General features: G+C 39.2%; 4 protein-coding genes and 1 non-coding gene across 8 annotated transcripts; 1 reads left to right on the forward strand and 4 right to left on the reverse strand.

The window, feature by feature from the left end:
* Positions 1 to 358: 358 nt before the first annotated feature.
* Positions 359 to 10,995, reverse strand: LOC131223631 (BAG family molecular chaperone regulator 4-like). Of its 2 annotated transcripts, none has more exons than XM_058219082.1 (4): positions 10,708 to 10,995; positions 6,983 to 7,131; positions 6,358 to 6,504; positions 359 to 720 (listed from the first exon to the last, which is right to left on the reverse strand). In XM_058219082.1, exons 1-4 carry the CDS (start codon positions 10,913 to 10,915, stop codon positions 541 to 543), a joined length of 684 nt encoding a protein of 227 aa, XP_058075065.1. In that variant the 5' UTR covers positions 10,916 to 10,995; the 3' UTR covers positions 359 to 540. The 2 variants fall into 2 exon arrangements, with proteins under 2 accessions (XP_058075065.1, XP_058075064.1); XM_058219081.1 differs by having other exon boundaries at positions 6,983 to 7,239.
* A 31,380-nt stretch (positions 10,996 to 42,375) lies between these two features.
* Positions 42,376 to 58,450, reverse strand: LOC131223632 (transcription factor bHLH140). Of its 3 annotated transcripts, none has more exons than XM_058219084.1 (6): positions 58,225 to 58,435; positions 57,886 to 57,998; positions 52,154 to 53,109; positions 46,202 to 46,931; positions 43,768 to 43,938; positions 42,376 to 42,912 (listed from the first exon to the last, which is right to left on the reverse strand). In XM_058219084.1, exons 1-6 carry the CDS (start codon positions 58,253 to 58,255, stop codon positions 42,577 to 42,579), a joined length of 2,337 nt encoding a protein of 778 aa, XP_058075067.1. In that variant the 5' UTR covers positions 58,256 to 58,435; the 3' UTR covers positions 42,376 to 42,576. The 3 variants fall into 3 exon arrangements, with proteins under 3 accessions (XP_058075067.1, XP_058075066.1, XP_058075068.1); XM_058219083.1 differs by having other exon boundaries at positions 57,886 to 58,001; XM_058219085.1 differs by having other exon boundaries at positions 42,553 to 42,782; positions 57,886 to 58,001; positions 58,225 to 58,450.
* Positions 58,451 to 63,878: 5,428 nt separating this feature from the next.
* Positions 63,879 to 64,003, forward strand: LOC131224579 (small nucleolar RNA Z247). The gene has a single exon (XR_009161052.1). It is a non-coding gene; the product is annotated as a small nucleolar RNA Z247 (small nucleolar RNA).
* A 4,106-nt stretch (positions 64,004 to 68,109) lies between these two features.
* On the reverse strand, positions 68,110 to 104,952 carry LOC131223633 (endoplasmic reticulum oxidoreductin-1-like). Its single transcript, XM_058219086.1, has 9 exons — positions 104,683 to 104,952; positions 94,939 to 95,070; positions 77,691 to 77,943; positions 77,432 to 77,542; positions 74,118 to 74,236; positions 73,887 to 73,991; positions 70,843 to 71,045; positions 70,622 to 70,745; positions 68,110 to 68,698 (listed from the first exon to the last, which is right to left on the reverse strand). The coding sequence occupies exons 1-9, from the start codon at positions 104,860 to 104,862 to the stop codon at positions 68,543 to 68,545; spliced, it is 1,383 nt and encodes a 460-aa protein (XP_058075069.1). The 5' UTR covers positions 104,863 to 104,952; the 3' UTR covers positions 68,110 to 68,542.
* A 25,315-nt stretch (positions 104,953 to 130,267) lies between these two features.
* On the reverse strand, positions 130,268 to 131,803 carry LOC131223635 (uncharacterized). The gene has a single exon (XM_058219087.1). The coding sequence runs from the start codon at positions 131,637 to 131,639 to the stop codon at positions 130,446 to 130,448; it is 1,194 nt and encodes a 397-aa protein (XP_058075070.1). The 5' UTR covers positions 131,640 to 131,803; the 3' UTR covers positions 130,268 to 130,445.
* Between the last annotated feature and the right edge of the window lie 6,465 nt (positions 131,804 to 138,268).

Genomic DNA, 138,268 nt, shown 5'->3' on the forward strand with positions numbered 1-138,268 from the left:
CCGCCCAAAACAAACAGGCCCAAGCCTGGTCTTGCCGCCCTGTTTTGTACAAGATCTAGATTTTTCGTTTGGTGTGCCCAATCTTGAAAGGTAAAAAAAAAAAAAACCCAGTGAAATCTTAAACAAGCTGGGCCAGGCTAACAGGCTCTCAAATGCAGCACAAGTGCACAACACAGCCCAATTAATAAACAGGCTTAAATTTTAGGCCAAGCTATGTATGGCTCTTGGGCCAAGTATTTCAGCTCAAAGCAAGAAAGCCCAAATAATACTCAGGTAATGAAATTTTGGTAATTTCCTCTCAGTAAATGAGTTACTATAATCCAATGTACTTGGATGAGGAAGCTGTTTGAGACAAGAATTTCTAAAGAATGTGCTTTGATTGCTCATAGTTTCATAGAATTCTTCTCTATCAACATGGAAGCCTTAGTTAAAGCAGAAATCTGAGCTATCAAGAAAATAACAGCATTATCTATTATATGTTCATATGCTATATGTATTTTCCTGGCATGAGTACAAACCCGAGTGGCGGAGAGAATTGGGCTAGTCAAACTGTTCCCAGTCATGGGTTATTTTGCAAGAAGATGACAATGTTGGAAGAGCATTTGGGCTTCCCACTCCAGAATCAAATGTTGCCCATTCGGTCGTCGTACCGATAAATGGATTGGAGTTTCTCGCCTTTAGCTTGTCAAGGGCCCCCACACAGTTCTGCACACGAAGAACCTGTGCAGGGAATTTAAAACAGGTTACAAAGAAAGACATGCGGAATGCAGGCACCTACAAGCGGGTACACATGCCAGCCTGGAATATGCGTAGACATCTGATGGTGGAATCAGGTAGACACCACCATGTAGATGACCCGGTCCAAAAATCAGTCTGGTCCACTCACCATGATCACATGCGTACATAAATTGTGGAAAATCAGACACTTTTTAAACCATTTGCCTCCATAAACTCTTCCAACCTGATGAAGAGATTAGACTGATTTTTTGGTCAGCAAATCTGCATGATGGGGTCCACCCGATGACCACCTTGGATGTCACACACACATGCCAGTCGCCGTGTATAGAAGTTCTTGTGGGTTTAGAAAAACTCTAGATAAATATACTTTTTTTTTTAACAGTTGTTTGTCACACCGCCGATTTTCAGTTAGAGCAGGTGAGATCATTCAATTTTGAGATGTCACCCTTGCCATTCCAAAGTTCTCTTACATGGAAAATGCCATTTTATTACATGAAAATATCACTGAGGTAGCAAAAACTGAAGCAGAAAACCAGTGTGACAAATATCGCTGAAATTTTGAATATATTGCAAAAAATAGGCTAAACAATAATATCAAGAGATTATCACAACATTTTCAAAATATTGGCAGATTTTAAATATCATGCTTTTATGCTATACTAACTTGAAAATTTAAGGAATTTGTTACACAAAAAATATAAATTTATTTATTAATTTACAATGAATTTTTTTAAGATTTTATTTTCCGTGAGATCTTCCCAATAAATATCACAAGAACCACCTCAAATTTTGAAAATCACTCAAGAAATTTCCGGGCCAAGATATTGGTGAGAACGAGATTTTTCACTATGCAGGGAAACGAATCAATAACACATCCAAACATCCAACATAGCATGCATGGCTTCCAAGGTAACAAGTATTTTCTTAATATTTTCCATGCACTGTCACACAATAATAAGCAATGCAACTAACTCAAAAAATTTATGCTATATTATACAACCCAATCATAAACTCTCAAATGCACGACCATTTTATTTAAATCTCATAGAAAACTGATTCTACTTCTCTATTGTTACCCACAAAAAAGTTGAAAAACTGTGCTTCCAAGTGCATGTACCCATCTCCTTGGCAAAAGTAAAAACCAGTTTAACAACATTTAATTGGATAGTACAAAAAAGAAAAGCAACATCAAGAACTAAAACATACTTATTAGAAAATTTCTTAATTTTAAATATTTTAGTAATTATAAATTTATAATTAGATCACAGTACTTCAATTTTGAGGGAATAGATACGGACCTAACTTTGGAGGAAAAATGAACTGATTTACTGATCCAGTATGGGTTCATGTAGGAAACAAATAATACAAGGAATGCTCAAACTGCCTCCGTAGAAACAATACTGCTACATCTTTGTGTGACAACGCCTCAATATTCACTTTGTATAGCTCTCCCTCAAGCTGGAATGTATGTCGATCTATGATATCCAGAACCTTTCAAATACCTCTGGATATTATTTATCTATTTATTTATTTTGATGAATAAAATCCCTCAGGATTCCCATCTCAATATGACATGACAGTGGTGTGATTAAGATATCCATGTTGGATGTGATTCCATCATACTTGAATATTTTATTAAGAAATAACTAAAAATACCATAAAAGTAATTTAGCCTTTTTATGTTCTGAGTTATTTCTTAGCATAAATATTCAAGTACTATAGAGACATTAAAAATAAGTAATTCAGAGATAAAAATGTGTGAAACATTTTAATATTGAAAACTACTAAAATATTAGATATCTATTTGTGGGCCCATAGCATAAGGTTTGGAAGTCGAGTGAGTATAAGAGCTAGATCCGCAGATAAGTAACACAGACATCAACCATTTCTAGCTCGCTTACCTGTAACCAAAACTGCGCTTCTTCGATTCTAACAAAAGGAGTATTTGAAAAGCCTATGTGACATCATCTGGAGAAAATTAGCATGCAACCTATATAATTTATGCCCTCGTGGAAACATTATTGGAGGTGGTGTAGCTATCGATTTGATTCTCCTAGGTAAAAAATAGGTTCTCCGGCCTAATTAAAATTTTCTTCAATCAGTTAGCTAAGATTATCGTGCTTGCAGCATAGGCCATTGTCTTCACTTATGCTTCAATGATTTAAAATGCAATAGTGTTATGGAACTTTCTCAATATTCATTAGAGAGCTTTGCCAAGCCCTCACATGTGTACAAGTCAGCTATGCACACGCCACCACATATGCCAGTGTTGCGGATAGGTACAATATCCAAGCCATCCATCAGGTGGACCTCACCATGCAGATTTTACTGCCCAAAGATTGCTCATTCAGTAGGCGTGCCACGATATTAGAAATAAGTTGCCAGGGAAAACTCCACCTGATGTTTTCACGACCATACATTTGTTTAGTCAATTGTGGCCCACCAGACTAGTGGACTGACCTGATTCATTGGACAGCAAATCTAGATAGTGGTACCCTTCTGATGGATGGCTTGGATATTGCACTTGTCGGCCACGCTGGCATATGTGGTGGCGGGCACATTAATGGCTTGGACACACGTTTGGGCTAAGCAAAGCTCTTCATTAGATATTAGATAACTATATAGATTTATGAGCACTACGACACCTTAATCAGCATTTCCTTGGATTAAAATAGCATTACTATAATCTGAGGACATGAGTGTTCCCTTGGAGTTCCTTTGACATATCCTAGGATAAAGTAAGCAGACCAAATATGAATTTTCAAGGAGGGTGCATTGAGTTGCTACCAACAAAAAAACAGCCATCATGTGATAGTGAGATTATGAAGACATCTTGATGCTGAAGAGATTTTCGGATTCCAAGCATTCTTTGAGTTGCATCTATTTTTCTTGACTCCATATTGTGGTGTTAATTCGAGAAGCCATATATGTATGTACCCTTGATACAATTAAGTAAAAGATAAAAGAATAGGAATAGCTGGAAATACAAACGATGAGATCTAACACTATCTCACATTAGCTTCTTCAAACTGCACCACATTTCTAACCACTTGTTCAATCTCCTAGACTAATGCATCAATCAACCACCTGGGCCACCCAAAAACTGAGTTTAGAAATCTCCACTCACAGCCTTCACCTTTGTTTCTTAGAACATCACAAGATCAACTTATGTCATAGAGCACTGCTACGCAGTGATGCGAGTGCAATAAAGCTCATGTACACGCCGCACATGTTCCAGCATGGCACAATAGGTCCAAGATCCAATCCATCCATCAGAAAGGAACTGCTCTTTTGATGCCCTAGACCAAGAATCAGGCTGATCCACTCATCAGGTGGGCCACTCTTTGCAAAACAAATGTATGGATCTGAAAAACTTGGCTGGAGTTTTCTAACCCATCCACATTTTCCTGTACTAAGACCCACATGCGGGGTGGACCAAACTTATTGTTTGGAAAATATGTAGAAGGTTGGACCAACCTAACGGATGGATTGGATCTTGCACCTGTGCGCCATGCTGGCACATGTGTGACATGTACATCAGCTGTATTCCACATGTGTGCAAGCTTAGTAAAGCTTTATATCACATTTAGAACTTTTGTTCTTTTGAGAGATAACAAAAGAATATGCTAAAATGAAATCATAGCCAAAAAGAATTCCCAATACATTAAGCCTCACAACTGATACCATCTTCCAAATTCCCAAACAAATACGGTCTTTCATTCTATCCTATAAAGGAGCAAAGTTTGGTGGTTTGTGCTAACTTCTCTCTATGCCCTTATTTAGAAACAACCTTTAGACACTGCATCATCCCTTCTTTCCAACTTCATAAACAGTTATTTAAACTTGCCTAGGCAAACACCAAACAAGAACCCAAAAACCTTTCCTTCCATTTCATAATCCAACCGTCCCGCAAAACACACTGGTTCATTTTCACCAAGTCTTCCAGGATGACAGAAACTTTACTAACCATACTACTTAGTACTATCCTTCAAGACATGCACATGGAACACCACCCGCAAATGGAAGAGCTTTGATTCGACATCACCATCACCTTGGCCAGTTGAAGCACGAGAAGAGCCCCTTCTATGCAAAGAAACTTTTCCAAATTGAACTTCCGAATGCTTTTGAAAAGTCATTCCTTGGCCTTGATTCCTACAAGTGGAGCCTACAGTTCAGAGATCAACAAGATTGATCTGATGGTCCCGCAATGGACAATGACCTAAACATCCAATCTTTGGGGGCATTTCCTCCATTGAATGTGGACGACCACAGTATGCTGACCATTTCTCAGAATCCATGGCACAGATATGGGTACAGGTATCTATATCTATTACAACACGTTATGCATACTCAATTTATGTTCTTTACTAAAACATTTGACCCATTCCATTATCTTTAGTTTTAGAAATTAGGTAATGCTTTTTAGTCTTTCTAGCATGCTACATTCAAAGAAATTATTAATGTTTACAAGTTGCTGCAGTAATACTTTTTACAACATTACATACCTGATAAGGATGCAACTTGGGTGAGTTGAGTCGGGTTGAGGATCAACCCGAGCCCGACCCAACCACAAACAGGACCCCAACACACAACCTGAATTCCAACCCGAGGTGCCCAACCCAAACACGTGATTATTCCCAATCTGACCGGAATTTGCTGAACCTGAACCCAACCAGAATTTAAATCGGGTTGGAGTTTTCCAACCATAACCCAACCCAACCCGAACCATACTCATGGTGCGTCGTAACGGCCATTATGTAATGGTAATGGTGGAGACCATTAAACACTATGAAGTTGTAACGGCTGTAATGGCTGTTACAGAGAGAGAGAGAGAGAGAGAGAGAGAGAGAGAGAGAAGAAAAAGAAAAGAAGACCTGTAACAGCTCCCATAACAAGGTCGATATTGGTTTTCTTCCAAAAAAAAAAAAAAAAAAAACAGAGAGAGAGGCCGTAATGGCCCTATCATAATGGTAACATTGCTGGCCATTATGGCCATCGTGCTCGGGTTGGGTCAATCAGGTTCAAGTTGACCAGAACCCTAGCCGCAGCCCTAAGAGAAGGATCAAGATTTCAAAAAATAATCAACCAACTAAACAGGATTCAATTAAAGCTCCGCTACAAGTATCTAATAAGAACCCAACAACAGCACTGTGTACCCTGATCATATACAACTATCAGGTATCTTAGCCTTTGATCCTTTCTTGTCCCTTGCTTGTATCTTTGCAAGATACCGATCAAAGGATTAGGATTTTCAAATGATGAAAACTTTTGGAGCATGTTCCACCTATGGTGTAGCACTCACACCACTGATCTGGATGTGTGTGTGTACACACATACATATTTGGTTGAGGAGCAGATAATTCCTCTAGACTCCAATTCACATGAAAGAAGTATCTGCATTATATTCAACCAAAGCAATTCAAGTATAAGCATAGATCAAAACCTTTAAACCGATTAGGGAATGATAAGCCCCTTGCTGAGCTCTGATTGAATACCTATATCAGTAGATGCAAAGTCACAAAGCTCTATAACCCATTGATGACAGCTAGACGCTTGAAAAGGTACACGATATGCAAGAAAGGGAAAGAAGGCAACCACAACTTGAAGAAAATTAACTACCTCACTCCGTCTCTGTACTTTTGCTTCTCCTTCAGCGTCAATGCTATCCAAATTCAACAACTGCACCATGAATAATTCAGTCAACACCGCAAACTCCTTTTCAGCAACCTTGGTCCCACCATGCATGATTGCCTCCAAAGAAGATGCCTGCAAAATCTAAGCCACATCATTTCCAAAAAAAGGAAAAGCACATGAATCTCAACCATAGTTCTCAAACTTGCTGACTCGACTCGAAAAAACTCAGCAAGATTTTGAGCCTAGTCAGTGGTAAACTCCAATCTTAGAGTGACTTGACCCTGACTCGGGGAGACTCCGTCAACTCAACGTGATTGCTATGACTCAGGCCTTTTTAATAAAAAGTAGAATAACATAGGTGTAGGCGTGCAGCACACTCAACCAGTGAGCTATGTGATCTTTAGTGGCTTGGTTTCTCATTTTATAAGACTAATAACAAAGATAACTAATTTAAATGTTCCTTCCTATTCCTATTATTTTTAATTTATTGTTACTAGCCACCAAGTCAAGTCAGGTAGAGTCTTTGAGTCGAGTTGAGTTTTCGGGTTTTTAAACTATGATCTCAACTACAATGCAGTTGACATGTTGTTGGTAGAATTTTAGAAGTCACCTTTTGTGAGAGCTTATCAACCTCTGCTCTGACTAGGGCAACTGAATTAAGAGCTCCAGAGATCACTTGATCTCTCTTCATCTCCTCAAGCTTCCTCTCCTTGCTGGCTGCATCCTCCATGAGGACCACCTTTGACATGTCCTTCACACCTACCATGTGCAAAAACTCATCATCATCTTTCTCTTTGCCCCTGAACAAAAGCTTTTGTTCCTTTGGCTCCAAACCAGTCTCTCGAGCAAGAACCCCTTTCAGATTCCCTTTATTAAAATATAAAAATTCATGATTAACCAAATTCACCAAAAGAAACTTTAGCAGGCACTGTTTCTAGTTAATGACTTGTAGAAAGAACGACCCAGAAAACTCAAATGCACAAAGATAAAAACAAAATAATATAATATAAGAAATGCAAAAGTACATGGTAAAATCACCAAAATATGCCAAACAAAAAATAGAAAACCTAAAAAAGAAGAGAACTCACCCTCTAATCAAGAAAAGAAACACTCACAAACAACATTTCAATGCTAGGTATTGCTTGCCAACTCAGCCACGACCAATCTTTTTGAGTGCTTATTGGAGAAAATTCTTTAAAAAAAAAAATTAAAATTTTTTTTTTAAAAAAAAATGGAAAATAGGAAAATAGGAAAAGGGGAGAACTATTATCCAGATATTCATTATTAATCAAATAAATTTTCAAGTTGTTATTATATTGCACTATTATGTAACAGTCATGTTGCATGTGTGACTCAATGTTTCAATATTCACATTGGATATGAATATGGGTCAAACTGTCCTCAAACCAGCTGATATGAATACTATGCTCATCATCATCTTGGGAAAAAAGTAGTCAAAGTTTGACATCAGTTGCCAACCTGAAGCAACCCGCCTCCTTTGTTTGGGCTTGGGACCGGCAATAAGAGCGCAAAACTCCAGCAGGCAGAGTTATGAACACGACTCAGTCACTCAACAGATACAAATAAATATCCACTAAGTCAGGTCAAGTCAAAGCATCTTTAAACCATGTTCACATAGATGAGAAAATCCAAAGGCCCAAAGATGAACAAAACAGAAAGTTGCACATACAAGAAGTGGGAACTGCTTATTAAGTTACCAAAGGAAAGTTAAACACAACTACAAAGAGAAGACAACAAAAGGAAACACACACAAAATCTAATAAATACAGTTATACACAACTAGAATTAATCAAACCAAAAATCATTTAAATGAAAGGAAGCTTGAGCATAGACTCTTCTTTTTTTTTTTGTGGCTGAGGAATCAGATCTTAACCATTGATAACTTGTGCAAAAGGTCCTTCATCATGCCTAACAGGTGCCCTTTGTGCTTGAGTGCCGAGGAATCAGTGGATCATTTGTTTATCCACTGTTCCTTCTACCGTATCGTTTGGTCAGGAATCATAATATCAGCCAATGTTTGTTGGGTGATGCCAAGCTCAGTTGCTGATCTGCTTCAGGTGTGGCATGGTGGAGAGGGAGGTTCGTTTGAAAGAAATATATTGAGGATAGCGATGATGGCCGCCTTCAGGGCTATCTGGTTGGAGAGAAACAACCAATGTTTTTGTAATTTAAAGGGTTCAAATATCGGGGGGTTTCTAATAGGGTGGCTTTGTGTATCAGGGAGTGAGCTCCTTGAGGGTGTTTTTCTTGTAGTTTGTTTCTTTTGTTTTCTCCTGTTGTTGTTTGTGTCTGTTTTTCTATTTTGTTTCTTGGCCATTGGCCTTACTGAGATCATCTTTTTTTAAAATGATAAAAAAGAAAGACAAACTTTGATACTTTGGCAGAGTGTAATGGATGATACACAGGCACTTTGAAATTACTTAGAAATTGCACATGTAGCATACAAGTAATCAAATTAAACTGCCCAAATTCAATTATCTGACTATTGGATTGGTCGACATTTACTGGATGGCTAAAAGTAAAAATATCCAAGAGTCCTATGTCCACGAAATCGTGTACACAAATCAGAGGTTGGGATTGTTCAGCCAATCTGATCTTGAGATTGTGACTTGGCGATAGTGGGCCGCACAATGTAGTCAGTTTCATTTCAGTTAATATATGCCATGAGTACAATTTCTGAGTGCCTGTGTATCAAGCATCATACCCAGCTTTATTATCATATAACTCCTCTAAACGAAAACCGGATGCATTTTCATTGAAGGAATGGATAAGTATCACGCACTTACAGAGATTGCCTTGAGCATGGCTCGTATTCATACAAATCAACAACAAAAAACACATAGACAGGCCCCCAAACCACTTAAAAATAAAATGTACCTTCGGAACTGACAGTCACCATCTCAGACATCATAGAATAGCACAAAAAGATTTAAAATAAAATTAAATTAATTTTAAAAAAAAACAATAAAAAATGTACGAAATTGAGGCTAATCATCTCATGTGAGAGTTAGTTAAGAAGGGATCAAATAGAAAAACTCCCACCTTTCTTGTTTCGATAGACAGCACCCGACCCCAATCTTCTATAAAATAGAGGTCATCATTGTTTTGTAAATAGGACTTACTGATCACCAACAGGTTCCTGCATCATAACTTGTCATGCCATCCCATCTGTCCTGCCAACATGCCACTTGTCTAGGACTTTCATACCCATAAACAACATGACCCATCTTGAAAAATCAAGCTGATCCAGACATTAGGTGGACCACACTGTCCATTTGATTTCAAAGCTACGGCCCACCTGATGAGCAGATCAGCCGACTTTTGTGCCAGGCAATCTTCATGCTGAGGCCTGATGTCTGCATTGAAAAGATGTCCTACACAACTGGCATGTTGACAGAAAAGAAGGGGCGACATGAAAATTTACCAAGCAGGCAGCTATAGGAGATGGTCTTATAGGACTTTAGATGGAGCAAGTATGAAAATCACAGTGGTAGGAGGCAACCCATCCACTCTTTTTTGTTTTAATAAATTTATTATTGCCAAAAAATAAAAAAATAAAAATGGCAACCATCCATTACACACACCATACATGTACATAAGTTCTCACCATCCAAATCATCGTCCCACAACAATCGACGGGCGATAGTGAAAAGGCCACACTAATGGGGCAATCTTAACCATCTAATTTCACCCCTTGAGTTTACCATTGACCACTGCAGCATTAACCATCAAATGAATGGCTAGTAATGTCTGACCATTGTAGTTTTCATGCTATGCGCCATTGGCAAATGACTTGGACAGTGCATGCACATCTGCGTATATGGTCACAGTATTACTGGGTGCATCTACCATGGATTGCCGACTAGTCCTAGTCGACTCGACTCGGTCGGGACAGGTGAGTTGAATTGCCCCCCAATTCCCCAAGACCCAGGTGAATTGGGTCAGTTTACCCTCAAGTTGGGCGAGTCACAACTCAGTCAGGACCAGTCTCCGGTGAGCCAGACCAATTTACCGCAGACTAGGGTGAGTCTCGACTCGACTCGAACTAGCTCGCAGACTCAATAAAAATTAAATTAAATTAAAATGGTTTCTATCCTTCCAGTACAGTGGATGGTTCCAACCTCCAACCATTTGATTTAATCGACCCCAGACAAGCAATCACCAAAGCGAAATTACATAAATCAAGAATCCCAAAAGCAAAATGAACATGGCCATTCACCGAATATCAATCAAACGTAGCAAAAGCGCATAAAGATTGACAAAAATACAAATTAGGCCATGAAAGTAAATGGAAAGGAAGGATTGAAGTATAACCAAAAGTAGAATGAGCAGGAAGAGTTATCTGGTGCTGTTTAGTGCTATGAGAGACGTTGATTTTAATCATGGGTCCTGAAGCCCCGACCCCATCATCACCGTTGGTGTTGCCGTCCGTCTTCTGGGAAAGCATCTCAATAGGTCTCACCTCCGAATCTATCTCCTCAATCCCATTCTCTGAAACTCCTCTGTTGGGTGGTTCTTCCATTCTCACCAACCTACCAGCGGAAAACGGATTTCAGGGACGGAAGATAATGGATTTCTGGAGGGAGAGGGATTTATACTTATACTGCCTCAAGCTTATTGGGCCACACCACAGGAAATAATGGGATAGAAGCAGATTGGCCCACACACCACCGACCTGGATGGTGTGTTAACGTCACCAAGTTCTGTGGGTCCCATCATGAGGTATGTGTTATATCCAAACCGTCCGTCCATTTTTCGAGCTCGTCTTAAGGCCTGATTAGAAAAATAAGACAGATCCAAAGATCAAATGGACCACACTGCAAAAGGAAGTGGGGGATTGAGTGTCTACCATTGAAACCCTTTTGGCAGTCACAGAAGTTTTGGATCAATATGATATTTGTTTTTCCTCTTAATCCAGGTCTGTGTGGCCTTATGAACAGATTAGATGGAAAATAAACGTTATGGTGGGCCCTACTAATATTTTAACGGTGAGAATTATTGTCCCTCTTCTATTTGTGGTGTGGTCCACTTGAGATTTTTATATAAATCATTTTAGGGATAATGCTGTAAAATGAACTCACCAAATGAATAAACGGTGTGGATATGATAGATACATCGTTATGGAGCCCATGTAACCTTGATCTCCTTTGAACCGTTCGTACAACTCTGAGCTCGAGGAGCCTCAGCGCTCGTCTTCGCACGACACGTACCCAGACAGATCGGTGGTGTGTGGTACGCCAGCCAATCCGGTTCCAATGGGGATGGGATGCCAACCACAGGTTTGTTTGTGGGACTACCATGGTGTTTTCCTTTCATCAAACCCGTTAATCAGGTATGATTCACGAGGATGAACGGTAAAAATACAAAAATAAGCGTTATCCAATATCAGATGGGCCACACCTGTGAACTTAGATGTTTTGCGAGCAGTTTTACATTGTTCACATTTTTGTTTCCTATCATATTTTTTTAATCTGGATTAAATTTTTTTGTACGGTTAAAATAATATTTCTCACCTAATGGACGGAATGGATTTTATGTAAAACATTGTGAGCCCCACACAGAATGGGTGTTTTACGCAGCTGTGGAGATGTGGTGGACTGTTTCGGTCCTGTGGTTGTGTGGGTTGACGACAAGCTGTTTTTCTAAGCAATTCCGATTGCGAAAATGATCGCAAACAGCCCAACCGGAATCCTCCACCACACCTGTTGTACACAGGAGTGTACAAAACCTGAACTGCCGCATGGACCCATCTTCTTTCATCTGTGAAATCTAAACCGTTCATCAGGTGCATCCATCTCTGTTAGGAATTCGGATCAAATATCGGCCTGATTCAAAACTCAAGTGGACCACACCGTAGTAAAAATGAAACGGGACATACGCGATAGTCTGTGTGTGGGGCTCACCATGGTGTTTATATCCCATCCAAACCGTTCATCAGGTGACCCTCACCAGGATGAACATACGATTACAAAATTATATTTGCACAATGTGTGATTTTCGGTGTGATTTTACAATGCAGGCGTACCTGAATCATGAAATGTTTACGCTACCAACTTTCTTCCACCTAACTGAATCATCGGGGATATCTCCAGGTGGCATGCAGACGCTTCAGAATCCCGCCAAGGCAAAAGAGTTTTAGCTTTCGGTTCTCTAATTGCAAATTTAAAACTCATCATCCTATGTCCTTAGAAATAGTTCTGGGTGGACCACCCACACAAGCAAAACTAAAATTTTCAATTAAAATGACTGACTAATTCAAATTATAAGCCCGAGCTTAGTCTATTGCTACTCCCATTGGAAACCTAAGCGTGGATTCGGAATCCCGAGGATTTGCAATCCTCATAGTGCGTTTGACACCTTGGAGTGTAAATCAACTTTAATCCAAAAGTAATTATCCGTGGTATATTTACAGCGGTTTGAATTTAATTACAAAATCAACTTTTGATATCTCTAATTAGTGAGATATGTAATTTTTGACACAATGGTTTTGATAAGCCCGCTGAAATATATGCTTTGCCCACAAATGATGAATTTCCAAGTCTCGGATGGGCCACAAGCACAAGATCATGTCTGAGTGACTAACCAATGATTTTTAATCGTTGATTTACATGGACAATGTTTGGACAGTGCTGATCATCATTAGTGGGCCATGTGCCCAATAGAATGATAGTGTATAATGACACACATGTTACACCTGCAACTATTGAAATGATTTTACGTGTAATTCAAGCTCTCACTGCGAACCCCTATTACTGCCAAACAACTAGCGGATTTGAAACCCCCTCCAATCCCCTCCCATCCACGGTGCCAAACGATCCCTAAGTAATTGAGTGGTCATAATTACACTGTGTTGAATGATATTTTATAGGCATTTTGTCTTCTTGAGTTTTTTTTTTTAGGTTTGTTCGATTTTTTTTATATAAATGAAATGTAAGGTAAATGAGTCATCACTATTATTTGCAGGTGTTTTTTTTTTAAGAAGTTTTTTTACTTAAAGAAATTTAGGTTTTCGTAATAGCGTCAAAATATCATCACTTTCGAAATAATTATCTTTCTACACGTTTGTGTGTTAATGTATTTTTTTTGTTGGACCAAAAATGTCCTAAATATCTTTTTAATTTTTGTATGCACTTATACTAGAGGTGGGCATCGAGTTGAGTCGGACCGAGTTAGGTCCAACTCAACTCGATTCGGTATTGTCAAAACTCTGATCCAAACTCGATCTGACTCAGGATCGAGTCCAGTGGGCCTGACTCGATATGAACTGTATCTTGGCTGGACTGACCCAAACAGAGTCCAACTCGGTTAGAGATACATAGCCGGATCAAGTTGGCCTTTATTTGGATAGGGTTAAACGAGTGTCACATTTCACCAAGTTCTGATACGTGTTGTGCAAAGACAATGTCGACGCTCCGAGTTGTACAAACAGTTCAAACGAGATCAAAGTTACATGGCCCCATAGTGATGTATTTATTATATCCACATCGTTCATCCATTTTTCGAGATCATTTTAGAGCATTAGGGAAAAAATGAATCATATCCAAAGCTCAAATGGACCACACCAAAAATAGCAGCAAGGATAATGATTTTCATCGTTAAAAAATTCGTAGGGCCCACCATAACATTTATTTTCCATCCAATCTGTTAATAAGGTCACAACTACATGGATGAAGAGGAAAAACAAATTTCATATTGATCTAAAACTTCTGTAACCCCTAAAAGAGTTTTAATGGAGACGTTCAACCCCCCACTGCTTTTTGCAGTGTGGTCCACTTAATCTTTAGATCTGTCTTATTTATATCCCATAATTTAAAGGGAACCCATAAAATTCAAGGTGTTGATGTTCGGCACGCATCACGATGGGCCCCACATAGCTCGACCTTATGGGAAGTTCCCATGCGCTCCACCGCATAGAACCATTTCTCGTTAGAGCTCGGTGCTCGATGCTCAAGGCTCGGTGCTCGAGGCACCTTGAGCCATGCGCTGAGAGTAGACGGATTGGCTACTCCCCCTTCCACTAGCCAATGGCTGGTGGTTGGTGTTCTGTGGACCACACTATGCTGTATTTATTTCATCCATGCTGTCCATCTATTTTTGTAGATCATTTTATGGTATTAAACCAAAAATTAGATATATCCCAATCTCATGTGGACAACATTACAGGAAACAATGTTGAATGAACGTCGACCAATAAAAACTTTTTGGGGGCCATAAAAGTTTTAGATCATAATGATTTTTCTTTTTTTCCCTTCATTTGGGTTTGTATGACTTAATCAACAGATTGAATGTCAAATAAACAGTACAGTGGGCCTTAGGAGCAGTAGTAAAAGTAAAAAAGAAGTAAAAATACTCATTACAGTACCCTACCGAATAGAATCGGTTCGGATTGGCTACTGACCTGAACTCGACTCGTTGCGCAGTTGGATCTGAGTGGGCCTACTTGATCATAATCTTCGGTTCGGGTCGGATCGAATTGAATCCGACCGGTTCGATCCGGTCGGATCCGTTGGTTCGGGTTGGATCCTGCCAAGCTCTAACTTATACATTCTCTTATCATCACTTTATAGTAAACTCTTTTACGAATGTATCTTTTTTAACTTTCTATGCACTTGTTTTTCAATTTTTTTTTATGAATCTTTAAAAGCGGTTTCTTTTTCTGTATTTAATTTTTTTTAACGGGTCTTTTGCTAATAAACAAATATAAGGAAAGAAAAAATATATCAACAGCTTAATTTTTAAAAGATGAGTTCTTCTTCTTTCTATACCGATGTTGCTCGAATGGTTATTCTTATAAAGAAACTAATATAACAATAAAAGAGATTAAAAAAAAAAAAATTTACTTTTAGAAGATATGTTCTTCTTTTCTTTTTTTTTTTTTTCAAAAGATTAAGCCTATATTAATCTTACCAAGAGCTAGACTTCAGGAATATTTTTGAAAAGTCAAACAGTATCTAAATGTGATGACTTCAAAGTCATTTGAAAGTTTGTCAAATTATATTTTCAACAAGTCCAAGATCAAACCCAATCAGACTTGTAATGAAGGAGTTATAATCATTTTCATATGGCCCACAATGTTGGAAATGAGAGCAAACATGAGTTTGACTTTATATCCACTTTTGAAATGTCAAACGGTTTTCAAATGAGATAATTCCAAAGTCATCTAAAACTTCATCAAATTATCTTTCCAAAGAGTATATGATCGTATGATGAATAACAAGGGAGTTATAACTATTTTGGTGGGATTGCTTTAAGTTATAAATAAGAGTGAACATGACCTAACGTATCATGGACTTTGGACCCATTTTGGAATGATCAAATGATGTCCAAATAAGATTATTCCAAAGTTATTTCAAATTTTATCGAATTATCTTTCCAACAAGCATAAGATCAGCCTGATTCAACCTGTAATGAGGGAGTTATAACCATTTTCATGAGATTGCGCAATACTAAAAACAAGAGCGAACATGACTTAATGCATCATGGACTTTAGGCCACATTTGTATGAATAAATGGTCTCCAAATGAGATGATTCTAAAGTCATTTGAAAGTTTATCGAATTATTTTCTAACAAATAAAAGATCACATCGATCAGACCTGTAACAAGGGAGTTATGATATTTTTGGTTAGATCACATGTATCTAGAAACGATATTAAACGTGATATCACACACTATGGATTTTGGGCCCACTTTTAGATGGTCAAATAGTATTCAAACGAGTCATCCTAAAATCATTTGATTGAATTATCTTTCCAACAAGCACAAGATCACCCTCAATTAGACCTATAATGAAGTTATGACTATTTTACTTGGATCGTGCATCGCTAAAAATGAGCGAACACGACCTCACACCAAACAAACCTATAACAAGGGAGTTACGACCGTTTTACTGGGTTCATGCGATGTTGGAAATGAAAGTAGACGTGACCTCACACTTCATAAACTTTAGACTCACTTTTAGATGGTCAAACAGTATCCAAATAAGTTGATTCTAAAGCTATTTGAAAGTTTATCGAATTATTTTTTCAATAAGTACAAGATCACCCCGATTAGACCTATAATGAGAGAATTATTATAATTTTTATATAATTGTATGTAACAAAAAATGAATGTAACAAAAAATGAAACTGAAAGATATTTTTCTTTTCGAAAAGTGAAAGCAATGTAGTTTTCACTTTTTCGAAAAGTGAAACCTACATGACTTTTGCTCTCATTTCCAGCTATACACAATCTCACAAAAACAATCATAACTCCCTCATTACGGGTTCGATTGGGGTGATCGTATATTTGTTAGACAGAGTCCATAATGTATGAGGTTATATTCGCTTTTATTTCCAATATCATGTGATCCTACTAAAATGTTCATAACTCCCTCATTATTAGTCCGATTAGGGTGATCGTATACTTGTTAGAATGATAATTTGATCAACTTTTAAATGATTTTAGAATCATCTTATTTAGATATCATTTGAGTATTTAAAAGTAGGCCTAAAATCTATGATGGCATCAGGTCGCGTTCGCTATTGTTTATAACATCACATATTCCCATAAAAACGATCATACTCCTTAGTTATAAGTTAGATCAAAACTCTGATGAGTACAAGATCACTCTGATTGAACCTGTAACAAATGAGTTATAATCATTTTTGTAGGATCGCACGTAACTAGAAATGAGAGTAAATATTATATAGCTTTAGCTCTCATTTTCAACTTTATGCAATCCTACGAAAATGGTCATATTTCCCTCGTTACATGTCTGATCGATATGATCTTTTACTCGTTAGAAAGATAAATCGATGAACTTTTAAATGAATTTGGAATTATCTCATTTTGACACCTTTTGATCATAAAAATTGGGCCCAAATTCATAATGTGTGAGGTTGCATTCTCTCTCATTTATAGCATTGTGTGGTCCCACTAAGAAGGTCATAATTCTTATGTTACAAATCTGATTAGGGTGATCTTATACTCGTTGAAAGGATAATTTGATGAACTTTTAAAGGGATTTAGAATTCTCTCATTTGAATACCATTTGGTCATTTAAAAGTGGTTATAAAGTCTATGATGACGTTAGTTTATATTTGCTCTCGTTTTCAATATCGCATGAGCCCACAAAAATAGCCATAACTTTCTCAATACAGGTCGGATGGGGATGATCTTGTATTCATTGGAAAGATAATTTGATGAAATTTTAACAAATTTAAAATTATCTCATTTAGACACCATTTTACTGTCCAAAAGTGTGCCTAAACTCTAAAATGGTATTAGGCTGCGTTTACTCTCACTTTTTTGCATCACGTGATCTCATAAAAATGATCATAAATCACTCATTATAGGTCGGATCAAGAAGATCTTATTTTCATTGAAAAGATAATTTAATAAAAGTTTAGATGATTTTGGATTCGTCTCATTTGGACACATTTGGTTGCCCAAAAGTGAGCCCAAATTCCATGGTGTGTGAGATCGCATTCGCTCTTATATCCAACATTGCATGGTCAAACTAAAACAGTATAATTCTTTTGTTACACGTCTGATCGGGGTGATCTTGTACTTGTTGAAAAATATTTCAATAAACTTTCAAATACGTTGGAATTATCTCATTTGGACACCATTTGACCATCTAAAAGTGGGATTAAAGTACATGATGACATCGTTTGCTATCCTTTTTAACATCACGCGATCCCATAAAAATGATCATAACTCCCTCCTTACAAGTCAGTTTGGGGTAATCTTATGGTCTTTGGAAAGATAATTCGATAAACTTTTAAATGACTTTGGAATCATCTCATTTTGACACCATTTGATCATTCAAAAATAAGCACAAATTTATTATGTTAGGTCATATTTTCTCTTATTTTTCAAAATCATGTGATCCTACTAAAATGGTCATAACTCCCTTGTTCAGGTCCGATCAAGGTGATCTTGTACTTTTGGAAAGATAATTTAATAGAATTTCAAATGGATTTAGAATCATCTCATTTGGTCACGATTTAACCATTCAAAGGTGAGCCCAAATTTATGATCCGTCAAGTCATGTTCACTCTCATTGGCAACATCGCATGATCCCAAATGAATGGTTATAACTCTCTGATTACAGGTTTGATTAGGTTATTTGGAAATATAATTCAATAAATTTTCAAATGCCTTTGGAATCATCTCATTTGGATATTATTCGACCTTTCAAAAGTAAGCTAAAATCTAACTCTTGGCAAAAGATTAATATATGCCTAATTTTTGTGAACCCCACCATGATGTATTTATTTCATCCATGCCGTCCATCTATTTTTCTAGATCATTTTATGGTATTAAACCAAAAGTGAGGTATATCCCAATCTCAAGTGGACAACATTACAGGAAACAATGTTGAATGAATGTCGACCATTAAAAACTTTTTAGGGGCCATAAAAGTTTTGGATCATGCTGATCTTTCCTTTTTCCCTTCATCTGGGTTTATATGACTTAATCAACAGATTGGATGTCAAATAAACAGTACAGTGGGCCTTAGGAGGGGTAGTAAATTTTTTTTTTTTTTTAAGAGAGTAAAAATACTCTTTATAGTACCCGACCTAATCAAATCCCTGATCGGATTGGTTCGGATTGGCTACTGACCCGAACTCGACTTATTGTGCAATAGAATCTGAGTGGGCCTACTTGATCTGACCTAATCCTGGCCTTCGGTTCGGGTCGGATCGGATCTGACCGGTTCGATCAGGTCAGATCCGTCAGTTCGGGTCGGATCCTGCCTAGCTCTAACTTATACATTCTCTTATCATCACTTTATAGTAAACTCTTTTACGAATGTATCTTTTTTAACTTTCTATGCACTTGTTTTTCAATTTTTTTTTATGAATCTTTAAAAGCGGTTTCTTTTTCTGTATTTAATTTTTTTTAACGGGTCTTTTGCTAATAAACAAATATAAGGAAAGAAAAAATATATCAACAGCTTAATTTTTAAAAGATGAGTTCTTCTTCTTTCTATACCGATGTTGCTCGAATGGTTATTCTTATAAAGAAACTAATATAACAATAAAAGAGATTAAAAAAAAAAAAATTTACTTTTAGAAGATATGTTCTTCTTTTCTTTTTTTTTTTTTTCAAAAGATTAAGCCTATATTAATCTTACCAAGAGCTAGACTTCAGGAATATTTTTGAAAAGTCAAACAGTATCTAAATGTGATGACTTCAAAGTCATTTGAAAGTTTGTCAAATTATATTTTCAACAAGTCCAAGATCAAACCCAATCAGACTTGTAATGAAGGAGTTATAATCATTTTCATATGGCCCACAATGTTGGAAATGAGAGCAAACATGAGTTTGACTTTATATCCACTTTTGAAATGTCAAACGGTTTTCAAATGAGATAATTCCAAAGTCATCTAAAACTTCATCAAATTATCTTTCCAAAGAGTATATGATCGTATGATGAATAACAAGGGAGTTATAACTATTTTGGTGGGATTGCTTTAAGTTATAAATAAGAGTGAACATGACCTAACGTATCATGGACTTTGGACCCATTTTGGAATGATCAAATGATGTCCAAATAAGATTATTCCAAAGTTATTTCAAATTTTATCGAATTATCTTTCCAACAAGCATAAGATCAGCCTGATTCAACCTGTAATGAGGGAGTTATAACCATTTTCATGAGATTGCGCAATACTAAAAACAAGAGCGAACATGACTTAATGCATCATGGACTTTAGGCCACATTTGTATGAATAAATGGTCTCCAAATGAGATGATTCTAAAGTCATTTGAAAGTTTATCGAATTATTTTCTAACAAATAAAAGATCACATCGATCAGACCTGTAACAAGGGAGTTATGATATTTTTGGTTGGATCACATGTATCTAGAAACGATATTAAACGTGATATCACACACTATGGATTTTGGGCCCACTTTTAGATGGTCAAATAGTATTCAAACGAGTCATCCTAAAATCATTTGATTGAATTATCTTTCCAACAAGCACAAGATCACCCTCAATTAGACCTATAATGAAGTTATGACTATTTTACTTGGATCGTGCATCGCTAAAAATGAGCGAACACGACCTCACACCAAACAAACCTATAACAAGGGAGTTACGACCGTTTTACTGGGTTCATGCGATGTTGGAAATGAAAGTAGACGTGACCTCACACTTCATAAACTTTAGACTCACTTTTAGATGGTCAAACAGTATCCAAATAAGTTGATTCTAAAGCTATTTGAAAGTTTATCGAATTATTTTTTCAATAAGTACAAGATCACCCCGATTAGACCTATAATGAGAGAATTATTATAATTTTTATATAATTGTATGTAACAAAAAATGAATGTAACAAAAAATGAAACTGAAAGATATTTTTCTTTTCAAAAAGTGAAAGCAATGTAGTTTTCACTTTTTCGAAAAGTGAAACCTACATGACTTTTGCTCTCATTTCCAGCTATACACAATCTCACAAAAACAATCATAACTCCCTCATTACGGGTTCGATTGGGGTGATCGTATATTTGTTAGACAGAGTCCATAATGTATGAGGTTATATTCGCTTTTATTTCCAATATCATGTGATCCTACTAAAATGTTCATATAATTTAATAGAATTTCAAATGGATTTAGAATCATCTCATTTGGTCACGATTTAACCATTCAAAGGTGAGCCCAAATTTATGATCCGTCAAGTCATGTTCACTCTCATTGGCAACATCGCATGATCCCAAATGAATGGTTATAACTCTCTGATTACAGGTTTGATTAGGTTATTTGGAAATATAATTCAATAAATTTTCAAATGCCTTTGGAATCATCTCATTTGGATATTATTCGACCTTTCAAAAGTAAGCTAAAATCTAACTCTTGGCAAAAGATTAATATATGCCTAATTTTTTGAAGAAAAAATAAGAACCCATCTTCTAAAAGTAGAGTTTTTAATATCTCTCATCTCCTTATATCAGCTTTTTCCCAAGTAGATACATATGAGCATAATCATTGCAGAAAAAAGAAAATTTTTGTTTTCACTCTTAATCTAAAACACATGCCTAAATGGGAACCTATGTCTTATATTAACAATAATGATAAATTTTGATTTTCACCCTTATAGAAACTTGAGATGGGAAAAGAGGTTTTCTGTGTATGTGAAGGGACCAAGACTCTATTTATAAGAACGACGGTTAGAGTAGTTCAACCTATCACACTATTCCTACGAGAGTCTTACATAGTAAGAGTCAATGTCTCTTTAATCACTTATATAAAGCCAATTAGTATGCTCAATTCAAACAATCCAACGATCAAATCTAAACCATTAATCATATGGGGCCCACCTAACAAAAGCCTTACATCAACTTGCACTTGAAATAGAGGACTGGTGTCTGGGGCCCAATCTAATGATCAATGATCGTCGCCATCAAATCATCAAGTAAGACACTATTATACAAAAAGAGTGAAATGTTTAAAACACTTATGAAGGTTTTTAATTCATATACATATATATATATATATTAGATCCATGTTGATATTTTAATAATTAAAACCATTTATATGACAGGACACATTAGGACAAAGCCATTTATAGTCATTCATTTCTCAAGCCGTTGATGGGATGGTTATGATTGTCTACAAATGTGATTCTTAAGAATCATAAGTAATCAACAATGGTCTCTCCTTAACAAGCATATCGATACAAATTCCTACTTATAATTTTATATAAATGAGCGAGCCATAAGAAAGGAAACAAGTTGGTAATGAACTCCTACCCTTGAATTTCACAAGGGTACACCTAAGTCATAAAACAAACTAAGTTCTATCCTAAGCCTTCATCTGGCCAAGATAAAGGGTTTGAAAGGCCTAAATTTTATATAGGACATTTTACCTGAGTACACTTGAGGTTTTGTGGGAGAGGCAAAATAACATCAATTTTCAAATCATTATTTTTCTACACCCTAAGTCACTGTTTGCCTTTTTCTCTTATGAAAATGTCTCTAAACACATTTTTTGAAATTATATGTACTTGTACCTTCTTTTATCATTACTATCTAATATTGAAGAGGAGAGTCATCAGTTGCACGGGATTGCAAACGAGTGGAGGGGATGGAAGCAAATTCCACCAAAGCCTCGAATTTCCTGCACCAACCCTGCCATCGCCGTCTTCTCAGATCACCTGCTGAGATGTCCTTCTCTAGTGCCCAACGTGATTCCTGCCTGGAAACGCTTATAGGGGGTAACAGCTATAGTGGCTAGGGGATTCGAGGACCATAAAAATGGAAGTGGGGGGAAGAGGGACTTCCGCTCACATCTTTTTCTCTCTCAGGTATCCCTTTTCCTTCTTCTCTCTGTTTTTTATTTTCATTATCATTTTCCGTCTGTTGACCCTCTTCTTCAAACCCATACTACTAATAGGTAGGAAGTTGACGATCGGTATTTGTGGTGTGGCCAGCTACCTGAATTGAATCAAGGGAATCCTCAAAACTCGGTATGTTGCATGTATATGATCTTGCGTTTTGAAAATGGCTGTGAAAGAGAGGGAAAATGCTGATTTAATTGGAATTTTTTGTTCTTAAAATGGTTGTCTGTTGGCATAAATGCTGATTTCATTGGAATCATTTAAAATTCTGTTTGCGATATACACTGGCATTTTATATAGGGATATGTAATATACATAAGAGCATATTTGATACAGTGATTCTCACATCCATACATCCCAAAAACAGATACTCCTACCATCCCTCAAGGAGAAGCCAACCCCTAACTTAGAATCATTTACAAACTGTAATTAGATGCACTTAGATGTACTTCGTTATCTAAGCATGTTTCAGTTGGATGAAATTGGACGCTTTCACAAAACGTATTTAGACGCACTTAGATGCTGTATTTAGACACATTTGCATGTACTTTTATCCATTAAGCTCAACTTGTAAAGCTTTGTATTGCATCCAACCTCATCTAGATAATGTTGGGATGATCAGAACAGTTGATCTGGTGAGCAACTTTATCATGGGTTGTTGCCTAAAAATCATAAATAATTAAGATCCAATATTAACCATCATTTTGTGGCATGCAATCACCCATCACAACATTTTATTTTATGTACTCTTTTTTTTTGCTGAAAATTCATGAGAACTTGAATTGAAAGGGGGAAAAGTGCCATGGTTGTGCTAAATACAAATGAATAAACAAAGCAAAAAAAAATAAAAATAGGTACATCGATTTATACTCAATCTAAGACAAGTGACTAATGGTCATTAGAGATTTTGATCTCTTAAATGATTTAATTTCATTATACTCAACAATAATTACGTATTAGAGATCTTGATCTCTTAAAGACAAGGAGCTCATATTAACAGAGAATATGTAAATTTTTGTTAACTAAAATTTAATCAACTCATTTTTATGTGTGAGACGGGACTTTATAGTTTCCTAATTATTTATGTCCCCATCCCATCACTATTCGCCTGCCATAATATCATATCATTTATCAAGTATTATATATTTTCTTTAAGATTTAAACAATCTTTATGTTTGTATCTATGATAAAATAATATGATAAGCCATAATTCTTTAAATTATATCAAAATAATTCCTTTGTTTTCATTTTTTTTTTTCCCGGAAAGCATTAGATTCATTTTTCATATTTTATTTTCTTAGTTAATTTTAAATTCATATACAAGTAAGCTGGGTCCACTGGTCGACGTTCCTAATTTTGACTAAGGGGGTCAATTGAGTCAAGTTCAAATTCTTGCTTTTCGAACAATGGCATGATAAATTTCTTTAGTTTCATTATATTCCATCCTTTAAATCTATCCAAACACAAGCATACAAAAGAAGAATTTAATTATTAAAAGATAAACAACAATCAATTACTCACTAATGGAACTATCCTGACCATTTTGTGTCTGGACCACTTTCCATTTTTATTTTTATCATCAAAATTGGTAGCCACTACTGGATGAATGGTATGTATCATTATTTATGCTTAAACGCACAACTGTGATTTTCTATATAATGGGTTGACTATTTTTATCTGGACCTAACCCTGATCCAACCTAAATTTGAATTTTAATGGTTTGATCTTCACAAATAGAGGAAAGTAATTATAGGGAAATGTACTTTTCAAAGTGGGCATCCACACTTGTCTGCCTTTTCACACGTGCATAAGTCTTGCCCAAAAAGTTAGATTGGATAATCATTGTCGTTCAATCTTTTACCTATATCTCACATAATAAGCATATGTCTCATATAATAAGCATATATATCTTAGATGATCGCATACAATTATGGCTTGCTTAGCTTAACATGATCTTTGTAATTCCTATGTAGGACATTCTGGCTATTAAAAAGGTGGGCCCCCGCCACAAAGATCATCTTTATCGTCATTATCTTAAAAAAAGGCAAGAATATGTTTTGATGGACGGTTAAAACTCTTCCACCCAAACATCCGATGGGATGGGAGTTGTAGAAAACCTTCCATTCAAACATCCTACGGGATGGGAGTTATAAAAACCCTTCCATACAAACATCATGTGGAATGGGAGTTCCTTAAACCCTTCAATCCCATGCCATCCAAACATTATGACAAGGGATCCGATGGAATTACAAAGGCAAAATAACATCAATTTTCAAATCATTATTTTTCTACACCCTAAGTCACTGTTTGCCTTTTTCTCTTATGAAAATGTCTCTAAACACATTTTTTGAAATTATATGTACTTGTACCTTCTTTTATCATTACTATCTAATACACTCTTCTTTTACTTTTAAAAGATAAGAGAAAATCAGATGAAAAAAATATTACAAATATTATATTTTTAAAAAATGTGTTTTTTCTTTCTTCAAAAAATTCTATTCAGATAGATCTTTTACTAAGAATTAGATAATAATAATAAAAAAAAGATATAGTACAAACTCCATTTTTAAAATATTGGTTCTTTTTCTTTTTGTAAAGATTATACTCAGATGAGTCTATTTGAGAATAAACCGATATAAGGAGAGGAGAGATATAAAATTTAAAAAAAAAAAAAAAAAAAAATCTCACTATAAAAGGAAAATGAGTTATTCCCTCTTTCTTCAAAAGATTACGCATAGATTAGTCTTTTACAAAGAACTAGACTTAGAGTAAATTTTTGAAAAGTCAAATAGTGTCTAAATAAGATAATTCCAAAGTCATTTGGAAGCTTATTGAATTAGCTTTCCAACGGTCCAAGATTGCACCAATCCAACCTATAACGAGAGAGTTATGACTGTTTTTCTAGAATCGTGCGATGCTAGAAATGAGAATGAATGCGAATTAGATTATGGGTCCACTTTTGAAAGGTCAAACGATCTCTAAATGAGATGATTCTAAAGTCATCTAAAAATACGCCGAATTATTGTTCCAACGAGCATAAGATTGTCATGAGCCAACCTATAGTGAGGGAGTTATGACCATTTTTGTTAGACTCTGCAATGCATTATCCAAATCGCTATTTGGCCATTGTTTAAACCACAATTGCAATTTTGAGCCCACTTTTGAAAGATCAAATGGTCTCCAAATGAGATGATTTTAAATTTATTTGAAAGATCATCGAATTATTTTTCCAACGAGCATAAGATCACCCTAACCCAACCTATAACAAAAGGATTATAACTATTTATATAAGACCGCGCAATGAATAGTCCAAACTGCAATCTGGACATTATCTAAATCATGATATAGACTTTGGACACATTTTTTAAAGATCGAACAGTCTTGAAATGAGATGATTCTAAAGTCATCAGAAATTTTATCGAATTGTTTTTTCAATAAGTATAAGATCGCCCTGATCTAACCTATAATGAGAGAGTTATGACCATTTTAGATGGATTGCGCGATGCATTGTCTAAACCACAATTTGGGAATTGTCCACACTGCGATTATTGTTTTGGGCTTACTTTTGAAAGGTCAAATAGTCTCTAAATGAAATAATTTCGAAGCCAATTGAAAGTTCATCGAATTATCTTTCCAATGAGTAACCACGATCCAACTTATAACGAGGGAGTTATGACCATTTTTGTGGGATCACGCGATGTATTGTCTTAATTACGATATGGGTTTTGTCTAAATTATGATATGAACTTTGGGACTATTTTTGAAAGGTTAAATACTCTCTAAATAATATGATTACAAAGTTATTTGAAAGTTTCTTGAATTATCTTTCCAATGAGCACAACATTACCCCGATCCGACCTATAACGAAGGAGTAATGAACATTTTCGTGGGACTGCACGATGTTGGATAGATTGCTATCGGTGTTTTGCCCACCATGATGTTATTTTGTCCAATTACTATCGCTATTTTGGCCAAACCATGATCATTGCATTGCCGAAACCCCTATCACTGTTTTGCTTAGGCTTTGGAAAAACATCTATAACGGTTTGGACAATGCATCATGTAGTCCTATGAAATTGGTCATAACTCCCTCGTTATATATCGGATCAGGATGATTTTATGCTCATTTAAAAGATAATTCGATGAACTTTTAAATGGAATTAGAATCATCTCATTTGAAGACCGTATAACATTTCAAAAGTAAGGCAAAGTTCAAATTGTTGTTGGAATAATGCATCATGCGATACCACGAAAATAGTCATAACTCACTTGTTACAAGTTGGATCGAGACGATCTTATGCTCTTAAAAGTGACCTAAATTTCATATCACAATTTGGGTTAAAATAATATACCGTGCAGTCCCATGAAGATGGTCATAACTCCCTCGTTATAGGTCGGATCGAGGTATTCTTATATTCTTTGGAAAGATAATTTGACAAACTTATAAATGTATTTAAAATCATATTATTCAAATACCATTTGACCTTTCAAAAGTGGGCCCAAAATCAAAATCATGATTTTGGCAAAACCTAGATCGTAGTTAGGATAATGCATCGCACGGTCCCATAAAAATGTCATAATTCCCTCGTTACAGGTCGGATCAGGATATTCTTATGCTCTTTGGAAAGATAATTCGATGAACTTTCAAATGTCTTTAAAATCATCTCATTTAGAGACTTTTAATCTTTTAAAAGTGTGCCCAAATCTTAAATCACAATTTAGATAAAACCTATATCACGATTGGCACAATACATCATGTGGTCCCACGAAAATGGTCATAACTCCCTTATTACAGGTTAGATTGAGGGTGATCTTATACTTGTTGAAAAGATAATTTGAAAAAAGTTTCAAATGGCTTTAAAATCATCTTATCAGGAGACCGTTTGACCTTTGGAAAGTAGGCCCAAAGTCTAAATCATGTATTGGGCAAAACTTATATTGCAGTTGGGAGAATGCATCACATGGTTCAACGAAAATGGTCATAACTCCCTTGTTACAAGTTGGATTAGGGTATCTTGTGCTTGTTGGAAAAATAATTCGATAGGCTTTCAAATGGTTTTGGAATCATCTCATTTGGAGACCATTTGACCTTTCGAAAGTGGGAGTAAAGTTTAGATTATGATTTGGATAAAACTTAGATCGTGGTCAAGACAATGCATTGCATAATCCTACAAAAATTGTCATAACTCCATTGTTACACATCGGCCCAAGGCGAGCTTGTATTCATTGAAAAGATAATTTGATGAACTTTTAAATGCCTTTAGAATCAATTCATTTGAAAAAAATTTGACCTTTCAAAAGTGAACCTAAAATAACGATCGCAATTTGGAAAATATATCACACGGTCCAAATAAAACAATTATAACTTTTTCATTACGGGTCGGATTGGGGCGATCATACACTCATTGGAAAGATAATTTAACGAACTTTCAGATGGCTAAAGAATTATTTCATTTAGATACTGTTTTGACCTTTGAAAAGTTGACCCAAAATTTAGCTCATATTCAAATTCATTTCCAGCATCGTGTGATCTTAGGAAAATGGTTCTAACTCTCTTGTTACAGGTCTGATCTGGGTGATCTTGAGCTTATTGTAAAGATAATTTAACAAAATTTCAAATGGCTTTAGAATAATTTTGTTTGGATACCGTTCAACCTTTCAAAAGTGGGCCCAAAGTCTAACTCTTAACAAAAAAGCAATATAAGCCTAATCTTTTAAAGAAAGAAGAAGAAGAATCCATCTTCTAAAGTAGAGTTTTTAATATCTCTTCTCTACTTATATCAGTTTCTTCCCAAGTAGACCAATCTAAGAATAATCTTTACATAAAAAAATTCAATATTCTAAAAGTTGAATGTTTGTTCACTTTTCTTACTTTTTTATCTATTTCTTGACAAAAGGTCCATTTAAGCATTTTTTTTTTTTTTTTGAAGAAAAAAGAAAAACTCACCTTTTAAAAGTAAAATATTTGTAATATTTTTTCATCTAATTTCCTCACATTTTCTTCTCAAACTAACTAGTTTAACAGAATAAGTAAAAAAGAAGAAGAATTAGTTTTTCAAGATGCATAAAAAAATTAAAAATGATGCATAGATAAAAGAAGAGTTTCTCATAGAGTAATGATAAAAGAAGGTATAAGTACATAGAAATTTGAAAAAGGTGTTTAAAGTATTTTCGTTAGAGAAAAAAACAAACAGTCCCTTGAAGTGTAGACTCAGGTGAGCCACAAAAGGTACAATTAGAGGGGTATACCCACCTTTATTATCATTAGGGCCCACCCAAGTTTCAAAATGGGCTGATTTTTTAGGTGTGCATCATATGGGGCAAATGTTTCATATCAATGGATTGGATGGCATATACACCACATGTTGGTCTTCTTGAGAATCAAGGGTAGTTGGTAGTGTGGCCTAAGTCATAGATTTATTTAATTTTTAGATACTTGGCCAAATCAGAGTGGATTTCATAACCCCGTGACAATAGGATCTACATCAAATGTTTGCACTATATGAAAACACTTGCACCGGATAATTTTCACAACTACATGTGCACATATACACACAAACATATATGTGTGTGTAGAGGAATGCTAACCTACGCACCTTCACACGTGAGCACCAGTGTGCACCTTTGCACACATGTCATGAGGATTGTCTTATGCAAAATTAGCCACATCCAAGCATTCGGTGGAGCACACTTGTATCCCACTATTCATCAATGGCTAAATATTCTTATCTGTGATGTGGCCCACTTGATGAGTAGATGGAGCTAATATTTTTCATTGGGTGATCCTCATACTGGGATTAACATATTGGAAAGGTTGGATTTTGCATTCACTTAATGGGTTATAAGTTATCAACTGGATGGACTATGAATTGTGGTCCAATCAGTTGGAATTTAGATTTAGTACAAAATGTTTTCACCGTAATTACACTGCAAACTAGGAGTGTGGGTTCTACCATGATGTGTTCATGACATCCACTCTAACCATCATGCAAAGACCAATCAGACCAATCCATGAGTTAGTGGGCCACACTAGCATGAACAATTGAGAACGGGAAGGCGAGCCCACTCAAGTGTTCACTATGGTGTGGCCACTTAAAGAGTGGATGGAGCTGATTTTTGCACAAGGCAATCCTCATGGTTGGAAGGGCTGAATGTGACATGAATGTCGTATGTTAGAAAGTTATTTTCTATGTGGACCGCAAACTATGGTCAAAGGACTTGAAACCTTCTCATATGTGTGTGGTGTATATTAAAATAAAATATGTACTGATTTTTTAAAATGATGGACCGAATATTTCAAACTAAAAAATTTAGTCTTAGAAGGAAAAAAAATGAATATTTTGTATTGTGTTTTTTTAAAGAGAGAGTAAGTGAGTAGTTGGAAGAGAACAAATCTCTCAATTTTGCCTAGGTTTGAGTCTCTGGAGAGAGCTACTCTCCTCCAACTAACCATATCTATCCTTTTTCTTTTTATTTTTTAAAGGTAATCTTTTTTAGATTTAAGTGTGGTTTGGTAAATTGGAAAATAAAGTCTGAAAAATAATATAAGTGTTGAAAACATGAAGTGCTGAATTTTAGTACTTATAAATATTGAAAATTTTGTTTAATAATTTTTCTGAAAAAAATTATAATATCTGAAAATAAGCATTTTTTTTTTCACAAAAACTTGTTTAGATAGAGTATGAGACAAAACATGTTAGTTCATTTTTGAAAAACTATTAAACATTTATTAGGAATTTAGTGTAAACTATCTATGTTTGACGTCCATACGCACGTATTAATAGCTTATATGCCATGGATAGAGGCTCTAATTATTCAAAAAGAGACCGAGGCAGCCCTAGTTTCTAAAATGTCATTTGTTTCTACCATTAGTGTTCCAGCCACCTCTTTGGAACATGGGATTAAGTGGTATGGAATTGCGTTTGATCCAATATAAATTCTGTCTTGCGTTTGAAATTCTGTCTTGCGTTTGAAATTTCAATGGTAGAATCATTAAATGTGGGCCTCACGTTAATGCATCTGTTTTATCAACTTTGTCCATCCATACGCGCCCTTTACACGTGACACTCAAGTTGCATATATATATAGATAATTGGCATCAATTGTGAAATATAGTCCATTGATTACAATTTCATGGTCCAACAAAAACTGGTTTCACTTAAAACAATGTTGTTTCCAAAGGAAGAATTTGATCCCAAATGTGGGAATGGACCATCAAAATTTCATGGTATTTCCAAACATATAATCATTGTGTAATAATGATGTTAATTCCATTTAATGCAATTCAATAATACCTAATCCCTCTAGAGCTTAAGAGAAGCCATGAGATATCTTCTGGATGGGCCCATCATACTTCTTGCTAAACTTGCCATCCATCTTTATGTGACCCATGGGTCCTTACTCTTGCTCCGGTCAAGGGTTCAAGTACCCATAGGTGGTGAAATTCCACTAAGGCGTGTGTGTGTGTTAAAAAAAAAAAAAAAAACAAAAAAAAAAAACACAAAAAAAAAAAAGAAAGAAAGAAATGTTGCATGAGAGAATCATCAAACCCATAACTTAAAAGTCCGAAGAAACTCGACTTGACTCTCCTAAGTTGACCAGATTTCACCAAGACTTGAGAAAAACTCAAATCTAGTAATGACTAGATGAAAACCTGAGAAAACCTTGACTCGAGAAGCTCGTCCGGGTATTTTAGTCTATTCAACTCAACTAGGATTTGAGTCGAGCCGAGATTTCATGACCCATGTTCCTTGGGCAACCACCAATACTCAATTGAGTCAGCGGCTTGACCTGACTCTGTCTGAGTCCAAGTTGACTCAAATGAGTCACATCAGACAGTGTTAAAACCATGATTGGGTGATGGATGAAACGAGTCACATCAGACAGTCTTACTATACCAAGCACACCACTAGTACAAACTAAAAATTGGAGCATACCCTCATATATACCTTTGATTTCTTTAACCTCTGTCGGTTCAGCCTATAGAAAAAGCACTGAACGTTTAGATGTGGGCCTTGGAACTACACTGGCAATGGGACCTACTGGTCCATCAGGTTTCTTAATTGGTTAACTTGACCCAGACCTGGCCCTAATTGTTAGATTTGAATCAGACCTGACCTTGAATTTTGAGCCCACTGAAGATGTAAGGCCTGTATCCTAACCCGTATTATTCCGTTGGCTTTTGCGGTCCTCCCGGTCGAATTTCAGCAACTCACGATCTGTAATCGGTAGTTGCGTGCGACCCTAAGTCGTATCCCATTTTCCAGAGTCGGCTCGACCCGACACCTATACCCTTGCAACCACGCCGTCGCCGCGGTTCCGACCCCGCGTCTCGCTCGCCGAGGTGATACCCGTGCCAGGATATGTGGGCCCGCGTTCAGTTCGAGAAAAATGCCGCGCGTTTCAATCCCAAGAATCCATCATATCAATCCCATCAATCCCATCAATCAAAGTACATATCACACTCCATCACTCACCCATCCTCAAGTACAACCACCCCTCCCCTAAAGTCAACTCTCTCTTACACAAGTACACATCACACCCATCACACCCATCTCTCTCTCTTACACCTCTCTCTCTCATCTCTCTCACTCTCCAAGCAAGCATCCCACGTCCAAGCAAGCTTTCATGGGAGAGCTTGTGTGGCCCACCTTCCTATCACCCAATCTAACCCTTAGATCATCATCTCAACCGTCGAAATTATCCCCTTGGATCTCTAGATTGCATAGGCAGAAGAAGGAGTTGATCTATAGGTGGGTGCTTCTCTCTCTCCTTTTCATTTTTATGTGATGTGTGGCCCACTTGGATGGACCCCACCTTGATGTATGTCTTATCCAAACCATCCAAGCCATGTGGACCCTACCTTATGGATGATGAGAAAACACTATCAGACCCATTAGGTGGGTCATGTTTGTGTGAGACCCACCTTGATAAAGCATGGGCCACATACATGTGGGACCCACCATGATACTGTGTTTATCCATGCCGTCCAGTATCCCTGGACGCTGGACGTGAAGCTGGCTAACATGGAGTGCGTGTACTGACATAGGTGTGTACTAAAAAGCTAACCAAATACACACACACACACACACACACACACAACGTCAGTGGGATTTTAGACTTTTGGGTGGGTCATTCATACAGGCCCCACCTTGATGCATTAATTTAATCCAAGCTGTCCATTCCATTCCCCAGATTATTTTAGGCGTTGAACCGAAAAATGAAGTGAATCTGATTTTCTATCGGGCCATACCATAGAAAATAGTATTTGCTACCGTTGAAATCCACACTAATGTTTCTGTACACTCAAAATACCCCAAATATTGGACTCGTTCGGACTGTCTCGAGCCATGGAATGTAATGGATGGAGCGGATTCACTTGATGCGGGCCCCACATATGAAAATCTCCAAAATACATGATTTTTCAAAAAAAAAAATTTAATAACAGCAGACACCGTTGCTGCTGCTGACAGAGGACGCAGGCAGTGCCCTGCGACTGCGTGGGCGGAAGAGGCTGGGACCATGGGCCCCACCGTGATGTGGATCCACATCAACACCATGCTTTTGATGGCCCGTCAGGGCAGTGGCCCCACCCCAAAAATCAGCCCTATCCGAAGCTCAAGTGGCCCACATCATAGGAAACAACGGGATTGAACGTCAGCCATTGAGACCCTTTTCTGGGTAACAGAAGTTTTGGAACATTATGAAATTTGTTTTTCCTATTCATCTGGGTCCACGTGACCTTATCAACTGATTGGATGGCATATAAACATTATGGTGGGCCCTACGTGGAACCCACAGTGATGTATGTGTTCTATTCACACCGTCCACTGCTGTGGACGGTGGAACCCACCTAGATGTATGTGTTTTATCAATGCCGTCTAGAGCTACTGGACGGCTAGTGGACCCCACCAAAATGTATGTGTTTTATATATGTCATCCAGCCATTGAAGCTGGCTGCTGGACGGCAGGGGGATCCCATCATGTGGTATATGTTTCATCCATGCCGTCCATCTATATGGGACCCACCCCACGTGTGGGCTGCACCTGTGATATATATATTATATATATCATTTATATATTATATATATAATGTATACATGATGGTGGGCCTTTATGGCACCCACCATGATGCATGTGTTTCATCCAATCTGTCCAACCATTTTGAAAGCTTATTTTAGGCTTGAGATAAAAAAAAAAAAAAAAAAAGACAGATCTAGGATTAGGTGGACCACACTATAGAAATCGGTGGGTTTGACCGTCCACCATTAAAATCCCTTTCAGGTCATTGTGACCTTATGATCAGATTGGATGGGAAATAAATGTTATCGTGGGCCTTAAAAATTTTAATGGTGGAAATCATTGTCACCACTTATAATTTGGGTGTGGCCGATTTGATATACCTGGGGCCCATTTGTGTGGCGGTTTGTTGAGGCCCACCTTGATATTTATAAGGCCCATTTGAGGAGGCCCACCTTGATGTATTTGTGGCCCGTTGTTGAGGCCCACTTTGATATTTCTAGGGGCTCATTTGATGAGACCGATTTGAAATATTTGGGGTCCACTTGATAAGGCCCGATATGATGTATTTTGAGCCCACGTGATGTATATATTTTAGATCTCCACTACATTTTCATGTATTATATACTCCTTGCGTTATTATTATTATTATAATAGCATTAGTGCTACTTTAAGGCCCATTTTGGAGGCCCACCTTGATGTATTTGTTTCCAACCATTCAGCAGTGGGTCCCACTGCATGACGTTAGTATTTGGACGGTGCCATATACAGCCCACCTTGATGTATGTTTCGTATCCACACCGTATATAGTGTTTGATCCGGTGCTAGCGCAATGTCCTGGATAATGTGTATAATTCAATATGGGCATATTATATTATGGACAATTATTGATTACCATTAGTGAGCCATGTACCCCATATAGTACATTGTGTACGTTGTGGACCCACGTTGGGACACAACGGTTGAAATGTATTTAGATGTCATCCTAGCTCTCATCGTGATCTACAAACCCTCCACCTTCTTGGGAGACCCATATCATAGTGGCGGGTCAGCCCCACCGTGATGTATGTTTCGTATATTCACACCGTCCAAAGTGTTTAGATGGTGACCCCCAGTAATGTCCGGTAATTGTTAAGGCCCGATGGGCGAAATTTGGCCCAATGTTGATTACCATATAGTGAGCGCATGTTCGAGGCCCATATAGTGATTGTGTACCGTGATCACAGTGTTGGGGCTACAACTATTGAAATGTTTTTAGATGTAATCCTAGCTCTCATCGTGATCTACAAACCCTCCACCTTCCTGGGCGATATTTTTTATAGGACCCATTGTGATATATATTGTATATTCCACCGTCCATGTCGTGTGACCCCATTGTGATTGTGTGAAGCCCCTTATATGTGCGAGGCCCAACTGTGATGTGTATAAAAGCCCATGTTCGAGGCCCAATGTGATGTCTATGTTCTTGTTGGGGCCCACTTGTTGGATGTATCGAGGCCCATTGTGATTGTGTGAACCCATCGTGATGTGTAAGGCCCATTGTGGCGTATTTCCGGTATGTCGTGGCCCAATTGTGATATGTTTCCGCCGTGATTATCGTAGGCCCACGTCTTGATGTGTATAAGGCCCATCTAGTGATGACTCATTGATGTGACCACTTGTTGGATATGAGGCCCATTGGTGCACCACCGTGATGTTTGACTTTATGTAGGACCACATGGTGCGGACAATGTATCGACGTTGATGTGTAGGCCCACGTTTTTAGGTAATGATGGTTAAACGCCCGCATGGTGACCTTTTCTTTGAGGCCACTTGTTGGATATTTGGCCCACCTTATGTTTGACTTTATGTGGTTGTAAGAATAATGTTGGTTGAATGTCCAATTGATAGGTAATGATGGTTAAACGCACGTTCCCTTAGGCTAGTTAGGCCCATTCTCATCGATATCGATTGTATAGGCCGATTCAGATTTCGATTGCCAAGGCCTATTGTTGATACCTATATAATGTATATGCAGCCCGTGTTTAAGACCTAATGTGATGAGTAGGAGGTCTATATGATGGGGCCCATTGTGATGTACTTGAGGTCCATGGGCAAGGCCCATTGTGATGTATTCGTGGCCTATGGGCGAGGCCCATTGTGATATGTAATAGGCCAATGAGGCATGGCCCATTTGATGTATTCGAGGCCCATGAGCAGGGCCCACATGCTGTGTATATTTGGCTTTGAGCAAGGCCCATTGTGTTGTATATTAGGTCTTTGTGTGGGGTCGTTGGCCCATTATATGTTTGGCTCTATGTGGGCCATTCCCTGAGGGCAACGTTGGTTAAATGTCCACATTGTCGACGTCGATCGTGGGTATCGATTATGAGTATGTGACAACATAGCATCATGATACATGCCCATGCGCATCATCTACATGTTTGTTATGAGATGTGATTGACCATTGCATATGTCATTAGGCGGGTTGTTATGAGACTCCCGATAGGCGGAGGTTATCTCACATGAGCGCACGGCATGCGCAGGATTGATACATGATGGATTGTATGACTCATGCATCTTGCATTGTGTTGTGATTCTGTACACCCTAGCGACATCGGGCGTAGCCTCCACGGGCATGTCATGGATAGCCGGATGGGATACTGAAAATTTATCCTAGCAGCAGCCATAGATGGCCCTGGTGAAAATTCATAAACTCTCTTGATACCAGAGGACGCCATGTCGAGACCAAGTGGATACATGAGTGCCAGTGCGAGAATACCAAGATGCCGCATCTCCCAGTGTCGATCGGATTGGTTGGGAGGAGTGTGGCCTTACCGCCCGAGGGTAGGGGGCATTATAGGATGAGTTTGACCAGATCGTGAATGGGTCCGCTATCGAAGTGCAGTATAGTTATTGGCAGACTATTGGTCAGGCGCATAGTGAGGTTTCTTACGCTCACTTGGGCTGTGCGGAGAGCGGCAGTGGCATTTGGAGTGTATTAAACCCGGTGATTATCCAGAGATGTATGATCTTGATATGTGGACTTATTGAGCGGAATTACATATTCATTCATTCATACCACTCGGTTTGGTGGTGCACAATTATTTGTTACGTGTACTTTCGCAAAAGCCAGGATTTTAGTTGGGGCGCACGACTAACCGAGATCAGGATTTACCACATTGAGTCTGACTATCTAAATTTAGGTATGGGACTGGTTTGGATAGAAGTCCCTTATGATGGATCCCATAGCCTGCGATACTACATACTATCACCCCGACTTCACACTCCAGTAGGGTCATTACATTCACACCGCATATCGCATTACATCCGCTGCATATGACATTTTGGGTTACTATGTTTCTGCATTTATATGGTTTAGATACGGCATCTGATATTTGACTCTTTATGACTCATCATTTATATAGTTGATCTGTATTGCGCATTCTGATATTGCTTGACTCATGGACTTATCAGTATTTTCGCTTACTCTGATAACATATGATTCATGACCTTGCGCCTATTTCAACATTATATTATTATGACATTTCATTGAATACTTGGCACTTACCTTGTGCACACACTTACACCACCCTCTAAACTTTCTATAAGCTTATGCACAATAGATGCGTGCAGGTGATGTTAGGTTGCAGCAGTGTTGAGCTTGGAGCGTGCAGCGGTCTTCTGGAGCTTGACTTTCGATTTATGTATTTCTCTTTCAGCATTGTACTCAAATGATTATATTAATGGATATATGATGATGATGTTGCCTTTGTGAATTGGGTAATCTTGTGGTTATGCTTATTACGAGTTAAATGTATATTAAAAAAAAAAAAAATCATCCGTGTAGAATCTCAGGATCGGAATTTGACGTATGGACGCTAGGAGCCAAGAATGGGATACTACGGAGGCTGTCGGCACTGAATTCGGCGATCGGGATTCCTGTGAATCCGATTTCCGGGTTTGGGGCGTGACAGAAGAGGCAGGATGGGCTCTAGCTCCAATGACAAACCTGTTTATTTCAGGTTTGGACCCATGGATTGTTGAGTCTTCTGAGTCAGATTTGACTCATCTGAGTTGACTCACACTTGGATGAGTCTAACCCAGTTTGGCACGACGAGCCTTCATGGAAATATGATTAACTTGGCCTGAATCAGACCAGTCGCCCTCCAACATGGTCATGAATCTTCAATCCATGTTTGGACCAAGCGCACCAAAATAGTCCGGAAAATGTATTCGATGTCTAGCAACATAATTTTAATCACGGTTCAAAAATTAAAAAACCATACTCAATCTCAATGTCCAGTCGGGTCAAGTTGATTAGATGACTCGTGGCCCATGCATGGTACAATGGGTCTCAACATGCAAGGACCACGAACCTAAAATCCATCAGATTGAAAGGTCCTAACAACAGTGTGTTTTACCTTTTTCTTGGCAAAATGCAATCAGATGTTTGGAGTAGTATAAGTGATCAAGGGATGGTAACTCATATATGTTATAAAATATTGATTGTATAAAATATATTTTAAAATAAAATATAATATAATATATTAAAAGTTTTGTAAAAGCTTTTTGGGGGTTTTTGAGAATAGTCCTACATGGGAAAAGGAAGAGAAGATTTTGTGGTTTAAATGAAAATAGTGGAGTACCTTATTATTTGTTTACATAGTCCGTGGACCATGGAACTTGCGTGTTACGCACTGGAACACCCGCGCGCTCGGGCTCGGTGTGAGGGCGTGAGCATGTGAAGCTGTATAGGCGCTAGTGGCGCACTTTACACGTCCGCATCGTGTCATAGATGGTTGCTCCTTCGCGACCTTACGTGAACCGAAGCAATACGTGTGCGATTCGCGGTGCGACTAAGTGGCAAAGGCGAGTGGCTGCTTGGAAGAGAGACTAGAGGACTGAGAGAGAAGTCCTTCAATATATATAGAAGGGCTGAATATGACTGTTACAGCAGGATGTGTAACAGTTGTGCCATTAGTGCAGAAACAATGCTTTAACTACTGCACGGCTAGCCCAACAGCTAGAAAACGGCTAGCCAGCTCTCACAACAGTCAGCATGCAACTGCTGTTATGAGCCATGCACAACAGTCAGAAAACAGCTAGTTTTCCAACAGCTAGAATTGGCTTAATGAGAGTTAATTCTTTGGACCATAACCCCCAGCCACAAATGCCTATATAAATAGGGCCTGGATGGGTTTCCAAACCATCTCTCAACCCACTCAAGTAGATCCATACGAACTGAGCTATAGTCACTCCTCTCCTATACTCCAGTGACTCCAGCAACAATAGCAAGGTTGAACCATTGCTTGAAGAACAGACCAACGGTGTGGTCTAGAACGGTTCAACTGAACCAATAGCTGAAGAACTAGAAGATCAGACCAGTGCAGTGGTCTTACTTAGAAATCTTCTTATCTCCTTTATTTTTAGGATTTTTCTTTTTCTGTATTTCTGTCAAACTGTGTAACAGAGTTCCAGTAGTGGGCTTTCGTGTTTGCTGAACGCAGACCCACATCAGGCTCGTCATATCCTAGAAGTTGTTTGCCCGTAACCTTTCAGCATACTCAATTCACTTGAGTACGGGCAGATAACACCTTAAGGACAGCGTCCCAGACGTGCTTCAACTTACCTTATTCCAAATCATTTTGATTTTCGGTTTTCATATTTTACAGAAAAATATATTATGTAAATTATTGTAACAATATCATGGGAGGAAACTTTGGCCGGTCACTTACGTCAAGTGAAAGCCTGAAAGGTACTGTCACACACAGCATTCTGCAGGGGGATGTTAATACCACTTTTTGGTTAGTAGCAAATCATGGTTTAGTACTGGCCCATTAGATGTGTGGTTCAGAGCCATATCAATTCATCGTATCCTACTCAAAATTTGTATTTAAATCCTCAAAATAGACCCAGATCTAGTTTAAAATTAGTTTCTAAGCTTTTTTCATGATTGAAATGAAAAGTCAATTGAAATGAAGAAGTCAAAAAATTGGAAATAAAAATTTTTCAAAATAGCTGCATTGGCTCGTAACGGCTGTATGGGTCCCACAACAATGCTGATACGAGGCATATCCGCCAATACGGTTCATTTTTTTTCATAATGGACCGATTCATCCCCCGTATCACATTCCAGGGTTGACCCTTTCCTTTATGTATCGGCCGAGATATGTAACCTTTTTTAATACCATGTGAGCATCAAATCAGAATAGCACATTCAGTAGATCCATTAGTGAGAAGGCTGTAAATAAAAAATCACACTGCTTGGAGAAGCCTAACCATTTAATTCATTAAAAAACGTCAATCTCTCTGTCTCTCTCTCTCTCTCTATTGGGGGGGGGGGGGGGGGTTCCATGCGGTATGTCGAACATTTACCCCATCAGTCAGATTCACCATTCCATAGTGGGCCTAGGGCTTAAAAATCAAGTCAATCCGTGACTTGTGTGGGCCACACCACATACAAAACTTCAAAGGGGTTACCCTCCATTAAAACATTCATAATCATTTGTTGGGCCCACCGAGATGTGGTTCACAAATCCAGCCCATCCATTATGTATGTCCCACTTGGATGAGGGGTCAGACCAAGTTTCAGATGCATCAAAATTTCAGGTGGGCCCCACCAAGTGCTTTTATATGTTTTAGGCATGTCTTCACATGATTTTAAATAGTATGGCCCACCTGAGTTCCATGTATAGCCGATTTTTGGGATATCCCATAATTTAAAGGGGACCATCAAATGCACGGTGTTGATGGTCGACATGCATCACAGTGGGGCCCACACAGCCTGACCTCATGGGAAGTTCTCCTGAGCTATATATATATATATATATAGGAAAAGGTACTATGCGCTCGACCTCACGAGTCCGTCCCATGAGGTCGAGCTGTGTGGGCCCCACCGTGATGCGTTTCGAACATCTACCCCATCAGTCAGATGCACCATTCCATCGTGGGCCTAGGTCTCAAAAATCAAGTCAATCCGTGACTTGTGTGGGCCACACCACATACAGAAGTGGAGAGGGGCCATGCACCATTAAAACATTCATAATCAATTTTTGGGCCCACCGAGATGTGGTTTGCAAATCCAGCCCATCCATTATGTGTGTCCCACTTGGATGAGGGTTCAGACCAAGTTTCAGATGTATGCAAATTTCAGGTGGGCCCCACCAAGTGCTTTTATATGTTTTAACGGTGTCTTCACATGATTTTAGATGGTATGGCCCACCTGAGTTCCGTATACGGCTGATTTTTGGGATATCCCATAATTTAAAGGGGACCCATCAAATGCACGGTGTTGATGGTCGACACGCATCACGGTGGGGCCCACACAGCTCGACCTCACGGGAGCTTATCGTGAGGTCGAGCGCATAGTACCTTTTCCCATATATATATATATATATATATATATATATATATAATGCTCAGCTGCTCACCAGTTCGCATGTACTCATGCAAACTTTTTTGAGAACTCATCATACGGTTGCAACTCCAAAATCTGAACGGTTTACGTCAAGCAGCACCTCGTGAAACACCATGGTCCCAATTTTTACTTTGATCAAAAACTTTAGTAGGCCATGAAAAATGAAAATAGTTTCATCCCTTGATTTGCATTCTCTTTGCTATGGCCCACCAGAATTTTAGATCAGGGTGAAAATTTGTCCCTTAGTTTCATGGGATTCCGCATCACAGGGACCGTTCGGATTAGATGCCCATATGACACGTGCGCAACACACACACACGGGAAATGGTACCGTGAGGCCGACTTCATGGGAGCTTCCCATGAGGTTGAGCTATGTGGGCCCGTGCATTTGGTGTGTCCCCTCTAGGTTATGGGAATCCCAAAAATCAGCGGTATGCGTGACTCAGATGAGTCGCACCATTTTAAACCGTGTGAAAACATGTTAAAAACATCTAAAAGCACTTGGTGTGGCCCGTTTGAGTTTTCGATAAAGCTGAAACTTGGTGTGATCCCTCATTCATGTGGGCAGCACACAATGGATGGCACATCTTAGAAGGACCAAAAAATGTTCATGAAGGTTTCGATGGGTAACCACTCTCAACTGGTCTGTGGTGTGGCCCACCTAAGTCACGGATTGAATTGATTTTTAGGCCCCACCACCCAGCATAGAAATCAATCAGATGCAACCTTCCATGGTGAGCCATGGGCCTAAAAATCAAGCTAATCCATGACTTAGGTGGGCCGCACCACAGAACAGTTGAGAGTGAATGCCCGCCTATTGAAACCTTCCTGATTGTATATAGGGCCAAGTGAGATGTTGTTTAGACATCCAGCCCATCAATTGCATGTGTCCCACTTGGATGAGGGCTCACACCAAATTTCAGGTCATTGCAATACTCAGGTGGGCTCCACCGAGTGCTTTTAGATGTTTTTGGCATGATTTACCATAGTTTCAGAGGGTATGGCTCACCTGAGTTTTGGATACAGTTGATTTTAAGGCACATCCCATAACCTAAAGAGGAGCCTACCAAATGCACGGCCTGGATGTCTATCACACATCACAGTGCGGCCTGCAGAGCTCGACCTCATGGGAAGCTCCCATGAGATCAACCACATAATATCATTTCCCTATATCTATATATAAAGAAATGATAGCTCGTTTTGATGAGAAAATTTTGATTGATTAAATGGTCACGATTGTCCAAAATTTTGGTTACTGAGAACCATTTTTAGCATAGCCCATGGGATGTATGGTTCAGATTTTGTTCTTACACTCTAAATGCATGCTAAATGCTGAGATTCATGAATCCGGATTTTTTTTTTTTTTTGAAATATGAGATTCATGAATCCAACAACTGTACATACAACAAAATCTGACAAAAGGTTAACCGTACATACCTAGGCTTCACAAACAGGTCTAGAGGGCGCATGAACTAGACAGCCATTTTGGAGTAAAGCAGCGGGAAAAGGAACTCGGCAATTACTGATGTGGGCCTTGAGGCGAGGTATATTAGGATGCGCGCTCCTACATCGATGGCACCGCAACTCCATTGACAGCAGTTTGTCATCACTGTTCAAAATCGCCTTCCCCTGGTTCTCAATCTCTTCAATCACATCAACAGAATCCCGAAAGAAAGCAGTGTTAAATGAGTTCCAGTGCTTCTTGTTCTTTAAGTGCGAGGAATTGAAATCCTGGCTGATAACATGAAGGTGCAGTTGTCGCATTGATGGGGCCTACAAAGAGAGTGCTTCGCCAGTTGAAATTTGAATCTTTCATGGATTGTGGGGTGATAAACTAGGAGCAATGCTGCTTGCAAACACACATATGAAGACCCCAAACACAAGCATCCCACTCGTGCCAATATGGCACACCAGTACAAGACATGGACCATTCATCAGGCAGGCTCATGGTGAATGAATGCACTCAAGCTCTAGCATAAAAATCGGGTTGGTCCATTTCCAGTAGGCCGGACATGGAGAAAAAATCACACAATTGAAGAGATAACCAATGGTTACATTCATCATGCATACGTGGCACACTTGATGAGGGGATCAACCCAATTCTTGTACACCATGGCTCTATCAGGTTGGGTTGTGAAGGTCCTCAGGTTGGGTTCGGGATGAAAAATGCCAACCAGATTTGAATTCAGGATGGGTTCAGGTTCAGCAGAGTCAGGTCAGGTTGGTTCAGGTTGGGAATAATCACACTTTATTTGGGTTGGGTCTAGTTGGATCAAGTATAGAGGACTTCGGGTTGGGTGCCTTGGGTAGGAATTCAGGTCGGGTTGGGTCGAGTACAGAGGACTTCGGGTTGGGTGCATCGGGTAGGAATTCAGGTCGGGTTCTCTTGAGGTCAGTTTGGGGTCAGGTTGACCCTCAACCCTACCCAACCGCACCCGAGTTCAACCCCTACTTGGCCCTGCCTGCTGATCAGCCTGACCTCACTTGCGTATGATATGCCGGTACATGTGGGGCACTACTGTTTGGCATCTGCAAATGCGTATCTGCCTCCTAAACTAGTCCTCAGCATGAATATAGTAAAGAAACAATAAGAAAACAACAGATGATCTAGCAATAACTCGAACATACCGAATGATATCCAAGGCGAAAGATTAATGAAGCATCGTCGACCAAGAACTTTTCAGCCCACTTCAATCCCACAGAGTGCATTGTCCTCAACAACTGAAGGTGTTCTTTCTGGACATCTGCAAGACGATCAAGGCCATTCCTCCTTGCTAATACCAAAAGGTGCCTCTTCGCCTATGCAAAGAATGGAGTTCAGTTTTAAGAGAAATGCAAAGGCTACTCGGAGTAGGATCTTCTATCTTACTCTCCTTGTGTGACAATATCACATACTGTAAGAGATGGGAGCTGCTCACCAGGCAGGTGGCCCCACATTGTATTCGTTGTGGCTCCAAATACACACCAGGCCGGTCATCAGGTGAGCCACACATGTACAGAAGGAATCAAAGGTTACAAATGATTGCACAATGGTCTGAATTCAACGTATAAATGTTTCCCACCCACTGACCAGAACAGCCTATTTCTTGGCTATTGCATACGCACAGTGAGATGCACCCAATCAAAGGCGTATCTTGCATGTGGAGAGAGTAGGATTAGAAATTCTGCTCAAGTAATTAGCCATATTAAGACTCATGCAAATATATCATCATCATCATCTATGCCTTGTCCTCTATCTGTGTGTGTGTGTGTGGAGAGAGAGAGAGAGAGAGAGAGAGAGAGAGAGTCATGGGTGGCCCCAACTTACTGTGTCAAATCCACTCTGATCATCAGGTGGGTCACCCAATGGTAGGCCTAGGGTCCAAAAATCATGCCCATCCATGATTCAGGTGGACCAAAGGATTGGGAAGAGTGTACAGAGGGGTGCCACCCTCCAAACTGTTTTCCTTACTGTGGCCCACCTGAATCACGGATGGGCCTGGCCTTGGGCCGAACATGTGGTGAAGCACCTAATGATAGGAGTTGATTTCACATGGACATCAGAGTGAAGCCCAAAAAAAGAGAAGAAAAAATAATAATAATAATAATAATAATTGCAGGCATTCCCCCCTCCCAACTATTTCCCTTGGTGTGGCCCACTTGAATAATGGATCAACATGGTTTTTCAGCCCCGGGCCTAAAATTTGGTGACAAATCTAATGGTCGAAGCAGATGTCCCATACAAATATGCATGGTGGGCCCCTTGAGAAATCAAGGGTGGGCATCCCCTTAGCAACTGTTTCTCTTGGTGTGGCCCACCTGAATCACCGATCATCTTGGTTTCCGTCCTAAAATGGGGTACTGCATCTAATAGTCAAAGTAGATTTCATATACACATCACGGTCAGGTACGACGCTTGCTTGTGTGTTGCTCTCAGGAGACCACACACACAAACTTTCAAGTCCTACAACCACTTTGGTTGTTGGTGATTAATTAATGTTATTGCCATAAATAAATAAGGTAATAAATGAAGGGAATGAAAAGAAGAAAAAAAAAAAGTGTTATAAAGGTAATAAATAAATATAATAATAAATGCAAGCATGCATGGTGTTATTTTTCAAGTCATGGAAAAACTCTTTTCTACATAGTATTTATTAGAATTAATTCAAATTAACAAAATCTATATTGATTGTACCTGAGGTATAGTTTTGTGTATGCGTGTGTGCATATGAGAAATGCTCACACACTACTAGTTGTATATCCAACTAGTTGGTGCACCAGGCTCACCGTGGTGTTTGTATGACATCTACCCTATCCAACAAGGTTGTCCCACCATGAAAATAGGATGCCCCAAAAATCACATTGATCCGACCATGAAAACTTGATGCCCCATGTGAATGTGGAGTTTTTTGGGTGGTTCTTTCTAGTTTTCCATGGTGCGACCCAGTTGATAGTTGGATCGACCTGATTTTTGGGGCATCATATTTTCATGATGGATTGTTAAATGGGTGAACATGTCATATAAACACCATGGTAGGCCCCACGGGCAACTAGTTGGATATACAACTAGGTGTGTGTGTTCAGAGAGAGAGAGAGAGAGAGAGAGAGAGAGAGAGAGAGAGATTTGCTAACCCCACATGTGGATGCAATAAAGCTCATGTACACGTCACCCATGTGCTGGCATGGCACATAGGTGTGAGATCCAATCCATCCATCAGGTTGGTCCGACATAGTACATGTTTTCCCAAGTATATGAATCAGGTCCACCCAGCATGTGGACCCCAGTATTGGAAAAAGGTGAATGGATTAGAAAACCTCAGCCAAGTAATTCAGCGCCATACATTTGTTTTGCTAACTATTCACAAGTGGATCAGCCTAATACGTGGTCCAGAGCATCAATATAGTGGTGCCGTTCTAATGGGTGGATTGGATCTCAGACCCATAGTGCCACGCAGGCACATGTGTGGCATGTACATAAGCTTTATTTCACACACTTGTGGACCTAGCAAAGCTCATATATATATATATATATATATATATGTGCGCGCAATAAAAAATCCAATTGAGTAAAAGAAAATCAGACCTTGGGATAAAGATCATACAGCACAACAACATCATCTAATATCTCCAGAAGGTTATCCTTATGCTGTTCGGGATGCATGGCAATATGGTAAAGAGCTTGGGCCCATGAGCCCCAACTCTTTTTCACATCTCTATCAATCTTCTCATTCTTCTGCTGAACCTTACCATCATGCACGTCACCAACAGAAGACATACTCATGTTTTCATTAGGTTGTGACATTGCAGAAGTATCTCCAGAATGACCGCATTCATCATCCATCACAATCTGTTCAAACGGAAGTGCTTTACTTTTCTTGTTTCTCTCAGATTCATAGCAACCCTCCCGCTTGATCTTTTGATCAGTATTTGGAAACTGTTCGATGAGATTTTTATGTGAATCTGAAGATCCAGGCCCGAAATTCTTGCTGCTTTCCTTCAGAGTATTTTGTTCTCTCACTATAGATGCGAAGCTTTTGAAAAGGGATGAGTAAGCCTCGCGAAGAACATTGCAACCTTTGATATAGTCATTTCGGAGACAGTTTGGTCTCTGAGGATTCATGTTGGGTCCAAGGACATGGATGACATGAGTTACACCTTCTCTTTTGTACAGAGGGGAAGATGGAGGAAGAGGAATGGCAACAGACTTTCCAGGGGCAAGAGTTCCACCCTGTTCCTTTGTTGCAATTTCTAGGGCTTCACCTGCAGCACTGAATATAGCTGCATTGACCCCGCCTCCTCCAGGTCTTAACCGCCTGCAAGAATATGCCATTAAATAATGGAGATGCCAAGAACAGTTATGCACAATATAATCTATGGAACAAGATCTGTTCATGATGTATTCATATGCAACATCCAATAGGATACAAATGCATGCAAATTATCCAGGCATGCTAGGATATGATTTACAGGTCAGCCCATTGCAAATCCGCGAATATGCGGATAGCAAATTTGAAAGTATAGCATGCTTTAGACCCTGCATGAAAGTTTTACCAAAGGTGCCACCATTCTCATTTCTAATAGACATTTAGGGCCCGTTTGGATGCAGTGTCCACAAACCCCTTTTTTGTCGATTTTTTTTTTTTTTTTAAAGATAACTTGAGATAACTTTTTCGTCGATTTTCTCAGTCAACTTTCTCATCGGATTGGTTTTCGTTGAGTGGGGAGATGGCTTTTGCGAAAATGTGTCGACAAGCAGAGGCCAAACTGGGGCTTCGCTCAAAATGCCATTTTGGGGACAAAAAACCCTTTTGTGGGTTCATCCAAATGGGCCCTTAGACTTGCTCATGTTTTGAAACAGCCACTTCCACACTCCAACCCCGGTCTGCTCCCACTTCCTCTCATGCTTCGTGCAACAAAGCTTTAGAGTCCAGATCACATCTCAAGGATAACATTCTGCTGTGCTGAGCCATGGAACAACCAGATAGTGATCCAAAGAAATTTCAATGAAAGTTTGAGGAACAGAACTCCAACCATAGTTGCACTTTGAATATCTCAAACGAGGCAGGAAATCAAGCCACAAGAGATGTTGCCCCTTGAAATCTGCATTACTCATTTAGACCTGGATCAATTTGAGAATACCACTTCGTCTTGAACAGAGTTGGGTCCTCTAGTCAACAGGTTCTTGCCCCTTGCAAGAACTTCAAGATTCAAGTTATGTAATCCTCTTCCAGCTCTCTACTGATTTGCCTATTGCTTCTGCCAACAATTTTATCTGTCGATATGACACTGTTTTCAAATATATATTCCTAGTTTATATAAGATGCATTCAGTGGATAAGTTAATTTTATACTTCCTATGGGCGTTATTTGTTTTTCATAAAATCAGTTCTTTTCTTTTCTTTTCTTTTTCTTTTTTTTTCTTTTTTTTTTTTTGAAAGAAAACAAAATTTTTATTAAAACAAGAACCAAACGAAGCTACAAAGAAGTCAAGCCGAGCCACTGAGATAGCAGCCTAGCTACACCCTAAGAAAAAGAAGATTACAACCCTTAAGCTTATTGATAATGGAGGCCCACTCAATCATTAACAATCTTGCCCTTTGAGAAATAGTATCTACCAACTTGCTCTCATTACGAAAGCATCTACCATTTCTTTCTTCCCACACAAACCACCATACAGCGAGTAGGAACATTTTCCATTATATTTAGGGGTGTCAATGGGCTGGGCTCGTGCCTGCAAAATAAGAATTTTGAATAGAAACAGTTCAAAATCCAGGCCAAGACCAACCCCAGGCCCGGCCTGTTGACAACCCTAATAATAATGTCCTTTGTTTCCCCAAATTCACTCCATGCCAGGCTTTTAAGAGACAACCCGCTGTTTAAGGAAAGGACCACAAGACTCTAAACCGGGACAAGATATCTGTCCAAATCAGATTAATGAAACGACAATGAACAAATAACTGGTCCACCGTTTCCTCATTTCCATATAGCAGAGGCAAAATTTCGGAATAATCATCGCCATCTTTCGCAGGTTATCCACCGTCAATACCTTCTTTTTGCCTACTAACCAACCGAAAGCTGTGATATTGGGGGGAACCTGATAATGCCACACGTGCTCTGCCAGCGCCTCCTCACTAGGTGCATTATCCTTGCTAAGAAAATCATATAAGGACCGCACCGAGAATACACTACATTTGTCAAGCCTCCAAATTAAACTATCCAAGGAAGAAGGGTCTGGGCGACAAATATGAACATGGTTTAAAAGTGCCACAAATTCCTTGAGCACCTCCCCCCCCCCCCCCCCCTAAAGAGAAACATTCAGAAACAACAATGGAAGGATTTGGGGCAAGGTGGTATATCCGCATGAATTCCACTTTCAGCGGAGCATCTCCCACCCAAACATCTTCCCAAAAATGAATTCCCTAACCATTCCCAAGAGAAATACCTACTCCTTTAGGAAACACCAACTTTACGCATATCACACCTTTCCATAAAGCTGATGATCTATAAATGGAAAAACCACCCTTCCTCCTAGCATCCATACTTTTGATAATCCTATTCCAAAGCTCCCCATTCTCATTCCCAAGCCTCCAAAGCCACTTGCCTAACAAGGCCAAATTCATATTTTTTAGATCTTTTATGCCAGCCCCTCCGTCTTGAAAATGCTTGCATACCTATTTCCAACCCACTAGGTGAAATTTCTGTTTGTCTTCCATCCCATGCCATAGGCATTCTTGTCGTAACTTATCAAGCCTTGACAAAACCGAAGCCGGACATTTAAAAACTGATATGAAGTAAAGTGGGAGATTCGAAAGAGCTACCTTTATAAGAGTGATGCGCCCGCCAAGAGATAGGTATCTACTCTTCCATCTCGATAAGTACATCTCAAACCTCTATCACCTTGTCCCACAAAAATTTTGGGGGCTTACCTATATATAAAGAGGAAGGCCCACAAAAGATGTCGGAAGAACTCCTGTTGCACATCCAAAGGACTCGGTGAACTACTGTAGCTCATCTTCCTCCGTATTCACCCCGAACATCTTACTTTCTGCCATATTGACCTTGAGGCCCGAAATTGTTTCAAAACACCCAACAATAGTTCTCATATTACCCACTTTTTTCTAGATTAGCGTCGCAAAACAAAAGAGTATCATCTGCAAATGGAATATGGGATATCGGGACTTCTATTCCTTCCACCTTAAATCTGCTAATTACACCTTCCTCCTGACCTTTGTTCAACATTCTTGACAGAGCTTCACCAACGATGACAGAAAGGAAGGGAGATGGCGGGTTGCCTTATCAAAGTCCTCTTGAGCTACAAAAGAAACATTTGGGAGATCCGTTGAGCAATATCGAAAAGCGCGCCAAACCCGCACATTCCCCCATACACTTCCTCCATTTATTTCTGAACCCAAGCCGTTGTAGCATATACTCTAAGCAACCCAATCTACATGATCATAAGCCTTTTCTAAGCCCAACTTGCAAACTATGCCTTTAGACCTCGATCTTTGCCTTGAATCTAAACATTCATGAGCAATTAGAGCACTATCAAGAATTTGCCTTCCCGGGATGAAAGCACTTTGATTTTTGAAAATAATGTTTCCTAAGAACACCCATAAACCACCCCCCCCCCCCGAGATGCCAGAACTTTAGCCAGGATCTTATATGGTCCACCAATTAAGCTAATAGGTCTAAAGTCCTTCAACATTTCCACGCCTGAGATCTTCAGGATTAAAGCTATAAAGGAGGCTCCAAGATCTTTTGAGAGCCGACCTCTTTCAAAAAATTCAGCCATGAAATCCATAACATCCACTATAGTTGTTTTCCAAAAGGTTTAGTAAAGCACCATTGGGAACCCATCCGGTTATCTCCTCCCAAGGCATCCACCACACTTTTCACTTCTTCTAAAGACAAAGGAGCCTCAAGGTCATTAGCTTCGCCAACTGATAACCCCTAAAACTGCAGAAGGTCCAGCCTTGGCCTATTCCAAGCTTCTCCTTGGAGGAGGTCGCTGAAGAATCGATAACCTCCTCAGTGATGCAATCTCTGTCTTCGATCCGTATCCCGTTCACCATAACGCTGCTAATCTTGTTGACCCTTTTCATAAAACCATTTCTATCTCCGAAAAAGAAAAAGTTCTTTTTTTTTTCTTTTATTTGTAAATGTATGCACAGTTGCACACAAGAGTGACCAAAACAGCAACCTTTATGTCTGGCCGCAAACTATAAGGCTTGCTGCCCAAGGAAGGTGGTCTCATGGGAACTCACAGGTTGACCATATGACCACAAACGAATGAAACAAAACAAGACCAGTTACTGTCTACTTCTCTGTCTTGAATCTTTGAGGTGTTTTTCAATTTTGGGCTCATAAGTTTCATATTGAGATACAGATTGGAGTTTCAGTTCCCAATTTTGGAAAAAGGACAAGATCTCTAAATCCCAAAAACTAGTGCCGTTGCAGTGATCAAAACGAGATGCTGGGTTTTAGTGAGGAGAAATACTCTTCCAAATATCTATGCCGTGTGAGTTCACATCTCACACAACTTCTCTGTTGTCTCACACATAGAAGCCATCATTTAGACATAGTCACGCCCAAATTTTCATTTGTGGCTGACCCGTGCCACATCAAGTACAACTCGGCATTCTCCAAAAACCCAGACGTGGATACAAGCCTGGGTATCCTATCCTGCCGATGTGCATTCAAGAAATGTCTAAGGGAGTTATGGAAAAGTCAGATATATTTAAATTTGTAGCCATATCCATCTTTCTTTCTTTCTTTTTTCTTTTTCTGTATCTCTCTCTTTTTTTTCTTTTTTTTTTGGGCGACTGGTAGCCATATCCATTTTACATTAGGATTCTATCTATCAATACACATATTTTACCCCAATTTTTAGTATCTCTAGTTCCTGCATAATTCCTGAGATTAGTCGGTCTGCAAAGCAAGTCTTGCCATCAACAACCAGCATATGAGGGAAAGCCAAATAGAGCTAGATCTCCAGATTCAAAATTCGATAAAGACAAACACAATAGGCCCCCCAACAGAATCATGATTAGATCTATCTACGTCCTCACAGATGTAACATAGAGTGAATATACATGCCATCATTCAAATCAAGCACAAACACATGAGAGTAGCATGATCTGAAATGAGAAGGCTTCAAGTCCAATCAGTTGGACCACAATTTACGGTCCACCCAGTGCAGAAATTCCATTCCATCAAGTACATGAAACATCCAACCCTTCTAATGGGTTGGGCCAACCACGAGGATCAGCTTGTGGAAAAATCAGTCTCATCCATTCATCAAGTGGACCATACCACAGAAAACAATTTTTAGCCATTGTGGATGTGACTGATTTTTGCCAAAGGTGATCCTCATGATGCGGACAGTCTATCGCATGAGTTGGATGTCGCACGCACATGAAGGGTCGAAGTTATTCGCTGGGTGGACAATTACTTGTGGTCCAACCAGTTGGACTTGAGACCTCAGCTGAAATATGTAAATTTGTAACAAAAAAAATAAAATAAAATAAAATTATTACCAGTTGGCAGCATTAGCAATTACATTACACCGCAAGCCTCGTTCTGTATAGATCTTAGTTATATCCCCCACAACTGTGAAGAACTTTCTAGAATCAATATTTTTCTTCGCAGCTTTAGCCCCAACCAAAGACAACATATGTGATCCATGAGTTAAGTCTACCAAAACAAGCCTGACATTCTCGCCCTTATTTAAAAACTCTTCAACTTGCTCTACAATGATATCAGATGCTTTCTCATGGCTGAATTGAAAATCAGCTGTCGAGATAGATGGAAAAGCTAGAGTAGGGATATCATTCCAAGAATCACCACCACCAAAAGAGCCCTCCATCTTGTTGCTGCCTTCTGTGACTTTCTCGACGGTATTTCTGATACACGTATTAATCTTTTCAGATTCCGCAGAGGAAGAATCTTTTTCGGTATTCTGTTTTCTGTTAACAGAATCCTGGAGACTATTCCCATTTGAAGCTACATTGTTGGGAACATCTACTTTCTTCAGGAATTTCATTATGCCGACCTGGACTTTGGAGTCTGTGCTTTTCTGACCAAAACAGCCAGATGAAAGGTTATCTGATGGGCCCAGCAAACGGTATGTATTAACAGCATCTAGAACATCAGTTTCATTCTGGCAAAATGTAATTCGAGAATAGCCTTCACTCAGCTTAGGCAGCTCTTTCTTTTGCAGCATGCGGTTAACAACAGCTGCAGCTTTTCCACCTTGCAGGTTTCCTTCATGCCCGGTACGCTTCACTGAACGGGAAATACAAAGTTTGGCAGGAAGATCAAGCACCACAGCATGCACATCGACCTGTGGTCCACCAAGCTTCACAAATTCAACCCGCTGTTCTCTATCTAAATTGCATCTATCAATGAACACACTTTTCCCATGCTTCAATGCTTCAGCTGCACTCTTTAAGCACTGAGACTTTGTTCCAGCTTTGCCATTTGCAATGCTGTCCTAAAAAAGAAAACATAGTTCGACATGCAAGAGCATCAATACCATGATATAGAAGGAGAGGAGAATAGTGACAAACCTACTTTGGGAAAGCTTTGGAATGTCATTGCCCAGTAAGCACAAGTTAGACACATGAAGTGATGAAAGAAGTAATGGGAAAGGAGACAACCAAAAATGGCATGAAATGGCCAAGCACTATGATAAGGGTCTGCTTAGGCCTTTCCTAACGATCATAAAAATGGGTAGAAGGAAGATATATTCTACAGTGATGGTTATATTTTCATTGAAATTAATATTGAATCATGATTATATGGTTTTACAAAGCAAGTATTAAATATATCTTCTTCTTTTTTCAGATAAGTATTAAATATATCTCATTCAGTATATTAGTGATATGAATGATCATATAACAGTAGAGAACACTGTCTATGAAATAAATCAGTCAGTAATCTAAAGTTCAAATTTGCAAGATCTGAAAGCAATTTATATATATATATATATACACACGCACGCACACCCCCACACACTCACGCCGTAGTGGGATTTCACCACCTATGGATACTCGAACCCTTGACCCGGTGTTGAAACTCCTGAGAGTCTACCACCGGAGCAAGAGGACCCATCATTTCATGCATTCTTGGTGAATTCTTCTAACTAAGAGAATTCATGTCACGAATCTCCCAAATTGACTGCTCACCCTTTAATGTGGATTTCATGATGCCCATGCATCAAATGGCATTATAAGATTCATGGTAAATCTGTGGTTTATGTCCAACATCACGAATCTGTGAGTGACTGTGATTCAGATACATCAAACCAACTGTCATTTCATCAGAATGACAACCTGGTCATGATTTCACGATGATCATGTCATCTAGTTGATTATTGGACCAGTTTCCAATCATATTTTATCAAGCTTTGCCTCCTCCAACTGTTATAACGTGGACTAGATGTGGATTATTGTCTTAAACAACAGTCTGGGGCTCTGGATGGTTTGATTGTCTACAATCTTCAAGACATCATCAGAGGAAATGGTCAAGTCATTTCTCTCATTTCTTCCCATCCGACAATGCGAATAAAAGGTGCATATGTTGGCCAATTATTGACTTCATCAGAATGAAATATGAACTGGGCATCAAATCTGAATAGGGCACTAAAGCAATGCTCAAAGTACTGGTACACTGTGTCTGTATCTCACCCTTATAATACGGAAATATCATAGGTAACATTGGGAAATATTACGTGTCATGTAATTTATTGCATTCTGAGACAAAACTAGGGGGAAATTTTAGGCAAATGGTGGAATTTTTCAGTGAATCTTCAAGAGATGTTAAAAGACACGTGATTATACATTTAGAGCTCAAAATATTTAAAAAGAAATGTAATATCACATAAGAGATGCAACAATATCAAAAATAAAAAATAAAAAATGGTCCATTTCATTTAAATTCATATAACACAAGCAATATAACCAAAATTGTCATCACTACATTGCCGCCCCGGGCAATCATCATTCACCTCCATCATCTCCACTATCATCAATACAAAATGGAGACAACGTTTGATTATTACTTGTTGAATTGCTAACGCTCATGACACATGACCCCAATTTGACTTTGGTACCTCATCCTCAAATGTCAGGCTCATGCAGCTCCTCATCAACATATCAAACTAGTCATTATGAAACCTCACTCCTGCAGCCATAACTCCATTAACATCACCTCCAATGTCTGCAATAGCTCTAGTTATTGCAAGATCAAGGCATTGATCTGCTTGGTCCAAGTCTTTTGATCTTTTGACTTTACCCACTCGTAATGTGGGTCATCCTTCTTTCATTACCAATGAATATTGTTAGTGCTTCGGTTTGTCAATGATGTGAGCTAGGGAGTCTTGAGTCGATTGAGCCTCCATTGGAAGACATTGAAGACCAAAGAATCGAAGACTTGAAGTATCAAGGCCTGAAGACAACAGGTAAACATTAGGTGTCTTGGTAAATCTAGCTTTAGACCCCTTTAGTTTCAAAACAACCTAAGTTAGATGACTTGTTCCATATTGGAAAACCTTTAGTCATCAGGTTTATGCCAGCTAGTTCAAGTGCAAAGTGCTTGAAAAGAAGGAAATCTGAATTGCACATTTTCAATTGATCTTCGATCCAATTGAGCGACCTTTGATCGGTCTTGATTGATCGAAGGCCCTTCGCTCGATTGATTGAAGAAGCACAAAATCGTCTAGCAACATTTGGCCCCAAAGTCGAATTAAGTTTGATCAACTGAAAGGAGTGCTCGATCGATCGAAGGAGTGCAAAATCGTCCAACAACATTTTGTCCATGACCGAATTAAGTTTGATTGATTGAAAGGATCACCCGATCGATCGATACTAGCCGTTATAGATCCGTTGGATTTTTTTTCTATAAATATAACATCTAGATCTTTGTGCAAATGATAGAATTTGGTGTTTTAGAGACCCTAATGTATCCTAAGCTTTACCAACAATCCTAGGCTCTATCCCAACGAGTTTTATGTCTCTCTTCTTGCAATTAATTACTCTAATGAGCATTCCAAGCTCCATTATGAAAATGTGCATGAACTCCTCCACTTTATAGAGATTAGACACTAACCCAATACGTAAGCCCTTGTCTACAATCTTTAGAATATCAATCTAGTGAATCGCCTTATTGAAACCAACTATCCATTAGTTGTAGAAGATTCAACCATCCTCCAATTGCCTTGGTAGCCTCATAGGTACCACATATGCAAGGTAGCCGATCCTACGAGCTGAAGCATCAGTATCAAAGATCGGGGGAGCGGATGAGAAGTTGATTCAAGTGTGGAGAAGCATTGATCAAGCATCTCAAAAATGCGCTACAAAGGGGCTCAATCCAACCAACAAGGGTCTTTTGTTAGAGTCTATTGTATACTCTTTCCTTGTGTAGGATCAAGTTTAGAGTTTGCAACTCAAACTCGAAATGGTTCTTGTGTAGAACCTTCACCGACACGGGTGTGTACATGTTCCACCAACACGGGTGCGTAGGTGTAAGTTTTTGTGTAGGACCACATAGGTTATTGGTGAGCCTATAGAAAATCAATTAAGTCTCCGTGGGAGCCACCGACACAAGTGGAAATGTGTTCCACCAACATTGGTGAGTACGTGTAGGTCTTTGGATAGGACCGTTACCGACACGGCTGTGTACGTGTATGTTTGTAGTGAACCTATAAAACCATTATAAAGGTTAAAGATGAACCTATTGGAGACCTCTGAGATAGTGAAATCCGATATACTCAAGGAGAGTGCGCCTGCCAGGAGTGGAGTAGGCAATTAGCCAAAGCACTATACATCATTGTGTTTGCTATTGTTTATGTGGTTGCAATTCTATTTATGCTTATGGATGATTCGCGTATATGAATGCATGAAATATATTGCATGCTAGGCACTTAACTTAGAGCACAAAATTGGTATTTTCGCATCTCACCTCTTAAACTACTTCACACAATTTTTTGATTTTTTTATAGTCTATGCAATTAGACCCTTGTGCCTTATTGAATTAATTGGTAAATCGTTTTAATCAGGCGAATATTTTTAAGTGGTCCTATCAAACCCCCCCTCCCCCAAAAGGATTTAGCCATAACTCTAAACTCCATAAGCTCCACGTAGCGTGGTGTTGTGTTAGAGAACCAACGCAATTTCAAATACATCTCCATGAAAACCCATCAAATGCAAAGGGTCACGCTCAAGTTTCTTCCCACTGTATATCTACAGCTGCCTTAGTGACAACTTCATGTTGTAGTGGCAGATGAGTTTTTGGAGCTTTGCATATCTCAATTTCTTCCTGTTATTCTTGTGGATGAGGGAAGATGTGCTACAATTTTGCTCCCATAGTGATCACAACACCGTCTGGGCCAATACACAAACCAAATAGAGGGGTGGGTAGTCATTGTCATACATTAACTACCACCCCACTTCCCATTTTATTATGGAAAGTCATAAGTTCACTAAAAAATCATGATTCCACTTTTAGGTAGGAAAATATATGTAGCTATGTGTATACTATCTATTTACACTTGTTGAATGCTATATGTTTCTCTCTTGAGTTTACAAGTGTGTGTGTGTGTGTTTTGGGCTAACACAATACTTGTCTTCTCTCTCTCTCTCTCTCTCTCTCTCTCTCTCTCTCTCTCTCTCTCTCTCTCTCTCGGCACCAAAGCAAGTTTTTGGACATGATCACAGTCTATGATTATAATACCCACTGCTAAAGCAATCAGGTCGTACAGATAGCATCGTCAAGGTATGGCCAAATAATCCTTTAAAAAGCATGGGCACTGAATCTTGGTACAAACTACGTGTGGCAATCTTTTTCCATTGACATTTTACTTCTAAAGTAGAGATCACGATCCATCTCAGAGGAAGTATTCATCAAAAGCATCAACAATACGCTGATCCAAAATGTTGTTCTTAAATCAATCACTAATGGCACAGAAGTTTCCATACAGGATCAGTTGGCAGCGTGGATTCTGAGCGATTTGTAGGATTTTAGTTTTTTTGGGACGTTTGGTGGCAAGGATTTTGATTCCTTTAAAAGAGCCCTTTTTGCATTCCCACCTCAAAGCTGATTTGCAAAATCCTATAGCTTCCACAGGTTTCAAAATCCACTGGATTCCACAGGATTTTATATCCACATTGCCAAACGACCCTTACGTAAATCAAACAGTATGCATTTTCTTCAAGCACCTGACGCATAGATAGATAGATAGATATAGAGAGAGAGAAAGAGAGAGAGAGACCTGGCAGATTCGAACCCAAGGTCGAAGAGCGGTGGACATGACGTCGTTGCAGAAGGTGGTTTTGCCACTGCCGGGAGCGCCCATCAGAATTACAACAATGACCTTCCTGCTATCTTCTAACCACCCAAAAATCGCTTTTTTTTTTCCGAAACATGAAAACATCAGAACAACGATTGTAATGAAAACAAAAATGTCTAGGGTGTGTTTGGCTGCACCAACTATCATGAAATTTCATCATATTTTTCCAGAAATTAGACCGATTGTTCCTGAAATATCATGATATATAGCGCAACCAAACTAACTCTTACCCACCAAATCCTTCCTTAAAAGATCAGTTACCTTCTTTTGACAGATCGCAATCTCCCTCCATTTCCTTCTCTCTCTGAAATTTCTCTTGATCTCTCAAGCTAGTATAGCCGGAATAGAAGAAAGCTTTACTACTCTGGTGGAGAGTGCTGGATAATACGCAGGCTCTGACAGATTGTACACGTGTTAAAGTAATTCAAAATTCGAGATGTCCACGGTGCTCTTTCAGCCAACTAGGGTCCACGAATCAGAGGTAACGATTGTTTAACCAATCTGATTTTGGGACAAACTCTTCTTTTTTTTTTTTTTGGTGGATTTCATTAATGTTTGCCAAGTATACAATTGCGGAGTGTCTGCGTATCAAGCATCGTACACAGTCAGAGTATCAAATAACTCCCCGCTGGAATTACCGTAATATGCAAGAGAGATCTCTCAATATTACACCTGCCAGGGTGATGTGCCAATCTGGTCCATCCATCTGCTAAGCCCTAGCATGGATGGCTTATTTAAAAAATAAAAAAATAAAATCCTACAACTATTAGATAATCCTGTTCGTCTGATCGGTCTTACTGAAAGCAATGGTAGAAAATGGAATCAGTTGATGGTTAGTGTTTCAGTAGGGTAGCTAGAAGAAAAGGGATGGATAGGATTGCCTCCTAGATCAGATTTTATTTATTTATTTATTTATTTTAATATAAGCCATACATTTTAGGGCCCAGCATGTGGAGCGGACCAGATTATTAGGTCAGCCTGCCACGAAAACTGTAAGAGATGGCTCTAGGTACAGCCATACGGTACAACCATCTCTCCACATCACGTGTAAGGGTGACCTATCAATCGAGACCGTCCATCTAGCTTCCCATACTGTGATGAAAAATTATTTCATAAACACCTATCGTCCGGTCCCAGCCATCTATCTAATCCATGGCCTTTGAAGCGATTGTAGTAAAAAAACCAAAAAAAAAAAGAAAAAAGAGTCAGTTAACGGACTTCATTCATGAAGAAAACTGATGTATAGGGATCTCTAATACGTGCAATTCTGTAAACACGATCCGCCCATGATCCATATCATCAATGGATGGATGGCTCGGATTGATGGGTAATGCTGCCACATGTACTGTGGAGATCCTCAACCTCTACCCTATCATTAACCATCTTAGAACTGTGTATACAGGGACATGTTTCAGTCGTTGTGATGGACCCGGAAGCACCATAAACATATCTCCCACATTGTAATATTTCAACCATTGGATCATTTCCGTTGAAATGAAGGGTTAGAACTCCTAGTATTGAAGCCCATCAACTGTAGCCCCCGTTACATGGATATCATGATCAACGGTTATCCATACCGAACTATGGCCCACATGTACGGAGTCATGAGTGTCAGTATATTTACCAAAATCGGATTGCGTACTGAGTAAACTCTGTTGGGCCCACTGTGAATTCACGTGGTTTATCCACGCCGCCCATCCGTTTTTGCAGATCATTTCAAGGGTTGAGCTGAAAATTGAAGTATATCAAAATCTCAAGTAGACTGTAGACCATACCAAAGGAAACAGTGGAAATTATGATTTCCACCGTTGAAACCTTTCTAAGGTCCCCAGTGATGTTTATTTGTCATCCAAACTGTTCATAAGATCAAACAGACATGGATGAAGGGAAAACACAAATATCATCTTAATCTAAAACTTGTGGGCCCCCAAGAACTTTTCAACAGTAGACTTCAACTGTTTCAAGTGGTGTGGTCTACTTGAGCTTTGAATATGATTATTTTTGTTTTAAAGCCCTAAATTATATGATAAAACGGATGGACGGAGTTGATACAACGCATGAATGACAGTGGGCCTCACAGAGTTTACTCAGTACGCAATCCGCTTCCATATTTACCCTGGCAATGATATTTTCCTAACTTGCATAGGGATGGGTTTGATAGGATGCATATCATAGCTACTGTCTACAGTATGAGGGCAGTTTTCCATCACTGGATTCCATCTTCCGTCCTGTGTGACGCGACAAGCAATTTTCCTTTTAACATGATAATTTCCACTGCTTGATTTGTAAAGAAAATCATACATTTCATGCAATTATTACGCTTGGATTCTTATATTTCTAACCGCTGCTGTGAGATGAATTAGAGATTCCCACTTACAAATTGAATATACTATTTAAGATGAAATCTCTATAAAATCTATTTCTCAAACAACCCCTTATGTGCATACGCCCAAATGTGTAACCAAAACCCCCTTGCACCCTTAAGGTCATCCTAACAAAGATACTTTGAGCGGCTAATTGCTTGTGTGTATGCGAAATTGAAACAGATAAATAAACCTAAAAAACAAAAAAAAAGAACAAAACAAACATATAATGGGCTCATATTCAAATCCAAGAAGATTACTGCCCTCGCTAAAACTAAACTAGTTTAAGACTTTTCTCTTGATGGGTTTGTAAGCCGTCTGTACATGCGTTATCATCTCCGCACCTCCACATGTTCCACCAAAATGAGGAGAGGTACCCAAGCCACACATCAGGTGTGTCCAACTGTGACGATGTTCCTACCCAAATATCGAAATGGTCCAATCAATCAGTTGGCTCATGGCAATCAGTTGGGCCATTGTGTTGAAAATATTTGGAAGGTTTAGAGAAGCAAAGTTTTCTTTGCCATAAATTTGTTTTCTAAAACTGTGGCCCACCTAATCAGCGAACCAATTGGATTCTTGGGCCAGGGCATCTTTATAGTGGCCCCACATCAGATTGAATGTCATGGCTATGTGCCACTCCAGCAGTGGTGGTACACATGCAGGCACATCAAAGCTCCTATCTTGATACCATCGGCTATTAGCAGTAACTTTGACTGAGATCACTAATAAAGATAGTCAAATCTCTTGATCTTCTCCAACAATCTTAACAAATCGCTATTTTGTATTTTAAATTTCAAATCAAATGTTTGTTAGGACTTTGTATTTTAAATTTCAAACTAAATGTTTGTTAGGGTTGTTATTAGGTTGTTATTTCCCTCTTTGTTTGTAAATTCGAATCTCTCGTAACCTACAATATCCTAAGTGTATATATATGCAATATACCTCTCGGATCTGGTTATGAAGCCAGAATTCCAAACAGTTCAATATCTGTCATGGTATCAGAGCCCTTGACTCACGTCTGATCCATATATTTTGTCCTATCCTATCCTCATGGCTTCCTCTTCTTCAAACTCTCATGCTGTTGCTTTTGTTGCTCCTAACCTTAGTCAACTTGTTTCGGCTAAGCTTGATGGGGAGAATTATCTCATGTGGTTATCACAAATTGTTCCTGTACTCAAAAGTAGTGATTTGATGGGCATCGTGGATGGTTCAGAACCGTGCCCAGCTAAGTTCCTCTCAGATGATCAGGGAAGACAGACCTCTAATCTCAATCCAGCTTTTCTTTTATGGCATAAAAAGGATCAGTTTGTTCTTGGTTGGATTAATGCCACTCTTTCTCATAAGGTGGCACCCTCGGTTTATGACATCACTTCTGCAAAGGCTTGCTTGGACTACTTTATCTAACAAGTTTGTCTCTCAGTCCAAATCTCGGATTGGCCATCTGAAGAGAAGACTTCAGTCCCTATCTCAAGGCTCTAAAAACTGCTCCACTTATCTAGATAATGCAAAGGAGATTGTGGCAGAACTTGGTGCAGCCGGGAAACACATTGATGATGATGATCTGATTAATTATATTGTCTTTGGTTTGAATCCTTCTTTCCTTCTTTCCTTCTTTTTATCACATTTCTTTCTATTGCTTCCCGAGATAGAACTATCTCTTTTGAAGATTTTCAAGCTGAACTGCTATCCAATGAACTCTTACTTGAGCACCAACTCAAAACCATTTCACCTGACACCAATAACTTTGCCTTCTTTGCCCGAAAACCTCAGCATCAAAATTCCCAACGGAACAACTTTCCTCTACGCTCCAACCAAAATTCCCAGCACCAAAACTTCACTCAAACATTTAACCGCAAGCCCAAATATCTTGGAAAATCAAACCAACCCTTATTACAAACACTTTCTCATAAGGTGGCACCCTCGGTTTATAACATCGCTTCTACAAAGGTTGCTTGCACTACTTTATCCAATAAGTTTACCTCTTAGTCCAAATCTCGGATTGGCCATCTGAAGAGAAGACTTCCGTCCCTATCTTAAGGCTCCAGAAACTGCTCCACCTATTGAGATAATGCAAAGGAGATTGTGGCAAAACTTGGTGTAGTCGGGAAACACATTGATGATGATGATTTGATAATTATATTGTCTCTGGTTTGAATCCTTCTTTCCTTCCTTTTATCACATCTCTTTCTATTGCTTCCCGAGATAAAACTATCTCTTTTGAAGATTTTCAAGCTGAACTACAATCCAATGAACTCTTACTTGAGCACCAACTCAAAACCATTTCACCTGACTCCACTTCATCTGGAAATTCTGAAACCATAGCAGCTAAATGTAAGAAGTTCAAATATCGACAACCAAAATTCTCAAAGAAACACAAGGCTGGCAGATTATGTTTTTTCAATTAAAAGAAGCTTGGACTACTTTATCCAACAAGTTTGCCTCTCAGTCCAAATCTCGGATTGGTCATCTGAAGAGAAGACTTCAGTCCCTATCTCAATGCTCCAGAAACTGCTCCACCTATTGAGATAATGCAAAGGAGATTGTGGCAAAACTTGGTGTAGTCGGGAAACACATTGATGATGATGATTTGATTAATTATATTGTCTCTAGTTTGAATCCTTCTTTCCTTCATTTTATCACATCTCTTTCTATTGCTTCTCGAGATAGAACTATCTCTTTTGAAGATTTTCAAGCTGAACTACTATCCAATGAACTCTTACTTGAGCACCAACTCAAAACCATTTCACCTGACACCAATAACTATGCATTCTTTGCCCGAAAACCTCAGCATCAAAATTCCCAGTAGAACAACTTTCCTCCACGCTCCAACCAAAATTCTCAGCACCAAAACTTCACTAACCGCAAGCCCAAATATCCTGAAAAATCAAACCAGCCCTCATCACAAACACCTTACCACCCTTTAGCTCCTCCTAAATAGTCCAACCAGTAGCCTTATCATCCAAATCTCGGATTGGCCATCTGAAGAGAAGATTTCAGTCCCTATCTCAAGGCTCTAGAAACTGCTCCACTTATCTAGATAATGCAAATGAGATTGTGGAAGAACTTGGTCCAGCCGGGAAACACATTGATGATGATGATCTGATTAATTATATTGTCTCTGGTTTGAATCCTTCTTTCCTTCTTTTTATCACATTTCTTTCTATTGCTTCCCGAGATAGAACTATCTCTTTTGAAGATTTTCAAGCTGAACTGCTATCCAATGAACTCTTACTTGAGCACCAACTCAAAACCATTTCACCTGACACCACTAACTTTTCCTTCTTTGACCGAAAATGGCACAAAAAGGATCAGTTTGTTCTTGGTTGGATTAATGCCACTCTTTCTCATAAGGTGGCACCCTCGGTTTATGGCATCACTTCTGCAAAGGTTGCTTGGACTACTTTATCCAACAAGTTTGCCTCTCAGTCCAAATCTCGGATTGGCCATCTAAAGAGAAAACTTTAGTCCCTATCTCAAGGCTCTAGAAACTGCTCTACCTATCTAGATAATGCAAAGGAGATTGTGGCAGAACTTGGTGCAGCCAGGAAACACATTGATGATGATGATCTGATTAATTATATTGTCTCTGGTTTGAATCCTTCTTTTCTTCCTTTTATCACATCTCTTTCTATTGCTTCCCGAGATAGAACTATCTCTTTTGAAGATTTTCAAGCTGAACTGCTATCCAATGTACACTTACTTGAGCACCAACTCAAAACCATTTCACTTGACACCAATAACTTTGCCTTCTTTGCCCGAAAACCTCAGCATCAAAATTCCTAGCTAAACAACTTTCCTCCACACTCCAACCAAAATTCTTAGCACCAAAACTTCACTCAAACATTTAACCGCAAGCCCAAATATCCTGGAAAATTAAACCAGCCCTCATTGCAAACACCTTACCACTCTCCAGCTCCTCCTAAACAGTCCAACCAACAACCTTATTAGTTTCCAGAACCCAATCAGTAGCAACAACAGCCATTCAGCACCCCCAGATCACCCTGTCAGATCTGTGGCAAGTCTAATCATAGAGCTCTTGACTGCTTCCACCGCATGGACTATGCTTACCAAGGTCGACATCCTCTAGCTCAACTGGCTGTAATGGTTGCACACTCTAATGCCACACAAGAAGGTGAAGGGACCTGGTTTGCTGACAGTGGAGCTAATCAGCGCATCACGGCCAATCTTGAGTAGATGACACTCCATCAACCTTACATTGGCCAAGAGAATGTTGCTGTTGGTAATGGATAAGGTTTGAGCATCCATAACACTGCTTCTACCACTTTTCACACTCCTACTTCCAAACTTAAACTAGATCGTGTTCTTCATTGTCCTTAAGCTTGTGCAGATTTACTTTCCATCAATCAATTCTGTCTAGATAACCATTGTTTTTTTATACTTACTGGAACTCACTATTTTGTTAAGGACAATCACATGGGGCAGACATTGCTGGAATGCAAGAGTAGTGGTGGACTCTATCCTCTCAAGTTGCAGAATTTAGATCTCAATAAGCCGCTTGCTATGGCAGCCATTGTAGGAGTTAAAGCACCTGTTTTAGTTTGACATTCTAGATTAGGGCATGCTTTCAATTTAGTTGTATCGTTTTTGTTGAACAAACACTCTTCCTTTTGTTGGTTCTTTAAATAATTCTGATGTTTGTGAACCTTGCCAATTTGGCAAAAGTAAACAACTTCCTTTCTCTAATTCTATGCGAACTTCTAGGCCTCCTCTTGAGCTTATTCATTCTGATGTGTGGTCTTGTTCCACCAAATCTCTTGGCGGTTGTTATTATGTTATATTTATTGATGATTTTTCTCGTTATTCTTGGCTTTATCCTCTTCATAGCAAATCAGATGTGTACGTTTGCTTTGGTAAATTTAAACTCCTAATTGAGAATCAATTGTCCTGCAAAATTAAGCAACTTCAAACTAATGGAGGTGGGGAATACATGTCCAAACACTTTCAATTGTTCCTTCAAAACAATGGGATCCATCATAGAGTCACCTGTCCACACACACCTCAATAAAATGGAGTGGCCGAGAGAAAACAAAGACACGTCACAGAAATGGGGTTATCTTTGTTGGTTCAATCTCAATTATTTATTACTTATTAGGTTGATGCTTTTCTTACCGCCATTTTTCTCATTAATCCGCTACTTACAGCTATTCTTAATAATCAAACTCCTTATTCTAAGGTGTTTGGTACAGATCCTGATTATTCAACCTTGCGATCTTTTTGTTGTGTATGTTATCCTCTCCTACGGCCTTACTCCTTTAACAAACTGATGTTTAGAACTAAGAGGTGTATTTTCCCAGGTTACAACTCCAATAAAAAAGGGTATAGGTGTCTTGATCTTTCTTCTCACAGGATATATGTGTCTCGGCATGTTGTGTTTAATGAATATAAGTTTCTTGCAGTTGAAGAAGTGTAATCCATCTCTACCTCTAATAGCATGTCTTCCCCGATATGTACATCTCCTCCAATTCCTTTTATTTCAAATTTCGATTTATCTCATTCTCCTCCTATTTTTTCTCATCACAATCCTTCTCTTACGGTTACTGAAACACTTTCCTCTACCGAATCAGATTCTCCTCCTACCAATATATCCACTTCTGACCCTCCATCTCAATCTATTCCTTTGTCCATTTCAGCTACACCTGCACCAACATACCTTCCTCGCCTCCTATAAACACTTAACCTCCAAAATTGCATCGATGACCACTAAATCCCAAACAGGCACCCTCATAGCCCATGAGTTCCCTAATTTTACCTCCTTCCACTCCACTAAATACTCACATATTGCTCTAACCAGTACTATGGTACCTCTTGAACTTAGTTCTTACAAACAAGCATCTCTTGATCCGGCTTGGTGTCATGCCATGCAAGAGGAGTATGATGCTTTGATGGCCAATAAAACCTGGGTTCTCTGTCCTAGACCTGTTGACCATACTGTTATTGATAACAAGTGGGTTTACAAGGTGAAACAAACCTCAACAGGTGAGGTTGGTCGATTTAAGGCAAGGCTAGTAGCTATTGGCTATCAACAAGAGAGTGACATAGACTATACTGAGACTTTTAGTCTGGTCATCAAGCCTGCAACTATTCGGATTGTTCTTACTCTTGCCATTCAATTTGACTGGACTATCACTCAGCTGGATGTTTCTAATGCTTTCTTACATGGAGTGTTACAGGAGGAAGTATATATGGAGCAGCCTAGAGGTTTTGTTGACTCAGAATTTCCTAATTATGTCTGTAGACTTAAGAAATCACTTTATGGCCTGAAACAGGCTCCTCGGGCCTGGTTCATGAAGCTGTCCCAGTCACTCGTGGAGTTTGGTTTTACTTCATCCATTGTGGATTCCTCTTTATTTGTTTATCACAACGATGATGTTCATTTGTTCTTTCTCATTTATGTTGATGACATCTTAGTGACCAAGACACATCAGGCCATGATTTCTTCCCTCATCAGTCAACTCCAGCTTCAGTTTAAGATGAAGAACCTTGGTGACTTGCATTTCTTTCTTGGCATTCAAGCTCACAGGGACTCTTCTGGTTTACACTTGAGGCAGACTAAATATATTAATGATCTTCTCCATCGCACTAAAATGGCAGGAGCTAAACCTTTTCCCTCACCATGTTCATCAGGACTTCGGCTGTCCCTTACTAGTAGTGAGCCACTTACTATTGATCAAGTGACAGAATATAGGCAAACGGTTGGGGCATTGCAATACTGCACCCTCACTCGTCCAGACATCTCATTCTCTATCAACCAACTCTGCCAATTTATGCACACTGTCCCACTTCCTCTCATTGGTCTGCAGCCAAAAGAGTACGAAGATATCTTAGGGGGACTATTCATCATGGCTTATGGTACACAAAAGGTCCTCCGTCTCTTCAAGCCTTTTGTGATTGTTACTGGGCAGGGAATCCTGATGATTGTCGATCGACTACAGGCTATGGTATTTTCCTTGGTTCATGCTTGGTGTCTCGGTCAGCTAAGAAACAACCTGTGGTGGCTCGGTCCAGTATTGAAGCTGAGTTCCGAGCTCTTGCCACTGCTAAGTTGTATTGGATATGGATGCTCCTGCAGGCTCTTTGCATTCCACTTGCTGCTCCTCCTATACTCTGGTGTGATAACATTGGTGCTTTAGCCTTGGCTTTCAATCCTGTTTTTCACGCCAGAACTAAGCACATTGAGGGGGATTTTCATTTCATTCGGGAGAAGGTTGCTAACAAGGACATTTCCCTTCAGTTCTTTTCCACACAAGACCATCTTGCTGATGTGTTCACTAAGGGGTTAAGTTCAGCTCGGTTTTGTCTTCTTAGAGACAAGTTGCAGGTGTGTCTCCTCCCCTCCAGCTTGCGTGGGGATGTTGAGTAGAAAACATCCGTAACTTTGACTGAGATCACCGATAAAGACAATTAAATCCCTTGATCTTCTCCAACAAACCTCTCTTTTGTATTTTAAATTTCAAATCAAATGTTTGTTAGGACTTTGTATTTTAAATTTCAAACTAAATGTTTGTTAGGGTTGTTATTATGTTGTTATTTCCTTCTTTGTTTGTATATTCAAATATCTTATAACATACAATATCCTAAGTGTATATATATATGCAATATACCTCTTGGATCTGGTCAGGAAGTTAGAATTCCAAACAATTCAATCTTTGACATGGTATTAAAGCCCTTGACTCGAGGAGATCAGGGTCTTTAAGAAAACAAATTTTAAAATTAAAAAAATAAAAAAATAAAAAAATAAAAAAAACTGCAATTTGCAATGTCAGCCAATGAATTCGCAATCCCAATTTTATTCTGAAAGATTTTTGGCCTACAAATATCACAAATGTATCCAAAACAGACCAAAACACTTATTTTGTAAAAATGACGCATCAAAATACAATATTTCTCTGCTACTGCTTTTCCGCATTTCTTTTGTTATCCATCTCATTTTCATGGTTGGTGTTGGTATCTTGTTGTATACAAAACATTGCATGGTACATTCATTGAGCTTCTCTATGACTCTACACTATTATGAATGCTTTCTCACTGAAATGTATTTTTGAAGATGAGGGGCAGTTTTTTAGCTCCCCCGCGTTGCCCATGGGAGTGAGTTCTTGCTGCCTGTGAAACATCACGCATACCTGACATGCGCCCTTGAAGAGCTGCTTGTTATATAATACAAGCAAGAGTATTGGAAACCTGTACATTTTTAGCTATGTGCTGCTGCTGCTCTTCCTAGTAGATGTGGAAGCTTGTCGTTCCATGATCTTCTCAACTGAAGGACCCATCTCATGTACCAATTTTACAGATTCCGAGAGTCTGTTAAGCAGGTTCACCAGGGCGATCACTTCATTCCTTTGCAACTGTAGCTGAAAAGCCACAAATCAACAAAGTTTCAATAATACATTACAAAGGAGGGATTAGGTGACAGGTGGTGGCCACCAGATACATGCAGATGAATTGAGGTAAAGTACCGTGGCACCTATTCATAAGAATAAAGGAGACGTACAGAGCTAAAATAAATGCCGTGGTATTAAACTTTGAGCAATGCTATGAAACTTTGGGAGAGAGTGATTAAGCAAAGACAAAGGCATGAGACAAACGTATCAAAAACCAGTTTGGACTCGTGCCTGAGAAGTCTACCACTAAAGCTAATTTTCTACTCAGAGAATTGATAGAGAGATAAATGGAAAACAAGGAAGGATCTCCACATGGTCTGTATTGACTTAGAGAAAGCATATGATAGGGTCCTTAGAGAGTCAATCTGGTGGTTATTGGTAAATAAGAAGTTTCAAGAGGATGTATTGACATGATTAAGGATATGTATGAGGGAGTGGTAACATATGGTGGAAAGACAAGTGAGTTCCCAATTAGCATAGGCTTGTACCAGGGGTCGGCATTGAGCCCGTACCTTTTCACATTGGTTATGGATGAGTCAATGAGGCATTTGCAAGAAGAGATCTAATGGTGTATGTCGTTTGCAAATGACATAGTTTTGATTGACAAGACAAAGCGAGGCATAAAAACGAAGCTAGATTTATGGAACGGTGTTTTAGAATCTAAAGCACTTAAAATCAGTAGGACTAAAATAGAGTAGACGTAGACAGTGCAATTTTAGTAACATAGGAGTGAAGTGAGGAATTAGTTAAGATTGCTAACCAATAAGTTTTCCAAAATGATCACTTTCAATTTCCTGGGTCAATAATAGATTGAGTGGAGAGATTGAGAAGGATATTGCCCATAGAATTCATGCTATGTGGTAGACAAGGAAATGTGCCTCTGGAGTTCTATGTGATCAGCGTGTACTACTCAAACTGAAAAAGAGATTTTATAGGATAGTTATAAGACCAGTCATGCTTTATGTGACAGAATGTTGGGCATTAAGGAACAACGTGTTCATAGATGTGTAGCTGAAATGAAGATGTTGAGATGGATGAGTGGCAAGACAAGGAAGGATAGAATCTAGGGAACATAAAAGAGTAGAACCAATAGGTAATAAGATGAGGGAAAGCAGATTTAGATTGTTTGGTCATGTGCAACGGAGATCAAGAACTGTGCCAGTTAGGAGTGAGCTGGTACAAGTTGAAGGCTCTAAAAGGGCAAGGGGAAGGCCCAAAAAGAGATGGATGGAAGGTATGGCCTTTGATAGAGTGCAATGACAGAGCAGGATTCATGTAGCCAATCCCAAGTAATTGGGATAAGGCTTAGATGATGATGATGACGATCTATGGGTTTTCAATTATGACAGGTGGGATGGTTCGGTAACCCAGACCATTACAATGTTAAATCTCATTGTGGATGAAGGATAACTACCCAAAAATCTCCAAGATGCCAATGACCAGTATTAGAACTTTCTTTTTCTTTTTCTTTTTTCTTTTCAGGTGAATGAGAACATTGTGTATTTCTCTTAATCATCTACGCCATACATCGAAAGGTTAACACTTGCCCTATAAAGGAGATTTTTGAGCCATAGTCATCCATGGAACAACCAAAGGCCACACACTTCAGAACTGAAAACCCAGGCATGCTGTTGAAATATGCAGGCCCCTGTATCATACCGTTCCTGCTCAGGCCAAGTAATATGAAAATATGAAATGGGCCCAGCCCTACAAAGGCTCGGCCTAATCAATTCAAATTCCATGAATCCAGCCTGTTGACAACATTATTAAACTGGCAATAAACGTTACCCTTGGCCATGGAAGCATGGCCAGGGTGGGTGAAGTGAGATGAATACGGAAAATTAAAGAATCCAAATTCAAAAAAAGAATTCGTGGTAGAAGAAAATGACTTACAGGCTGATCCAAGTTATTATGGCCATCAACAGAGAAAAGGATCTTCAATGCAGTGCCAAGACCAAGAACCTGAAGCTTCCCCCAAAGTCGACATTTCTCACATCCAACACAGTCCATCAACGTACTGCCCACACACAGATTTGGATACTAGATTATATTTCTATTGTTTTTCACTTCAGCAATGGAAAATCTTAAGGTCTTGCAAGGTTTGGGAAATAAACCTGATGTTTCTGAATTGTTTCTGAATCTGCTGCTTCAGTTCAGGCCCACTTTGACCTTGCCATAATTTGGCTTCATCAAATGGTACAGGACATGCAGATCTTAACTTGTGGTTATAGAGTAGCTGTCTCATCATCGATTGTGTTTTCAGGTCCTCTGCAGGATTACCAGTGTCATACTCAGCCTGTTCCAAATAATCTGCTGCCTGAAACACAAGAAAAGCACACTTTCAAGATAAATGTAAACATCAATTCACACGCACAAACATAAGAGGAATGAATTACAAGAAGGCATAGATCAACAAAACATCAAACCACATAAACAAACATAGAGGAATTATAAATAGAAACAACGGGAATGAATTACAAGCATGCATTGATCAACAAAACATCACACGACACACACACAGTGAGAGAGGAATGAATTACAAGAATACATAGATCAACAAAACATCAAACCACAAACAAACATACAGGAATTATAAATAGAAACAAGAGGAATGAATTACAAACATGCATTGATCAACAAAACATCACACACATGCACACACACACACACACAGTGTGTGCACCCGAGTGTCATGAGGCCTACATGCAGTGCAGGCTACATGCAGAGAGGGGAGTTACTGGTAATTCCTAATGCATGATCATTGTCCACCAGGATGCCACTTCAGTGAACCACTTATTTTTGCATTGTATTTATCTTTTCCATTGTTATTTGGTGTTGCCAACTTCAATTAGTTCATTCTTCTTAGTACGGATGGTGGTGGTTTTGGCAACAAAATGAAAATATTATGGATGCTTTTCCTTCCTATGGATCTTTGATCTATCTGGGCAGGGTGTGAATAATTCCAATGGCCCCAGCGAAGCATCGAGGGTCAGGGTGGATATGGTCTCTTGGGCATGGGTTCTTAAGCAGTTTGTAAGCAGCCCATTGGAATCTTTTGCTCAATTTTGCTTCAATTCTTTGTATTTGTTGGGGCATTGAGCCATTCGAATAAAATTGAAATTGTCAGGGCATTGATCCCTCATCTTTGCCCTTTCTCCTTTTAATTTAGAAAGTGGAGGGGGTTGAAAGACCAACGAGCAACTAGTCCCTAACGATCTCCTAATTTTGTGTGACTATTGGCAATATCATTGGCCTCCCTAGGAATGAGGCCAAACTCGATATCAAGATCAGTGTCAAGGTCTCAGATTTCAACCATGCTGAATGCTAGACACCTTGGCTCCTAGCCTCTATTGTAATAAATTTGCCTATTCACCGAACAAAATTCTCCCATGAAACACATGGTTAACTAAATGGAGCCTGTCAAGAAGATCTCTAGCTTCCACCTATTAGAACCTATATTGAGGGTGTAGAATGGATTTAGTGGTATTCGCCATTTCGGGCCTGTTGACAGGATGGGACCAATGTCTATATGCAGAGATACATGCATGACTATTTAAGCAGAAGAATTGCAAATAGCTAAATTTTAACAGCATATCCCATATGCAGCATTTCATGTCATATCCTGTTTAGCGCTTCCACTAAAATTAGAGTTCGGCAGATTAAGTGGAGATGTGCCTCTGGAGTGCGGTGCCTCGGGGGAAATTTTAGAAGATAGCCATTTGACCAACTATAATATGTGCAGCAAATTCTCAGGCAAGGATGAATAATGCTGAGCAGTGTTTTAAATAGCGAATAGGATGCAGCATAGCATAGGCATAAGCTACACTGCTATATTTTTTATTATTATTAAGGCTGCATTTGGTGGCACCAAGTTGCACCAAATATTAATAAATTTTAATGATATTTGATGCAACCAAATGCAACCTACGATCATACGAAAAATTTGAAAAGATTAAATATATAGATAAAAATAGCAACAAATTTGATTTAATACTATTGCTTATATTATTTCACTAAAATCATTGAAAATATTCACTATTTTTTCTTGAAAAATAGCAACATGAAACAAATCAATGAAAGCGTTAATTGATTTTACAACTTTAGTGAAAAGTAACTTGTAGTGAAAGGTGCATGGTGTCTAGCATAACCTGTAGAGTATGCTACCTAGTGTGTAGCATAAACTACATGCAACTAAAGCTATTTTCATGAACTATGTAGCACGAACGCTTTGCCACACTGCATAGCAAAAGCTACATGCTATGTAGCATAAGCTATTTAAAACACTGATACTGAGAAAAGTATGGGATAACTAGGAAGGGCAGAATGATGTCTTTCAAAGCAACCAAAGAGTAACCTAGGAGGAGAAAATGATAAAGAGCCAATAGAGATGGTTCCACCATGTGCTAAGAGAATCCAGTGAGTATTGAAGGGCCTGACAGGAGAACAAGGAAGACCCTAAAAGGTCTTGGACCAAGTTGGTGAGGTCCATGAAGGCTTGTTAACTTACTGAGGATAGGCCTTACGATTGGTTGGTAAAACAGGATTAAGCCAACCCAAATAGTTGGGATATGCCTATGATGATGGTGATGATGACAATGATCCTATGTAGCAGTTTGAGGTATCCCATGTGGCACTTCTTCAACAAGTCACACTAAATTAATAAAATCTCCATGAAGCTGGAAAAACTGTGTTTAATTTCCTTTTCTATGTAACATCATTTCATTCCACTTTTATGATATATCAGTTATGCAAATTTGTCTTCAATAAAAATACAAGGATGCAACTGTGCAAATTGATGCAAAAGCAAATTCTAATAAACAGTTTTCAGATATTTCACTTTTCAAGCTTTCATCATACTTCATACTCATGCATGGAGTGGCTAATCATGCTAATGAAAGGTTTAGTATCCAACACAATATCTTAATTCTAACTTGGTAAAACATCGAGAGACCAGTCCTCCTCCAAGTTTGTGGTCTTTGGCGGCTTTACTGACTCTGCTTTTCGGGAAAGAAATTAACAGCAGAACTTATACTCGACAAAATATATTCGACAAAAACCACAACAGATCCCTTGTAGTTAAGGATGAAAAGGCAACATATTCAGAAAAATAACTCCATTGCAGGCAATGATCAGCAAAACAATCAAAGTCAGTACTCACCTTTGTCACTGCTCGGAGAACAAATAGAAAAGTGAAATACAAGTTTCTGACACGATCCGGATATCTTAACACGCGGTCATACAACAGCTCAAGGTTTTGACCCCACTGAAAACATGCACAAAAGATAAAGGTGAAAATCCTGCTAGTTTACCCACTAACAACAACATATTTGTAAATGCACACTTCTCAAAACTAGTCATCTGCTGCAGAGCATTGAGTCAAAAAGATAACCAGGTTGGTAGTCTCATCAAGCAGATAATCAGAAGCTATGTGAACTGAAATAGAGGAATGGAGTCCGGAAATCAGCTTGTACAGCACTCTCTTCTCTTGGCAAAACTCTCCTGATGGGTCTGCAAAAAAGCACAAAATCTCAATGCAAGTAAAAGAGACTAAGCAGACATGAGATGATTGATAAGTATAGTCTGTACAGCATTAATACAAGGTCATTGAAATGTCTGTGCCCTCGGCACTTGTGATGTAAAATCATACATTGGCAATTGCAGAGAATGCAAAGAAATAGACACTATGAATTGGAAAAATGAAAAACTGAAGCTCATCTACTCGGAGATTCCACATAGAAAGCACACACCTTCCCAGCAATCAATTTAATCATCATAATGCTAATAGTTTTACATGTACTTCCATGAATGACTTGGAAATCTTTTGCATTCTTTGTCAAATGATGGAAAGCCATTTCACCCAACAAACATTAAAATAATCTGAAAGAGAATGCTTGACCACAGTCAAATCCAACAGTAAATAAAATATGCCACCAAATTTCATGGAATGGAATCATATACTACTTTACACACAACAGCACCCCAATATGAAGTGTAACTAGAGCACATTCCCCACTTCAATGGATTCAACTTTTGCAACATAAGCAAGTAAAAACCAAGCCACGAATCAAACTCAAAAGAGTGCTCAACTAAGTTACAGTTTGGGTATGGCTGTCAGGATTTCTTTTTTCTTTTTCTTGTTTACTTGCTTATGTCAAATGATGAAAAGCTATTTCACCCGAAAAACATTAAAATAATCTGAAAGAGAATGCTTGACCACAGTCAAATACAACAGTAAATAAAACATGCCACCAAATTTCATGGAATGGAATCATATACATACTTTACACACAACAGCACCCTTATGTGAAGTGTGACTAGAGCACATTCCCCACTTCAATGGATTCAACTTTTGCAACACAAGCAAGTAAAAACCAAGCCACGAGTCAAACTAAAAAGACTGCTCAACTAAGTTACAGTTTGGGAATGGCTGTAAGGATTTCTTTTGCTTTTTTACTTTTTATGGCATCGCTATATGGGATTTACAAACTATGGCAGTAAATAAATGGAGTTATGCTGTCTGTGACTCTGCATGCACATTAACATTAGAATAATATATGAACAACATTTGCAAGACAATTTCATGAAGTTCTAACAGGATACACTATGGTATTATTACCAACTCAATGATATCAAAATGCACAAAAAATAATATAAACTATCTCGACCAGAAACAAAGTCACAATGCAATAAGTTGCCAATCAGTATACAAAGCATTGTTATCAGATTTATTTTTGGGTTCACTTTATTATTTTTTCATGGCTTCCAATTTGCATTGTACCCAATGAATTGAGGAATAAATTGCCTCATTTCAAAGAAGAAGAATGGAGCAGAAAAGCAGATTGCAAATGCACCTGCAGTTTGAGATTGAAAGTGAAAATTTGAAAGCTACAGCACAAAGCACAAACAGAGAATTCTCGTATATGGGAAATATAGAAGTTTCAGAAGCCCTGAACCAGAGAACGGAGGGTGTAGAAATGTCCCTTTTTTGCTCTCAGAAAAACAAAGTCTTCTCACATATGGGAAATATAGAAGTTTCAGAAGCCCTGAACCAGGGAATGGAGGGTGTAGAAATGTCCCTTTTTTGCTTTCAGAAAAGCAAAGTCATAGAACTTTTTTATCTCCTTAAGTGGCGGTGCATTCAAAGCCTCATAATGGGTATTTGAGACCAAAAACATTGAAGGACACATGAGACCTTGCACACCAATTCATTAGGCTGACCTGAATCAACCATTATCATTTTCTATGATATGTAGCTGTCGAAAAAAATTAACATTGAAATGGTGACAGTGGGGGATCAATAACACAACAAAGCATAGGAATTTGCAATAGATCAAGAGAGGAAGAAGAGGTGTTTAAGATTCATGTAGAACTTGAAAAGTAGGACCAAAGGTGAGAGAGAGAGAGAGAGAGAGAGGTTACTGTTCATCGACCCTTGTACATGTATTACTGTATCCTCATCCATCATTCAAAAAAAAAAAAAGCACTGAGTAAGAACGGTAAGGGTACGGAAGGAAGTAACCCTGAAACAACATTTGGTAGAAAATGTTGGTGGTATGACTTTGTGTTGAACTTGAGCAATAAAAAGTGAAACCAACTGGGTGAGTTATCAGTTCTCTGAAGACAACAGCGAGAAAACATCTTTTCCCCCCTGTTTGATTGATAACAGAGGAAAATTCTCACTTACATTTTAAAAAATATATAGTTAGTATTCATTAGCCCACTTATACATGTATCTATGTTTACTGCTCCCATCTTTGACTTAAAAAGGAAGTCCCTACTGATTTATAAATTGTAACCCTGTAATCAACATTCAATTACATACGTTGGTGCTATGTTTTTGTTTGAACTTATCAAGCATTTGGAGCAGCCCAAAAGGTAAACCAAAGTTGATTTGTATGCAATATATGATGTTGTATGTTGTTTAAGTCGCAATGGGAATAATCCTAGAAAAGTTATAATTAACGATTCCAAAGGACAGCTGGAGGCAAGTTAATGATGATCAAGCTTACATAAGTCCAACTGGAGGTTCCATTTATGAACGGGAATAATTTAGCAAAAGATGAGGTAGAAGAATTTCTTGAACAAGGTTAAACAAACAAGAAACTTCATCATTAGCATAGCCTAGTCCCAGTTATTTGGGGTTCAATTTTATGCATCCTGTTTCACCAATCATGTTCAAGATGAGAATTCTCATGTTAGCTTGGCAAAAAAGTGTACAACCTGCTGCACACCTGGCACTGGCCATTTTTCTTTGCCTGGGTACTGAACAGCTGGCAACTCGCTTTCAATAGAGTTTTCAATGAAAATGTGGAGTTCATAAACCAACAGATAGTCAAAATAGTACAATCCATGCAGGCCTATTGACAAAATGCAAGTTTGGAGAGAGAATTCATCTTATTGATACAGTTAAATCAATTCTTATTGAGCATAAGAATAAAACAATCAGATCACACCCAAGTAAAGAATGAATAGAGTGACTTGTGAATCCATGGTCATGCACGATGAGATAAGTAGATCCAAGGTATTTCAGGATTCAAAGTCCTAATCAAGCAGGAGATTTTTACTCCAAAATGAACAAGTACGAGGCCACCATAAAAGATGAATGATGAGGTAAAGAATAAGTATGTATCACTATCATCAACTAAGTTCAAAATAAACTTGTATATTTAGGAGGAACAAAACCAAGTTCTTTAGGAAACTTACATTTTGGACAATTTTCTGTGTAAATAGCATCCCATATTCTTCTCGCTGATGGACCAGCATAGCCAGTGTATCTCTCAGGGTTTAGCTGGAGGTTCACATATGTCATTTCAGCTGCAAAAGTAAAGAGCTACACATTTAAGCTATTATGTAGAACAGTAGAAGCATCATTAGGAAAAGAAATAGAACAAAGAGACCTTAGAAAAAACAATTAAAAAAAAAAAAAGAGCAGCACCGCCTGGAAGTATAAGCAATGCCCTACCATTATCGGTCTCATCATCATGTGTCCATGGATTGTCAATCTCTATCCAGCCTCTGAATGCTTTACTATCTAGTGTTCTATCAACAGTAGCCTCTGGTTTGCCCTCCTGACACATCAAATCACTGGAAGAAAGCCCTGGAGGCTTCCTAAATGGCTCAGGGAACTCACTTTCTGGACATTCACAGACACTGCAATCCCGCAGTCGGCACATACCATCATCAGGCCAGAATGGGCAGTCACACCACAGCTTCACCTATTGCAGGAAAGAATTGACTGGCCTCAGGGAAAAAAACTGACATAAGATGTTCAAATATTTGTCAAATACAGCATCAGTTGAAGCTGCTAAAAGAAACAGCCATACAACAAAATAATGTCCACAATAGAAGTTCCTGTGGTAGAGACAACAAAGAATCCAATATAGGGCAGTGGAAAAACTGGATATCTGTTGTAGACTTGCTATTCTTTATCTCACAATATGCCATAGTAAGCTTCTAATAGCAAGTTTCAAAAATCATGTGACATTTCATTATTGCATTGTTTGACCTAATGATCTCAAAGAATCAAACTAATACCTAAATACCTTTAAATTGTAACATGACAATTGGGCAAGAGAGACAGTATAAAAGAATGAAGGAATACTAAATACTTTCAGTTTCCATGCTTTACAGTCAACAACAGACCCTGAGAGAGTTCAAGCATCTAGGTAGACCATGGAGGCTATACTCATTGGTGCAAATTCAAAGGTGCACAGAATAAAGAACATTCTCCTCCTGATAAATAATGAAAATAGTGATACACCTCCGAACATGTCATTTTTGGTGCAGCCAACACCCCTTCTGATACCAAATTTAGAACCTTGACAAAACGTTTGAAATATCCATCTGTGTAAGCAGTATCAATCGATATGGAACAGTATCAGCACGTATTGAAACACATTACAGGGATGTGTCAATCTCAACACATTACAGGGATGTGTCAATCTCTCAGTGACATTAACAAGTGACAGGCCCATATTGGCTCCAGCAAACCCCTGTCTCAGGCCATATACGCTCCTGTAATGGACTGTGGCACATAAATCTGTCATTTTCTCAGTTTTATTCCACATATTTCCTTCTTTTTCTTCATTTGAACTTAGAGGAAGGAGAGACTAAAGTCTTCTTCTTCTTCTTCTTCTTCTTCTTCTTTTTCTTTTTTTTTTCTTTTTTTTTTTTTGTAATTATTAGATCTGCCTATTTTGAATATCAAAACACAAGATTTAAGGGTGATTCAACAATTCGAAGAAGGGCAAATTGCACTGCCGTTACCATTACGTTAAGGGCTGTGAAGGCAAGTATGGCTGCTGCTGCTGCCGTTTTTTTTTAAAATATATATATAAATGAAAGGCTATTTCAGCCTTGTAATGGACCACTACAGGGTTGTTATGACTATTATAGGACCGTTATAGCGCTATTACGGGTCCCAACTGTTACAACCCCATGATGCATAACGGTTAGCACCGTTACCCTCATGTAACAGCTGTTACGGCCATTACGTAACCGTTTTGGAGTACCTTCTTTAGCATTGTTTGCCCAATCTCAGGATTTGATCCCTGATAAGCTGCCGAATGAACTACCACCCACGCAAGACATTCTGATTTGGTACTTGGAGCACCACTGTTAAAGCTTCTAACAAACCGAATGAACTCAGCAGAGTAAACTGAGCTTTGTAATCCCGAGCAAAATTACTACGGGAGGTGACCAGTTGCAAATGCACTATGAAGCCACTGGCAGCAGGGCAGGTGCATTGTTTGAAGTATCCCTGATATTATCAAAATATCCCCATTATTATCTGTATCTCCAGCTTGGCGATACCGATAACACTAGCAGTATCAGAAATTCCAGGTATCAGTTATGTATCGTTAAGTATCACCAATGTATCGACATTGCCAATAAATCGTTAATCTTTTTTATTGTGTAAATTTCAAGTGTCGCTTGTATTCCAATGTATCAATATTGCCAATGTATCGCCAATAATTTCAATTGTGTAAATTCCAGGTGTCACTTATATCACCAGCATATTGGCAATATTTCAATAATATCGCTAAGTTATCGATATCGCCAAAATTTTGTTTATTAAAAGATATTTCCATTTCAATTTTTTTATGGGTGTATGGTTGTATGCAGTGTTCAGGATGATAATATCGATAATATTGCAATGTTATCATTATCGCAACATGGGGGCTATTGAGACACAAGCTTTGCTTTCCTTTCCAATTGTCGACGATTTCTCGGTGAAATATCATGTGTTGTCAATATTCCGAAATATCAATCGATGTTTGGATGGATAGATGGGATGGAAGGGAGGGTTGAACTGATTTCTTACGACAGCACATGCTTTTAGGCCCCCATTAAATAGAAACTTATTATGCATGCATTCTTTTCCGCCTTTTGGCGGTCTCTTTCTAATAAATTTGCAGTTATCTCTAAAAAAAATCTTTTTGTAATTTTTTAATTCTTATATTTGCAAATATGTGTATTTTAGCATCTCCTGAAGTTTCATTAAAAAAATCCACCGTTTTCCCCAATGTTTCCTTACATCTCCGGTCATCAGCGATATTATCGACAATATCAATACTGTTTTGTATCCTTAGCCAACAAAACTTGTAGCAATACTAATAATTCAAACACTGATTCCAGGCGTCACTTGTATCGCCAACATATCAACGATATTTGGATAATAGCGCCAAGTTATTGATATCGTAAAAAAAAAAAATTGTTATTAAAAGATATTTCCATTTCAATTTTTTAATGGATGTATGGTTGCATGTAGTGTTCAATTTGTGGATGATAATATCAATAATATTGCTATATTACCATTATTGCAACATGAGCGATATCGAGACTACAATCTTTTGTTTCCTTTCCAATTGTCGATGATTTCTTGTGTGTTGCCAATAATCTGAAATATCGATGGATGTTTGGATAGAAGGTTGGATGGATAGATGGGATGGTTGAACTGATTCCTTACGACAACTCATGCTTTTAGCCCTCCCCATTAAATGAAAACTTATTATGTATGCATACTTTTTGCAATTTTTAATTCCTAAATATGCAAATGTGTATTTTAGCATCTCCTGAAGTTTCACTAAAAAATTCCACTGTTTTCCCATGTTTCCCAAATGTTTCCTTGCATTTCCGGTTATCAGTGATATTATCGACTGTATCAATATTGTTTCTGTATACTCAGCCAGCAAAACTTTTAGCGATACCAATACTTCAAACACTGGGAGGGTGAGTATATATCCCTTGGCTTGAGGGTTATTGCATCTTGTCAAAAAATTTGCTCCTATACTTTTTAGGTCATTTGTTACATTTCATCCACACTATTGAGTTAAATGTTCATCAGTTCTCTTTGTATGTTACACTGTAGTTCATTGCTATAACCACCACTTGTTGCTTTCCCATCTACGCCAAGTGGCAATGGATCACCAATTCATAATAATGTTGTGTACATTCTTCCATAATCAAATCGTCATGTCACAATATGAGTGCTTGGAATGAAGTTGTCTAATGATCTAGTGGCAAAAACCTTTATTTCAATCTCGCCTTCATTTCCTTCCAATTGCCAACAGGAGGAAAGCCACAGTGGTGCAAGTCTTCTTCGACAACATACCATCAATCTTAGGATGCGCCCTTAAGTTTCAAGGAAGCAAAACGTAACTAGGTGGCTTCTTCCATTCATACTAGGAGAAATAATGCTCCATTGGCTTTATCTAGTCATTAAAAACCTTGGGATCCAAATTACCATCGTAATCCGAAATATAAATCTTGATGTGCTTGTCGAGATCTGCATTACAAACATTTCGCCATCATTCAGAAAATTTTGGATAGTCCTGTCAGGGGTTGTTCGTTCCTCTTGTTTCTAGTTGTGTGTAACGATATTGTTGGATCCTATAACCTGGCTCATACTCATGGAATTCACCATTTTGCTAAAGCTAGGCCAACATTCCCGAACTCCAGCTCTCCCTCGAGGCCATCATAGATGTTCCATGGTCCGAATTGATTACCTTTCTTACATATCAAGAACAATAACCCATCCTTCCAAAGTACCCACTCTAGTTGTGCAATGAGCCTCCGTATCGTCTAACTGTTTCGTGATCAAATCAACAACTTGCTACAAGGTCAATAGGGTCCCATCCTTTTGTTAAGTATTCATCTCAAGATTGTAAATCATCCCTCTTCTGGTGCTCATATGACAGCAAACCTATGCACAATATGCACAAATGTATTTTCGTGGGGTTTTTTCAGAAAGGAAGAAAATGGAACCGTTTGGATTTTTTATTTTTATTTTTTTAAGGAATGGGAAGGGTTGCAATAATAGGCTGGTTTAGGGACCTGTTTTGAGGAAAGGTTTGGGTTGAATATTGGGACAGGATTTGAAGAAGGTGGGGACTAGAATATAGAAAAGTAAAAGAGAAAATAATGTACTAAGAGTAGAACTTGCTTTGATACAAAAATAATGCAACTAGGTCAAGGAATAAACTAACTACAATGAAGTTCAACGTACCAGATTGAAATTCAAATCATCCCCCTCCCCGAAATATAATTCAATTGTCCTATTCCATAGGGCCTATATGCCTTACTTATAACGAGTTAAGTGTTCATAATCTAAGGAATCCAAAAATAAAATTCCTTGCAATCCAAGATATCTAAAATAGGGATATTTTAGAGATCTATAAATTAGATCTTTTTTATATATAAAAAAAAAAGATCTCTAAAATAAGAAAACCCTTAAAAATTAAAATCTAACACTCACTTCCTAGCATAGAGATATTTTTCCTAACGTAGAAATATGAAAAAAGAAGAAAAGAAAATTAAAAACAAGCCAAAAAAGAAATTGTGCCTTTTCTTATGCACACATGGAGCGTGCATGCGTTAGATGTGATACGATTGCATATGTACTAGATTCCAAAATGGAAATGTTAGCAATGGTTTTTTACTTGGAAATAACAATGAGATGGAAATGGATAGAAGACATGTTGCAAGTAAACCGGCTCTATATCGCACCACAACAATGTTAACCTGACCCACGACAAACCCGGATCAAACCCTAGGTGTTAGAAATTCATATCTAACACCACCGCCAATCCGTGCTGATGAGGACATCACATCACGCAAGCCATTACATACATAACAGAGAAAGAGGCAAGCCCTAGTCTCCCTATGGCTAGGTGAGTACCCATTCAAGTCTAGATGAGCTAAAGACCCCACATGGCATGTACAAGCATCATCGAAGACCCCACATTGTGAAGATGCTTGTGGGTTGCATGGAGGATGAGTTTTGGATGAGTTTTGACCGTTGGATCGCGAGGATGCCATGATCGGACCATTGGATGCAGCTTGATCGTCGTGACATGCCTTTATCATGGACCTCATCGGGACTAATCAGACACTCGGGATGGTTTAGATTATTCTATGCTTTAGTACTTTTGTTAGTTAGTTGATTTATTGGATTATATTTTCATTTTCTTTTAGTATGGAGATATCTTAAAATAATTGTTTAGTAGGAGTTAAAAAAGAAAGCTATGTTTTGCTTAAGCCGTTTTTTGTAAAAATCCAAATATGGAACTATATAAGACCTTGGACATCCAACCCTAGGACTGATGATACTTTGAATGAAATTTGAGATTTCTCTCTTGATGCTCTTGTGAATGGAGTCTTTTTAATGGTGTGAAGCCATCCCCTTGGTGTGAATCCAAGAGGAAGCTACCTTGGAGTGAATCCAAGACTATCACTTCTCTTCTCTCTCAAAGGTATCTTCTCAACTTCATCTTTTTTTCTCACCTTTTTTTGTTCTTTTTCCTTTGCCACTCTCAAATCCTAACATCCAAAACCACAAATCCATCAACCCAACCTTTCTAACCTCAAAACCAACCGAACTACATACGGATTCATCCATCCGTAAAACCATACGAACAACCGTAAGAAATGCACGTGTGTGGCCCATCTAGCATATGGTTTTATTCTCTTTTGCCCTTTCTCATACCATCAATGTTTCCTTGTAAAACCCTGACCCTAATTCCTAGTTTATCCTTCTCTTCATAAATCTTAAATCCTCATTTCTTCCATAAACCCTAATCCTTCTCAAACCCAAAATTCCCTCAATTCCCTTTTGATGCAAGTGATTCCCCTTGATTGATAGCATATCCCTATGTTAATTTGGGAGTTTCTTAATCCAATTGGGATCGATTGCTTTAGTATGTTAATAGTTCCTATTACGAGCATGCATTAGCCTAGGATCTAACAAATGTTTACTGTTTTAAATTGATATGAGATTACTAGAATTTATGATTTATTGCTCATATATTGTGGAAATCAAATTTTATCATCACACTAGGATAGAAAACTTCATCCTGCATCACGTGCGCCTTGTAGAAGTACAATAAATGAAGATAGCATAATATAATAAAATTTAGTGAGCCCGGTTCTCAAGTTTGGGGCATGGCATTTTACGTGGAAATACCTTGAGGGAAAAAAACCATGGCACAAAGCAACAAAGATCGTAACTATAATAAAAACCTTAGAGTACACCACTCACCTTGTTTTATTATAGGATTGTCTGATCTCCTCTTACGATGCGCATCTCTAAGAAACACTAGATCCCTTAAGAAAAATCCATTCTCAAGCCCTTACAAGTGTAGAAACACTCTCCCTCAGCAAAACCTTTGCCCCTTAAGAGAAAACACTTATATCATTTAAGCCCTATTCTAAAAACAGACTAATATATCCTGGTTTGCGCAAAATTGTGTTAACCCAACAATCGCACCACGATCGACAGTGAATATCACAGCGAGTCACGGTCGACCTTGGAATTCCAAGGTCGACTGTGAACCCTATAGAATGCAAGGCATCCTGCATAACAATCTCCACCTTGACTTGTATTTTGTCAAGTCACCTTGAAGATCTCCCGTGCAATTTCCACTTTGAGTGTAGACCACTCCATGCATCCCTCCACTTGGAACGCAACTCCATTCCCATCCGTGTGCAAGGGCGCCCAATCTCATCATTGGCTAGTGAGATTGATCGAGCCCAAGCAATACTTAAACTTCTCTGTGATCACCGGCTTTGTCAACGTATTTGCGGCATTTTCATCCGTATGAATCTTCTGAAACTGAATATCTCCTAAAGTAATGAGCTCCCGTATCTTTTGGAACATCGAGTCGATGTTCATGATACACATTATTCATCGTTAGATGAATAGCGTTCTGATTATCGCCATGTAACTGAATAGCCTCCTGCTTCAACCCGAGTTCCCAATCAGACCTTTAAACCATAATACCTCTTTTGACACCTTCATCACAGTCATGTATTCCGATTCAGTTGTAGACAATGCTATCGTAGACTGTAGCTTAGATCTCCATCATACCGGTCCGTCTACTATTGTGAAAACATATCTCATAGTGGACCTCCTGTTGTCTAGATCACCTGCATAATCCAAATCCACGTAGCCTACAACTCCATCTGAAGTTTGGTATTCCCCGAACAGAATTCCAATATCGATTATGCCCCTGAGATCAAGGTATCTCGTATCCGTTACATGTGGGATGCCCCAGGAAATGATGATAACGACACTAATTCTTATCTTTTGTCATCTTAGATTCCCTGGACATATGGTTGGGGTAATTGGATGGTTCCAACAGTTAATAGTTGCTCGATCATTAGTAAAACATCTTCCTTTTCAAAAGCATATTCTTTATGAGAGTTATATAATTGAGGTCGTTTATCATTTAAACGGCCTTTCCCCTCCCCCCCTCTTTTTCTTTTCGGTTTTGCTCTCTCCCTTCTTTTTCATTTCAGATTAGAAAACACCAGCTATATAGCTGCTGTAGATACGTGTCATGCTAAGACGAGCGCTGACACTCCTCGAGCTCCGAGTTGTATGAACGGTTCAAAAGAGATCAAAGTTACATGGGCTCCACAAAGATGTATTTATTATATCTACACCGTTCATCTATTTTTGGAGATCATTTTAGAGCATTACCCAAAAAATGAATCATATCCTAAGATTGTTTGGACCACACCAAAAATAGCAGCGGAGATAATGATTTTCACCGTTAAGTACTTTTGTTAGTTAGTTGATTTATTGGATTATATTTTCATTTTCTTTTAGTATGGAGATATCTTAAAATAATTGTTTAGTAGGAGTTAAAAAAGAAAGCTATGTTTTGCTTAAGCCGTTTTTTGTAAAAATCCAAATATGGAACTATATAAGACCTTGGACATCCAACCCTAGGACTGATGATACTTTGAATGAAATTTGAGATTTCTCTCTTGATGCTCTTGTGAATGGAGTCTTTTTAATGGTGTGAAGCCATCCCCTTGGTGTGAATCCAAGAGGAAGCTACCTTGGAGTGAATCCAAGACTATCACTTCTCTTCTCTCTCAAAGGTATCTTCTCAACTTCATCTTTTTTTCTCACCTTTTTTTGTTCTTTTTCCTTTGCCACTCTCAAATCCTAACATCCAAAACCACAAATCCATCAACCCAACCTTTCTAACCTCAAAACCAACCGAACTACATACGGATTCATCCATCCGTAAAACCATACGAACAACCGTAAGAAATGCACGTGTGTGGCCCATCTAGCATATGGTTTTATTCTCTTTTGCCCTTTCTCATACCATCAATGTTTCCTTGTAAAACCCTGACCCTAATTCCTAGTTTATCCTTCTCTTCATAAATCTTAAATCCTCATTTCTTCCATAAACCCTAATCCTTCTCAAACCCAAAATTCCCTCAATTCCCTTTTGATGCAAGTGATTCCCCTTGATTGATAGCATATCCCTATGTTAATTTGGGAGTTTCTTAATCCAATTGGGATCGATTGCTTTAGTATGTTAATAGTTCCTATTACGAGCATGCATTAGCCTAGGATCTAACAAATGTTTACTGTTTTAAATTGATATGAGATTACTAGAATTTATGATTTATTGCTCATATATTGTGGAAATCAAATTTTATCATCACACTAGGATAGAAAACTTCATCCTGCATCACGTGCGCCTTGTAGAAGTACAATAAATGAAGATAGCATAATATAATAAAACAGATAACCAAACCAAAAGCAAACAACCACAAACACACAATATTTTTACAAGGAAAACCCTTGCAGGAAAAAACCATGGCACAAAGCGATGTAGATCTCAACTATAATCAAAACCTTAGAGTACACTACTCACCTTCTTCGATTAAAGGATCGCCCGATCTCCCCTTGCGATGTGCACCTCTAAGAAACCCCAGATCCCTTGAGAAAATCCCTTCTCAAGCCCTTACAAGTGTAGAAACACTCTCCCTCAGCAAAACCTTTGCCCCTTAAGAGAAAACACTTATATCATTTAAGCCCTATTCTAAAAACAGACTAATATATCCTGGTTTGCGCAAAATTGTGTTAACCCAACAATCGCACCACGATCGACAGTGAATATCACAGCGAGTCACGGTCGACCTTGGAATTCCAAGGTCGACTGTGAACCCTATAGAATGCAAGGCATCCTGCATAACAATCTCCACCTTGACTTGTATTTTGTCAAGTCACCTTGAAGATCTCCCGTGCAATTTCCACTTTGAGTGTAGACCACTCCATGCATCCCTCCACTTGGAACGCAACTCCATTCCCATCCGTGTGCAAGGGCGCCCAATCTCATCATTGGCTAGTGAGATTGATCGAGCCCAAGCAATACTTAAACTTCTCTGTGATCACCGGCTTTGTCAACGTATTTGCGGCATTTTCATCCGTATGAATCTTCTGAAACTGAATATCTCCTAAAGTAATGAGCTCCCGTATCTTTTGGAACATCGAGTCGATGTTCATGATACACATTATTCATCGTTAGATGAATAGCGTTCTGATTATCGCCATGTAACTGAATAGCCTCCTGCTTCAACCCGAGTTCCCAATCAGACCTTTAAACCATAATACCTCTTTTGACACCTTCATCACAGTCATGTATTCCGATTCAGTTGTAGACAATGCTATCGTAGACTGTAGCTTAGATCTCCATCATACCGGTCCGTCTACTATTGTGAAAACATATCTCATAGTGGACCTCCTGTTGTCTAGATCACCTGCATAATCCAAATCCACGTAGCCTACAACTCCATCTGAAGTTTGGTATTCCCCGAACAGAATTCCAATATCGATTATGCCCCTGAGATCAAGGTATCTCGTATCCGTTACGATACGGCCATATCGGCCGATACGTAACGGTAACGACCGACACTGTTACGCGATATAGTGTTGAAACCACCCCCGATTTTGTGACCGTAACAATCGTTACAGGCCATAACGGCCGTTAAAAAAAAAAAAACCATTCCTTTTTTTTTTCTTTCTGTTCTTCTTCTTCTTCTTCTTCTTCTTCTCGGACTGCTGCGGCTGCGGCCCTGCTGCAGGCCTTCTTCTCCCCCTCCCCCCCTCTTTTTCTTTTCGGTTTTGCTCTCTCCCTTCTTTTTCATTTCAGATTAGAAAACACCAGCTATATAGCTGCTGTAGATACGTGTCATGCTAAGACGAGCGCTGACACTCCTCGAGCTCCGAGTTGTATGAACGGTTCAAAAGAGATCAAAGTTACATGGGCTCCACAAAGATGTATTTATTATATCTACACCGTTCATCTATTTTTGGAGATCATTTTAGAGCATTACCCAAAAAATGAATCATATCCTAAGATTGTTTGGACCACACCAAAAATAGCAGCGGAGATAATGATTTTCACCGTTAAACAATTCGTTAGCCCCACCATAACGTTTATTTTCCATCCAATCTGTTCATAAGGCCAAAAGGACCTGAATGAAGAGGAAAAACAAATTTCATATTGATCCAAAACTTCTGTGATCCCAAAAAGGGTTTCAATGGTGGACGTTCAATCCCCCACTGCTTTTTGAAGTGTGGGCCGCTTGATAATTAGATCTGTATTATTTTTTGTGTCAGGCCTTAAGACGAGCTCGCCAAATGAATGGATGGTTTAGATATAACACATACCTCATGATCGGACCCACAGGACTTGCTGACGTCAAATGAAGGGACTGCGTACAAGTTACGCAGCACATCGCACGAGTTGATAAAAGGTACACATGCCACATGGGCCCCACCATGATGTATGTATTTTATCCATGCCGTCCATCCATTTTGCCACATCATTTTAGGTCATGATCCAAAAAATTAGTAACATCCAAATCTCAGGTGGACCACATCATAGGAAACAGTGGTTATAGAATGCTCACCATTAAAAATTTCTTAGGGTCCACTGTAATGTTTATTTTCCATCTAACCTATTAATAGGGTCACATTGACGTGGATGAAGGCAAAACACACATGTCAGCTTGATGTAAAACTTTTGTAGCCCCAATAAATTTTTAATGGTGGTCGTTTAATTATTGTTGTTTCTTATGATGCGGTCCACCTGAGCTTTGGATCTGCCTCATTTTTGGGCTCATGCCCTAAAATTATTTGGCAAAATGGATGGACGGTGTGGATATAACACATTCATCAAGAGTGGGGTCCAAAAAACTTTGACACTCGTGTGCTACACTTCACAATCCGAGTCCTACCTAATTCGAGCCCTTAAAAAATTGTACACGAGACATGTATTGACTTAAAATTTACCAATTAAATTATGGACTGTAATTGCTAACTCAAAATGCCAAAATCAAATTGTTTGAATAGTTTTAATTGTTAATTTGTGGACGCTTATTTTTTTTAAATAGGGTCTTTTGGTTTTTTTTCATGATTCACTATCCAATAAATGTCCACCAATTCACAAGTGGGAAAATGCCAATAAATTGTATGAATTTGAGGCTGATTTGGGGCATGGATTGGTCCTCCAAGTCAACCCCAAATTGGCAACGCCATCTACCTGAGTTTAATTTCATTTTTTAAAAGAACTATTGGGAGAAATGATATCAAATTGTTAAGTATATAAATTAGATATTTAGAAAATTAAATATATAAATTTTGTAGTCAAATTCAGGTTATCTGGTTCATAAATTCATCAAACAATCCGATACAACTTCTCACCAAAGAGAGGACCGTTACACCACCATAAACATGTTCCAATTTATAAATGAATGCATATTTGGAATGCTTAGAATATTCCGGATTTAATCCATATTTTTTCATATTTTTTTGGCAAAAAATAAAATAAAATTGCACCATTACGGGTCGTTACACCCTCATATCATATTGGTATCGAAGGGCACCAGATTCATCATATATCTGCTAACCACACTAACTGTGTGTGAGATATATGGCCTCGTGCAAACCATTGCATACATCAAAGTCCCCACTGCACTAGTGTACAACACCCGTGACATTTCTGAAATCTCTTCATCTATACTTGGACACACCCTGGTTGACAACTTAAAGTGACCAGCTAGAGGTGTGCTAACTGGCCTAGCACTTTCCATATGGAACCTCTCTAGCACCTTTTGCACATAACTCTTCTAAGAAAGCCACAGTTCCCAAACTCTGTCTCTGCTTATCTCCATGCCTAGGATCTTCTTTGCAGCGCCCAGATCCTTCATGTCAAACTCCTTGTTTAATAAAGACTTAAGTGTATTTCTGTCTTATCCTTTGTAGCAATCAACACATCATCTATATAAAGCATAAGAAGAATGTAGGACTATCCTTAAGTACCATGTAGTACACGCAGCAATCATACTCATATTTGTTATACCCAATCTCCACTATGTAGGAATCGAACCGCTTGCACCACTGTCTTGGAGACTATTTAAGCCCATACAACGACTTCTTCAGGCTACACACGTAGTATTCCTTACCAAAGTCCTCAAAACCTTCAGGCTACCTCATATAAATGACTTCCTCTAAGTTCCCATGAAGGAATGTCATCTTCGCATCGAGCTACTCTAATTCCAATTTGGATTCCGCTACCATCGCCAGTAGCACCCTGATTGAGGTATGTTTCACAACCAGAGAGAACTTCATTGTAATCCATTCCTTCCCTCTGCGAGCGAGTACCACTTCGTTACGAGCCATGCCTTGTACTTTTTGACACCTTTCTCTATTAATGCTTCCTTCTTCCTGTAAGCCCATTTGCACCCTATAGCCCGTTAACCTCTAAGAAGTTCTACCAACTCACATGTCTAATTCCTGTGTAAAGATTCCATCTACTCCGCCATGGCCGACATTCACTTGTCACCGTTCTTTCTAGATTTCGCCTCTTGAAAGGTGGATGGATCTCCACTCCTCATGAACAATGCAAAAAACACCATGTCCTCAAACCTGTACCGAACTGGGGCTCTAATGATTCTTTTCTCATGTTTTTGGCTATACTTTCCCAAGTATCCAGCTGATTATTTTGCTCAGTGTCTTGCTTCTGCTGATTTTCACCTTCAATAACCTACTCAACTGGCTCCACCTACACCGACAATCTCTTGGTCTCACCATGTGTATCCAACCTTGCTGCAATGTCTTTATTGGTCCTCAGCATTAACGCCTCATCAAAGATAACATCTCTGCTAATGACCACCTTCTGTGAAACTGGATCCCAAAGCTTATAGCCCTTGACACATTTTTCATACTTAACAAAGATGCACTTCCTAGACTTTGGATCCAATTTCGACCTCTGTCCACTTTGCAGGTGAACATATGTTGGACACCCAAAGATTCTCAATCTTAAGTAATCAATGTCCTTGCCTGTTCAAACTTCCTCTGCAACCTTTGAGTCCAACGTTGTAGATTGTAACCGATTTACTATATGGCATGTTATGTTAACCGCTTCAACCTAGAAGCTCTTATGCAACCTCGCATGCAACCACACGCTTCTCGCCCTCTCAAACAGAGTTTTATTCACCCTCTCTGTCATCCCATTTTGTCGTGGGGCTCTTGGAGTTGAGAAGTTGCTTGTGATGCCTTGATCCTTGCAAAATTCTAAGAATTTCGCCTCTGTACTCCGTACCATTATTTGACCTGAGACGCTTAACATGTCTCCAGGTTTGCTTTTTTACCCCTGCCTTCCATTACTTGAATCTGGCGAACACCTCAGACTTGTGTTTCAAGAAGTAGACCCAAACCTTCCTTGAGTAATCATCTATGAAGGTCACGAAGTATCACGCTTTCCCTTAGATGGTACTATCACTTGCCCCCAGACATCGGAATGAATATAGTCGAGCACCCCGCTGCTAGTATGTGCAGCAGTCTTGAACCTTACCCTGCATTACTTGCCCAGGATACGATGCTCACAGAAATCCACCTTGCAGGCCTTAACTCCCTCTAATAGTTTTCGTTTGTGGAGTTCCATCATGCCACTCTCGCTCGTATGCCCTAACCACATATGTCATAGATTTATATCATTTGTGCCGAATTTTACGTGTGAGGTGGTAGTGACCTCACCTATAATTGTGCTTCCGACCAACTTCTAGAAATTCCCAACCTCATGTCCCTTCATCAACACCATTGCACCTCTAATGACCTTTAATACACCACTAGATGTGGTGAACATGCGACCATTCGTTTCTAAAACCCCCAAGAATATTATATTTTTCTTTAGCTTTGGGACATGCTTGACATCACCCAGAGTCTGTACGACTCCGTTAAACATCATTACCTTAATGGTCCATATTCTAATAGCTTTGCATGCTGCATCATTCCCCATCAGAACACTTCCAACATCATAGGACTTATAGGAATCGAACCAAGTCCTATTCGGGAACATATGATACAAACAATCCTAAATCTAGTATCCAAGTGTCTGAGAGACGACTCGTACATGAAGAGACAGATAGGTCTCCTTCTAAGTTCTCTTCTACCACACTCGTTGATTCGCCTTTGTTCCCTTTTCATTTGCTTTCCAAGTCATCCTTCCGTTTCTGGCAGTATCTCTTAAAGTGCCCCTTAATGCCGTAATAGAAGCATTCGCCATTTGCCTTCGACTTCAATTTGGACTTTTTCTTGTTAGCTCAAGATGCTCTACAGATCACCTACGTCCCTAAACCCCTTTCACGTTTAGCCCTTCCGCCTGAGAGTCCTCATCACTCGACTTCTTCCTCATCTCGTTAGACACGAGTGTCGCAGTGAATTCTTCAAGCTTTACTATATTCTTCCCGTACAGCAGAGTAGTGACAAGATGGTTGTATGATGGGGGAAGCGATGCTAGAAGTAGCACCGCTTTATCTTCTTCCTTGACTATCTCTCCGATCATGTGCTCCGGGAGATCCAATATCCTTCAATTTTAGCTCGAAAAGTTATTCACAAACAACTTATTTGTTAGGGACTTCGACATGTACAGATCTTCTAACTTCTTTCATATCTCCAAGGGAAATTCCTCATACAGGACATTGTACATAAACACATCTGATAGACACAAACGGATGGTGCTTATTGCTTTCTCCTCGAGATTGCTCCAATCATCATACGACATCTTCTAAGGTTTTGTTTCCAACAATGCCTTGCTCAACCCTTGTGAAACTATAATATTCTCGACCTTCCACTGCCATAAACTAAATTTGTTCTTCCCATCAAATTTTTGTATATCAAATTTTGATCATAACATCTTTATTGAATCCCAAACGTCCAACCCGATGCTCTGATACCACTTTGTTAGTATCGCGGGTCAACATGACACTCTTATACCACTTTGTTGCGAGCAAACCAACTTTATATCACAACACAACGATGTAAATCCGAGCCATGGCAAACCCGAATCAAACCCTAGGTGTTAGAAATTCAGATCTAACACCATCGTCAATCCACGCGCTTTGCGAAGGCACGATGAACGAAAATAGAACAATATAATAAAGCAGGTAACCAAACCAAAGCAAACAACCACAAACACATGATATTTTTACATAGAAAACCCTTGCGGGAAAAAACCACGGCACAAAGTGACAGAGATCTCAACTATAATCAAAACCTTAGAGTACACCACTCACCTTCTTCGATTACAGGATCGCCCGATCTCCCCTTGCGATGCGCACCTCTAGGAAACCCTAGATCCCTTGAGAAAATCCCTTCTCAAGCCCTTTCAAGTGTAGAAACACTCTCCCTTAGCAAAACCCTTGCCCCTTACGAGAAAACATTCATATTGTTTAAGCCTTATTCTAAAAACGAATTTAAATACCCTGGTTTATGCAAAATAGCGCAAACCCGACAGTCACACTGCCGTGAACATCACAGCGAGTCACGGTCGACCCTGTAACTCCATAGTCAACTGTGAACCCTGCAGAATGCAAGGCATCCTGCACAACAAGACATGGGAGTATGGGGCATTTCCTCTTACGTAATAACACAAGGAACATGGTGTTTATTGGAAATGCATGTTCGCATAAACTTTTCAATGCATCCAAATGGAAATGGAAATGGAAATGACAATGAGATGCAGAAATGGAAATGAATGCAGCGGGTTTTAGAACGGAAATGTCAACAGTGGTTTCTTCGTGGAAATGACAATGAGATGGCAATGAATAGCAAACATGGGACATTTCCTCTGACTCAAGACCACAAGACACATGGTGCTTCTATAGAAATGCATGTCCGCATAAACTTTTCAACACAACCAAATGGGCCCTTAGGGTCGTTTTAAGTTCTTTTACAAAGGAAACAGGGAGAGAAGATTGTTACTGATTTTGAAGAAAGACTTCCACTGAGGAAGAGGTTGGAGTCGCCAATTATGTATTTGTAAACCCCCTTTTCTTATGAGTTTGCTCTCACTATTGATTTACTCTTGATTTCCTTGGACTATTAGACTGATATTGCTTTATTCTTGCCTTTTTTTGGGATATTGATTGCTAAATCTCCAGTGGAGATTGATGTCTCGATCCTACGGTCAAACCCATGGTAGTTTAGTTGATCATAAGGATCTGGCATTCAGATCTGCCACAGATAGGGAAGTTTGCAAAGGGTACTAAATATGTGGCCCATGTCAAACACAAGGAACAATAAATGGTTACATGATGCATGCATGCAAAATCTGATTCATATATTACAAATCATCTCAAAAAATGAGATTGTTGTACCAAAAGGATTAAGGCAGCATAATTGTTTTCTTTTAAATAAATTTTTTTGAAGGATATTTTCTTTTAAATAATGCAAAAGAGAATGGTAAGATTACATTTGTAACATGACATGCTTCGACAATTCATCTCTGAATGGAGAGGAGAGCCACATAAGATAAAATAAAATAATCCAAACATCCATAACAATATAAACTGATACAGTGGTATGTCCACCTCTACCTCATATCTAGATTCTACTTCACCTTGAAATATCGGAAGAACGGGGTCGTGACAAGTTCTTGGAGTACAGGATGCAACACTTCCTCATTAAGAGTGTCAACGGTCTCGTAATCACAACAACAATCCTCCACAATGCCAGTGTACTTTCGTGAATCCTGCCACAAATTTGAATGAGCAAAAAACCAGTAAATTGAAAGATATTCAAAACATAAGGAAACAGAAATCAAAAGATCGTGTAGATTACATGACTGATTTTTTTTATTTTTTTTTTAAATCTCTATTTTTTATCTTTAGAGCTTAATGGTGCATTAGGATACTTGGTTCACTACATTGGCTTAGTGGTGTATTAGAATGCTCAATTAAATTCAACTAGCTTAGTAGTGTGTTAGAATGCTCAGTGAACACAATTGTTATAATTCGCAATAGAAGAAATGACAAAAGCATGGGACATGGTTACAAATATTGCCAAATATCGACTGGACACGGTATTGATGGAGGAACAAACTAGAGACACACATGGCCCCATCTGTATGCAAGTACAGTTCTTTAAAGCTTGGTTGTGCATTGGAATGCTCAATAATCAACTCAACCACAATTCTAGGCTTTTGTTTGATCAAAGCAACACCTTAGAGAAAATTGGAGCTGGTTCCTACTTATGAATTTAATGGAGCTCGGCCAGTATTTTTTTAGTAGTTAAGCTAGGTTCAGCTGGACCCCTGCCAGACACTAAAGAAAATCAACTGCATGCATAGGCGATGAACTGCTCCAAAATCATCATTAACAATAGCATGAAGCGGATGGGGAAGATTACATGATGAAAGAAAATAATAATAATAATTATTATTATTATTATTATTATTATTATTATTATTATTGTAAAATAAAATTTGAAAGATGATCCATGTTGCTTGTCCGTGATGAAAGAAAATTAATACCTAAGAAGTTATTGAAATTGTGTGAATTGTCTACCACAGCGTGTGCGAAAGGTTGGTGGAGCTATAGAATTATGGCAAAGTCCTAGAGGGGAGGTGATTAGGACCAAATAAAAATTTCTTTCATAATTTATATAAACTAATTTACCAATTACACTAATCAAGGTAAACTAACACTAAGGCTTCCAAGCCAAAGTGGGTCCAATGACATAAACTACAAAGGATATGTCAATTAAGCAACTAGTCTATGAGAGTTAGTGAACTTGTGTGTGCTTTACAAGTTAAGTGTTTAGCATTCTGATGCAGGACAATTAATCACTTGCTCTAACAGGGGGGGGCATTTTCACACCGAGCTCGAGTGAGGTGGCCTGTGGGATGCAGGGGCACACTCGGGGTGGGTGGCCCACATAACCCATGGATTTGGGGCCCGTGTGAGGCGGGTGGCTTGTGTAAGCCGGAACCCATGGATTTGGGGCTCACGAGGAGTGTTCGGCCGAAGACCTAACCCATGGACTTGGGGCCTAGGCTATGAGATAAAGAGATTAATTCACCATGCTCTATCAGTTCAAGCTTTTAGAACAAGTGGTTAATTGTCCTGCGTCACATTCATATGATTTAACTAATCAAACACATAATCAAGAATAGAGTTGTGCTCTAATAACAATCACAAACACAAGCATGTAAAGTGGTTCAGTTTCTCTACTCCACTCCAAGTGGATGCACTCTCCTCGAGTGTACCGTTCTTCACTATCTTAGGAGTTTTCAATAGGTTCACCCTTAACCTTTATAAACGTACACTCCCGCCAAAGGCCTACACAAGGACTTGCACACATACTCACCCATGATGGTGGTGATACAATCCTACACAAGAACTTACGCGATCCTGCACAAGGAAAGAGTATGTGAACTCTTACAATTGGCAACGAACTTGTTAGATTGAACCCCTTTGTAGCGTCGTGCTTAATATGCTTAATCGATGCTCTCCCGTAGAGCTGTACACGAGTCGAACCAAGTCGAGCTTGACACGATTCGGCTCGGCTCGGCTCGGCTAGTAGCTAAACCCAGCTCAAACTTGACTCAGCTCAGTCCTCGAGCTTGTCTTGCTAGCTCGGCTCAGTTCAGTTAGCAGCTTGGGCCAGTTTGAGCCAAGTTCGAGCATGTTTGGCATTTTCTCAAACAGGTAGAATGCATCTTCAATTTTTCACAGAATGTTAAACAGTAACAATATTTTACAGGTATTTCATCAAACACCTAGAGAGCAACATCAAAATCAAACACCTAGGTGAGCAAGCATCAAAATCAAACAGCCGACGTATCCATTCCTTCCTCGCCAACATTTCGTTGAGTTATTTCATCAAACACTCGGCAAGCAACATTCATATCAAAATAACCGAGTCACCAAGCTAATTCGATCCAAGTTGGTTCGAGTTTAGGTTCAATCCAAGTTGAGTCGAGCTTGGGCAAGCTCGAACTCGGCTCGAAATTTTTTCGAGCTCTGAAAACCAACTCGACTCGATCTGAATCTAATTTCGAGCTTTTCCGAGTTGAATCGAGCGAGCTGACCGAGCTAACTCGACTCGTGTACAGCTCTACTCTCCCATGCTTCAATCCTCTTTTCTTGTGCTACCCCGATCTTTATAGCCGGTTTTCTTCCGCTTCCTCGAATCAGCTACCTTACGCTTGATGCTCCAATGAGGCCACCAAGCTAATGGGAGTGGTTTGGTTGAATCTCCTACAACTAAAAGCTTAGCTGGTTTCCAAATGAGGATTCACCTAGATGGGCATTCTAGAGGTTTACAAAACAAAAGATTTGCATATTGGATTGGTGTCTATCCGCTAAAGTGTCTATCCACTAAAGAATACAAAGAAACAAGATCATCTTCATAAGGAGCTTGGAATGCTCATGAGAGATTAATCACATGCAAGACGACTTGAATTCCTTTGGGTGAGAGCCTATAAGTGTTGGAATACACTAGGGCTTCTAACTCACTCAAAAACCATCATTTTGCTCAAGAACCGAATGCCCATTTTATAGGAAAAGGTTTCCAACGGTTATAAAATGGCTAGTTAACGGCTCTGTCGATAGAATTGAAAGCCCCTTCAATGGAATCGAAGGTCCTTCAATCTCATCAAGAAAATCTAAGAATTATCTGTTAAGTTGCTAGACTGTTTCTTCAATCTCATCGAGCTGGTCTTCGATTCCCTCGAGACCCATCAATAGGATATCGTTGGGAACGAGGAACACTCAAAAACTACTGTTTTGGGCTATATGCATTTTACAACAGTTTTACACCTCTTTTAGCCTATCTTATCAGGTTCCAATATGAATCCTAAGGTTAAGGGATGATTAATCAAGGTTTACCCATTGAGGTTATGATCATCTAAAGGCTACGTTGTTTTGAATCTAGTGTTAAGGTTACCAAGGCACCTCAATTTACCTATTTCTTCAATCCTTGATGCTCCAAGACTTCATGTGTCTTCGGTCTTCAGCTTCCAAAGGCTCAACCGACTCACTGACATATAGACGCACGTGATTGACAAATAGGAGCACAAATCAATGCACTAACGGTCATATTTGACACTAGAGAGAAAAACAACAGCCATATTGCATTCTCTCCAACAATGAGAAATTTTCCAATCTTTAAAGCTTTGAAGGAGAGTGTCAATCTTAGAAGCAATCAACATAATGGCCTGTGTCGCTTCCTTGAGCAAATATCAAAATGTCGAAAGGGAGTCAGATTTAGTCCATAATCTTTTGAAGCCACCATAGGCCCCGACACGGCATGCTTCATTGATTACAATAACTCGAGAAAGCACGGAACATGATCAACTTTCTCATGGATGGTGATCATTCGCTCCCAAGCATGGCCCATAATGATCCCCCAAATGCAAGCCCTTAAAGTACCTGCCAATCCATCTAAATTAGCTTTACCCAACCAAGAGCTAATGGAGCCCAATAGTAGGAGATAGACATTGAATGCGAACATCCAAGTAGGATATCTCAGTTCTTCAGATAGCCTAATTGGAATTCTTATCACTTTTCTTATTCGTAAGTTACCTATTACTTGAGAAAGCCGTAATGAGATTTTATTTTTATTTTTTTTCACTTCAATTGATTGGAAGATTTCGATTGGCTGTGGAACCTCTCATTTCTTGCAAACGAAATATTCGAAATTGTCACATTCAAGGTGGTTTGCCTCAAATGATTAGATATTTATCTCCTTTGTGCAATGACACGGCAAGTTCAGCCCCAAAGGAGGCAAGGATAGTGGAAGCAACTAGGAACGGTTCTGGCCTAATGGGTCGAGGAGATCTTTCCAAGTCCAAGCGGTGAAGTTGCGATTGAAGAAGAGATGGTCCCTAGTTCCCTTTTCCTCATTATAGGAGACAAAGCAGGCCAATGGATGCCATGCCAGATTGGATTATCTCTAATCCTGGTCCTATCTTGAAAGGAAAGACAAGCACAAAATCGCCTCTTGGGATGGATAGCTTCTTTCTCCAAAATCAAATCCTTCCAGGCTACAGTAATAGACGCTTCAAGCAGAAGCTCCCAGGTAAAAGAAACAGACACTTCTCTAGAGGAAGATTTAGGCTAAATGGTAGAGAGTTGGTGGAGTCATAGGCTGAGAGACGAATAGATGAGATTTCATTCCACACAACTTCTTGATCTGTGGAGTGTGTGTGGGTGTGTGTTGGGGGCGGCAGCCCAAAAGGCCGTTTAGGCTCACTTAAATGAAATCAAACATAAGAAGCTCTTTTCCGAGAACTGGATCTTGGATACTTCCATTTCCAAAAGGATCAATAATCCTACCTTGATGGAGCCATGGGACTCAGATTGGAAACTGGTTTTTGCACCATTACTTATAATGAAGCCGGATAGGGGAGGCTCCACGACCGTTTGAAAATAATTGAACATGAGGAGCTCTCTTTTGAACCTAATAACTTGGGTAATCCCATCTGCAAAACAGTTAATAATCCTACCTTGAGGTATTTATGGGTCAAACTAGAAACTCTCTTTTTGAACGCTACCTGTGAATTGAGCCTTTGGCTTTGTCCTTAAGCTTGGTGATACTCCGCCATCCTCATGAGCAATCAGCAGCACCTTTGGCATCCCAAATGTTTTCCCATAATACATAGCATGCATCCCATCTTTCCATAGTGACTTTCTCCCGACGGCTAGAAATCAAAATTGTTTATGGAGGGCAGCATCATTCCATTTGCAAAGAGATCTGATTCTGAGGCCTCCTTCTGCCTTAGGCTGGCAAATGTCTCTCCAGATGGCAACCGTGCACATGGCATATTTTAGCTCTCTGCCACCCCACAAAGAGTTGAAGAGAGTTTGCCAATCCTGTATATGGCTTCATGAGGAAGGTTAGAGGTATTGAACCAAAAAATGTGATAGGAGACAAGAAGCAACTTTAGCAACTCTTAAATGCCCTAAATCTTTATCCAAAAAAGGCTAACAAAGGTCAAGGTTCATTCTAGAAGAGAATAGAGCTTGACTAAGATTGATAACTTGGAAGGCTCCTTCAAACATTTTGACGATGTTCATGATTTGGCACTTGGGCTTATCTTTGAGATATGAGGTAAAAGCTTCACTTTTTTTCTTTTTTTTTAACTGACATCTAGACCCAACCAAGAGTGAAATTGCCTGAGAATTCCTTTATAAGGAATAAAGGATTGAATGGGCTGAGGGAATATCACCATATCATCAATGTAATTGAGATAGGAAAAGAGAGCCATTTAGGGAAATTTATTCCACTAGGAAGGGCTGCATTACTAGTAAGGTTAGGAGCCAGCCTTCTTTTAAAATGCTCGATTATAATTTCATCAATGGAGTGTTGCTTGTTTGAGCAGCTTCCATCATCAAGCTAAAGTTTATTGATACAATTCCTATTTCTTGGTTACCAAGGAGGCATGGAAGTAACAAGTATCTTTCCTCTGTCCATCTGGCATTTTCTTTGATATTAAAATTGATGAGGACATCCGAACACCACACCAGAGGAGGAGGACTGAGCCAGTCTCCTCATGGCTAGATGACCATTACATGGGGCCCACTTTGCCCAATTCACATTCATAGCCGTGTTGGACGACCCCACATGCATGTTCATGCATCTTTAAAGACCCCACACCGGGAATATGCATGTGGGCTGTATAGCTTGATGGATACATCAAACCGTTGAATCGAGTGGACATGATGATTGAACCGTTGGATTTCAACCATAGACCATTCTAACAGTTGGATCGTCATCATCGGACATCTTGATCATGGACTCCCATAGGCCATGAAATAGTTTGGTTGTTTAGTTTGTTTACAAGTTTCATTATTTTTTGTATGGCTTATATTTGTATTAAGATTAGAGAATTATGAACAACTTTTAATTATCTAAGCGTCTTTATGTTGAGAATTTTATCTGAGAGCGCCTTTTTGTAAAAAGTCTTTTCTGATACTATAAAGAGTTGGACATCCCCACCCTAGCCATTATGCATGTTATGAATGAAAGAGATTTCTCTCATTTTACCTTGAGATTAAGAAAAAAAAAAAATCAATATATGATTGGATTGGTAGTTCGCAACCACAGAGAACGATTACCAACTTAAGGTTTCTACTTTTCTCTCTTCTCAACAAGCTATTATCTTCCTTCTTCATCTCTTCCTTTTTTCTTCTTTGTTACCATCCAAAATCTAAATCGACTAAGGTGTTCCATATCCGTTACAATACGCCTGTAAAGGCCGATATGTATAGGTAACGGCCATGACCGTTACGCGATACGGAGGTGAAAAGGGGCAGTTAGTTTTTTGAGACCACATCAGCCGTTACGATGGCCGTAAAAGCCGTAACAGGGCATAAAAACGATCACTTTTTTTCTATTTAAATTCATTTTTCTCCTCTTTTTCACTTTTCTCACTCTAAAAACTCTCCTATATCATTGTACAATAGATTTCAACCACTCTTACTATAGCTTTTAAGATTAAAATTGTGGATTGAAGTGATATGAGCAAATAGAATCTCCGAGGGCCTTTTTTCAAAAAATTGAAAAAGTAGTATTTATGCCTTTTTCTGATTTCTAGTTCTAATGCTTGATTGTGATGTGTAAACATTAGAGCCATATTCATATTAAACAATTCACTAGACCCGATACAACACTCTCACCAAAGAGTGGACCATTACACTATCATAAACATGTTCAAAACAAAAAATAAATACATATTTGAAATATTTACATTATTTTTTATTTTCTAGATATTTTTTTCAAAATTTTTCAAGCAAAAGAAAATTTTCAACCGTTACGGGAGTCGTAACGGTCATTACGCCCTCATATCGGCCATTATGGCCGATACCCGTATTGGTAATAGTGGTGACCATTATGGCCACTGTTATCAATACAGAATACCTTGAAATCGACATCCCAAGTCGAAACCGACCACAGCCTTGTGTAGTGGCCCCCTTGCTCTTGACTTCCCTTTGCTTCCCTAAACTAATTTCACCAAATCATAACCCTTAAATTTCAAAATCCCTAATTTTTCCAAACTCAAATCCCCAAAATCTAAAAATCCCTTGTCCAAATCATAAATCCCTAATTCCTACAACCTGAAACCCATATTCCCAATTTTAGAAACCCCGACTCCTAAAACCCTTAACCCAAAATCTAAAATCCCAACCCGAAACCTTTCAAAACCTCAACCATAATATTCCAACCTTAATTCCTCTAAGCCTAGATACCCTAAATCTATTTCCCACATTCTCTAGCCTTTAAACCGCCCCAACATGTCAAAACTCGTGCAAGACACATGATTTCCATTGAATCCGGATCTAACCCTATGCTAGGATGGGGGTTCTATCTCCCATAGGTCCTGGTTAATCAATAATTTATGAGATACACATTAAGGGACTGTCATAGGCTTGAATTTGGACTGTCATGAATCTGAAATTTCTGAATTTATAGTACATTAGCTTTATTTTGTCGTTCCATTGCTCTAGTTAATCTGTCTTTTAATTTCATTGGCGTCATATTAGGTTAGATCATTCCATCCTGCATCAAAAATCTTGTTGAATAATTTTGTCAACCAAAATAACCCAGTATCTCACATATACTTCCAAACCTTTATTAGTATACCATTTGGTTCGAGGGCTTTACCTGTTGTCATCTTTCTCAAAGCTTTTTTCACTTTGGATATCCTAATCTTACAAAAGTATCTATCGTCTCCGACATCATTTGAGTATATGATTCCTTCTATCTTATGCTCTTAGTGTAGTTGTCATTTAATGAGTTCTAAAAATAGCTTCTCAACCTTTCATTGATCTCATTGCCCATAACTAGTACCTTCTACTTATCGCCTTAATGCATCCAACATGATCTAATTCCCTACCCTTTCTATCATTTTTGCAAGTTTGAAGACATCTTTCTCACCTTTTCTTGTCCCCAATTTATTGTACAGATCATCATAAGCCTTAAGTTTGGCCTCATTTACTCCTTTCTCAACAATCTCGTTGGTTTTCTATATTATTCAAAATTTTCAACATTGCTAGTCCCTTGCCAAGCTTTGAAACATGAACACTTTTTGTGAATAACTTCCTATTCATAGCCATTCCACTATCAAATTTCCTTGTATGATTGGCTTTTCCCTCTATACACTCATAAAACGTCTTTTGCCACTTTCCTAGTGCGCTCAATTCATCTTTTGCCATCTCATTCCACATAAAATTTCTTTCTTGATATTCTACGTTCCTTCTTACATCAATTGATTTCTAATTAACATTTTTTTCTCCTTCTACATTCCACCGCCTAGTTTCTAGACACCTATTCATTTTGCTTCCTTTCTTCCGCTCCTAATGTAAACAGTCGGACTCTCTCCTGGCATTACCTTGCAAACCCTTGCTCATTAACCTATGTTGCGTAGTCAGACACTCCCTTTCTCGTGCCAGCATTCACAAAAATGCCCAAGGAATTTTTTTTTTTTTTGGGGGGGGGGGGGGTTGTGGTGGGGTTGTAGTAGACTATACTTCAATGGATGGTAAAATCACTATCCACCTTGCTCATACAAGCTTGGGCGTGAATTTCCTACAACCCTGTTATAGGGAGCACATGTAACCAAAAGCTCTGTGGGGCACACGCCTCGACGTCTGAGTGACATCCACTCCATCCATCAGTTTTGCCATCTCACATTAGAACATGAGCCCAAAGATGAGGTAGATTCAAAATTCAAGTGGACCACACTACAGGACCCTTGATGTTTAAAGATGATTCCCACCAGGATGAAGGGATAGAACAGATATCAGCCTGATCCAAAACTTATGTGGGCCCAAAGAAGGTTCCAATTCTGCGCGTTCAAACCCCACCGTTTCTTGTGGAGTGGCCAATTTGAAATTTGAATCCACCTGATTTCTGAGCTCACGTCCTAACATGAGCTAGCACAACAGATGGTCGGTGTGAATATAACACAGACATCACAGTGGGCCCGACAGAGCTTTTGATTGTGCCGACTCGCTGTGACAGTGGTAGCAAGAAATTTGCATCTTCCAAGCCCTGCAAACGTTATCCCCAAATTGAAGATGACTATCCACAATCAAAATATGGGCCATACCGATCAAAACTAAAGATCAAACATATATAACATTAACCGTGGATCTTTTCCTACACGCGGCCCACCTTATGAGCGGATTAGCACAATTTCAGGCTGGATGATCTTCGTAGCCCACCTTCTGGATGACCAGTCGCCGTATGCAACTTAAACGACAGAGATATGCACAAGGTCGACAGTAGATCCGTACCATGCATGGAGGTGTATTTGAACGGAAAGAGCACAAAATGGAGAGAGAGAGACAGAGATTACAGTGCATTGGCAGGATTTGTTGGTAAGACCAAAGAAGGAGATCTTGGGGGCGTTTCTGAAAGTGGCGAAGCCAGCGAGGAAGATGAAGATGAGGGCCCCACACACGGCCCATCTCCTACCGTTCGTTGAGCGCTTCTTCCGTTCTACATCATTACCCTCCATTTTCTTCGTCATCACCATCGATCGAAGATCGGTCTCAGTCAAGAAATGTATATGAATTTATTAAAATATATAAGAAAAGCAGATGGAGAAGCAGGTGAGAGAAATAAAGGCGGTTTTGGAAAACGGAGGGAAGAAGGGGCGAATAAAGCAGACGGTGGAATTCTACTGACGACACTCCTTCCATGCGCGCCGTTCATCTGGTGGACCAAACGAGGACGCGGATTGCCTGGCCATGAAGTTAGGTGAGGCCCTCCGTAATACTTGTGAGAAATCCATGCCGTCCATCTCTTTTTTCCAGATCGTTTTAGGATATGAGACAAAAACTGAGGCGTATCCAAAACTCAAGTTGACCATACGAGAGAAAATAGTAGGGATTAAATGACCATTGTTAAAACATTCATACGGCCACGGAAGTATTGTATCAGGTTCAGCTTTTATTGTTTTTGGTTCATCCAAGTAGGAATGACCTTATAATCAGTTTGGATGGCAGATAGACATAAGGTAGACCCAAAAGTTTTCGACGGTTACCATTTCTTAACCCATTTTTCTCTCTCGTGTGGCCTTTTGAGTCTTGGATCCAAATCAATTTTTTCTCTCACATCTTAAGATGACCTGCCAAAATGGAAAAACAGAATGGATTTATTACAAACATCACGGTGGGCCCCTCCTAGATTTCCAGTTGAGGAACTCCATGGGAAAGCCTTTCCCAGACAATCCGCGTCCGATCCGAATCAGGTTAGTCAGAAATCAGATATGATGGGCCCGAGTGGTCTCCTATTAGTTTAGAACCATTTTGCAAATGGCAATGACTAATCCTCCCCACGCTTGAGTCCCATAGTCGATCAGCACACGCCTAATCTGACCAAGCAATTCAATCAACATATGCCTAATCAAGTAATCTTAATCATCCAATAAATGGCCTTTGAAGATAAAATAATGAGTGTCCAAACTCTAAAGAAAAAGCAACGGCTAATATATCTTTTCAGCGTAATTTTTAGACTATTCGGCTATTCTCCATGACTCCATCCACATTTGGTCAAATGATCTGGACGGTTTGGATTGCCACATAAAACTGTTTCGGTTGAAAACTCAACTCCATTTCTAAAATGATGGTAAACTAACGTTGGAATCCACGCAAGCTACGAGACATTGACCAAGCGATCCACGTTCAACTTACTTGTCCTGTGCCAGAGTAGGCTTGAAATTCGGGCCTGGGCCACCGGGGTAATGACCGACTCTCAATTTGTACATCCGTTCATTGATGGGAAACGTTGATAGGATGGGACTGATGAACCAGTCAGAAGAACTCGGGAACGGATTGGCTACTCCCCCTGCCACCAGCCAATGGCGGTAGGTGGTCCCCACCATGATGTATGTGTTTCATCCATGCCGTCCATCTATTTTTTTTAAAATCATTTTATGGTATGAATCTAAAAATAAGTTATATCCTAATCTCAAGTGGACCACGTTACAGGAAACAGTGCTGAATGAACGTTGAACATTAAAAGCTTTTTGTGGGCCAGAAAAGTTTTGTACCAAGCTGATATTTGTTTTCTCCCTTCTACTGGGCCGGTATGACCTAATCAACATATTTTATATCAAATAAATAGTACAGTGGGCCTTCGGGGGATTTTAACGGTGGATATCCAATCAATATTATTTTCCTGTGGTGTGGCCCACCTGAGATTTATATCCTCATTTTTAGTAGCAAGCCCGAAAATGATCTTTAAAAATGGATGAACGGAATGGATGAAACACATACATAATGGTAGGGCCCACAGTGCACCGACTATCAGCCACCGGGCTGATGGCAGGGGAGTAGTTATTCAAGCCATCGAATATTGGCTTTTATATTGGTTGACGAGAGCCGTTGCTGGTTGCTTTCCTAACCGTTTCTTGGTCGGCAACCAAACCAATTCAAAGATGAGAAATTTTCTACTGTACGATCCATTTAGGGCCCACTCCTCTTTTAAGCCGATTTATTTTTAGCTTCCAAGAATAAGCAAGCCCCAGTTGTACAGACAGCTTTTCACCGGTTGAAAGTGTTTTCTGAAAGCTGGGGTTTACTATGGCTACAGATTACAACCGTAGCCATTGAAAGAGGGGGGACAGACTGCCACAATCATGGTAGCAATGCGCTTCCTTTTTTTTTTTTTTGCCCTACATGGAGAACTTTATTCTACCTACATTTTTCTCTAATACATATTTATATAAATATGTATATATAAGCATATAAAAAAAAATTCTCTCTTTTTTTTTTTTCATTTCTTTCTTTATTAATTTAACAAGAATATCTTCTAAACCAAAATTAGTTACTTAACATACCTATATGATTTTAGGGTAGGAGAAGCTACTTTAGCTAACCAACCTGGTTATTTTCCAAGATTCCATCAGGTCGATGGTTAAAAATCCATTTCATTTACTTCACGATCAATTTCATTCATTTCATTTACTCCGCGATCAATTCCATGTATTTAATGGTCAATCCCGGCGATTCCCCTTCACTTCACAATTAATTCAATGCATTTCGCTATCAATTCCCTTCACTTCACGGTCAATTCTGTGCATTTCACAGTCAATTCCGATGATTTCCCTTCACTTTACGGTCAATTCAATTCAATTCATTTCACGGTCAATTTCCTTTACTTCGCCGTTAATTCCGTGCATTTCACGGTCAATTCCCTTCATTTCACGATCAATTCCATGCATTTCATGGTCAATTCCGATGATTCCCCTTCACTTCACGGTCAATTCAATTCATTTCACAGTTAATTTCCTTCACTTGATGGTCAATTCTGTGCACTTCACGGTCAATTTCATGCACTTCACGGTCAATTTAATGCATTTCACAGTCAATTCCCTTCACTTCACTGTCATTTTTATTCATTTCATGGTCAATTCCAACGATTTCCCTTCACGGTCAATTCAATGCATTTCATGGTCAATTCGCTTCACTTCACGGTCATTTCCATGCATTTCACGGTCAATTTCATGCATTTCATGGTCAATTTTGGCGATTTCCCTTCACTTCATGGTCAATTCAATTCATATCACGATCAATTCCCTTCACTTCACGGTCAATTCCATGCATTTCACGGTCAATTCCCTTCAATTCATGGTCAATTCAATGCATTTCATGGTCAATTCTCTTCACGGCCAATTCCATGCATTTCACGGTCAATTCCGACGATTTCCCTACACTTCGTGGTGAATTCAATACATTTCACGGTCAATTCGCTTCACTTTACAGTCATTTCCATGCATTTCATGGTCAATTCTAGCGATTCCCCTTCACTTCGCGGTCAATTCCCTTTACTTCATAGTCAATTCCCTTCACTTCACGGTCAATTCTATGCATTTCACGATCAATTCGCTTCACTTCATGGTCAATTCCATGCATTTCACGGTCAATTCCCTTTACTTCACGGTCAATTCAATGCATTTCACAGTCAATTCCCTTTACTTCACGGTCAATTCCATGCATATGACGGTCAATTCCCTTCACTTCAAGGTCAATTCAATGAATTTCACGGTCAATTCCCTTCACTTCACAGTCAATTCCATGCATTTCACGATCAATTCCCTTTACTTCACGGTCAATTCTATGCATTTCACGGTCAATTCCCTTTACTTCGCGGTCAATTCCCTTCATTTCACAGCCAATTCCATGCATTTCACAATCAAGTCCATCGATTCCCCTTCACTTCACAGTCAATTCCATGCATTTCACGATCAAGTCCAGTGATTCCCCTTCACTTCACAATCATTTCCATTCATTTCACGGTCAATTCCGACGATTCCCCATCACTTCACGGTCCACTTGATAGTTAGATCTATCTTATTTTTTGTCTCAAGCCTTAATACGAGTTTGCCAAATAGATGGATGGTTTGGAAATAACACATACCTCATAATGGGACCCACAAAAAGCGGTGGGGATTATAATAGGGAAAAGAAAAACAACCACCAAGTCGTGGTTGACCAAGTTGGGACCCGGTCGATCGGATCGAGACCTGGTTGACTGGATCAGTGGCTACGAATTATTACCGTAGCCATAACCGTAGTGGTGGGGATTACTACGGTTATAGCTACGGTTATAATCCGTAGCTACTGACTCGGTCGATCAGGTCCCAACCCGGTCGACCTCGGCTGTTTTTTTTTTTTTTCCGTTGTAATCCCTACAGCTTTTTGTGGGTCCCATTATGAGGTATGTGTTATATCTAAACCGTCCATCTATTTGGTGAACTCGTATTAAGGCTTGAGACAAAAAAATAAGATAGATCTAGCTATCAAGTGGACCACATTGTAAAAGGCGGTGGAGGATTGAACGTCTACAATTGAAACCCTTTTAGGGGTCACACAAGTTTTGGATCATTATGAAATTTGTTTTTCCTCTTCATCCAGGTCTTTGTGACCTTATGAATAGATTGAATGGAAAATAAATGTTATGGTGATCGTGAAATGAAGGGGAATGTGATGTTTTATTTAAACCAACATAATTTAAATGATTTTTAAACTCGCAAGTATACGAATCAGATGTAGATACGGTACGTATTACGAGATCGTTCCCACGATGACTGGTCGTCACAATTCAAATCTATGATTCTCCTTAACTAATACAACAAATAATGGAATGAATTACTAAGCACAATTTTATGAAAAACAATTAATTAAGAACAAGGAAGAAAATTCAATCAGAGGGAGAGCACTAGGACTTTCGAATCCACCCCTAATTATCCTAACCCTTGTTTTGTCTGTTGATTCACCTTGATCTAGATTGATACCACTTAAATAGAGAAAGCACAATCTGTGTCCTTAATCGGGCATACAGATTGTCTAATTCCTTTAAGCAATGCCATGAATGACATATCCCATATCCTTGGTCGGGCATAAGGGATGTACAATTCATTAAAGCATCCTGTTTCTTCCTCTATAGGAAACCTGTTCCTGATCAGACACAAGCACCTATAATAAGCATCCAAACAACATCTATATATATACTTTGGTCAAGTTCATAGATGGAGAAGTATAGAATTTAAACCCATAAAGCCCACTTAAAGAAAGAAACAAATTAATTGAAATTCAAAGTAAATCAACCAATACAAGAGCTAATCAAATTAGGAGCTTCATCTCAGCCCTAGCTGAGAGATTAGTGACCCATAAAATTCATGAAAAATATTAAATAAAATCATAAAAATTAAACACCAAACCAATCGATCTCTCTCTTCTTTCTTCTCTTTCTTCTCTTTCTTCTCTTTCTTCTCTTCCTTGCTCCAGATCTAGAATCCCCTGGTTCTGAATGCCTTTCCCACGTCCAAAACTCCCCTTTTATAGGTATAGTGGTGAGTATTCGGTGGCAGAGTCGTAGAAGGACTCGAAGTGCAATTTTTCGCAGCCGTGATCGGTGGGCCACACAGAGGTATTTTCTGGAAAATCCACCCCGTCCATTGGATTCAGGACGAAATTTCAGTCAAGAATGGGTGGTTTTGAATGTCCATTGACACGGCCCAGAGAAGAAAATACAAAAAGATCAGTTTTGAACGTCGCCGGGTAGCCCTTTTGTGGCCTCTGTATCACGCACGTGTGCACGCATGAGAGAAGAATATCAGCATGGTTTTGAAGCTCTCGAACCACTCTACGAGATGGACGGCTCGGATCGGCCGTACGGTTAACGGGTGGGGTCCACAAACAGCCGCAAAAACAGACAGCGACCGTCCGTTACGCGGACGCGAAACCCGCTGCTGTTGTGATGGTGGGGTCCACATACTTGGTATTCTAGAAATCCACTCCGTTCATCGGATGGAGAGTGAAAAAACGGTTGGGAATGCCCAATTTTGAGTTATTTTTGTGGTGGCCCACAGAGTTTTGAACTCACCGTCCGTTTTACCATTGAACGGTTGAAAAACTAGTATTCATTGTACTTTCCATTTCCGTCACCTTGGCGTGGATTATGGCTGCCCCAGGAAGCGGATGGATGGTTTGGATTGTCCATTTGGACAATAGGTGGGACCCACAACCGACGACCGCAGGTCGTGTTTGCGGACGCTGGAACGGCGGGCGAGAGAGAGAGACGGGTCAGCGCTCTCGCTGACCGTCCCAGCGGTGCGGTGCGCAGCCGGCGCACGTGCGCTTTATGCACACACTCACGCATGTGGGGCCCAATGTAATGTTTGTGGGAAATCTGCACCGTCCATCCTTTCCTTCATATAATTCCAACCGCCAAAACCAAGTTTGAGGCAATTCCAAATATCAGGTGGGCCCCAAAGTGAAGATTAATGGGCTGATCTGTCCATTGGACCACTTCCCGAGATCCTCAATGGCTGAAATTTAATATGTACGGTTAATTTACGGCCCTCATCTCATGTATGAAGTTTCGAACTGATCGGATAGCGGGAACCATGTGATCTTGCATTCTGGACCCTTTTCGGGCCCCTTTGGCTTGCTTTCCTCAGATCCCAGGCGTGTAAAATCTTCATTATTGGTTCTCTGGAGTCCATCCCGTGCTCTGGAAACTTTGGATCATGAAATCCATGCCTTTAACATCAATTTTCAATTAACGCTCCTGACTTCATCCTGTAACAAAAATACAATTAAAATACTCCATTAAGCATTATCATACACGTAAAATCTGGTAATTACTGGGGTCTGATATGCAATATTTGACCCTGATCAGAATGACCATGAAATGCATGGAAATGACCGTGAAGTGAAGGGGAATCACCAGGATTGATCGTGAAATGCATGGAATTGACCGTGAAGTGATGGGGAATTGCCGGAATTAACCATGAAAGAATGGAAATGACTGTGAAGTGAATGGAATTGACTGTGAAATGCATGGAATTGACCTTGAGGTGAAGGGTAACCGCTAGACTTGACCGTGAAATGCATGGAATTGACCGTGAAGTGAAGGGATTTGACCGTGAAATGCATGGAATTGACCGTGAAGTACTATTATAGAATGAAAACATATTGTAGGCAATCAACGTCCAAAATTGGATCAGTGTTCGATGGACCCCACTATTATATAATGAAAACATAATGTGTAATATATGAATCTAGCATTGTTTAATACATTGTATATGGTATGATCTTCGGAAGGGCTGGACTGCTGCAAATCTTTGATGGACCGTTGTGCAAAGATATTCCAAATTCAGGTCCTTGCTCTTGCTCCAGTGGTAGACTCTTAGGAGTTTCAACACCTGGTCAAGGGTTCGAGCACCCATAGGTGGTGAAATCCCACTAAGGCGTGAGTGTGTGTTAAAAAAAAAAAAAAAAAGATATTCCAAATTGGAAGATCTCAGCCATCAATCAATCTGACCGGAGTAGTATACAACGTCTATTTTACTTCAGACCCGCTGTAAAATACCCTGCTGGGCGAACCATGTTTCATGTGAATCCTAAAAGCTTTTATAGGTTTAAGAAAGAAGAAGATTTGAACTGAAACTCTCCAACTCCATGATTCTCGATTCAGAATTTAAAAAGATATATCTATAATTAGGATGAATGGTGTCCTCATAAGGTGTGAAAAACGTATTATGAATCATATTTTATTATTACAACAAAATTTTAAAAGATCTTAACAAGAATATTTTAAAGACTTATTTGGATAGACAATTATTACAAGCACTACAATTTTATAGTATTTATTTAAATACATAATTTGACATATAATTAGGTGATTAAATGCAAATGTAATATATATATAAAGGAATTCATGATCATTAAGAATTTAAAATGCATTGCAATAAAAATCTCATTTTCAAACATAAATTAATTTGACATTTTATTAATGTAAAAGTATTATTATTGTACTTTTATCATACATATCCAAACACGAGACTTCTTGGTCAAATTACTTATTGACTAAGAGATAAGTATTGTAATTTTATAATTCATTATAGTCATAAATTAGCTATCTAAATAGATCCTAAGGAGTAATTTGAATAGGAATAAATTGAGGTGAATGGAGGAAATGAAATGGTAGTAAATGACTCCGAAATAAAATGAAATGGGAGTAAATGACTCTCTAGGGGAGGATTTAGAAGTAAATGCAGTGAAATGTCTTTTTTAATCTCCATTGGAGAGTCACACGAGTAAATAAATGGATCGCTACACACATCTAGTACACATGGCAGGAAGATGATAATCCAAAATAATCTATAATCAACTACACTAAAATCATAACAATAGAATAATCCAAACCGTCCAAATGTTGGCCACCTAAATGGACGATTAAAAAACATTGGCAAGTTTCCTAGTTGTGATCCTTATGTTTGTGGCCCACTTAAAGCTTGAAATTTCCTCATTTGTAGGAAAAGTATGTATTTCAATGGGCTTATTACAATCAATATGTTAAATATCACATTTGTACATTAACTTGGGATATTAAAGCTAATTTGGGATATTATATACGTTCTTATGAATTTATTGAAAAATTTCAATGCATTTCATTTACTTCCATCCAAACACAACTAAGCCATTTACTCTCAATTTACAGTTACCTCCATTTATAAGCTCCCGAACGAGCAAGTTTCCATCTTCACATTCTAGTCTCACCATATCCAAACAAGTCTTAAGGTTTAAACGAGAGAGAAAGGTGGAGCTCAATCTTCTACTCGATGAGATTGACAAGTGGCGAAGGGTCTCCACGTTTATTTTGATGTTTACTCCTTCATACTTTACCTCAAATTGAGCTAAGGGGTGGCTAAAGGCCACATTTTGAGTTCACGAAATGATTGTCGTGGAAAAAGCTTGGCGAAAATATCAGTCACTTAATGAGTAGATGGTACAAAACAAGTGACTAAAGATCCTAAAGCCAACTTTTCGTTAACAAAGTGGTGATCATTTTTTATATGTTTGTCTTGGAATGAAAAATTAAATTAATCGTCATGTGAAAAGCAGACCGATGTAGTAGGTTAAGACAGATGTAGGCCACTGAATGTGGCCTACGAGCTCAACCCCCCTTCCCCACATAGTTCGTTGTGTGGAAAGAGTAGGACGCTCATGCACAAGCCACTTTTTTTTTTTAGAGTGCGAGGTATTAATGGTTTAACCTACCTACCTTCTTTATTTTCTCGGTTGCACAATTCTTTTAAAAGAGGTAAAGAAGGAATACATTGTTGTCATTGTCTTAAATTTATCTATAACATACTCTGTCGGTGTCATCGACAAACCACTCCATTCCATCCAGCAGATGTCAATGCCATCGACAGATGCTCAATCCCATCGAGAAAATTCGAAAAAAAATCATAGTTAATTATTGGACAGTTTTAGAGTTATTATTCGATGACATTGAAGGTGGCTTCGATGTCATAAACTGGCCTCGATAATTGTTGATGTCATCGAAGGTGCATGCAGAACTATGTGTGTGATTTGTTTCTTATTTCTATTGTGGTGTTATATATATATATATATATATATAGATATATATATATATATATATATATATATATATATATATATATATATATATATATATATCGGGTGTAATTGGGATTAGGGGTCAAGTAGGGTTCTCTAAGACATTTATAAGGGTTTAAGAGTATAGATAGGGATTTCGAGGAAGTTTTTTGGGGTTGTTCAGATTAATAAGTTCATCAATCTCTTATAATATTGTTTTTAATAGGGTTGTACACGAATTAAGTTAGCTCGATTAGCTCGCTCGACTCGACTCGAAAAAGCTCGATTCAACTCGGTTCAAAAACTGAGTTCAAGCCGAGTTGAGCTGATTTTTTGAGCTCGAAAAAATTTCGAAACGAGTTCGAGCTTGCCTAAGCTCGACTCAACTTGGATCGAACCCCAACTCGAATCGAACTCGGATTGAACCAATTTGGTGACTCAGTTACTTTGATATTGATGTTGCTTGCCAAGTGTTTGATAAAATGACGCAATGAAGTGTTGGTTGGTGCCAAGAAAGGTATGTATATGAAACAAATATCCTTTTTTCTTGATTTTGATGTTGCCTACAAGGTGTTTGATGAAATACCTGTAAAACCGCTGCTATTGTTTTACATATAATGGGATTTTGAAGGTGCAATCCATGTGTTTGTGAAATGTTGCACAGGCGAACTCGGCTCAATCTTGGTTCGAACTCGGCTTGAATTGTCCCGAGCTACTAACTGATCTGAGCCGAGCTGAGTTCGAGCTGGGGTCAGCTAGTGGCTGAGCCAAGTTAAGCTATGCCAAGCTCGACTCAGTTTGACTCTTGTACACCTCCAGTTTTTATAGTGGATTACTTTTCAAGCTTGCTTCCGTGCAACCCCCAACAAGTAGGATTAGAGCTAACGTTGAGGTTTCAAGTTCTAATCTAAAACATGTTGATTTTGATTACTAATATGTGGTAGATAATACTAGGTCCAATATTGTTTATATATGGCTAAAGATGTAGTATATATAACTAGGTTAATTACTTTGACTCTACAGGGTCAGATTTTGAATTGTGTTTTTTTAGTTTACACATTTTCATGTGTTTGTGTATGTATGGTTGTTTATCTCAAATAAGTTACTTAACATTTAGAATGGTACTTGTAGCACATATGTACTATTTTGTTATCTTTTTTAATTTTTTGAAAAACAATTTTCGACAAATCCTAGATGGGTTTTTAATGTCAAATTGACCAATCCAAAATTAGTCTTCGGGCACTACCAAACATCCCTTTTATGAGCTTTGTTTTCCCATTTCATCTATTTAAGTCCCCATCTTTAGTAAATTGATGAATTTGTTTTACACACACACACACACGATGTCCATCTGTTTTCTCAAATCATTTTAGAATATGATCTAAAAAATCTCAAAAACCTAAGAAGATACAAATTTCATGTGGACCACACTAATGGAAATAATGGTGAATGACTATTATGAACTTTTTTTGGGCCGCAAATGTACACGACATGGCCGGTAGCCTACCCCACCCACTGACATTTTCAAATTCCTCACAATTCAATTACTTTCTTGTTTCATTACTAATCAAGATTCCACTCTCTCTCTCTCTCTCTCTCTCTCTCTCTCTCTCTCTCTTCAAGAGCTTGCATATACACCATCTCGTGTCAACTTCCTACACGTGTCATCAACTTCTTTTCTTTTTTATTTTCTTTTTCTTTTTTCTTTCTTCTCAAAATATCTATATTTGACTCATCTCCTGAGGTGCAGTTTCACTGTTCTCTCTCTCTCTCTCTCTCTCTATATATATATATATATATATATATATATATATGCACCCATTTGTACCAAGAGCCATAGAAGTATATCTCAGTTCTTTCTTTTTGTTGCAAGAGATGCAGCATATTTGAATACAATCCATGTGGGTTTGATTAGCTGGTTATTTTGGGTATCAGAGGCTTTTGCTTTTAAGGATCTCTAGCTGTCAGTTTTTAAAAAAGGTGCACTTTAAAAAAGGCATATATTAAAAATAAAGGTGATATAATCATCAAGTGAGCTTTGGTGGATTGACTATGAGGATGAAATAGGACATGTTTGAAAATTATTGGAATTTCATGGGAAGCTGCAACTCCCCTGAGTTTTTAACCCTGTTTAGTCTTATAAACTCATTCCAAGTAAAATAATTTGGTCTTATAAACTCATTCCAAGTAAAAATGATTCAGTCCTTATTACTACCATTTGAATGCCGATTTTGTAGGGGCCCACCCTGATGTTTGTAAGAAATCTATCCCGTTCATCATTTTACCAGATCATTTTAGGACATGAGACAAAATGAGGCATCTCCAAAACTCAAGTGGGCCACATGATAAAAAAGAGCGGATAGGCAATTGCCTACCATTAAAACCTCCATGGGGTCCACCATGATGTTTATATATCAACCATACTGTTCATAAGGTCATTCCTACTGGGATGAACTGAACCCAAAACTATTAACCTGACACAAAACTTTTGTGGGCTATGAATGTTTCAATGGTGGACGTTCAATCCTCCATTTCATGTTGTGTGGCCTAGAGTTTTGGATCTACTTCATTTTTGTCCCATGCCCTAAAATAATCTAGAAAAACACATGGACGGAGTGGATTTCTCATAAGTATCGTGGTGGGCCTCACCTAGCTTCCCGTCCCGTCATAAGAAATAGGATCAGATTTAGCAGACAGTGCGACTTGGCTGTGACCCTGAACCAAGGATGTAGGTGCCCCTTAACCATGGGGTCCACCTTCATGTATGTATTGTATATCCATGCAGCCCATCTATTTTTCCGGCTCATTTTGGCGCACGATTCAAAAAATGAAGCAGATACAAATTTCAGGTGGAAGACACCACAGGAAACAATGGTTGTAAGCCCACCATTAAAAACTTACTATGGTCCACCATAATGTTTGTTGCCCATCCAACCTGTTAATGCGGTTACAAAGACATGGATGAAAGGTAAAAATAAATATCAGTTTGATCCAAAACTTTTGTGATGTAGAGTGGGTTGTAGACAATTTCATGGCCAAGATGGATCAGAAAAGGCCCAATCGGAAGCGAAAGTGATCCAAACTGTTAGGACTTTAAAACTGACATATCTCACAAACCAGAATGAGTTATTTGGCATACCATATATGATTTTGGGATAGGACTAGCTACTTGAGCCACCCAATGGGCTACACCGGGTTTAGCATGCCAAATTTGCAAAATACCATCAAATGGACAATTCCTGTTTTAATTTCGTTTTTACTATTTATAGTAAATTTTAGTTTGGGTATAACTCTTCATCGGTTGGGCTTTAGGAGTTGTGCCCAACATGAAAAGTGCTTAGAATAATTAGGAGAATCACACGGTTGAGCCAAATAGGACACTTACTATTTTTGGCTGAAAACTGTGATGACTAGCAGGAATCACGACCCTGAATAGTAAGTTTACTATTTATAGCAAATCACAATTTCTAGGAGTTTTAGTTACAGTTTAATTCCGAAACTTCTTCCAAGGCTTAGTATCCCTATTTAAAGGGTTATAATCTCGTTTATTTGTATCATCAATTAATTTACAAATTATTTAGAATTTATTTCTATTTTCCTTCCTTTTTTCTTGTGAATTCGAGAAGTCTATGTGAGGAGTTTAGAGAAGCTATGTGGATTAGGAGTTATCCTTGAGGAAGACGGTGCTTGACCTCATCAGGTCCATCCTATGTCATTCTGTAGCTCAAAAAATGTTTTTAATGATCAATACCTACTGATTTCTGTGGCGCAGTTCACCTGAAACTTATATCTGCTTTATTTTTAAGCTCATGCCTTGAAATGAGCTAAAAAATTGGATGGGATATACAGTACATAAATCAAGGTGGGCCTTACGGTCAGGGCCGCACCCATATTGCTGGTTCTGGACCGTAGCCAACTTACTGTCCTCCAGCACTGTCTGCTAAATCCAACGTGGATTTCTTGGGAAAAGCTTTCTAATCCTAGGTCGGAAGCTAGGTGGAGCCCACAGTGATGCTTATGAGAAATCAACCGTCCATACATTTTTCTAAATCATTTTAGGGTACAGGGGATAAAAATGAGGCATATCCAAAAGTCAAGTGGGCTGCACGACAAAAAACAGTGAGGATTGAACATCCACCGTTGAAACATTTGAAGGGCCACAAAAGTTTCTGACAAGGTTAATATTTGTGTTTTCTGTTCATCCCAATAGGAATGGTATGAATGATTTATGAGCATCATGGGTCCCATGAAGGTTTCAACAGTAGGCAATTTCCCTACCATTTGTTTCCTGTAGTGTGGCTCACTTGAATTTTAGATATACTTCATGTTTTTGTCCCAAGTCCTAAAATGATATGAAAAATGGATGGACATGGTAGATTTTTTTACAAACAAGATGGTGGCCGGCATTAAAACTCCGGGAAAACCCTCTCATTAATGACGAGGTGATTTGCCCGAGAGAAAAACGCACATGCGTCTCACTACCAAGATGCCGTGTACCGCTTTACTCTTGCTCGGGTGGTAGATTCTCAGGAGTTTCAACACCCAGTCAAGGGTTCGGGTATCCATAGGTGGTGAAATCCCACTGGTGTGAGTGTCTGGGGGTGTATGTGCGTGTGTAACAAAAAACAAAAAACGTACCGCTTTACCAAGGGGCCCTTTCTTAGAATGCTTCTGATGTAGTCGAATTCATACATACGTTGAGAAAGCAATTAGAGGCCTGTTTGGATTACCATTTTGGATTGTATTGTTATACAGTGTAAAAAGAACAATTAGGTAGAAGTTTGGCATGTATGCAGTAAAGCAATTCTTTTGGCATGCATGCGGGAAGCATGTTTGGATGGTTGATTGCAATTGTAATGTATTGTAATACATGGTAAATGAGTAATGATTATCTGCACTGGTGTTAGCAATATTACTCCTATAGCTACACTTTGCACCCGTGTAGTATTTGGGGTGGTTAGATATAAGTAGACGTACTTTCATTAATGTGTATTATATCCACACCGTTCATCCATTTTGCAATATCATTCTAAGGTATGTCCCAAAAAATGAGGAAGATCCAACACTTCTGTAGTCCCGGGAAGCTTGCAATTGCATGCGTTTAATTCAATTATTTTTTGCAATGTGGTCCATTTCTGGTTTGGATCCACACATTGTTTTTGTTTTGTTTTGTTTCTGTTTTTGTTTTTTGTTTTTTGTTTTGTCTGGTCCTATAAAATGATCATTCAAGAAGGATGGGCGGTTTGGATATAACACATACAACATTTGGATTAAGTGGGTCATTGTTTGTGACGCAGGGATGAACGTGATGAAGTTGAGCACCGTCTCCCTCAAGAGGATAACTGTTCCGAATCCACGGAACTTCTTTGGACTCCTCACATACGCTTCTTGAATCCATGAGAAAGAAAGCAAGTAAAATTGAAATAAATTTTATAAAATTCGAAATTGATTAATCAATGAAATAAACAAGTTCACAACCCTTTAAATAGGGATACCAAATCAGAAGCAAACTAAAACTAAGACTCCTAGAATTCGCAACTTACTATAAATAGTAAACTTACTATTTATAGACGGTCGTGATGTCTACTAGTGCGCAAGGTTTTCAGCCAAAAATAGTAAGTGTCCTATTTGACTTCACCAAGCTGTTCTCCTAATTTTTCTAAGCCCTGTTCGTGTCAGGCGCCCAACGGATGAAAAGTTATAATCAAACTAAAACTTACTATTTATAGTAAAAAAGGAATTAAAATAAGGAAACGACCATCGATCCAGGGATATTTCACAAATCCGGCTTGCGCAACCTGGCATAGCAGGGTTGGTTGGCTAAAGTAGCTCATTCTACCCCAAAATCATACATTTTACGCCCGATAACTCATTCCGGATTGTGAGATACGCCCGATTTAAGGTCTAACAGTCCGGATCACTTCTGTCATTGACTGTACCTTTTCTGATCCATCTTGGCCATGAAACTGTCCGCAACCCGCTCTACATCAGTTTGTCAATAAATGAACCTGCCCTCCTAATGACAATACCCTTTCAACAAACAATTCACAGAAAAGGTTAGAATCGTAAACCGATATGATTTTAATTGATATTATTCCAAGTGAACTACTTAATTGATTACTGTAATCTAGTCATGTTTGCTCAATGGCGTTACGCTTGGCTAGTGAGGTGGTGGGTCCAGACCATCCATCTAACTGGTGTTGGGTGGCCAGCAGCTAAGTAACACATTTATTGGATGATTGCAGCCATCACTTTTCCCTGTTGAATGTCGAGCGTAAACCATTTTTCATTTCTACCGGTTTGAAAGCCATTGAGATGGCTAGGATTGGACCATCCTCATATAGGAGGTTCTGGATGGACAGTATGGGTCAATCTCCCACCTGCCACATGTAGCGTACTCCGTGCAATTGATGCAAGACGAGTTCTTTTAGGAAAATTGAGAGGCTTAGACTACCTTTTCAGATATTTAATATTTCAGACTGTAGAATGATATACATGTTTATTTCGGATGCTTTTGGTTACTTTGAGAATTTTGGGTGTTTCTTGTAATGTATTTTCTATGATTGTTGGTGATAGACTGGGCAATCATATCGTATAAAAAAATTGTATACATAAAATGCTTAAAATTTTCAAATAATCTCTATGCCTCAGTCCAAGTGACCTTTGTTTCTGTTAATGCGAACAATAGGCGATTAGATAAGTGTAGTTTTGAAAATTAGGAATATCTTTCATACAAAGTGCTATCCATTAATATCAAGATGCTTCACGAATCAATCAAGTGTTGTGCTATTCTGAACCAAAAATGGATTTATGTTTACTTAATCCATCACACTCTGCTTGTACGAAGTCATAATTGATTTTTAAGGAACGGCTCATCACACTCTTTGGTTGGAGCCTTCTCCGCTTTCCTTTTATAGTTGTTTTGGGCCTTTTACAACTCGTGATACAGTTTAGGCAGGAAAACCTCCAACCCATACTTCAAGGAATTTATGGCAAAAAGCGAAGTAAAATACTCGAAATCCTGGGATTGCATTTATCACCATCAAATGTGCCTATATAAAACTAATGCAATGCCTCTCAATGTTTAGGACAATCATGCGAGCATTCACGATGCAACATCAATGGAAGCAACTTATAGGTCTATCAACTTTACCATTTCTTTTTTGTTTCAATTGTGTTATGTTTCATTTGGATGTTTGCAGAAATATTGAGAATAAAAGTATCTCCTGGATTTGTATTAAAATTGATGGGACATAATTATGATGATCATTTTTTTAGTTTTCAGGCCAGATGATATTCTTTACATTACCTTATTTCATTAGTAGCTGACCGAATTTTGGTTATTTACTATATATTTACTATATATTTAGTTCAGTTTGCTATTCAGGTCAATTGAGCATTTAAACACATCCAAAATAATATTTAGTCTAGCTACATATTCAGCTTGATCTTTTGAATTCTGTGAATGGGACTCATATTAAACAATCGTGTGATTTTTTTTTGGATGACTATCAGGTGTAACAGATTCAAAAAAGAAAAAAAAAAGAAAAAAGAAAAAAACAAATCAGATGGTTAAAACAATTTTTTCTTGGCTATCCATTTCTTTGAGCATCGTGGACCACTTGAAGCGTAAAATGGCCCTGCTTTTTCGATAGAAGATTTGAACTATGCAACCCACCAAATGGAAAGCCCAGAATGCATTTTTTATTTTTTTTTGAACTAATAAGAAAGAAATAATTGTTATTGTTGATGCAGAAATCCGGTCAACCCTCACTAGACCTTCAAGTACTTGCACATGAAGAAGACAAAGGAGACCTTGACTATAGTAGGGGACCCTTCGATGCCTACGTCAGACAGGGAATCTGGGTCTATGAATATTAGGGTTTTTGTGCGTAGAGTTGTGTACCTTTCACCATTAGGGGTGCTCCTATTCATAGTTGAGAAGAGGAGGTAGTGTAGAGAAGATTTTTGTATTGTACAGGGATTCGGATCCCTGACGTGTAGGGACGATCTCCCGAGATTCTCGGGGAAGATTCTTAGAGATCTACATCTCGAGCGTGTCGCGGATCTCCCGAAATCTTGGATCTTTCTCGGATAAGGTCTAATTATTCGAAATCAACAAAGATGTGCAGTAAGAGGCCAAGGCCGAGGTGGTCTTGGCCAACCTGGCGAGGGGTAGTCTACTGACCTGACCGAGGGGTAATATGTTGACCTGGATTCTCTGGCGAGCTCTGACTCTTCTCTCAATGCCGTGTAGATTCCCGATATGCCGCCCTGCCCTCCTACTTCGTGTTAGGGCAGTGAGGCCAAACTCTTTTCCTTAGTAGAATTCGGATGAAATATGCTGTGGAGGGTCGAACTCAAGAGTCCAAGGTAGTCTTGGCCGACCTGGGTACTCGTATGAACTTCGAACCTCCCCTCATCATTGGGTACATGGCTGACACGCCGGCCTGCCTTCATATGTAGTTGGTGACCGACCTCTCTTGAGGAGCTCCTTGGTCATGACTGGCGCTGACCAACCTCGTGACCCGCAAAGATGTCCGAGCTGACCTCTTCTCATTAGCTAGTTCACTTTTACCCATAACAGTAAGCCCCCTACAAAAGTAAATCGGTTTTGGTGAGGTCAGACATTTTGGCCGAGTAGGAGAGTTGAGTTGAGCTCTTGAGCTCTTCCTTAAATTAAGGGAATTCTGCTTTTGTAGAACATGTGGGTTGGTTGTAATGACTCCTTCATGAGGGGCCGAGCAGTTTACTTAGGAGGATTATTTTTCCTTGCACTAAGGGATCCTCATTGTAGATCCCGCGATCCAAGTAGCATTACTAATTAGTGATTTGACCACTTCTTTAAGGGTCAGACGACTGGTGAGGACTGTTTCTCCATTGCACTAAGAGAAGTCTTCGTAGTTGATTTTATAGCTCAGATAGTTGAAAATTCAAAAGAAGTTCTTTTCCCATGACTGGGAGAAGTTCTTTTATTGTAGAAATCGTCGAACAGTAGAAAGCATGGTGGTAGTGTCGCGGGTACCTTTTCTCCTTTTAGAAAGGGAGGTCACCCTTGTCGAATAGGTCAATCAGTCGATGCATTCCTGGTCGGAGGACTTCTTAAGTCCTCAGGAGTAGTAGTTCTTCAAGTGTTCAGCATTTCATGGGTGATGTAAGAGTCCCCCCATGTCTTCTGGTCGATACGTCTCTCAATACCTAATGTCGAGGTCGGGATTGGTCGATGAGCCTTAGCCTTTCCTTATTATCAAGTAGAAGGCCGACCTACCGACCTGCCCATGTATGTAGTAGGTGACCGACCTATCTCCCTTAGTAGAAATTGAGAGAACCGAGGATCTCCTCTCGAATTTGTCGTGTAGCGTGTGGTCATACTTCGGGGGTCCTTATCAAGAGATGTTTTGAGCTTCTGCTTGAAAATGGATGGGACCGTGGAGGAGCTTGGGGTCGTTGAGTGAAGCACAACAAAGTGCTCTTCCTCGACCGCTGAGGAGCTCCTTGGTCATGACTAGCATTGGCCGACTTCGTGCCGTGCAAAGATGTTCGAGCTGACCTTTGCTCCTTAGCCAATCCATTTTTACCCATAACAAGCCTTATTGCCAAGTTTGGTTAATTGGTTCGGTTCGGTTGTCAGGTTTCCTTGCTCAGCCCGGCTTCCTTCAGTACCTACTCCGGTTAGTATGCTGGCCTCGAACTTGGTCATCTTCTTTCTTCCTTTTGGTGTTAACAGCAGAGTTCTCCCCTTATTCCTTTCGCTTCTTATCCTTAGCCGAGTTGTTTCCTCTTTTAGCAGCTCTTCGTGAACTAAAGAGCTCCTCGGCATTGAAATATTTTTGAGCTTCGTTAAGGAGGTCGACGAGGGTAGTTGAGGGGTTCTTACCAATAAAGAAGATGAACTTTCCTTGTTTGAGGGCGACAACCATGGCGGTCAGAGCTATCTAGTCGAAATAATCATCAACCTAGACAGCTTTAGCGTTGAAACGGATGGGATAATCTCTTAATAGCTCGTCCTTCCTCTGATTGATCGTGAGAAGATGAGTTGATGGCTTTATTTTGTCTCACCTACCAATGAACTATGTGAGGAAGGCTTTGCTGAGCTGCGAGAAGGAATTGATGGACTTCGGCTTCAGCTGCCCGAACCACTGTTGAGCAGCTCCTGATAAGGTCTGGGAGAATGCTCGGCACATCACGGGGCCAAAGGCGCTATGAAGATCCATCTAGGCTCTAAATGACTCGAGATGCTCGGTCGAGTCTGTGGTTCCAAAATAGGGGGTCATCTGCGGCATCCGGAACCTGTGCAGAAGCGGAGATGCCATAATGTTGTCGGTGAATGGTGGCTAGGTTTATCCTAACATGACTTCTATTGAGGTCAACACTTGGGCATGGAAGGCTTGTCTGATGTCGCCGATCTGCCCTTGAATCTCCCTGAGCTCTACCTCCCAAGGGCCCTCGTTCTCGGCCACTGCTTCAGGAGCTTTTCCACATCTCTTCCTCTCTAGCGCGGGGTGTAGGTCGAAGTCCGCGAGTGTGGTTGCTCTTGAAGTGTAGGAAAGAGCCTGGGCTAGCAGTTCAGGAGGTTGCTTGTTTCTCAGCGAGTTGACCGGTGCTTGAGGTGGTTGGGACTGTGTAGTGGCAGCACCCTCCTCTCCATCGCAACTGGGGGGTAGATTTTATCTTTTTAGGAGTTGCATGAGTCGATCCATGTTTTTATTCAAGGCTTCAACTCGGTTCTCCAAGGAGATTAATCGATCGCCATGGGTGCGAGATCGAGGAGCAGGCATTGTAGGAGCAGAGTCAGCCTGCTGCGGGTAGGGTTGGCCACCCTGGTCGACTAATGATTCAGGAAGAGCTGGGTTGGCTGCAGCAATGGTAGCTGGAGCTTTCTTCTTTCCTTTCGCCATTGTAAATTTCTGGTAAAGCAGGGCCGACTTTAATCTCATTTCCATAGATGATGCCAAACTGTGGATGCAGAAATCTAGTCAACCCTCACTGGACCTTCGAGTACCTACACATGAAGAAGACAAAGGAGACCCTGGCTATAGCAGGGGACCCTCCGATGCCTAAGTCAAACAGGGAATTTGGGTCTATGAATATTAGAATTAGAGTTGTGTACCTTTAACCATTAGGGGTGCTCCTATTTATAGTTGAGGAGAGGTGGTAGCGTAGAGAAGATTTCTGTATTATAAAGGGATTTGGATCCCTGACGTGTAGGGACGATCTCCCGAGATTCTCGGGCAAGATTCCTGGAGATCTGCATCCAGAGCGTGTCACGAATGTCTCCGGAGATCTTAGGAGAAGATCTCGGGTGGATCTTTCTCAGATAAAGTCTGATTATTCGGAATCAACGGAGATGTGTAGTAGGAGGCCGAGGCTGAGGTGGTTTTGGCTGACCTGGCAAGGGTTAGTCTACCGACCTGACCGGGGGGATAATATGGCGACTTGGATTCTTTGGCGAGCCTTAACTCTTCTCTCAGTGCCGTGTAGATTCCCGACCTGCCGACTTGCCCTCATACTTTGTATTAAGGTAGTGAGGCTGATCTCTTTTCCTTAGTAGAATTCAGATGGAATATGTTGTGGAGGGTCAAATTCAAGAGTTCGAGGTGGTCTTAGCTGACTTGGGTACTCGTATGAGCTTCGAGCCTCCCCTCATCATTGGGTACATGGCTAACATGCCAGCATGCCTTCATACGTAGTAGGTGACCGACTTCTCTTCCTTGGCCGTTGAGGAGCTCCTTGGTCATGACCGGCGCTGGCCGACCCTGTGACCCACAAAGATGTTCGAGCTGACCTTTTCTCATTCGCTAGTCCACTTTTACCCATAACAGTTACCTCTAAATAATATTTCTTACAGTAAGCTGCTTCTTTTATTGTAACATGAGTTGAGAATTGATATTTTCGTCAAATTGATGGACAAACCCTTTCTTCCACTTTTACTAATATGTTAGTACTTCCTTGAAAATTGGATGTTCAAGTAAGGCTTTAGACTAAAGTTTAGAGGCTTAAAAATTAGTGGAACTAAGGTGGAGTTTGATATAGAATGCAACTTTGCTAAGAATGGCTATGTAGAGTCCAGGCTTTAGTTGGTTAGGAGATTACTCGAAGTGATTAGTTTCATTATCTAAAATGTAACAAGATCTCCAAAAAAGGAAAAAAAATAAAAAAGGCTGGGAGTTAAAGAGGTGCATCATCATGAAACCTAAGGAAGCAGTGATGCCCAAAAGATCAATGATGGCTAGACCATAGTTTGTCCCTGAATGCTCCCAAGAGGCTAGAGGTGTGATGAGTACCAAAGGACAGACATACTAGTATTCAACATTGACCCTAGATGGCAGATAGTTGAAGTCTTATACATTTTCAAGAATAATGGAAAGTTGATTGGATTGTGATATGAAGAAATCACATTATAAGTGAGCTATGAAAGTTTGTTTTTGTTTATTTCATACTTAAGGATGAAGCAGATTAGATAGGTTGATACCTTTAATGGGCAAAGGTCAAACGGTTGAGACTAATGGTTTATCTCGTGAAATACAAATGAATGTAAAGGATTAAACAATTCTCAGTATGGGAGTTAGCATGCTGAATCAGGAGCCTACTTTGCATGCTTGACAATCCCTATTGTGGATGTTTGTTCTTCAATGGGTTATGAGAAATCCATACCATGGTAAGGAAGCCCAGAATGAGGGTTATCATGATTTCATGGCTGCCAATAAGAAAGGAATATTGAAGGTCCACCTCATTGACAGAAATGACTCGTCAATCTTCTTGATCGATGAGTTTTCTAGGTTGGTCAATTAAAATTGACGGCTATAATGGTAGTAAAAAAATGGTTACATTATGGCTATAAAGGCTATTATGTAAAGGAAACGCTAACCTCAGTCATGTGATATGGGGATCAGTCCATTATGAAAAAGTGGGTCGTAATGGTCTCTATTGAACGATGTAGGCCGATATGCCCCATATCGGCACTGTTATGGGACCAATACGCCATTACAGGTCAATACGACCATAAAGGGCCCATTTTGAAAATTTCAAATTTTAACTCAATTTTCCACTTTATTTATTTTGACCATGAAAGAAACTTAAAAATTAAGTTTAAACTAGATGTAGGAATATTTTGAGGATCAAAACACAAATTGAAGGCAATTCAATGAACAGAAACTGACTGGACTATTTGGGAAATATTGAAAGGGGTGAACTATCACTTCTTCTTCTTCATCTTTTCTTTTTTTTTTTTCGTCTTTCTTATCTAATGGGCCCTGATCCACCAAATCATGCATGACTTGTGTTTAATTAGGGCCTATTTGGTCTATTTTCAGCATGCCAAGTTGACACTGCACAACAAACAATACTGTTACTAAACAAATGCCCATTACACCAACAATCAAAACCAAAAAGAATATATATTTGGGACCCAAATATTTTTTAGAAATTTACCAATAATTTTTTAGTCTTCTCCCCAAAGAAAAAAACAAAACAAAACAAAAGGTTTCAGCCATTACAGAGCTGTATTGTCCGATACCGCCTGTATCGCGTCAGCCATCTGACCATCGCCATTATTAAATACCTTGAGGACTATTCTCCCAATGGGAGCTGAGAAGATGGTTTGTAAATATTTCTTCTGGTGCTGCTATTGAAGTTGGAGGTCGACAGGGTTCTGCAAGATAATGGGAGAAAGGCAGAGGGGCCTCTTCTCGATATCGAGTGCAGGAAAGTGTCATCGGATTCTTTGAGTAAAATAATGTGGCTTAGGGTGTTAGTAGTACCACTTCGATGCATGGGACCTCTAAATGTTTAAAGCCATTGGGCCATGCTATGGGGTTGTGCTGGAGATGGATTTGAAGTTTGTATGCAAGGACATCTGGGATGTGGGAAGGATTAGAAGTCCTCTTGGATGGTGGTTTGCTGGTGAAGTTTACAGTTCCATGCATTGTTGAGGATTGTGCTTACACTATCAGGATAAGAGCAGAAAGAGGAAGCATCTGGATTAATGAGAGGAAAGCTTTTTGGGGAAGGAAGGTGATTGTTCTCGGTAGGAAGTATGGGGGAGAAATGGATCAATTTGGTCAATTGAGGAAGATGGTGATGTAGCAAATGTCTTCTACCCATAATTTACTGTTGTAGCGTGCTGTCAAGGGTAAAGATAGCGACTTTACACAGTGGATCTGAAAGTGGAAGATCGATGATGAGGTGACCTGAGGGCCTAGGTAGAGTGGAGTTACCAACAAAAGGTCACCTCTCCATAACGATAGTGTGGGGATGCGTGTTAGGGAGTAATCCCTAAAAGGTGATGGTGCATAGGTTGCTTTTACAAATTTTAAATTATTTTTGTTTAAAAGCCTACGAACTTTTTACAAGATTATTCATGAGTGAATTTCAGCTCATGGCAAGATTATCTGGAAATCTTTGTGGTTATTGCATTATGAAAATATTGTCGGTGAGACAAATTCTTTGAACTGAGTAGGGATAAGAATGTAATTTTGGCATTAGATGAGGGCATTGATGGAATCTTTAAAAAGGCATCCTTTTTATGGTGGATGTAGTTAAGTTGACAGGGTTAACATCAAAGGAGTATTTTTTGTCTAAGGATTCAATGTCGAAGGCCTCCTTAATGGTGTTCAAGTGGAATTGAGCTAGACACTTTGCAAGTGGGGCTAGAGAGAGCTAATAGTAATATCTCAAGTACTCAAGGGAGATCAATCGGGTGGGGGACTTAGGTGGTTGAGAATTGCTTCGGGAGAGTGAAGCAGACATTGAGATTTCTCAGGTGCAAATGAACTTCTATGGTCAGTGAACTCTTTCTTCATCTCTTCATCCACTAAGACATGAATCAATTTCAATCCTTCTACCAATAGAGTCAAAGTTGGAGGTTGTGAATGACAGGGCAATCTTGAAGGTGCCTTATGCCCATAGGATTTGTTGTTGTTTTTTTTTTTTTTTTTTTGAGGGGCTCGGTTGGTGGAATTATGAGGAACAAGGATATGATCATGGTGTAGATGATTTTATGGGTGTGTTTTCAGTGTCATTTCAATGCTCCCTTGTGTGTTTGTGTGTTGGTGAGATAATTTTCGATGGGTCTTTAAGGTTGTACGTGGGTTGATTGAGTCAAGGAAAAGGCTTAATTTTTGGGTAGAGCTTAAGCGACTTATTGAAGGTGGGATTTGCTAGGGTGCATGGGAGGTGATTTTAATGCATTTAAATTATCCCAAGACAACTTTGTGGATGTACAATGAATATTAATATGATGAGTTTTGTTGATTTTACCTTTTAAAAAACAGTTTTGTTGATTGTCTTTTTTAATGATCTAATCGATCTTCCTCTTGGGGTAGGGGTGTGTTGGGAGGGGTTGTATGGTTGGTCTAGTTATCATCAAAAGCCTGTCGTGTGTAAGCTTGACCGATTCTTGATTTTTATCTAGTGGGGGGCATTTTTGTGAGGTGGATCAGATGGCTCTCTCTCGTCTTGCTTCCAATTGTAGTCTGGTTCTTCTTGAGGTGATGGGTTTGCCTTTTGGCCAAGTTTCATTTTGATTAGAAAACATGGTGTGTTGGAAAAGGATGGAAACAAAGTTGCTAATGTCTACAAGGATGGAGAGATGCAAAATCTTAATGATAGTATTAAGAAGGAGAGGGAGATAACTAAAGGAGTTTATGGAGGATTTGAGGGAAGAATTGGTGTGGCAGCAAAAGTCTAAGTCTACTTGATTTTTATTTTTATTTTTTTAAAAAGGAAAAGAATATTGATTATTGTGGCTTTCCAAAGAATGGTTAGTTGGAGGTGTGGGAAAAGGTTCAAGGCATGTCGAAACAGTTACGTAACGGCTTGGCATATTATGCATCATAGGGTCATAACAACAACACTCCAAGAGACTACAAGAATTTAAAAAGAAAAAAGAAAAATCTGATTTTGCATGATAGAAGCATTATAAAGCTCAATTAAATTTCTTTCTTTCTTTTCCTTTTCCTTTTTTAAAATTTTTTTTTTTTTTTTTAATTTTTTATTTTTATAAATAAATGCGAAAGAGAAATCAGATTCCAGCAAACAATAGATGACAGGTTACAAAAACCATGAAGATGGACAACATTTCTTCCTTCCCTCCAAGAGGTTTACAAATTTGCACCCAAAAAGAGAAGTATCAAAACAAGAAGAAGAAGCAAAAGGAAAACAAAATTACCAAGATAGAACACTGCTTTAAAGAAAAGAAAGCAGCCTACGCACCTCCACGACTGCCAGCATCCGCTCTCAGATTCTCAATTACACTCACCACTGAACAACACAACTCAGCTTCTGCTGTGAACGATCTCACAAGCTTCTCCATTGATCTCATCTCTTCATGTAACTCATTATACAAAGCCAAGTAGGAGAAATGCTCATCCAACACCACCGCAAGACACCCCACAATTGAATCGACTGTTGGGACCCATTCGCAAGCTTCCAATCCCAAAGCCACAGCACCAGGGCATGGCCCCGCCTCTGGAAACTTCTCATACTTCCTCAACCACTTCCCCAAATACTTCACTAACCTCAACACCTCAGACCCATCGAGCCTTGCAACAGCCCACGACAACGCCAATCCATCGACGTTCTTCGATCCAAACAGATAGTGCAAGCATAGCTCATATGCTGAAAACCCATCATGTGCCATCATGAGGAGAACTGCAGCCCGCCTCGCAAGACAGGATTTCTCTTTAGTCGATGTGTTCTCAGCTGCTTTCTCGATCGATAAGATTGCCAGCCTTTCCCATTCCTTTCTCACGCTAATCATACTGCTGTAACTGTCTTTGGATGGAGAAAGGAAATACTTCAAAATGAGGAGAAGTTCCGACGATTGGAGATCGGAAACACTCCTGACATAAAGACAGATCAAATTCGACCTGTTCTTCCGTATGAGATTTTCAATCAGATTCACTGAAGACGAACAACCCTCGACAAGTCCATGGGCAATCAGAGTGTCTATCAATTCCCACAGTCTGAGGGCCACACAAGCCTCTGAAATTAGCCCTGCGACATCCCGGGTTATCACAAACGCCAATTTTGAGATCGTGAGGCGGGTGTAGTCGGGGTCAGTGGGGCCCACCCCGATCGAGAGGCCAATACCTTCCCGGGTTTTCTCAAGGAAGGAGTTGAGGATTCGCAAGAATTCATCTGAGGTGAGGGTGTTTGGGGATTTGAGCTTGTGCTTGAGCTTGCTGAAGAATCGATGGTTGGATTCGATAATATGAGAATCGACGGCTGAGATTTGCCATCCCGTGATGGGGTCGATGAGGTTGTTAGAAGAGGATTTAGGGTCTGGCTTTAAGAGGGAGAAGATGGCATCGGGATTGAGAATGATGGAGTGTTTGGATGGGGTTTTGGGGGTCTGAGATTCGGATTTTGCAATCGTTATGGTTTCGAGCAGCGACATAAGGGTCTGTTTCTACAACGAAAAGCAATGTTTTTGGAGTGAGGAATGAAGAAATTCGTACCTGATTGTTCGCCGTTCTCTTCTTCTTTTGGCGATGGAGGTAGATTGGGAAAATTTAAGGTGAGAGTTTCGAGGGTTGAGGGTTTAAGGGTTTTAGGTTTGGAGTGAGAGAGAAGCGGATTTCCTGACAATGCCTTTAGCGGGAAGTTGTAGCGCTGGGATGGCAGGTGGGACCCACCATAATGTCTGTTAGTAAGCCAGACTGTCCATCCGTCTTGCGATGTCATTAGAGTAGCTGGGACTGAAAATGAGGTGGATCCAAACTCAGGTGGGCCATACGAGAGGTAACAACCGAGATTCAGTGACCACCGTTGAAACATTTTTATGGCCACAAAAGCTATATATCAAGATAAAATTTTCATGTTTTCACTTCATCCTAGTGGTAATAACTTCGTGAGCGGTTTAGATTGAATATAAACATATATATATAATATCTCAGAGGAAGTATTCAAGTTTCAACGGTAGTAAACTTTTTTCCCGGTTTTCCCTCTTGTACGGGCTACTTGAGTTTTGGATCCACCTGAACTTCGATTGCATCTGCTAAAATTACCACCAAAAATGGATGGATGGGGTGGATTTCTACAAAACATTAAGGTAGCCCCACCCAGCATTCCAGCTTAGGAACTTTCGGCATGAAATGCCTGTTAGGTAGGTTTTTAGTAGAGGTGGGTATCAAGTTGAGTCGGATTAGATTGTGTCCAACTCGTCTCGATTCGATTTTTTCAAGAACTTGACCCGAACTCGTTTCGATCCGGGACCGAATCTAGTAGGGCCAACTCAATCCGATCCGATCCGAATCCTTGTTGGCTTAACCAGAACCGAGTCCAACTCGGTTAGGGAAACCGAATTGAGTCGGATCGAGTTGAGTCTATCTAGTTGATTCAGATTAGGCTGAATCAAGATCAGGAGAGAAAGGAAAAGAAAGTAGGAGATGAGGGAAATCAAGAGAGAAAGAGGCAGAGAAAGGAGGGGAAGTGGGTGGGTGCGGGGGCCACCACTCCAAAGTACTCCAAAATACTCCAAAATAGAATAAAAAATAATAAATAGATAAATAAAAATTAAAACTAAGGTACCTACCTAATCAATGGAGATAATAAACGGTGATGATAAGTGGGCCAGGCTGCTCAGTGGCTAGATCGAGATGTTGCGACGCTCGTTTGAGTGGAGAAAGACAAAGGGGCTTTTTAGAGTTCAAGAGGGTTGCCGAGTAGGTAAAAAGTGGAAAGTTAAAAATAAAAAAAAATAAAAAAAACCTTATATACACCAGTTCAGGATTGGATTAGATCCAGTTGGATCGGATTCCAGATTGGATCGGTTCGGATTGACCATTGATTTGAACTCGATCCGATTAATGGTCGAATCTGACTGGGCTAACTTGATCTGACCCGATCCTAGCCTTCGGTTCGGTTCAGATCGAGTCAAATCCATCAGATCGGTCCAATTTCTGCCTAACTCTAGTTTTGAGGGTTTTGCGGTTTGGAGTAAGAGTGAGAATTACATACTTAGTAAACTCTGTGGGCTCACTTTATTATATATCTTATCTATGCTGTTCATCTGTTTATCAGCTCATTTTATGATATAATTCAAAAATTAAGGCATATTCAGTTCTTAAGTGGACCACACCACAGTAAAAAATGTAGATAATGATATCCACCGTGGAAACTGTCCTAAGGCCCACAATGGTGTTTATCTGTCATCCAACCTGTTCATAATGCCACAAAGACATGGATGAACAGAAAACAAAATATCAGCTTGTTCCAAAACCTATGTGGTCCCAAAATAGTTTTCAATGGTAGGCATTCAATTCCCAACGACAGATACGAGCGACTGAGATAAGGACCGGAATAGTCTAAAAGCTGCGTAAAACACCCAAGCTCTGTGGCCCACCATGTTAATATGTATATCCATTCCATCCATTAGAAGAGAACCATTATCTGTACATACCATATAAAATATCAGCCAGATAAAAAACTCTGATGAGCCAGTCCAGCCGAGAAAATGTAAAAATGATACAAAAACTTTTAAATTTACATGGTGTGGCCCACCTGCCGTTTGGATTAAGCTGATTTTTTTAGTTTAATTTCATCCTTGTGAGTGAAGCCTGAATAACGGGTTTGATGAAAAATACACACCATGGTGGTACTGTAGACAAACTATGGTTAACATCTCATCCCCATTGCTCCCTATGGTGTGGCCCACTTAAGTTGTGATATCTAACTGATGCTTTGTGGTTGGGATGAAGTGAGAACACTGGAAAATATTAATGGCCTATAAATGTTTCGATGTTAGGAGTTCAATCTCCACTCTTTCATGTCCTGTGACTTGAGTTTTAGACCCGTTTCATTTTTAGACTCATGTCATAACACAGCCGGTGAAATGGATGTAGGAGGTGAATTTCTAACAAACATCAATTCAGCTGCTCACCCAACTTTTATGGTCCTGGTGGCAGGCAATCCGTCCAATATTGATGGACTGTACTGGCCTGACTACAATTAAGCATGCCCACGGTGTCCCTATAGCTAATCAAGTACTTGGAAGAATATGCATGGATCTACATTTTTAACCATGTACCTTCTGATGGGGTTTATTTTCTCAGTTGAGAGGAGAGGTAGTACAGATTGGATGTCTCAAAACTTGTATGGTCGAAGGGAGCTACTTGACTAGTCAGGGCTCGCTCGACTCAAAGTCCAGCATACTAGATTTTTTTAGTTCAACTAGTTGAGGGTCAGACTCGATCGGTTGAAGGGGTTCTTCGACCAGTCAAGGACCTGGCTCGACTAGTCGAAGGTAACATAAATTCTACGTAGATTTTGTGCGAACCGCATAAATTTGAGGCAGTTTCGCAGAGGTGCGAAAGGAGAGTTGTCTAAATTATAAATAGGGGTCTCTAAGGCTGTTCTAGGGTATGTTAAGATGTTTTCACGACCAAGGTGAGAGAGAAAAAGAGAAGAGAGAGAGGAAGCTTGTGGAAGGGAGGATCTTTCTCGTAGAGGTGATCTACTGTGCAGTCAACGTCTCAGTGCTTCTACGTCCTCGTGATCGATGAGATCTCTCCGTTTTCATTATTCGCTTATTGTTCATCCACTCATATGTGAGTGAAGAAGGTTTGATCCAAGCGGTGTGTGCTTGTGATCGGTTGTAACGTTTTACTTCATAGTGAATTGTTGGTCTGGACTAGGTCCCGTGGTTTTTACCTCTTTGAGGGTTTTCCACGTAAAATCTCTTGTGTCGTGTGGTTTGTACTTTGATTTATTTCATTGTTTTATTATATCCCATAATTTTGGCGTTTTTTGGAAGGTGAGATCCTAAGGTTTTTGTACAACGCTCCCAACACCTTTAAAATCAATCTCAGTCCAATCTAAGATATAGGTGGGATGGCAGCATAGGGAATGATCTAAAATCATGCCTAAAAACTCAGTCATTAGGTGTAGCCCACATATGTAAATGTCCTGTTTTGGAGGAATTCATTCACGCTGATACCTTAACCGATGAGTGGATTATGGGGCATATGCACACACCATGATGGACCCACACACAATATTAATTATTTTAATTGTGGGGCTTTCCATCTCAACCTCTTTTTAGAGTGGCCCACTTGAGTTTTCGAGCCCTAGTAAAAAGTAGGGTGGCAGATGACTGAGTGGATCGCATCCACATGAAATCTTTAATCTATTTCAGCAAATAGCCACGCCTCCACATGACTATGGATAGCCACACAAGCGTTTTCATATAATGATGAAGAGCCCTCAACGTTCGGATCACCATTGGCATTTTTTGTTATTCAGAGTCTTGAGAAGTACAGATGGAGCTGTTTGGTGTTGATAATTTAAATTATATTGAGCGGTTTCGATTCCTAATTAAGAACTGATTATGAAATTAATTGTGATGATCATATGAAACTCCACACGCATGTCTCTGCTTCTTCCACCTAGCTTGGACTCCATGATCAATGTTCTTTTGAGTCTCTCTACTCTCATAAATTATAAACCCAGTATATTAAAAATGGTCATTTTGGAAGGCTTTTTTATCAATTATTTTAACTAATTCATCATTAGTCATTTCTAGTTTCATTGTTGTTAAAATTGCATTTCATATACTATTTTAACATAGCTAAGGGCAGGGCTCTATGGTAGAACCACTTAATGAGTCCTTTATCTAATCAGATCTAGCCTATAAACAAGTCCTCAAGAAAGCTTAGTGAATCTCATGTTGGCCAATTGATGAACCCCGGTAAACATACCAGCATCACTCACTTATAGTTGCTTAATAAAACCTTCTAAAGTGAGTCAAATTTAAGATCCATGACCCTTGCAAATCTTCAAGCCTAATAATTGATCATATTTTGTATATTATCAAGGACCTGATTTCATGATTATAGTACTAGCTAAAGGGCCCCCAAACTATTGACTTAAACTTTGATTATCCAATGTAGATGTTTAAAGGTCTAATACCAGAATTCTATATCTATGACACACTTACACTTACGTGTGTAAGATGAGGACAAATGCACAATTGTCACTGAATCAACTTCTGATGGTGGAGACCTTTTATACCGACCCATGTCAATCCTCTCATACAGGATAATCATGTATCTCAATGAATAATGTCCACAGATATGTCCTTAAGTGTTTGTACTGAGAATGGCTCAACAAGGTACTACGATTCATGAAACACAATTTCCTCCGATCGATGATCACTATGTCCAATTTCAAGTTTCCAAGGGCAAGAGGAATTACTCTTCCTATGATCATATCATATAAGTTCAAGGCAACATTACATATAAGTTAAGACATATCACATTATCTAATGGAATTTGTGATTATGAAGATTGACGATTGATATCGAACCCATCTCATTCATGTGCCAGTCAATCACAATGGACATTAGCTTTCCAAGTACAACTCCAATAACAAACACCCACCGTTGAAACTTCATGGGGCTCACTATGATACCATCCAACTGGTAAAGTTTCAATGGTAGGTGTTAAGTCACTATTGTTTCTTTTGGTGTGGCCTGCTTGAGTCATTAATCAAGTTAATTTTGGACTCTTAATGTAAAAACGATTTCATGAAGCTGATGGATGGAGTGGATTTTACTTGGACATTGCAATGTGCCTGTACAATGATCATCGAATATAAGATTTAGATGTCCATCGTGTTGAGGGGCCATGATCTTTGAGAAATCCATCAAAACACTGGTTTGAATGGAAATGGCAAAACCATCCTTTTAATTCAGTTTTTCCCCTCTCTTTTTTCATTTTTTCTAATAAAGTGAACATAAATCGCACAGCGGCGCATGCTAAAATTGTGGCATGTGTCAGAGATGGTGAGTCCTGCTAGATGGACGGTCAAGATCATCTTATGGTGTGTAAAGTTCAGATGGGCAGTTTCATCCATCACATAAAATAACACCCTGAATTCTAACTTCCATTAGATGTCTCTTAAGGAAGGCATCTCAGTGAAAATAATCAGATTAATGAGGTAGCTTAATAAAAACCTTTTTAAAATGGACTGGGATGTAAGTTCTATAAAAATTAGGCAGTAATTTGTAAACACCCTGATCCATGGCTCAAGTGCCAGACTGAGTGAAAGATACCTCGTTTCAACACTGAGGCCTTCGTATCGTTCCCTAGTAGGGGTGGCTAACTGAAAAAAAAAAGTAAAAAAGAAAAAGTAGTAATTTGTAAAAATCTCTTTTATTTGGTAGAGCGATACTCAAATGTACGTGGATGCGCCTCTTCAAGGCTACACATAGAATTGTCGTGGAGCAATCCAAACCATCAAAATTGCTAAGTGAACTGTAAAGGCAGGGAAGCCACAAAATTACACTGAGAAGATGGTAACAATAACATGATTTTCCCTTCAAATTTGAACCAATCAATATATTACTTTTAACTATCCATTTGATAGCCACTAAATGGATGGTTAGTACCGTTTGATCAATATAATTCTAGAGATATGCTCCAACAACTGGAGCCGCAATTTGTATGGATTTAATAGCTATAGATTTGTGTCAGACGTCAAGATGACGAGCAACCACAATTTTCGAAATGATTATAGACTAACATGGAAGAGAAAGTATTAGATGAGGTCTAGCTCAATAGCTCAGTGGTAGATAGACTTTGTTTCAACACTGAGACTAAGGATCGAGTGTAGGGTGTGAGTGTGTAAGAAATAAAAATTAATAAAAAACAAAACCCTCTAATGCAAATTTATGACAGCCACGATTGAGGTTCAAAACCACTAGGGATCAAACTCACTGGGGAGGGTTTTTGAAATGACAATCCAGTTCGTAATCGAGCAATTGTGATCAAGACCAGTTTTATTGGGATATATTTTGGATTTTTTTTTTGGAAGTAAGATCTGGTCCATTGTTTCACGATCAAACAGTTGTGATCGGGATCAGTTTTTTTTTTTTGACTACTTTTAGTGTTTTTTCGAGAGATAAGTCCACATTCTTACCGATCTCTTTCTCTCTCTCTTTCTTATCTCTCACCATCTCTTATTTTCTCTCTTATCACCCTATCATCTCACTTATCACTCCTTTGCCTTTTAAGTTCTCAATTCCGT

This window comes from Magnolia sinica, chromosome 13, assembly GCF_029962835.1.
Source record: "Magnolia sinica isolate HGM2019 chromosome 13, MsV1, whole genome shotgun sequence".
In the NCBI taxonomy this organism is placed as follows: Eukaryota; Viridiplantae; Streptophyta; class Magnoliopsida; order Magnoliales; family Magnoliaceae; genus Magnolia; species Magnolia sinica.

Coding starts and splice junctions, on each gene's coding strand:
- LOC131223631 (XM_058219081.1), bottom strand. CDS start 10,915: ATGGAAGAACCACCCAACAGAGGAGTTTCAGAGAATGGGATTGAGGAG. Junction 7,240..10,707: donor TCCTGCTCATTCTACTTTTG/GTTATACTTCAA, acceptor ATTTTAATAAAG/GGAATCTGAAAGGGGTTCTT. Junction 721..6,357: donor AAGTACAGAGACGGAGTGAG/GTAGTTAATTTT, acceptor TTCCCTGCACAG/GTTCTTCGTGTGCAGAACTG.
- LOC131223632 (XM_058219083.1), bottom strand. CDS start 58,255: ATGGAGGGAGATTGCGATCTGTCAAAAGAAG. Junction 58,002..58,224: donor TTGCGATCTGTCAAAAGAAG/GTAACTGATCTT, acceptor TTGGGTGGTTAG/AAGATAGCAGGAAGGTCATT. Junction 46,932..52,153: donor ATTGCTAATGCTGCCAACTG/GTAATAATTTTA, acceptor ATATTCTTGCAG/GCGGTTAAGACCTGGAGGAG.
- LOC131223633 (XM_058219086.1), bottom strand. CDS start 104,862: ATGGTGATGACGAAGAAAATGGAGGGTAATGATGTAGAACGGAAGAAG. Junction 95,071..104,682: donor ACAAATCCTGCCAATGCACT/GTAATCTCTGTC, acceptor AATTTGTGGCAG/GATTCACGAAAGTACACTGG. Junction 77,944..94,938: donor CGTTCTTCCGATATTTCAAG/GTGAAGTAGAAT, acceptor TTCCTGCAATAG/GTGAAGCTGTGGTGTGACTG.
- LOC131223635 (XM_058219087.1), bottom strand. CDS start 131,639: ATGTCGCTGCTCGAAACCATAACGATTGCAAAATCCGAATCTCAGACC.